Below are 115,346 nucleotides of genomic sequence, written 5' to 3' on the forward strand. Positions count from 1 at the left end.
ATTATGATGAAGCCCCTTACATGTTTGATCGCTCACTGAGCTTGTTTGTAGAAGTTGTATACACCTGATACCGCCAGCCTCAGTTTAAATGATTTCCAATATCTCTCTATGTGGCGGTCAATACCAGAAGAGGAGGGAAAATCATGCTGCTACGTGCTGCAAAACCTGAAGATTAGCATGTTACATGACAGATATTTTACCCTGGTGCTTCATGTTTCTTATAATTCTATTTTTGGTGAACTATTGCCTGCCCTCTTGTTGCATCTACCTGATACATGCTGGATTCTGTGGCTTTTTGTGCGCTTAAAATACCAATAAATGTTTGTAATAGCTGGTTCTTTGTTGCATTTACAGTGTTGTGCAGAAATTTACAAATTACAATAAATATCTAAGTGCACAGAAGCCAAACTGACATCTAAGTAGAACAAAGTTCAACATGACACATTTCTTTAAGTTAATATTTTAAAGCAAGATCATTTTTATTTTATTTTGTTTTTTTACAGTATCAAAACAACAATCCATATGCAAAAGTAGGGCTGGGCGATATGGACCAAAAGTCATGTCCCAATATATTTAGGCTGGAAAAAGCAATATATGATATATATATATATATATATATATATATATATATATATATACTGTATATATATAAGTGAGAGCAAATGTTCAGTCAAAGTCAAAGCCAGATATGACATGTCACAAGTAGTTTTATTGAAACCGTTTATTTAAGTGAACATAAATACTGTATAACAACAGGAGTACCTTTTAAAAAAATCCAATGTGCACATTTAAATAGAAAAAAAAATCTTAAATAAAAAAAAGACTATGAAATAAAATTGGCCAATCATTTTCTGAAATAATTTTATTTATATGAGAAAAGAAAAATGAACATTACAAAATAACTAAATATGAAAAACCCTAGTAAGGGCAGCATTTATATATTCAGAAAGAAAAAAATTGAACTGTATCGATATATGCGATATGGTCTAATTTCATATCACATTTAAAAACATCGATATATATCAATATATTGCCCAGCTCTATGCAAAAGTTTGGGAACCCTCAGATAATACTTTATAACTCCTCCTCGGGCAACTATAACATCTTGCAACCGCTTCCTGTAGACAGACAAAATTTTACACTTGGAGCTTTTGGAATTTTTCCCATTATTCCTGGCATAATTCCTTTAGTTCAGAAATATTCTTCGGGCTCCTTGCATGCACTGCATGTTTGCGATCTCTCTACAGAATTTTCAATGATATTCAAGTCTCAGTGCAGCGGTGGCTATTCTAAAACCTTCATCCGTCTTTCCTGGAGGTACTTCATTTTGAGGTATGCTTTGTTTGGGTCATTGTCATGCAGGAATACCAAACCTCTCTTCAACTTCAATGTCTGGACTGACCTTCGTACATTAGCCTCTAAAATTTCTCTCTATTTTGTTGGAATCCATTCTTCCTTTCACCCGCACAATGTTAACTGTGTCCTGAATAGCTTCACAACCCCAAAGCATAATAGATTCACCTCCATGCTTAACAGTTGGCAAGGTGTTAAAAATGCTTTGCCCTTTTTTTTTTCTTCAAACATACCTCCTTTGGTTGTAACCAAAAACTTGAATTTTTAGGTTTGTCAGTCCAAAGCACATTTTTCCAAATGGCTTCAGGCTTGTGAAGGTTTTCTTTTGCATACTTCACATGCTTCATTTTGTGTTGAGGTCATATGAAAAGGCTTTTTATTTGCAACTCTGCCATGTCGGTCTTTGTTGTTTAAGGTACGCTATATTGTTGTCTTGTGAAAAAGTAGACCTGTGTCTGCTACTCTTCTCTGTAGCTCTTTTGCAGTTTTCTTGTTCTTCCAGATCTTGCCTTGACTTCACGACTCCACTTGAGTTCCATTTTTATGCCTCTACAGCAGCAAAATCCCTACTTGCAGCCATTAGGTTTTCACGTTATTCATATGTTTGTTTTCAGGTGATTCATATGTTTGTACGTACGTCCATCTGTACGTCTGTCTGTATGTCTGGACCATTCTATATCACATCACAGGAACGCCTTTGGCACCAATGTCCACTAGGACTCAAGGATGGAGTGCTTAGGTTTTGGTGTTCAAAGGCAGTGGTGGATTATAACTCAGTACATTTACTCAAGTACTGTACTTGTGTTCAATTTTGAGGTACTTGTACTTTACTTGAGTTTTTCCATTTTATGTAACTTTTTACTTGTACTCCATTTTGAGTCAAATATTGTACTTTTTACTCCACTACATTTAGCTGACGGCTTTAGTTACTCTAAGAGGTTGAGATTTAACATAAAATATATGATCAATTTAAAGTGACTAGACCTTTTTTGTATTAAATCTTATCATTTTTCAATTCAATTCAACTTTATTTATAGAGCGCATTTCATGCACAAGGCAGACTCAATGTGCTTCACAATGTATACACATAATTACAGTTTAAAAAATAAAAAATAAAAAAACACAGAAAAACAAACAAAAATCAATTACAAATTAATTGAAGGGTGCAGGTAGATATATATAACAGTATATTCAGTAATTAAATTAGCCCTATCTTTACAAAATTAAAACACTGCTTACATAAAAGCATCAATACAAATAATATAATAATATATTTGGAATATATAAAACAAGTTGAGTGGGAACATTCTACGAGTACTTTTACCTTTGATTCTTTAAGTATATTTTGATGCTGGTACTTTTTACTTAAGTAAGTTTTGAATGCAGGACTTTTACTTGTAGTAATGTCCCAGTGTTGTATTAGTACTTTTACCTAAGTAAGGTATCTGAATACTTCTTCCACCACTATCAGCCGATATTGAGCTGCAGGTGATTGTGGTTGAACTGTGTGACAAAGCTCTCCGTCAGTCCTCTCTTCTCCTCTGTAAAAGAAAAAAAAAAGTCCATAATTAAAAACATGCATGTTTCGGTGGAAATAATTAACTGGAATCATACATGTATAGTGATTCCATTTAACCAAAAGAATACACCCCATACCTTTCATTAAATTCCTTCAAAGTCTTCACTACATTTTTATTAGTTGTATATGAGTCTGGAAATGCATGGATGTTCATTCACACACATTTGCACCTTTCCCCTTTCTTTTAAATATTTTTAAACTGAAATAATTAATACAATAAAGAGCAGTCTTGCATTATTATTATTTTTTTTTTTTAATGTGTCATGTTTAACTTTGTACCATGTAGAGATCAGGTTTCTGTCCACTTAAATATTCATTGTAAAAGGAATTTTGATGAGTGGTGCCCAAATCCCTGCACATCCCTGCACCTCCATGGAGGTGGAACCGCCGTAGATGATAGATGACCACCCTGCCCTGCAATGCTTTTCCTTGCTCTCTGCTTTATGACAGCAATGGACCTCCAGATAAGATAAACTTTGCGGTGAAAAACACAAAAAAGGGCCTGCTGCATATTCTCCTCTGAACATGGGACACAGATACAGGATTCCTACTGGCCAGAGGCTGGGCTTTCATAATATCAATTGTGTGTGTGTGTGTGTGTGTGTGTGTGCGTGGACATGCATACTTGTGTGTGTGTGTGTGTGTGTGTATGTGTTTGGTTTTGAAGCAATGGCAATCTGAATCTGTGAACCTTCTTTTGACAAAAGCATACATACATCCTTCTCCTCTGAATATAGTGTAGAGGTTGAGTGATTTAAAAGATATACAGTATGACCCACTCATAAAAGCTCATATAAAAGACACCTATTCCTTCACCAGGACAACCACAATAATCATGAAGAAAGGCTTCAGTACTTTGTCCCTGACAAGCCGCTTCATAAGTTATTAAGGCTTCAACATAAGAGCATACCTGGCCAAGAGAAGCATCATAAAAAAGTATTTTTCCCCCATGCCATATAAACTGCCTATTTCCCGCAGCGTAAGGAGCAGGAGTACAAATCCTGGAAGCTTGGAGAGGAAGTCGGAGCAATTAAAGAGCCATTAGCAGCACCTATCTGAAAAAGCCATTAATCAAGAAGCAGCAGTGCCGCTCACAATGGCATGCACAATGTACACCAAGAGAATGAACGACGGATGATTAAATGAAAGATATCTCTATTTGTAAAGTGTCTCTCTGGGCTAGATACATGCAAAGCACTATAAAGACTAGTTTTATTTAAATGGAGAAAGAAATCTGAAGAGGAGTGCTGGTTCAGGCTCTGGTTTGGACAAGTCGACTCAAACCTTCAAAGCAGTCATTCGGACATAGTGAGTGTGAAGACAAGAAGTTAAGATAAAAATTAATGTTTTTTTTTCATGATTTAGGCATCAGGTTCAAGGTTCAAGCACAATACTGTTGATTGTCTATATTTTTCTTATTGTTGACAAAAAAAACAAAAACCCAACAGTGTGTTAGTCTCAATACTTTTTGATTTCCTTACTGTGTCTTGGGGATTCAATCCCACTGTGCTTCATTTGTTCTTGTTTACTTAAAACGCTCAATAATTTCCTAAAAAAACTTCCCACTGTAGTTTAAAACTAATGATAGTCAAACTGAAGGAAATAGTTTGATGGAGACTTTTGTCAGCTGTGGATTGATAAATATTTGATTCTATATCTAAGTATATAAATAAATAAGTATTTAAGGCACCAGGCTGGTGAATGTTAGCCTGGGTATACCCATACTGCCTTGCACGCTCAAATTTAATATCGAACCTCCATCCAGTCTGGCAACCAGGGCCGTTTCTTAGCCCAGTTTTAGGGATCCAATCACAGAGCGGGGAGGGACGGCAAGACGATGACGCGTACTACTCGGCACTTGGAAGCTTGTAGTTTTCTTACGGATCCAACATGGCTGCAGCAGACGCGAAACTCTCTTTAGCTGTAGATGGTGTTTTAAATAGTTTAGAGCCAAAGTTGAAAGGCGAAAGGTCTCTCGGCGGCTCCGCTGTCCCCCGGCTCGTAGCGAGATCACCGGTAGCGGGGCTATTAGCCGCTAGCGCTGCTAGCGCCGCTAATCACCGGCGCTACCGTAACGCCGGTGATCTCGATACGAGCCGGGGGACAGTGGAGCCGCCGAGAGACCCGCAGCAGCTTGTTCATTGCCCATAAAATCAGTGGATGTGTGTGGCTGAATGACATGAGGGGGAATAAAGCGTGAAAATAAATAATCTTGCAGAAAGCGAGAACTGGAGAAGCAAAGCAGCAAGCAACACTCTCACAGACACACACACAACAAACATCCATTTCTGTTGCTCTACATACGTCATCTGGTATAACTGATACGATTGGCTAAGAGCTACCTACAGACGCTTATGATAGACATTCTAAGCGCCCAATAAACGGCTCCGGAGGATCGTAAACCACACCTCCTCTACGGAGAAATGAACGGCTGGTTTCCAGACTAAATCTCATTTGAGATTAGTCTGGTGTTAGCCAGGCTAGGTGAATGTGGGACTGACTTGAAATAAACAGCGGCCGTGTTCATTGTAGTGAAGGGACATGTCAAGTAGCTTACTAATGTGTTTTCTATGGTTTCAGCGTTTTTTTTAGGCCAACCTGGAAGTTAGCATTTCCATGGGTTCTAATCAGAATTCTCCTATGGGATTTTTGCATTGGATTTTGGATCATCGCAGAAAATAAGCTCTGAGGCAAACACTGATGCTTCAGAAACATGCAGGATAATCAGTATAACCTTCACAAATGAACACTACTTTTATTGTTTGAAGTGTTCATGCAGCCAACAGAAGTAAAAAGCTAACGTTATGCTACAGCCAACTACACTGCGGTATTTTATGTCATACACCTAAACATGAACATCTCTTAAGCTTATGTTAAGCACAGACCTTAACTTACTTCTGGGCTTAAGAACTCATTCCTGTGGTGTCCAATGCAGGGGTCAAGTATTTCCATTTTATGTAACTTGATACTTTTACTCCACTACATTTAGTGGCAAATATTGGACTTTTTACTCCGCTTCATTTAGCTGACAGTTTTAGTTACTTTTCAGTTTGCGATTTAACATAAAAAACATAATCAATTAAAAGTGATGAAACATTTTTAAATCAAACGTCATAACAGTATATTAAGGAGATAAAATGAGCCCTGTCTTTACAAAATTATAGTGCTTACATAAATGCATCAATACAAATAATCTAATAATATATTTGGAATACATAGAACAATCTGAGTGGGCACATTCTGCATAACGAGTACTTTTACTTTTGATACTTTAAGTAAATTTTGATGCTGATACTTTTGTACTTTTACTAAGTAAGTGAATGCAGGACTTTTACTTGTAGTGGAGTAATTTCACAGTGTGGTATTAGTACTTTTACTTAAGTAAGGGATCTGAATACTTCTTCCACCACTGGTCCTATGGCACAGAGGAATAAGTGAACAGCTAAAACTTAAAGTACACAGACACTACTTGTTATCTGAATCAATTTATTGGTGGTTTGGGTGTTTTCATTGGGCTTTTTTGACTATAAGATAAATATAGAATATTACCGTACTGATCCTTTAACTTGCAGAAATGGTAAAGTGCATGCACACTTTAAAGGGAGAGCGATATAGAATATGAATCCGAATATTATCGATTGCACTACTCAGCCATATTGTATAAATACTGTCAAAAATATGGCAGCTGCACATTAATTAGGAGTATTGATAAAACATCAGGGACTCTGCTGGTTCAGCAGGCCACACATTATTAGGGAAAGGTTAAGTGCCCTGCCGACATTTAATTTCCTTCCTCCATCTCTCTCTCTCTCTCTATGTCGCTCCTCCCTTGTCTTTCTTTTTCTTCTCGTTCTCTTCCTCTTTGGTCCTCCCATTTTACATTTTACAATTTTCCTCCCTCTGTCTCTTTCTTGTCCTCTTTCCTTTAAACACTTGAATCATAATGATTTTATAGAGGGCTAAGCTGGGCTGCAAGGAAAAGTTGGTTTCCCATTGGTTCCCCACAGTCATTTCACACACACACAGACACACACACACACACACACACACACACCACATCTTGCTGTCATTTAGCAGCATCCTCTTCAGCAACACGCTTGCAAGATGGATGCCCTCTCACACGCATTTATCCGCCAGCACCGCGGTGCTTTATTATCTAATTTTGACAGCCCGGTCCCGCCCATCGTGCCGCTGTACTGCTGCCGACGTTTCCCCCAGGGACAGTCTGGGCGAGGCCTCTGCTGAACCCAATCGCAAAGTGCTAAACGTGCAGCGCAGCTCGAATGCTAATTTACTGTAACCAACACACTGAAAGACCTCCTGTCATTGCAGCTACCCCTTCAGTCCCGTCCCCATAACTGCTCCAAACTAAAATACACACACATAAACAAACAGGCCAGGCTCGCTGAGCTGGACTGCTTCTTTTTATTTATTTTTTTCTCTAGTCCATAAAAATCTGCATCTTCAATGCTGTCCAGGGTCCAAGGTTTACTGGGGCTGATAAAAATGATGATTTTGAGGGAGAGTGTCTGCGCCTGAGGGGGAGATGACAAGACAAGATTGAAATGTGTGTGGAGCTCTCCCAGTCGGCTGTGATGAGGGATGGCTGTCCGCTCCCTCTGAGGTCTGAGTGGATGAAACATTAAGCCACCTTAGGATAACTGATGGTGGGTTGATGAATGGTCGTAGTTAGCATCATCGCAATTCATCACCGCATGGAGAATGATTGTGATTCATCAAATCCGCTGGTTTGCATTCGGATTAGCTTATGCTTGTTTTTCACGTCATCCGAACTGTGAGGCTTGCCATCAAGGTGTGACAGCTGGCCTCATCAGCCTGTCACACTTTACCTTGACAAGTGACAAAAATGTATTTAGGTTTTGCTTGGTTCGTTTAGACAACTCTGTGGTTTGACAATGTAAAGACATTAAATGTGAGGCAAAAGTTGCAAGAATATATGCGATCTTCTTACTGATCATCTATACTAAGATGGTGTTGCACATATATGAGTCAAGCATTTTTTCTTTTCTGGTCCCATACTTTACCAAAGTGAGATAGAAAACTCTGAAATGGACTGTCAGCCCAAAGCCTACCATTCAGCCCATGATGGAGTGGGAAATCAGGTATTTTCCTTAGAGCAGGCAGTGCTCGCTGAATACCTTCTCCAGAGTTTCAAATGGCACAGGGGAGGAGTTTCCCTCCCGGCATTTATGACCCATGGTTCTGTATATTACGTTTTTTTTCTTTGTGCAATTGGATCGAGTGTTTTTTAACGCCGTAAAATCGGCATTTATCTTAAAATTCAAAGTCATCTTCCCCTCGCCCGTTATTTCCATCATTCTTGAATTGTGGAAAAGTCTTTGGTTACGTTGGGAATGCAGGATATGAAATCAGCTCTATCTTTGTTTTGTATTTCTTCCTGAAATGAGCAAATGTCATCAGCCAGTAAGACATATTTTTTTCACTGCCTACTCATTTCTCCATAACCATTCAACAACAATGGTAAACTCTTTGATATGAAGATAAATGAGATGCTAAAAAGCACAATATTCCCACAAATCTCTGCGTTTTTCACCAAAACAATATGTGGTTTTGGCAAAAAAGATATTTTGGTTTAGACAACTGTCAAAGCAAACTTGGGGGCGTTCGCTCTCGTGGACTTGAGACTCTTTGTGGCACTTTTCGCCCCCTCCTAAAATCGGATAATCCTCATTTTATGTCCACGGTTTGCCGCTGTCGTGCGGTGCTTCAGCCATTGAATTGGTAATTTCATTCCAATCCCCCCCAAGGCTCACCCAGCAGTCCTAACCACCCCCTCCTCCCCTTCCCAATCCTTACATGCAGGCCCTGCATTTGGTCAAATTGCCTAAACCCTGAGCGATTGTAATTTCTGAAGAGGCTGCCGAGTGGTGCTTTGAAGGAGGGGAGGAAGGAGGAGGGTAGAGCAAGACTGTAAAAAAAAAAAAGCACAGGCAGTGATGGCAATGGCGTTGGGCATGCAGGAGCTAGAAGCTAGGTGGGAGCAGGGAGGGGTGTGGAGGATGGATGGATGGGGAGGTGGTGTTAAGTGCTCTTGCAGAGGAGTCGAGCCCTCCCTCGTCGCTGGTCGCAGCCTCGCTCTCGGCGGTCTGATCCCCTTTGAAGCAATTACCCTTTTACCTGGACAAGCTCATCACAGAATCACTCTGGTCACATCCACCACCTCCATTCCAACAACCCTGGACTCCAACCAAGACTGTATAATGCTCCAGGGAAGAGAAAGTTCGACACTAACACACAAGAACAAAAAATAGTGCAACACCACCATAAACTAAATGCTCAAAAATGGAACCATCAGAAAAGAAACATTAATTGGATACAATTTACTTCAACTTTGCTTGTAATTGTGTACTTGTTTCTATCAGTTGTGATTAATTTGTACTCACCACAGCAATTGGTAAGATCATGGAATGTGGCAACAGTAGGTGCCACAATCATAGAGGTTAAAATTAGGTTAGATTTGTTTGGGGAAAGAATATTATTACATATCATCTTAAATATCCACCACAGCCTACAGACCAGCTTCTTACTTCAACATTGACCAACCATATTTGGCACTGTTGTCATGCTTTGCAGAATTACTACACACAAGAAAAATGATTGCAGCAAAAATGTAACCAGTTTGGCTCAAAACAGAACTGATGCAATGCTTGAGTTCTTTGGTAAACACAAAAACTCATTGTTCAATACAAGCTCAAGTTCAGGTTTTGGCTTTAAACTGTCACATGATCATTGTTGTGTACCTACGCTGTTGAAACGAAACAAAATGAAATGAAATGAAGAATGCACATCAATAATCTCTAATTTTGGACTGTATATTGAATGTAATCTGGCGATACAATAAATATCACAATACACTGCTTATGATTCAGTATGTTGCAATATATTGAGACAACAAGGGGATGTATTGCTATTCTTTTAAGTCTGATTTTATGGAAAACTGTTACAGTAGAACACCCCACCATCTGCATAAAATGTGTAAAAAAAAAAAGTTAACTTTTATGAAAAATATATCTATATTTGCATTTATTGCAGTCCCGTAAAATCCGTGCATATACACTATTGATTAAAAAACGAGTGTTTTTCATAAGTGATACAGAGTCACCAAAAAAAATTGTCTAAGTATATTTTCTTTAGAGCTCAAATTATATGGAATTTTTGAGACCAATGCCAATGTTAGAGGGGGAGAATTAATAGACCACCGATATAGTAATTTTTTGAGCTGGAATGCAAAATAGACCTTTTTTATGTGGATTGTGCACCGATCTTTATTTTTTTCATGACGGCACATATCGGACAACCTATACACCGACACCAATATGCCTTTGATAGGCCAATATATCCTTCAGGTACTCTTTTTTTTTTACACCCCTACTACCATTTCACCTCACAATAAAGTCCAATTTCTATTTTCAGTGATCACCCTGTGTAATAAAAACCAATAGCGCTGATGCTTTTTGAGTAAAACCATAGTTATAAACCATAGTTTCCCTTTAAAATCGTCACAATACAGGTATGTTGTACTGGGTGGCATAAGACTGTACAGGTACAGATTTCAGTTTTTTCTGTCCACCCTCTGTGTATGTATGCTCTGCCCTCAGCTAACCCAGCTGCATGCATTTCAGCAGACACAGTGGTAAACAAGCACCACTGGAAGCCCTTGTTGTTGATAAAAAGAATAAGATCATTCCAAACACAGTGCTGAATATTGGCTGAATCAATTAAATGCATATTCTTTCTCACAAATAGACAAAAGGTTGCATTAAAAGAATAAACCAGAATATTTCCAGCTGTGGAGGTTTGACACTAAGCATGTGTTTTTCTTGTTATTGTTTTTTCATCCAGTGAGAGGTATCAACTTTAAAAAAGCAGAGCAGCCCTAGTCTGCTCTGTTCCAACATCATGAAGATGCACAAAAGCTTTCCACTCAGAATGTGTGTGTGTATACAGTATGAATTTATATCTGTGTGTGTGTGTGTGTATGTGAGCGTGCACGTGTTTGTGTGTCTGGCTGCGTGCGTGTGTAAGTGCGTGCCTCGTCTGTCTACAATTTGGGCTCACACATCGTCCTGTCAGGGGTCTGTGCAGCTAATCTTTATGCACTCTGTGACCTCCTCACTGCAAACCCTGCTAAATATATTATTCCCCTGGGCCTTTCATTGCTGCTTGGTGTCAGAAATCAATATGTATGAGGCGCGTAGATGGGAATTTCTAATAGATCTCTGCGGCCCTGCGCTGCTCTTCAATATCTGCCTTGGACTATTAGTGCCGGCTCAGTGGCGGTGAAATAACCGAGATAATCTTTTAAGGTACCTTTCTTAAGGTGGAACGGCAACTCCTGCTCTGCATTTCCTCCTCCGTACACCTGCATGCTACAGATGGATTTATTGTTTAGGGATGTTTATCAAAAGGGGTATACATGCTCTCTGTGATCTGAACTGCTTTATTTAAAGGATTTTTTTTTGCAATTTGAGTTGTTTGATATGTCTGCTTTAGTAAAATATGACTGAAAACTGAAAATACAGTGACAGTTTTTTCCAATGAATTATGTAGAAACTACAACATAACAAATATAAATTATTCTTTGCAAGTGGACACCTACCTTTCTCATTATAAATATATATAGATATATTTATATATATCTATGGAGATATGTTGTTTTTACATCTGGATGCCGATGTGATATATGTTTGTTAGTACAAACATGCATGTGGCTGTGGGTGTGAAGGTGCAAGTGTGTCTGGAGGGATGTGCCACACTGCTAATTGCCCATATTCCTAATGCGGGGATGATTTGCTGCAGCACTTAGCTGCAGCAGCACAGGAACCTGACTCTAGTTTCTGTCTCTCTCCCCCTCCACCACCTACAACCCCCCTCCCCACCACCACCACCACCACCTCACCCTCCCATCTCCCCCACTACGTTAAGGAGGAGAAGAAGAGACATCCGGCATCAGCAGGCAGTTAGGGGGAATGGCGGGAGAGGCGGGGGGTGGTGGTGGTGTGGGGAAGTAAAGCAGGAAGAGGAGGAGAAGTGGGGGTGGAGGGGTGGTGGTGGTGGTTGGCTCAGACAGCGTGTGGTCTCGAGGGAGGGAGAGAGGCTGAAATTATTCTACGGTCACAGGCTTTTTTCCCCCCTCTCCATCTCCCGGCGAGGACCTCGGTGTATAATCCTTGGCGCTCGCATGGCTCGTATATCTGCCGTCCCTGAGACAAAGGTTATATCTCTCTCCTTCAGGACCAGTGGCCACTGACCGGGGACCACAAACCTGCTCTATTATCACCACATCATCAGCCCCAGTGGAGAAAAATTAATCACACCAATGACCTTATTTTTTTTTCAAAGATTTATCATCTATATTTATTCAGTATGAAGATAAATGATAACGGAGTAATAGGTCGTATTAAGAAAAGCCTACCTGGTGTCTTGATGTGCTCATTAACGTTATCCGTGCTTTGCGGTGTTCTTCAGGTATCTTGGTGTTTGTTTCCTTTGTTGGCATGTTGGCCCAGAAATCCATGCGACTCACAAACGCTTCTCATCTCTTCCTTCCTCGCGCGTGAAGCATCACAAACCTGCGGCCCCGACTGTGAGCACCCATAAGATGAGAATGATTACTAGTCTCTTATTCCCTCTCTACCATTACAGTCTCTCCTTGGCTCAGCCATTAGCTAATCTTGGTGCAGCCACTTGGTACCAATCGTAACGGTGGAATTATCAAGAGACATTTGGATGTAATGCAACTTTGTCGGCCGAGTGATTTGGAGCCTAGTGGAGGTTTGAGATTTATTAAGGGTTGAAACCTCAGTAGTGTCCTGTGGACAGAGGTGTGAAACGCCTCAAACGGAGCAAGTCTGGAGGACACCACCACCCTATTCCAGACCAAAAAAACAGCAGTGGACGGCTCCTCTCTCTCCGTTGCAGGACGGAGAGATATAAATGATCCTTCACTCCTACAGCCATCAGACTGTCTCATTCTAACAGAGATTCTACCAGACTAACTGAATTTCCCCTCAGGGATAAATAAAGTAATTTTGATTTGATTTGATTTGATTAATGGCTCAAATTAAGAGAAAAATAAAGGAATTAGGAATGAGTGACCAAATGGATAGAGAGCAGAGCAGAAAACAGAAATTCAGCAAAAGAGGACAAAAGAAAAGAAACAATTCTGTCAGAGAAAGGATGAAATAAGTGAAGGAATTACAAATATGAATCTCCTGCTTAGTGTGGGGAACCCCTGATGGGACATGTCTAAGTTTGGACATCCAGGTACACCACACAGCCATGATACCTCCCTTTCTCTCTCTCTCTCTCTCTCACACACACACACACACACACACACACACACACACACACACTAAACATGCTAGACCCTCCTCCCTCATGCTGCTCATCTCGATAATTACCTCCCCCAGGTACTGGTACACAGGGATACACCACGCACGTGCTGCCACCGGGGGCACTGCGCCAGGGAGAGCAGACGGCAGCCATTCAGGGGGCAGCGAGGAGAAAAAGAGGTGGAGGAGTGATGTGTGTGCGTGGGCAGAGGGGGGCGGTGGGTTTGTGGTGGTGTAGGAAAACATCAGGGGGAATTGGCTTCTGAAAGACAGGCGTCATGGCAGGCGTACGGTCTTCTAATTACGCAAGGTCTCCCACCACCATTAGGAGCTGTCAGTAACATGAGGGGACGCAGCCAGCCGCTGAAGAACAGGAGTCCACCGCAATCCAACACACACACTGTGTGTGTGTGTGGGTGCCTGTGTTCAAGCCTTTGCATGTGGCTTTGGCTTTGACCTGAACTGACTTTTTTTTGTTTTTTGTTTTTTTCTAATTCAGTGTTTTTGAACTGTAGGAGACAGACAGCAGGGAAACAGACTTTCCATGTGCACAAATGTTGGATAGTGACATTATTATGGAATATTAAAGCTTTCATTAATTTAGTCGTGAGGACGTGATTGTGACTCGAGGTTTATACCTTTTTTCATCTTGTTCATCTGCGTTTGCGCTTGAAGATTATTTTTCCATTATCACCAAAAGATATTCATGTCTAATCCTGCAAAAGCTTGGTTTAATTATGGGTTTTTTTTTGGTATATTGTTTTGTCTTCAAACTTAACCAAGTAAATTTTCTTTTTGGATTTTAAAGTTAAACTTGAACTTTACATCAGTAAAATAAAATATAAGTAACACATGCAAAGCTGGATAAAGATACGGCCGTAGATGCTGCCATGGTACTTGATTTTGAATTACTGCAATTATACATGTATTACAATTTGACATTACAATTTATTTTGACTTTTGTTTATTCTTTAACATTAAACCATTGGAAAAAGTTGAATCAGACACTTTATCTATGTATATATGAGGCTTATTTAAAAAACCATGCACACATCGGTCAATCTTTCTGACTTTATTTTAGCAGCATCATATGTATACTGCATAGAAAAATGGTAAATAAATGAACATGTCCAATACCATGAATAAAAAAAAAAAAACTTTGTCTGCTACACTTAGCTGTCCCTGCTCACACACTAGCGCATTTTTCTACTGACTTTTTTGTGGCTGCCACAATATCAACATTAACCAGATATTGATTTCTATTTTGTTTTTTACTATTTACAATAAGTATAACCTTCTTTCATTGCAGAGCTGCATGCACATATTGATTCATTCAGTCCTTCTTTGTCCTGTTTTCTCTCTGTTTATCAGCCCACAAATGAGCAGAGATTAGATAGCACCCTCAGAGCCATTCCTTCACCGCTGAGAACTCTTTGCCAGAAGGAAGGCAGGCTACAGCTTGAAGACGGCCGCTGTTGCAACTTTAGTTGAGCCAGCCCAAACCCCATCACCAGGGGGACACCTGAGTCAGAGTCTGACCTGTGTAGCGACAGCAATAATCTTTGCTAATCCAGCAGGGAGTCGGGGTGTTCTGGGACCAGATCCTCTGCACTTCGGGTTGTACTTCCTTTTGAGGGTTTGAGTATTTGAGGTGCTGCAGTTGTAAATGGGGTAAATGGGGTGCAATTACATAGCGCTTTTATCCAAAGCGCTTTACACTACAGACTGCACTGATTCACCCATTCGCACACACATTCATACTGATGGCCGAGGCTACCAGGGCACACTGGTGCCACCTGCCACCATTGGGAATTCATTCACACACCGATGAATGCAGCATCGGGAGCAATTTGGGGTTCAGTATCTTGCTCAAGGATACTTCGACATGTAGGCTGCCATGGTCAAGGATCGAGCCGCCAACCTTCCGATCAGAAGACGACCTCTCTACCAACTGAGCCACAGTCACTGTTTTAGCAGTTGCTAAAAGTACACTGTAAAAAAAGATAAACAATAACTACTCAATAAAATTGAGGCAACAGATTGCACGCAATATTATAAATTAAATCTAACAATGTTACAAGTTGAGTTAATAACAACTTAACAGGAAGTGTCTGACAATTAAAAACGGACTAATTCTATTGTGTTGGATTCATTCAAAATTCTCTTGATTTAGAATTACATACACATAAAGATTATATTTAATGTGATCAAAATAAGTAGATTCTATCTCAAAATTTTTTTATATTAAAGTTACTTAAACAACTGCCTCAAAATCAAGGACGCATTTATATTCAATTCATTTTATCAAATATATTAAGTAAAATTAAATGACTACAGAATAATTTATTACAGTGTAGGTGTCCTTGTACCTTGGAGTCCCCACCAGTCTTTTCTGTCTCGGCTTGGTTTCCTTGAAATGGATATGACGTCGCGATATGCAAAGATTACTACAGTTCCACCTCCGCAAAGACTTCAGTGATTGTTTCAGGCAATAAAATACTGATAAAAAACGTAAAGACTTAAACTAACATTGTGATACATGAGTGAATCAATTTGAAAAAAAAATATCTCTTTTGGTCACCAGTATCAACTCTTTAACATTCAATTAGCACCTCCCCTGGAAACTGACATGGTATAAAGACATGATCATCACTAATACCATCTGGTGGGAAAACCATCACATTAAATACAGATAAATGTACTCTGGCAAATATCCAACATAAACAGAATTAAGAACCTGGTGGATCCAGCTGCTTTTTACTTATAATCAGGTAATATTATATGTATGTATTTGTTTAATAATCCATAGACCGTAATATTGTGAAGGTATATTTTAATTGGGTAACACTTTACAATAACCAACTAAGTAATGTTTATAGATGGTTTATAAACCAATTATTAACATTTACAAAGTGCTATACATATTTAATCTTTAAATGTTTTAAACCAATTTCTAAAAGGTATATGAATCATTTCAAAATCATTAACATACTTAATATGGTGTAAAAAATGTTATAATCAGTGCTACTAAAACTATTAATAAACTATTAATTATAAATTGTTGGTTTGTTAATGGTAAATTAACTGTAAACTTACATTAATATACCATCTGTTTGCCAAATATAAATGATTTAGTTAGTTAAACATTAATAAATCATATATTTACCATTCTAAATGGTCTATATACGGTTTATAAATAATGACTAAACTTTAATAAACTATCTGTTTACCATTTATAAATGATGGTTATTGTAAAGTGTTACCTTTAATTGTAATGTAAAAATCTCAGACTTCGAGCAGGTCATATGCCAGTTATTTGTATAGCAGTTTGCACCATTACTACAAAATGTAACATTATTATTGCAAACAGGCCCCCGGTTCAGTTGTCTGGTACTGAGGTCAGTGTCCGTGTCATGTCTATCTACATACGGTCCCCATGTGTCTGGCCTGTAGTTGACTGGATGAGGTCTGTGGAGCTTTGTCCCCTCTGATGTTCTGTCACAGCTGGGATGGGGTGAAGATTACCAACCTGGCAGCAGGCCAAGTGAGTTTCCAGGTCTGCTCTGACTGTACTGAGCTGTACATCTGCACCTGTGCACCTGTTCCCTGAATCCACAAACAAACCCTGTAAAAGGGAGCCGGCACACACGACAGCTACAAAGCACAGGGCTGTGTGTCAAAATAAGAAAACCTAAAATAAGTAAATACTGTTCAAACAAGAAAGACTACTTTTTTTCCCCAGACTGTGAATGCATCTTGGGATGTACTGCCACCACAAACTGGGCTTTTATCATGGAACATTGGATTTTTACTAATCAATCAACCTTGCTGTTTTCATGTTCGTGGAAACAATACAATCACACAATTATTGAGCCTCAACAAACTTTAGCACTGCTGCTGTACAGCCAAGGTCCAACTTAATATCGAAAAACAAATTAGAAAACAATATGTAGACTAGTCTGGTTTTATTGTTTACGGACTAGCCTCGCAACCTGTATTTGCCAGGTCACTGATGTCATTAATTAAAGTAATATTTGTGGCTTTCCAAATGACCCGGACAATAGTGAAATGTAGAAAAGCAACAACATGGTGACAGCTTTAACTGTATCAAAAAATAAACGACAATTGCTGTTACTTTTCACAGTTAAAGGGTTTGTTGTACACTTTCTGAAAAAATGTGTCATGTACGTCAATCAGTACACCTCGCATTTTTTTGTTTGGTGGTATGATTATTTTTTAACCAGGCATAACTATAGTTGTGTTCCCATCAACAAATTTCTATGTGCATTTTGAAGATTTGCATGAGAAAAGCTTAATGGAAACACAAAAAATTTCATGGGACCTTCGAAAATGTGCATGAAAGTTTTTACGCTCGCTTGAAGTTTGTTTTTTTTCTTTTTCGAAAAAGTTAATGCACTAAACAGGAGATCGAAACCCTTTTTCTGGATAATTTCTAGTTTAGAGAATATTTTGACTCTGCCGGAAAACCCAAAAGCTGTGGGCGTCTTCTCAACATTTTCCTTCATGGGTCGCCAAAGTTGCCCAACTGGCAACTTCTTTTTTGTTGTTGTTTTGTCTCTCATGCGAAATTTCTACTTCATCTACTGATTACTGACGTATTAGCCTACAGCAGTACATTACCCTGCCGTCTTCTGACCAAAGTACGTTTATGCAACTTTGTTTATTTGCTCTGAACCAGTTGATGGAAATTTTCTTTAATGCAACATTTTTTGCATTTTTTAAATTTTATTTTGTGTCAGTCAGTTGGTCTTCCCCTTAGTTCCAGGCTGAAATATCTCACCAAACTTGGGTGTATTGGTATGGCATTTTGAAGAGACGTTTATGTTCTCCAGAGGATGAATCCTGCTGACTTTGTTGACACATAATCTGCACTGTAGGCAACAGGACCATATTTAGTCAGTTCCAAACAGGTAGTTGGAGCGGGAACGGCTCTAATGTTTTTAATGCGGGGGACAACATAGACAACATAACTTTCTCAACTTAATCCAACTTTAACGGGTATGATCTGTGGGGAAAGTAAAAAAGGCATTTTGGGAAATGTAGGATATTATTTACTAAAATAGACATACAGTAGATGAGGTAGGTTCTTAGTACAAGGAAATAAACATCAAATAACTGCTGGGATGCACTGAACATCACTGATTTATTACATACAGCAGTGCAACAGTATGTGTGGGTGGAATTTAATGAAAGAGCTGGAAAGAGCACATTGGGACAGAGGTGTGTGTGTGTGTGTGTTTTAGGAAGAGTTTTTTATATATATGCCAATATACTTGAACATTCAGGCTGTATTTTGCCCCTTTAAGTCTTCTTCTTTCATGGAAAAAAAAATGCTGAAGAAACCAAGCTGAACACAAACAGCTCTCTGTGGATCTCCAGCACAGTGGCAGCAGGTATTAGACATCGGCGCTACGTCACACTGTGTTGTCTACCAGCCCATTGCAGCTGCTGTGGTGAGCACACAAACACACACACACACACACACACACACACACACACACACACACACACACACACACCTCTCTCGTTGCCTGTCCCTTGTGCCTTCCCCTTTAAAGAGACACACGGGTGGCTGCGCTCCACTTGACATGTGGGCCCGTATTCTCACCTTAGAGACGGAGGATGGGCATGGTTGCACGCTTTGATGGCTTAATTACCGCTGTGGAAACAGGAGTGGCTGGAGGAAGAGGGAGAGGGAGAGAGAGGGTTATGTGCGAGTGTTAGCTGCACTGATAAGCTTGTGAGGATCGTTAGCGTGATACTAAAATGGCACTGAGGTCCCACAAGGCATCTTAAATGTATGTGCTTTGGGTGAGGGGAATTCTGAGGCTTATTTAGGCTCATTGAATAAGGATGTATTTTCGTACGCTTCCTGATCGTATTATAACTGAACCCTGCTGAGATATTGATTTCTAATAAGTTGCTGCCTTCTGAAATTTTGCAATCACAAAAAACTCTTGTCTTATCCAATACTGAAACACAGAAAAGCCTAGAGGATACAGCAAGATTCTGTATTTTTTTATTGTCAAAAAATCTCATGAAAAGCCTTAAAACAGTATTTTCTGTGTAGCCAAAGCCTAATAAGGCGTATTCCTCTGTGCCATAGACCTTTGTTGTCACTGTTGTCCAAATACTAATTAAAAGAAAACATCATTGAGTCACACTGGAGCCACACTGTTCTACTGGATTACATATCTCTTTATTATGATAAACATGAGCACTGTAGATTAGTTTTTCATCACATAAATACTACACATTTGGTATTCTACTATAGTAGAATACCAAATGTGTGTTAATCCGCATCTGAAAATAGTCCTCAGTAAATGCACATTTACTACTTTTTTGGTTGCGTTTGCTAGAAACCACAGCTTTTGTTGAGCCTTTTTAAAAAAAGTAAAACTATATACATGTGACCCATTCTCTCTGCAGTCCTTTGTAAGGTTTACATCTTCACTAGGATCAAGGAGCACGGACAGGGTTGGGTTGTTAAATTTACAATCTGAAAAATCTTTTTTCTTTGGCGCCAATCACACATCACTGACTTCAGTCAACTGGCAGTTTGCTACTTTTTCTCTGGAATTTGGCATGTTTTTGTATTTTAATTATCTGTAGTCATTGCTCTTTTCTTTGTTTGTTTGGCCATGGTAACTCTTTACTTGCAAGGCTAGCAGAGAGTGGACAAAACTTGCGCCTCTTCCAGCAAGTTCTCTGACCTAAATGACAGAATAGACTGACAATTTATGCAACAAATCCACTGACCTAGGGATGTAGGGCAGAAAAAACTTCTTGGTAAGGCATTATAAAAGACAGTTTAAATATTAGATAAATGTACTTAAATGCAGGAAGTGAAGTAGTTATGAGAGCAACAGAAGTTGTGTAATAAATGTAAGTCATGCAAAAAAAAACGTGATTCACAAACTGTGAGCCAAGGAAGTAATGGAAGTTACGTAAAAAATGAAAGTTGCGTAAAAAAAAATGTTAGTTGCGTAAAAAGTTGGGTTTTTTTCCCCTACACGGGCCATGAACCCGTTCTCCTGGGTGAAAGTCTGCCGTTTGTTCGACCCATCCACCTCCCATCCAGAGTGTGGCATCTGACATTTAAACTATAAATCACCGTCAATCACTCCTACTACATCAGCTAGATGACAGTCAAAAACGTAAATATGAGTTGTATTTTGCTGCCTGTGTAAAGGACATGAAAAAGCATGAAGGGTATTGCATTGTTGATCTGTGCCAAATGCACTACCACTCACTCAAATGAATGGGATTACTTTTCACCATACCGACTGATCTGGTCTGAACGCCCTCTAAATCTACATGCATCTATTTGACCTTTTTAATTACCATTGCATGATCTGCTTCTAATAAGGGTCAAGCCCCAGACACTCTTCTTGATATATCTTAAGAACATTGCCCCTACTTGATATAAGGTAGGCTTAAGTTGTAAGCACGGAAATGGTGATGAGATGTTAAATATGGATTGTGATTGCTTGTCAGTTTTTAAGGTTTTGAATATCTAACATTACAATTCAAATGTTAAATAAATTACTTAACTGACATAGTTGCAGTACTGTAGAAATATTTTTCATTGATTTGTAGTTTGAAATGTTAAACATTTTTTATATCAATTAAATATGCTATCATGCTCAGCAGTCCACAACAAAATGTTATACACAAACCAAAACACTTCAAAAACTCTAAACTATAAGCATTTTGAAATGAACACAATCTTGAAGACATAGACACAGCAAAAGTGTAAACAGATTACTATAATTTCCAGCCATACTGTATACACAACAAGCAGGGCCAAAAATGTGTCAGCGAGGCAATATTAAAGTCCAGTGGTAAAAGATGATAATGGCACACACACTAACCATAAAGCATGGCAGCACCCGGGTTGCATGGCAGGGGAGTGGACCATTTATCTTGGGGAAGAGGAGCTGCATGCTCTGAGGCCCATCTGTCTCAGGATGGGGGTAGGGGTTGTGGGGTCGAGCTCAGTTTAATTGAAGATTATCTGCTTAATTACTCAAGCACAGCCAGCGTTAAACAGCCATGGATTAAGAAAGCGTCAGCGAGGCAGACCTTTGGGTCCAGTGCTGTGCTCAATTAGCAAGAGGGCCCAGATATGGCTCTCCCCTCCTCACCCAACACTGCACTGGAACTGAAACTGCATGCTAAGAGACAGGCCATGAAGATAATAGACACTACTGAACAACTGTAAATGCACACACAGAGTCAGAGCGTATACAGGACACCTGGACTACCAACTGTACACTGGCCTCTGTAACTCTAGCCCAGTATTCCAAGGAATTATGTTAATATCGGACAATTCCGCAATTTTATTCAAATCCTAACGTTCAATGTCAATGTAAGGCACGAGTCAGCAACCTTTTTAAAATTGAGTGCCATTTTTACATTTTCTTGTTAATCAGTGTGCCATATCAACATAAGTTTAATTATGACACTACATCAAAATGTAAATCTACAACAGATCTGTTGTTTTATTTAGCCTATTTATTTCATCCATATAGGCCTCTGGTTCCCAACCTGGGGGTCCCAACCCCCGACTAGGTCTCGCCAAAGCTTCATAGGATGTCAAGAGGGTGTAAAGCTGCATTTTGACCAGAAAACGTCCCTGGTAATGAGTCCATCTGGTACTTTCGAAGGTGCTAAAGGGTTATGAAAGCATCATATCAGAGTTGAAACCATTAACTCTAACAACCTTCCAGCAATTTTGTTCACCAGGAATCAACTTAACAAGTCGTTGTAGTTTGTTTTTTTACCTGCTGTGGTTACAAATGATTTGCACAGTTCCCATTTCAACTGATTTAAATGGGATTCCCTCATTTACAATATGTTGCAATAGCAGCAAATGTCAAAAAGGGAGAATTAAGTGTGACAAACAGAAATATGAGCACTATACAAAAATGCTGTCATCCTTATCACAGAGGTCATTTGGCATGCAGATGAAAGGGCACTTCAACATTTTCAAAAAACTCTCTTGCACAGTTATTGTTAGTGTGCCATTGGCCAGTTTTGGCGCTTGTGCCTAAGGTTGCTGACTCCTGATGTAGAAAGTAGCGTGCTCTTTAGGCCCTGTTCACACCTGACATTAGAAAGCATTTCCACTTATGACGGGAGCTAACTTCCCCACTCCATATGCACATAAGCACCTACATGATTTCCATTTGCAAAGACCAGGGAAAGGTTACTTGCTCTTTTCATACCTAGTTTTTCCGAAATTACAAGTTGAAAAAATCAACTTCACCCAAGATGTTTGAAGCACTCATAATGTATCTCTATGGGCTTTTCAATGTCAGACATTGTACATAAAGCAGAATATGATGCCGTTGGCTTGCAGAGGACATCAGTTGAGTAGGTGGTCCCTCAATGTGGCTCAGGACATATTTTGCACACACTGCTAAAAATACACCGCCATATGCGTCCACTCCGAATGTGGTTTGAGCAATCAGATATGAATGTGTCCTTGATTAGGTGCTGTCACACCTGTCTGTGGAGCTGGCCACTTGATCAGATCATGCAAGACACACATTACTGCAGGTCTGCATAGTGTTCAGACAAAAAAACTGTTTAGAAACTGCAAGGGGCTGAGTTGGTGGCATCCTTTTGTTTCAGGTACCAGCATGAAGATGAAAAAGATCCAGGAAGTCCAGTTTGAACAGTAGATCATGATGAGTTTAAAGGCGTATAAGATGCAATGCATTTCAAAGTGTTTTATAAAATTATAGAACAGGATGTTAGAACTCCAGAAAGTTATGATGAAAATCAATTTAAATGTAAACTGTAAGAAATATAGCATTCATGTGCAAAGTAATCTACGCGGTCGCCCATAAAGTTGGAATCATTTTGCTTTTAGTCACAATCCTGTTAATTGCGGCTTCATTTTCATTGTGATTTGTTTGAAAGAGATTGATTAATAAAGTTTTGAGAAGATATACACTTTATCTGTCAATAATAAATCACATTGTTGCAACCATTTCATGGAAAGAGGTAAAAAATATTTTATTCCAACTTTATGGGCAACTGTGCACTTGGAATGTGTGTTTCATTGGCAAACACTAAATAACTAACAATTTAAAATCAGACGGTTGAATAAGAAATGGCAAAACAAGGCAAACTGAAAAAATAAATCAGACAATAGAAACAATCACTCACATTTTTTTTTAAAAAGAAAGCCAAATTAGAGCTGTCTGATGTTGTAAGGTTCTCATTGGCTCTCATCATTCAGTTTGGTTTGTGGACATGGCTCCACCACATGATCAGTGCTCACTTGATGTGTGTTATACCCATCGACTGTATAATAATCGTGGACGTATTCACCGTGACATTGGATGCAGGTTTAAGACACTTCCGTATTGATTTCACATGTCAGCCCTGGGTTCTGCAGCTTGCTTATACCATTGACAAAAAACAGTATATACTCGTTTTTCACAAAGGAAATGTGGAGTATTTCTCAAAATAATTTGGATGAATAACAGAAGACTATTGTAATTTACCCTCTACGGCAGGGGTGTCAAACTCTGGCCCGCGGGCCAAATTTGGCCCGCAGTGTAATTTTATTTGGCCCGCGAGGCAATACCAAATTATTATATTATTATTGTAAATTAATGACATTTATGTGTTTTTTATTTGAAATTCGATTTTGCATGTCTGCACTATTTAGTTATATATTGTATGTTTATAAGCGTTGCTGGTTCCATATTTAATGTTAAAGCAAAACATGTTTGGTATATATTAAAAGGTTTATTTGTTCAATGTTGGCCCGCGATTTTATTCAAGTTTAAAATTTTGGCCCATTGTGTATTTGAGTTTGACACCCCTGCTCTACGGTTTGTGATGATAATTGTTCACACACATTAGCACAGAAAGCACAATGAAGAACTAATCATATATTTGGCAATTCTCTACTATTTTGTCAACACCGTGCATGTTTCCTTTCCCTCCCCTCTTCCTCTCCTGACCACACAGCAGTATGATATTGATGAAGGGAGATGTCAAGACCTGACCGCCCCCCTCTGTGCTGGCCAGATATCCCTCTTGGTAGATGGGTTATTTATACCAGACACCTTGATGTTTGAAGGTTTAGCTTGACCTAAAAAAAAAAAAATCCATTCCCTCATCCGTACCCTCTGCCACTCAGCTTTATCTGGCTACAGTTTTGTAGTGTTGTGTGTGTGCATGTGCGCTCCTTTACGTGCATGCTGACAGGTTCTTTTGTTCGGCTGACTCCCCCTGCAGTGAGTTGAAGTAGGGGTCACGTGACATCGCGGTCTGCCCTCCTCCTCCACCCTCCTCCTCCTCCTGCATGGCCTCACTCTTCATCTCTTCCACCTCTCCGTCATCCTTCTCCATCCTTCTTAATCCCTTCATCCCTCTTCTCCTCCGCTCTGCGCCCCTCTCATTTCAGAGATGTTTCCATTCCATTTGGGTGACGGGGGCCGCTCATGGCAGCGTTGCGCACAGATGGTGGGGATTCATGTCTAGTCAGGAAAGCAAACAAAGCTTTATTTGGCCTCCGAAAATGACGATGATCGCTGCTATATGTGTGCAGCCGTTTGACATGAAGATCTTCACAGGAAAACTTGTTTTATTAAAGTTGTCAAGTCTTTTTAATGCAATTTTATTCACATGTCTTAATGACATGCTTTTCAGCATTCATTATGACTAACACAAATGATAAATTAGTGAATAAACAAGTTCGCTTCTTACAGCATTCATCCGTCCAGACAGTGTCCACGGTGACGAGCAAAAGCCAGAACTGAAGGAGTGACATTTAGAGGTGGATTACATATGACTCATCTCCTCCTCAACTTAATTAACAGCCTCACCTACACAACAACATATTCTCTCTACCTTCAGTCCAAAGTGTGCTCCATATATTGCACAAAAACAGCATAATGTATGACGAATAAAAAATGGTCGCTGTCTTACAGGGAGTGAGATGGTGGGTTAAGCTTTTGAAAACCCACCTGCAGTCATGGAAAAATTATTAGACCACCCTTGTTTTCTTCAATTTCTTGCTCATTTTAATGCCTGGTACAAAACGTTTAAGGGACATGGCTACTGGCTACTGCCATTTTCAAACAGGTTCAGATTAAGAAAAAAAAGGTTCATGGCCAGATTGGGGTTAAAAGAGCAAACAATAGGAGGGTTAATGTGTGCACAGGATACACTTCTTGTAAAGGAGCTGTGCAGAGTGACAAAAGTAAAGTGGAAACTTGTTTTTCCTACTTATCACTAGTAGAAGCAGCTGTGTAGTTATGTTGTGTAGGTGCACTTGAGAACAGCAGATGTTATCCTCCAAGACGAAATCCAAGAAACTCGATTAAAGGATGTGTCCAAGAACACATTCAGCATAATGAAAATCATTACTGTGTTGTCATATTGGAAGAAAAACAGATGAAACAACTTAATTATGTTCCAACACCTTTGTGCAAACATGAAGTGGCATTTTCACACCACTTCACCTTTTTATTTCTAAAAAAACACTTTTTTCAAATGCAATTTGTCCTGTGTTTTCTAGTTTTACATTAACTTTATTCATACCTCCCCAAACTACCTTGTTTCTGTCTTGGCAGGCCAAAATGTAATTGGAGTTATTCATTCACAAATGATAAAAGCGAACGTAATTGGGGGATGTTTCTCTCAGACAGCAGTCTCAGTTAGACTTTAAAGACTACATCGACAATCACAGATGCTTTTACCACCCTCACTCATTTTGCTTTTCACAAGATGATCTTAGTATCTGCTGTCTTCTTTTGTTTCTTTGTTTAAATAAATCATGGCATAACTGCAATTCTAAAAAAAAATTGCTTAAATGAGAAAACACACTTGTAAAGAAGACAATAGTATCCCATCATCTACAGGTATGGATAGAGCAAGAGATAGAGCACCAGGGCAGTAGTGGTTGATTTCACTAATGCACAGACTGCAGGCTGTACCAGTCTGTGTATGCAGAGGGTATGAGAGCAATGGAAGGAAAAAATGGAGTTTCATGGGTCTTTGTAGGGGATCAGATTTAATAAATCTCTCTCAATCCATATGTTCTGCATAAAGAGGAGGAAGGGTGTGGCAGCTTAATCTGAACCGTGGGCCACTGCATCAGAAGTGGATTTAATGAATGGACTAACTTTCTTTCGCTCATGCAGCTTCTTCCCTGAGCTTCTAGAAGCAAATATTAACCTTCACTGCATAACACTCACAGAAACATTTTTACTGAGTAATCACCGTGGTTGAAAATCATGACAAAAGATCGAAAACACTCATAAAAACTATACAATGAAATGTCAAGCAAAGCCATTCAAACCAAATATAGAGATGGCAAGGTTAGCATGCATTCAAGTACGGACAGAAGAAAGGAAGTACAAGATATTATATCTTTCTTTTTTAGAATTATATGTGATATACACTTCAGTTCATACGTTTGGAATCACCTTTTATATTGATGTTCTCTTAGCACCAATACAGTTCAGACTGCAATTATCCTGTAAAATAATGTCCTCAGTATAAACAGCTGTACATGTGCATTTGTTATGGTACATTACTTATTATCAAAAACTAGCAGATAACTTTGCTAACAGCCAAACATCAAGCAAATGCAACAACACAAGACATAGCAAGACAGCTAATATTACAGCTTGGTGTCTATCTGTAGCCTTTTATTTCAGTAATCGCCGCAAGACCAGTTTGAGATTTACTCTTGTCTGGCAGCTTCTTACTCTATCACTCTCTTCTTTTCTTTAGCTTCCTCTGTGAAGACCTCTTCGCCTCTGCCATGATGTCCGTAAAGGCTTCTGAACAGGGGTCTGTTGCCCAATCATCCAAGGAGGAGCATCATCATCATTTGGAAGCTGGTTTTAAGGTAAAATTGTTACACAATGTTGCTTTAACATGGATTGAGCAGTATAAGTCAGACAACAAATGTCTTTTTTTTACATTTATATTTTTTCCACCCCAAATGAAGATTAAGTAAATTATTTAAAATCATTAAAACTTCTGTTTTGTCCAGTGGTTTCCAACCTGGGAAGCCCAGAATTATAAAAAGGTGTGTGTGGCAAGGCTAAATATAAATAATGCATTTTTTAACGCATTAAAATGTGGGCAATGCATAAAAAGTTTGGAATCCACTGTTAGTCGATGTCCCAACAATCTTGCTAGACAAAGTAGAATACTGATCAATTTTTCCACAAAATTCCCTCAAATTTTTTATTTTTCCAAAACAGGGAAATGTAAATGACAGAAAGTCATTATTGAAACACAAAGAAGCTTTCATTTGGTCTGTTCATATTTTGGGGAGCTATTTTTCTCTGTGTCCTCTGCAGTCTACTCAGTGGTTAGAGTGAACAGGTTTAAACTGTATCTTGTCAGTCCATAGTATGTTCTGCTGATATTCCCTGATCCAATTCCAATAGTGCTAATAGAAAAAAGGAAGCCCCTGAGCTTACTTCAGGCAAACTCACACCGAGCCAAAGATGTAGTTAAAATGCTTTTATTAGTTTAGGGCATATCAAAGTAAAAAAATCCCAAAAGGAGAACACTGATCGGTGCAGTAGCGCTAACCCTTGTCTAGCTTGAAGTTTGAAGAAAAGCTTTGCTAAACCAATACATCTGTTAATTCCAGCTTGTTACATGCAATATTGTTCATTTGACACTGAAACAGGAACAAGTTTCTGTTTAACTCTCATATTTTGATTCAAAGCTTCCAGTTTCTTTCACCAATGATGGATGATTTCTTCTGTTCTTATTTAAATGTTACTCAGAGGTATCTTTGTGTCTTTCTGCCCTTTCGCTTGTCAGTCTGGTTGAGCCATTGTACAGCATTTGTTCTCCATGTACATAAAATGTCTTTTTTGCAAACCGTTCATAGAAAACAACATATTTTTGTAAAGAGGACTCTCTACATCCAAAAAGGATGAAAGAAAGACTATTCAACAATATAGAGTGGTCCTCTCAGCCATCTGACTGCACCGAATCCAGCTTTTGTGGCAGGTGAATCCAAACTTTTAAAAAAGCAGAATATGTGGTTATGAAGAGTGACCCAATGTGTATTTCCAGCTGAACATTTGCAGCTAAAATGCACCACAAACTGTATGTCACAGCCTCATTAATTTTTACTTGAACTTCAAAAACAATACTCAGTTAGGTTTTTCAGGTACCATGACTAAAAATGAACAAAACCAACCAACCAAACAGAACAAAAAAAACCAGGATGAGATTGACTAAATTTAATTAAAAGCCAATAAAGGACATTTGACACAAGACTAGGACTAAATAAAAACAGCTGAGAAAAATTAACTGATCACAAACTGTTGGTTTACCTTTACTAAAAACACAAATTTTTCTGTTTCTAGTAGCACGTTTTGCAGTGGATGCTTTTATTTTTTTCCAGAAAGGCATTAAAAATGCTTAATGAGAGATTGCATTACACTACAGAGACTCTTTCGGACATAAAGTCATGACTTCGTCTCTTTATGAAGCAGCTGAAGATTTCGATAGAATAAATGCGAGTAGACTGTGATGCTTTGCTTTCCAGCCTGCAGTGTGTAGCAGAACAGCTGCCCAAAATAGCAGCAAAACATTATATACTGTGTTGTACAGTAAACTTTGACACATCGTTCGTTCCCTATATTTGACATAAGGATAACAAGGTTTACCAATCAAAACAACTGTTTGTTGTCTGAATATAATAATGCTCTATCCATGTGTTGATGCGTGAAATGTTCTTAACAGTGTTGGCAGGTCTTCATGTTTATGTACAGGACGTACATTTCAGCCAGCTGTTATTTTCAGGAGTTATTTCCATCTGTGTGGTGCAGAGGCCTCAAGAACTCACACACACATTCATGCTCCCAGTACAAGATAGGAAGATTATTCTGTTATCCATGGGTGCTGGTGGGAGTGAGTGAGAGACAGAAACGGAGAAAGAGGAAGAGAGGGTCGGAGGGGAAGGAAAGGTAGTTTGGTGGAGGTGCAGCAGGAGGCAAGCAGGTGAACATTTGGTTCAGCCTGAGTGCCCAGCTCATGCAGCGGAAATGCTGAGGAGGTCAGTCACCAACCACCCCACCCCCCCTCCACCCTCCCTCCATCCCTCCCTGTCATTCAACCTCCTCTCCTCTCCTCTCCTCTCCTCTCCTCTCCTCTCCTCAGAGCCTTATCTGTGCCAGTATTTCCTTTCCTCTCGAGCCACGTTCCATTTTGACAAACAGATTTATTGGTTACGTCATATTTCTTCCCTGTTTTAATCAAATGCCGGGGCGGCGGGGCTGACTCGTGCTCAGATTAATATCGCCATTGATCAGATTGGATGGAGGTGTCCTCGCACCCACACCGTACACCACCCCTGCTCTACTCCCCCCCCCACCCCACACACACACACCCCCCCACCCCAACACACACACACACACACACACACACACACTCCTTTACTCGTTCACTGCTGGGAAAAAGGCTCTGCACTCTGAGAATTCCAGTAATATGCCTTTCCCCCTGTGGCTGGTTTTAGTCACACATGCACGATTCATATCTACGTGTGCATGTGTTTGCTTGTACAGTATTTCGGCATGAGTAAAAGTGTGTTTGTTGGCTTTGTTCATAAATGCCTTCTCTTTTTCTGTTTCTTTGTGCTGCTTTTTAAAAATGCACCGTAGAAAGTCCTGCAAATGTGCAGCCGGGCTGGTACAGTAACTGTCTGAACTTAAAGAGTTTTATGGTTATTTGCAAAGCTGTGTTGGTGGAAAGGGAGCAGTGTGGTTGATTGTTAGACACAGAAAGAGAGAAGGTATGAAGCTGGGGATTCTGAGGAGGAGGAGAGCCGACGCAGCAGCGTGCCGGTGACAATGCTGCACGAGGAAGTCATTTTAACAAACACACCGTGGCGGCCAGGGCCGTTGGAAGCCATCAGCACTGCTCTTTCCACCGCCAGCCAACCCCCCCTCCCCCCTCCCTCACACACACACACACACACACACACACACACACAAACACCCAAACACTCACACACCATCACACCACCGCTCTGACAGTGCTTTCACCCACCCCCGCCCCACCACCTTCGTCTCCACGGCCTGCCAGTCACGCAGCCGCAGCCCACCACTCTCCTCCACGTCGATCATGCGTGACATGGGGGTCAGCAGCGAGCAGCGGCGAGGCAAAGAGCCTCCGTGCACCCCCCACCACGTAGCCCCCCCCCACCCCTCTGGGGTGCGACCGGGCCGGCGGTCTGCTGCACGCGCAGGGAAATTACCACACATCTTTTGTTGCTAAGTGCATGGGTGAGTGATGAACAGAAGCGGCCTTTGGCAGACGCTAACTGCAGGGGTGTAAAAGGAGGTGTGTGAGGGGGGTGGGTGGGAGGAGAGAGGAAAAATGTAAAGAGAGAGAAAGAGAGAGAGAGAGTGGTAGGAGGGAAGTGGCGGCTGGTGGTGAAAGGATAGCAGGAGAGGAGGGGGGGTGGTGATGAGGAGGATGGAGGAGGTAGAGGAGCGCGGGGAGTCGCAGGCTTCTGATTAAGGGCGAAAGACTGCTGGCTGAGGTGGTGGGGGCGGAGGAGGAGGAGGAGGAGGGATGCAGAGAACAGAGTGAGTGAGAAAGGGAGAAAGACGGGGAGAGGAGATAGAGGGAAAGAGAGAAAGGAGACAGAGAGGGAGAGGTGGGGGAGGGGCAGGAGGGACAATTTAACGAAGCTCAAAGCCTCTGCCATCTCTGAAAAGCAAGAAAGGAGACAGACATGGAGATCGGGCCGGGCTCAGGCTGGTGTTAACAGCCTGTTAGTTCTGCCTTTGCTTTTCTTCCTCTCCTGCCTCTTTGTTTGTGATTTTGGTGTTTAGAAAAATGTGAGCCCGGATTACTCCAGGCTTTTGAAAGAAACTTTGAAAATCTTCTTTCAGAAATACAGTAGGCTGCCATCATGGCTGTAGAACTTGTTGATTATGCACTTTTTTCCCGCCTCACATTTAAAAAGAATGCTCTTATCAGTTCATTTGGATCATTATCATCATTATTGAAGCCCAAAAGTCTTATTTTCTGAAATCCAAATATCTGTCAAAAGTGCGGTTAATTTCACAGATTCCTACACAAATAAACTTGTTTTCAAGACAAAGTGTAATTCTTCCATTTCAGTGCAGCGAGCTGTGCAGATTTTTTTTTGAATCAAGTTGTTTTGAATTGAAAATGAACGGATATAATTAACTAGCAAATCTTTCACTTTAACTTAACAAAAAATGATACAAGGTTAACAAAGCAAGGATGAAATGCTTGATAAGATGGAGACTTTTGCAGTACACTCAAAGCCATTTTAAATGCATTTGACTTCATTCGAAAAGTAATAAAAGTAAAAGAAAAAAACACACGTTGTAGCTAAATGTGGAAAAGAAACGCCAGATCCGGATGTTCTGAGTAATCAAAGTGCAACCTTTTTATAAGTGTGACAAATTCATGCTGAACTTAAAACAAGCGCCATTTAACATTATTAAGGAGAGGAGGCAAAACGCATGAACACTGGAGAGAGAGAGAGAGAGGGAGAGAGAGAGAGAGAGAAGGAGGGAGAGCACCTGTGTCATTGTTATGCCTGTTGCCTGGTAACAACATTTTTCACTGTGCAGCAAACGGAAGCCATGCATGAAAAAAGCCTTCCTCTTAGAAAACAAAAGAGTAAAAAAAAAAAAAAAAGAATTCCACATTTCACACAGGGTTTTTGAAGGTGGCATTTCTTTTTGGGATCCATCATCTCTGTGTGGAATTTCAGCACAAACAGTTGTTGACAATGAAATTAACCGGAAGTCAGCCACGGCGTACTGTGGCCACAATTTCTCAGTTTGGGATTTCAAAAGACTGATTGAGTCTGTTTGTGAACACACGCACAGTTTTTAATCTGCAGAAGGTGCACGGACATGCATAAACATGGCCAATGATGTCACAGGCCATGTTGATGTCAAAACTCCTACTGTTACTTTGTCACTTTTTTTTTTGCTCAACTTGAAAACTGTGCTGCAGCATACTTTTTAAAAAATCTTACAGCAGCATTATCTTAATCAGTCAGTCAACTCCAGATGCATCTTAAGTATCTAATCTGCTGTTATTCAGGTGTGCTGAGAGATGAAGCGCACTTTATCAGAATTGTTTATTTGCATAAGTAACACCCCTGAAACACTATATAAGGTGTTTTTGAGGTGTTGTGTGCAAATACTCTGATATAATGCTCAAGAATAGGAGAGATGCCCCCCAAGAAGAAGAAGAAGAAGAAGAAGAAGAGTTTCAGCAGTAGTAAGGTAAATGTGCTGTTTGAAACTTGGACTTCAACAAATTAAATGTGATTTTCCAGAGCATTCTCCCCCTGCATTTCTTCTTTCCTCAAATTAAAAACATATGTTTCCTTCTGTTGGACAAACAGTTTGTGGAGTGTAAAAAAACACTTTATTTATTTATTTAATCTTTGCAAGAGTGCACTTGACCAAAATTTTCTCTTACATTTTTTTTTGTTAAACATTGTGTTTATGAATTTTGTCATGTACCAGCCAGTCATACATTGAACAGATCTTTTCCCCTGCCCCCCCCCCCTCCCACTCCCTCCCTACACTGCAAAAAAAGAAAAGTTGGGTTTTTTAGTTTGCTCAACTCTGAATTCAGATTTTTGTCAACTCAACTGTAAGTTGTACTAACTTATAATTTTACATTGTCATAACTTTTAGTCCTTACTTCTGCTAACTTCTGCAATGTGCTGAATTGCCACGATTGTAACGCTGCTATGAAATGTCAGCTAATGTTGCGACCACAATTGAGTTAGCATTGATACGCTAATGGCTACTCTTGTAGCTGTAACAAGCAGCGCCGCTAGCATCAGTTAGCCGCTAGCATCAGTTAGCAGCTAGCTTTCACTAATGACCAAATTTCACCGCTTTCCCGCATTTTACAACAAAGAAATAAGAGTTAACAGAACTATTGTCCCTTGTTGTGAACCCCATCTTAAAGATATAAGTAACAACAACTCACAAACTTGTTTTTGAGCAGACAACTGGCTTGCTTTGTTGTGCTAACTTACATAATTGCCCTAAATGTCAATAATTTATATTTCCAAGTTTTAACAACTTAAATCACTGTTTTAGGCCAAAAAATACAAGTTGGCTTTTTTTGCAGTGTATTTTCTCTTATCTAAAAAAAGGGCAAAAAAAGGAGAAACATTTGGCCAATCCCAGAAATCAGTGACTAATTAAAAAATTCTAACAAATCGTGAAATCAAACAAAAACAAGAGGAAATTTGTTGATATACTGCTGCCTGCATGGGGCCCAGTGTGTTAATTAATTAGCTTTAGAGGTATCTGTAGGTGTAGTTCTGTTGCCCCCCCCCCCCCCCTTCCAGTCTTCATGCTACACTCAGCAAATCACCTCTTGGCTCCAGCTCGCCTAACACAGAGATCAGAGTGGCTTGATCATCACATCTAACTTGAACCCCAAAATGCTGAACTAATCCTTTAAGAGAGCACATTTCACTGCCTGTTTTTTCAATAAAGCTTACTCATTCCATAAGATTAGAGATACATATTTAAAAGAGAATTTGACTTTGTGCTGCAGTATAATGAACATCACATCTGAAATGCATTAAGATGGGTCTTTTCAAAAAGCAAGGACTTTTTTTTTTTTTTTACAGTTTCATATTATACCAGTGAGAGATTGCCTTTACAATACACTTTTAATTCATTTTTGTTTGGGATGGCTGCACACAAAGATTGAATTGGCATATTGCCCTTCGGCAATCATTTTGACAAAGCCATAATAAAATTTACTTCATAAAATCTCAAATGATTTTGACTGCTCGATATTTTTTGCCTATAAAAATGGCAAACTTATTAAGATTTCTGAGAGAAGTTTTACTGTATGTTAGAAGATAAGTTTCCTTCTGACAGCAAGGTTGCAGTTGTGTTGTTCTGTCTGGTGCTCAGATGGGACACCACAGAGATCCAGAGATAAGAATACTAACATTTGTACGTCTGCATCTCTTTAAATGACTGTAATCATCGTCCTTTCATTTTCCAAATGGTGCCATGCCTGTTATTTGTGACCACAATTGCATTTGGGAAGCCCACAAGACAATGCAAACCCCAAAACACTGTGTGCAAGAGTGCGTTTCTGTGCACATGCTCACTCACTATGAGCTACACCAGGCAGAGAGAGTTGTGAGGACTCATATATTCCCACAACATCCCTGGACAGCCTGTCCACTGGAAAAAAACACCTGTTGACAGGTTGAGAGAAGGAGCCAGTTGCTTTGAGTAACACGGGAGGGAAGTTGGCTGTGCAGTCTGGCTCTGCAAATCATCTTTAAAAGACGGAACAACTCAAAGATCGTGCCCTGCGTGCACTGTGTTAAACCTCATGCATTTGCTCATTTGCCCTGGTGGTGCCTTCTCTTGTTATGGTCCAATAAAAACTGGAGCACAATAAATGTCCAGCTGCGTGTTGATTGCCTAGTAGTGGAGAGTCGTCAAATTGTTTTAAATACCTTTCCACTTGTTTGAGACGGACCAATCGGACGCATGGAACAACCTGCAACCTCGTCAATGCATCCTTTAGAAAAAGGAAGTCTGACTGGATATGATCTGAGCGCTTTGTTGCCAGCACTGGCAATACTGCTGCAAAGAATACTACTACTCTATAACAGGACTATCACCTTCATTGTGTTATTTAGTACCATAAACTTCTACCATGTCACAATAAAAAAATAATTCTGAGTTTAGAAATTGAGGTCAAAATGCTGGAGCAAAATATTCTTTTGGGATTCATCCATTCTCTCTTCATAAATCTAACACAATTTAGTTTCAATGCAGTCAGAGGCAGTAAACAATCAGAATTATACCCAGTATGCAGAGTTTTCAAGGATATGTTTAAACTCAAATGAGTAAAAAGGATATCCAAGAATTTTATTAAACAACATATTCTTTTCAATCATAATAGTTGAATGCATCACAGTACCTCACTTGTTTTACCCTTTTCAATAATAAAGTCGTAATAGGAAAAGGTCAGGGATTAATCCTGATTTTTTTAAGAGAAACTTTCCCAGGTCATATTGTATTTGCAAGTAAGGAAATCTGCACATTGTCTTTTTTCAGATTTTCTACATTTCTTTGTCAATTAAATAAAAGGTTTCCTTCTGCTTCTGTCTTTTGGTGCATAAAGCGTTTGCTGTCTTCAGTGTGGAGGGTAAAATGTGTCCATCTTTGCTGCGCTGGTCCTCAGGGGGGCCTTTCTGTGTAAGCCTTGCCGTGAACTATGAAAGCTGGCCCTTGCCACAGCTTCTTTTGCTCGCATGAAACACCCCCATCTTTGATGGCTGTTCGTACCAGAAATCCTTCCCTACTCCCACCCTCCCCACCATCACCAGCAGCAGAAGCGCCTATCTGAGGTAATGTGCAGCAGTGTAGAAATCTCCAAGCTCAGTCAGTCAATAGCAGAAAGACCATTTTGATTTCCAGGGATAAAGAGGATAAAGCTATTTACAGCAAGTTTGCCTATTTACAGCAATAATTTCACTTCTGCGATGCATGCAATAGTATTCAGCCTTCCGCTTGTCCACCTCAATGAAATCAAAATCTGTCTATTGATGCATTTCTTCTTTCATCACATAATTTCCCCATTGCATCTCAATATTAGTCTTTTATTTAAAGGTGCAATGTGTAATTCCTGACCATACGGACAAAAAAACATAGGAGGCAGCATTTCACCACTAAAACAAATTTAAAAAAAATATAGTGAACCTTCCAAATGTTTAATCTTATGTTAGTAACACTATGGGGATAATCAAGCTTTTTTGTGTCTACTTCTTGGTCCATACAATCTAATTTTGTTATCTGTTATTTAAAAAAAAACACTCACACAGACAATGATGGACAGCAGGGCAACTATTTGCAGAATCAATTTAAGTTAACTCCTAAAACTCCTGGTCCCTATAACACAACACAATCTTCACATGTCCCATCAACCATATGTTATAGCTTGATCAGCTCAGTTTTAGTGAGATCAATGTAGCAAGAAAACACCCACATTAAAACCAAAAATCGACACCTCTTGGAAAGTTTTCTGTATGGTTTGACTTGTCATTGGTGGCATTTAAGATACGTCTAACTAAATCGCCAAGGTCAGATGTTACTTACCAGTCTAAGAGAAATGTTGCATATTCAGCATCAATTCTCATTTCTTTACTCGCAGCGAGCTGTCTCTGGTGATAGAAATCTGCGGCAGTGTTTATTCTTGTTTTGCATCTTTTTTTAATCACTTATTAACAAGCGGGCGGTTGTGACGGTGTTAAAGGTTGCTTCTCAAGCGCTTCAGTTATCTTTGCGTTTCCTGTGCCACTGGGGGCTGTACCTTCAACATGATTGACAAGCCCTCAGGGCAGCTCTACTTCTTTGTCCGCTCATGTTTGACTGAGGGCGGACTGGACGCCACAGTGACCTGCTATCGCCTTTTGATGTTCAAGTGGTATTACATTTACATGTACATTTAGTCATTTAGCAGACGCTTTTATCCAAAGCGACTTACAGGAAGAATAAAAGCAAACAATCAAGGTATAGTGCAATAAGAGCTATTAGTGCAGCAATAAGTGCTAGTGACAATTCTATAAGGAGTAGAATTATCGTGTGGTGCTAGGAGAGAAGATGCTCTCTGAAGAGCTGGGTCTTCAGGAGGTTTTTAACCCATTAAGGCCTAAAGCGCCTGGAAAAAAAATGCCTGGAAAACCTATGGCGATTTTCAAATGACCCCCTAAAACCTGAAGTTTTTCTAGAAATTCAACACCTACTAAATAATAGATTTTTCAGCCTCTGTAGCAGATAAAAATGAAATTCAAAAAGTATTTGAGAGCTTATACCTGTGGCTTTCATACGAAGTTGAGTTTATTTGTCCAAACCTTCAAAAAAGTTTTTTAAAAAATCAACAAACTCAGCAAATGTTACATTTGACTGAATAAAAAATCCTATGCATAATACTAATACATGCCCATTAGCAAGATGCAAACATGATATGACCACTGGAAGAACAAGACATAGTTCTCATTAGCCTACTGTAATAAAAAAATAAATAATTATCATAATAATAATAATAATAAATAATAATACATTTTATATATTGCACTTTTCAGGGTACTCAACGACGCATAAAGTAATATAAGACATAAACAGTCATGATTTCTTATATCATCATCACAATCAATTAGCCTATTATTATTATTAATATTAATATATTATTAATAATATTATTATTATCTCCAGATGGCCACAAATCTGTCTGTTCTTCGGTGAAAATATGTTGTCTAAAACATATTCCTCATCCATAAATGCCGGTCGATTGGTTCCGAGGGTTCAAAGTCCGGATCAGCAATAAAATCATCGGTGCTGTTTTCATCAGATCTCTTCCGTCACTTACTGCTGAGCTCCTCCGCTATAGTCGTCTTCCTCCATGATTTAAAGTTCTGGAAAATTCCAATGTTGAATTGCAACACTCCCGCATGTATTCTGATCATGATTCTGGTGCATTTCATTGGCCAAGAGACCGAAAATGGGTGGAAAAAAATACAAATACTACAAAATGACATATCCGCTGTCCCGGCCTTAATGGTAGAGTGACGCAACAGCGCTCCCGGTTTTAATGGTAAAAATTCGGTAATGCTTTCCCGGCGTCAATGGGTTAAAGGTAGATAGGGACGCCCCTGCTCTGGTTGGAACTGGTAGTGTGTTCCACCAGCGGGGAACAAGAAATGTATTAGAAGACAGGACAGGCCAGAGCTAGCTGGTTAGCATGCTCATTTCAGTAGATATTTCTGCAACACAATACAAGACCATCTTTAACTTAAACACTACATACAATACATTCCTGGCCATAACTTACACATTGCACCGACTAGGTTTTGCTTTTACTGGACAGCTTACAGTGTCGTGTTGCACCTCTGATGTTGCGGTTATGATCTGCGTCTTACCCCCAATGCCACCAGACTCCCCATCAATCTGACAGAAGTTGTTGAAATTATACTGTACATCTCGCCACCACACTCTACCATTTTTTAAATTACACCAATTGGCCTAAAGGAGACATTTACAATTACAGGTCTGGAGGTGACACATTTGTTAGTGACTGGATGACTGCGTCACTGTAGGATAACATGCGGTTGCTATGTTGTCGTGGTGCTGCACACCATTGCATGCCAGCCATCACATTACTTGATTAATTAACTAATTTGTAATGACTTATTTTCGTCAGTTGAGGAAAATAAGTAAAGAAGTGCAGACATGAAACAAAGATAAATCTGTATGGAAGGTAGTGCAGTGGAAAAAAACTTCCTGTCACCCCACCTGCTGAAAGGAATTGAATGAAACGCTCCATTGAGGAGGTGGTGGGTGACAAACACAATCCTCAGAGTGGCCGGCACAGAGTGAGAGTGCTGTCTGTGCGGACGTGGGTTCACATTACCCTCTCTGGGGTCACATTTCACATGCTCTCCACCAGCTGCTCGACACCGCAGCGCCGCTCAGCCATCTGATGGCGCTCACTGAGACAGAGCCACAGGTTAGATGGTGTAGAAATTCAGCTTGATGTAAGAATTTCGAAGAAGACAAAACATATATAAAAAAGTTCCTATATCATTATGTAACTATATATTAGTATTCCACTCCACCATCAGTGGTCGTCTGGTAGAAGTGTCTGTCGGCTGTTTCTATTGGTTGCGAAATGGTGACTTAATCAAGCAATAACGCTGGAAACAAAATGATTTTCAGCTAATCTTCTGGCCAATCATGAGCAAAGGTAACAGCTTGGATGCTGGCAAATGAGCCACTGCCTTGAACGCACACGGGCTAATGACATGATTATTTGCTCATCAGGGTGATGCGAGTGTGCGAGACTGTGTACATGTGTGGATGTGTGATGGTCTATATGTGTGCTTCTCCGGGGTTGGTGGCGGCATTGGTGGTGCTGAGGAGGGCGCTGGTCACATCTCAGCATGGTAATAAAAGCCGGAGCTGTTGTCACAAAACTCAGCCCCTACGCCCAGCTTTTAAGTGCTGCCTTCTATTCTCAGAGAGCAGCAGACACATTACAGAGAGGGGAGAGAGGAAGAAAGGCTCGGGGAAAGAGAGAGAGAGAGAGAGAAGCGAGGGGGGTTGTGAGGCCTGTGGCTGAAGGATTGATTTTAAATGTTCTGCAAAGGCAGTGTTTACTATCCTCTCTGGCTAGCCCCCTGACAGCGCCAGCATCAAAACAAGATTTGTCCCCCCTTCCCCCACCCGACAGAAAGAGGGGAAGGAAGCAGGAAAGGCAATGGTTGCTTAAAATGACTCTTCTTCTCCCTGGCCAAATGCGTCGTTTGCCCCAAAATGTACTACAACTGGTGCATGCCGTGCAAAGTATTTGTCGTTTCTGCTTCTGCAACGCAACATTATCCACTCGTCTTTACCTAAACCGCACAATATTTGTTACTTCATCAAACTTGGGTGTCATTTTGCAAGATTGGTAATCGTTCTAACATTGTATCACTGTGTAACGGACAAAAAATGGTCTCGATGTTCTAATGGGCAACCATAACTCATTAGCAGTCATTATTTATGGGTGTGACATTAATGGGTTTTAACCTGGCACTGGTTCGCTGGCTCAGTTCTCACTACAGGCATGGCAGCAGATAAGCTTCTCTCTCAGCTCGCAGAATGAGGAAATTGACAGTTTATCGTGTTACTCAGTGTGGTACGATTGTGTATAACGTAGAACTGTAAAAGAAAAGTTGAATTCAAAGCTGAAGGCTGGCATTAAGGGTTGTCCACACTAAAATGATGACTATAACGATGTGAGCATCCAGCTGATGAATGATAACTTGCTGTAAAAAGTGGCGCCCAGGACGTGCTGTCTATACAGCTTTGTCAATGCCCTGCATGTCCCAAATCTTCTGTTTCCTAAATACTGCACCATCAATTAGCTTACATAAAAGGGGTAATCACAAATGGTGACGGATACAAAGCACTTGATGTAGCTTTTATTCATCATTATTCTTATTAATAAGAATTTGAATGGCAAGAATATGTGAATTGTGGCGCACAGCCATTGTGCTTTGCATCTTTCAATTCATAACACTTTATTTAACTCGTTAGGCACTGAGGTTTCCTTCATTTACAGTGACGACGAGTACATTTACAAATAGTACAGAAATAGAAATTCAAAATACGGATGACAGACAAGATAAATAAATAAGTAAAAATGCTATTTAAGATGTCCAAAGCTAAAAGCAGTTGCAGACAGTTGCAGGAAAGTCCGCAATCAAGCTACAGAATTGAAAAAAATGTTATGGGCGTATTGATCCTCAGTGTGAGTTGAAGATTATTCCAGGTCAATACCACAGAGACAAAGATGGAGAGATGCTGCTGATTTCCGTAAGTATTTATTGTACTTTTCTATATTATATAGAGTTTGAGCGTCATGTGCTGTAAATTCAGATGCATTTTAGAATTGGCTTGATTTGGGGTTTCTAATTGAGGGGCTGGGTTGATTTCCGGTTTTGCTTTTCCGGTCCCTTTGCACAAGCTTAAACCAGTTTGATTCTATGCAAACTTGCTTAGGTAAATTAAAAGGCAGCCTACATCAGCAACCTGTGGCATCACGGCGCTAAATCCAACTTGTTCCACAGTTTTGTCCACACATAGACAGAGTGGCTCCTTGATGTGTTTCTGAACTCTATGACACAGAGGGATAAGCCACAACAGGCTTACACAATACTCCATCAATACTTGTCCATAGGATCAATTCAGTGTTTTTTTCATACAATTTGCTGACAAAGATTTATAGAAGATTGCCTTTATCTTTTCCCGTAAACAAAAGCGACCAGGTGAACCATTCAGACCAAGTAAAACAGATTTATTTTGCTTCTTTTATTGAAGGCTGTATATGCAATAACAGACTGTTAATCACTTCAGAGTCTGAGGAGTCTAGCAGTGTTGTTAAATTTCTACATTTGGGAGGTCTCCATTGCAAATAAAAACCAGCGTGGCCTATTGTACCGAATGTACAGAGCGTTGGCTAGAAATCAGGATAAATACTTAACTCGATTTGAAGGAGAAAATTCCCTTTTCGTGCCACGTGGCCACACTCATAATTATCCGATTGTTGCCGACCATTAGGAATTTGATTTATTGTTCTTTGGCAGTCAGGATGGAGGTTTCTCACCCCCGCCTTGGACGTGTGTGAAATGCACAAGTCTGGAGGGCTGAGGAGAATATGGGGAAGCGAGAGCCATATGTCTGTGCTGTCAGAGAGCCACTTGTTAGAGGAAGTTTAGCCTCCCTGTGCCTCCAGCCACAGCCTTAATTATTAACAACATGTCTCCCCTCTGAAGAGCTGTGTGAGGGCGGCTCACTGAAAAAGGTGCTTTGGAGTGTGGGCTGGGTGCAGACTATCCTCTGGATACTGAGCTATTCAGTTAAGGCAGTAAAAGCTTTTGGGAAAAGTTGTTGGTTTGTAGATATTTATCCTCGACTTTCCTCTCATGTGTGACTTTGTAATTGAAGCTCACTTGTAAACACATAAGCAAAACCGGAGTGACTCAGTTTCTCTTACATTTAAATTAAAGCAATCATCATCAAGTCAGCCTGTGCCAATGAAAGATTTAAAAAACGATCGCTTCTGGAGGTTTGTATCCATGTTGCTTCCTCATGTAGGAAGCCATCGGAAGAACTGCAGTGATTGGCTCTTGAGTTTATAAGTGACAGGAAGTCTTGATCTTCTGATTTGTTAAAGATAACTTAGTGGTTCAACGCTGCACTATTTGTAATTTGAGAATTTTTAAATGCTGCATGAATAATTTAATTGCTGCCATGAGAAGGGTTTAATTTCACAAATTCCTAACTGTAACTGTAAACTATAGATTCTACCAAAATACACAATGAATTAATTACATTTTCATGCTGTTACAGGCGCCTCTAAATCTCTCTGATTCTGCCTTTGACTTAAAGTGACAGTTCACCCCAAAATAAAAATAAAAATCAATCTAGCCGAGTGCTGGACACATCAGCCGTCAGAACAACAGTTGTCATGTTGCAAAAATAATGGTTAACATAGTTGAATAAGTTCAGAGTCTACAATACCTCACATTATTAGCAAGTTAAACATAAAAAATGTAAAAGTAAACGTGTATATGTATGATGTATGGCATTGTGAAACATAAAGGATCTTCAAAAGGTGTCTGGATAGCATCTAATCAATAAGTGTCTGTTTTCATTTCAGCTGCATTGTAATTATCCAACAATCAGTCAACTGTAATTATCAATTACAAGATTGAGATGGCTTGATAATTAGCGAATTAGATCAGGTTTACCCTCGGCATTAAAACCAGAATTAGGTCAAGATTTGTTAGGTTCTTGCTGGATCACCCAAAGGATGTCCTGCAGGTTTGAGAATGTATACCCTGTAATGACAGAATAATGATGTCAAACAAAGCAGTGACAACACAATTTACATCATTACTTCAATCAAAGAAAGTTAATTATTGGTGTGCCTTTTCATGATGGACGCACAGCATGTGAAACTGCTGCATATATATTTTATTTGTGAAAAAGAGAAAACTTAGAGCATATATTGTATTTATTGGTCAAACATGTGTCCCAGATGCATTGCAGCTGGATCTACTTTATCAGAAACACATTTCCTTTCTGTCCTCAGACAGAATCAGTAGCACATTAAGACAGTGTTGCTCCTTGACCTTTTCATAACTTGCTTGTTATCTGTCTTTGTGCCCAAAACTGCCTGAGGGATGTCCTGGTTAAAAAACACAAAGCACCCAAATCACCACTCACCATCCCCCATCCTCAACCATTTAGGAAATGCATACAAACATAGTGGATGAAGAATAATAACCCTGTCATCAATGGTATATGCATGGCAGAACCTTAATTGCCCTTAATGTATTACACTGGTGGTTCTGCATGTTTATACACAATATTAAAATAACTGTACACCTTTGTCGAAGCACAAATATATTTATTAGTTTATTCAACCTGGTCTCACAGGAATCCGTGAAATAGCCACGGATTTGCTTAACTCAAAATCTGTGGAATAGCCATGGAATCCATCAAATTTCCATGAAATTGACACATATTTCGCTACAATGCAAGTTAATGACAGTCATATCCCGTGGCTATTCCATGGATATTTTTTCCTATTGGTTTGTGTCCAAGTCACGTGACTTTCAAGGTTCCGCCTGTCAGAACAAAAAACATGGCAGACAGTTCTCTCATTTTTAGTGAAAAAAAATCTATATTTTGACTTAGTTTCTTTCTATAGAATAATATGTTGATCAGCAAATCAACCTCAGACACAAGGCATGTAATGGGCGAAGGTTTAATCCGTTAAATACACAGAGGATCAGGGAGATTTCAAAATAAAAAACAGCGGATCGTCTTTTTCTGGCGAGATCTTCGCCACAAAGTGATTTTGTACATTTACTGAGTGAATATTTAGAAAATAAAACATATATTTCTTGCTAGTAATGTAATCAAAATCCATTTTTATGCAGAAACTAAGTCAAAATATTGATTTTCTACAAAAAATGAGAGAACTGTCCGCCATGTTTTTTGTTCTGACTGCCGGAACCTTGAAAGTCACGTGACTTGGACACAAACCAATAGGAAAAAATATTCATGGAATAGCCACGGGATATGACTGTCATTAACTCGCATTGTAGCAAAATCCATGTCAGTTTCACGGAAATTTGAGTGATTCCGCAGCAGCTGGTCTATTGCCCATAAAATCAGTGTGTGGCTGAATGAGATGAGGGGGAAATAAGGTGTAAAAATAAATAATCTTGCAGAAAGCGAGAACTGGAGAAGCAAAGCAGCAAGCAACACTCTCTCACAAACACACACACACACCAACACTGCCGGTAGACTGTAAGCTGAAACTATAGAGCAGCCAGAGTCAGAACATGCTGCAGAAAAACGGCAAAAACGGCAAAAATCAGCATTTTAGTGTCAAAATAGAGATGGGCTAGTCTGGCTATGTAAACATCAATTTCTGTCGGTCTACACTCTGTCGTCTGGTATAACTGATACGATTGGCTAAGAGCTACCTACAGACGCTTTTGATAGACATTCGTAGTGCCCAATAAACGGTTCTGGAGGATCGTAAACCACGCCTCCTCTATGGAGAAATTAATGGCTGGTTTCCAGACTAATCTCATTTGTGATAAGTCTGGCGTTAGCCATGCTAGTGATTCCGTGGCTATTCCACGGATTTTGAGTTAAGCAAATCCGTGGCTATTTCACGGATTCCTGTGAGACCATGTTGGTTTATTAGCGTCAACTGGGTTCCATTTTAAGAGTGAGACTTATTTGTTCAACAGCTTTTCAATTCAATTTTCAACACAGTATAAGCAGATCAGTTAAATGATTATTGTTATTTATTTTCAACTTAATTAATTTTAAAAGTCATTAGTTGAACAGTAATTACTAGCCAAAATTGGAAAACCATTACATGTAAATCTGCACTAATGTGTGTGAAACTATTGTAGCTTTGTCAGATTAATTTAAATATATCTTAACAGATGAAACAATTGACTATATTCTTAAATGTGTTCACTTATTAATAGTCCAAACCTTTCGTTTTAATTTCCTATATAATCGATGTTCCCTGTATTTAATGTGCTGTAATAGTAAGCAGCAATAGTACTCGCGACTGTGAAGCATGATTATTGTTTTACAATGCATAAATGGTAAGATCTTACTTTTCTGAGCATCTTAAATATATTTTATAGATTATTTTTAGCTTTGTCATAACATACATTCATTTTGACCAGAAACAACCTTTTACACTTTTTTTAGTGTGTTGTGCAGAGCAAAAAGGTGGGAAGAGTGGTGCAGAAAAATTGACTTCCATGCAGATGAGTTCGCTGAAAAATGGGTGTTTGATGTCGGACTAGAAATAGATATTACAAGTAAACAGTCCTAATCTAGGTTGTATGCTATTAAGCATGTGATTTAGTACTCATTCAGTTTATGTCATAAACAGTAAATAATAATGGACAACATGCAGCTCCCCAGAAGTGCAGCCAAAACATCTCAGTCTCCCACCTCCTTCATGTTAACAGATGGACGTGAACTAAACTAGAGTAAAAACGTCAAATAAAATTTTCTTTATTGTTTTTTTTTTTTATTTTAATTTTAGGTTTCAGTTTGTTTTGATGAGATATTTGATGTAATTTAAAGGGGTTGTAACTTCATGATTGAACTTCAACTAGACTGCCACATATTGATTTTCTATTTTATTGAATTTCTTTTTTTTTTTACTATTTCAAATATATAATTTTATTTCACTGTAGCGCAGGAAGTAGATTTACACACTGATTTGCTCAATCCTCTTTGCCCTGGTCTTAACGTATGTCTTTGTTTATCAGACCCCAAATGGGATAAGAGTTAGCAAGCTAGCATCAGTTTCTCCTTTACGCTCCTCGCTGCTGAAACTAGCAAGGAGGAGGGTTGGCACAACAGTGTCTGAAGGTCTGTCTCCATTTTTTACTTTGCCATTTGGCGTTGTTTTGCTTGAAACGGATATAATGCTACATTACTCGTAGACTACCAAAATAAAAGCTTTAAAACTTTATTCTACCTCTGTATTGACTAAATTGAATCAAGTGAATTTGAATTATAGCGATTCAGGCCTTAAAAAATCAACCACCCCGAGCCAATATATGAGACAGATCTGAGGACAGTGCCAACAATTACACTCCCAGTCCTAAAAACCATGTAGGATCCACAACCACTATTACTTAAACGAACAAGACACACTTTCATTGAATGAAAAATTATACAAGCATTAATAATTTATGTAGTATTTAAAATGGTGTTTTTTTAATCCAATTCACCCTATTTCTTTAAAGTGCTATTGCTGAAAAAGATAGGGGTAAGGAGAAATCTAATTTTGTCACATTTTGTGTCTTGTTTGTGTGAGTAAATTATAACACCCCCTGTGCTTTGTTCTTGTGTGCTGTGCCATCCGTCCCCAGTGTGTGTGTGCACGTGGTGTTTGTAACAGACAAAAACAGTGAGTGTGTCTGTGAGGCCATACTGACTGTGACAAGGTAGAGGGACCATGTGATTTTTTCTTATCTCTTCCTTTCCATCCACAAAAACCCTCACATCCCTGCACACACACACACACACACACACACACACACATAGGCGCTGGCGTGCATATGCAGAAATGTGCACACACACTCATACACACACATTCACACACACACACACACACACACACACACACACATACACACCAAGCCCAATGCTGTGGAACAGCCATCAGTCAAAGTGTGTTGGCGCTGCAGGTCCGGGGGCATTTACATAGATAGATGATGGAGAGATTATGGGGCACAGGGGTTATTAATCATGCTGCTGAGAAGGAGAAGAGGGACTCCTTGGTGTCACTCTTCTCTCCAGGGATGGCTCTTTACCCTGGATATGTCCTTTGTGCCATTTCCCATGTTCTATTTGCTGCCGAGCTAAACCACACTGGTATTATGAGTGCCTTGGCATTCAATATTGCTGCAGGGGTAAAAGTACGTTGCAGCTAAGTCCACCTTCAGCCACCAGCTTCAGGGCTAATGTCCAGAATGTCCTGCTGAAATGGAGGAGGTAAACCTGGTGAGCCATTCAGTTAATCTGCTATTAATTACAGTATTTTCCAGCAGGATTAGAAAAAAACTAATGGTGGAAACTCGGTGGCAGGATGTAGCATTCATGGGCCAAAGAGGAACCCATTACAAATTTAGAGCCAATTAGAATTTTTGAGTGGATACATAAGCTATCTTTCACTTTTATTTACATTGCAAAACAGGGCCTGGCCTTGCATCGTTCTGGTCTCTCAAACTGTATGCTAAATATTATGTTCTCTTACAACAAAACTACATTCTCATTTAGATTTTAAGGTCAATGTGTTTTCTGTTGGATTAAAATCACACTTTTAAACACATGGTTATTTTTGCGAATTGAAACAAAAGTACTTGGTGAGTTTTAAGAAAAGGTAATGGTTTAGGTAAAATAAAAAAGTAAGTTTGTGATGTAAATAAAGTAAGAAAGATGAGTTAACTACATTTTGTATGTGTGATGCAAGTGAAGCATGTCAACATTGACTTTTTGTAAAAAGATAAAATAAAATAAAAGTAATCCAGGAGAAATGATGTTGCAAAATTGATAATGTGGTTTTGCTGAAGAGGAAGCTAATTTTTTAGGAGAAATGGCTGCTCTGTTTTGACTTCTTCATAAGGCAAGTTTTTTTGTTTTGTTTTTTTACAGTGCCTGTTTTTCACACAGTGTTACTGTGAGAAAAATAAATGTTCTCACCTGTGCTCTCTGTTTGCGGCGGACACAAACCCCGTGCCGGAGATTTGGTTGACTGCTACTTTCTTCCAGTTCTAATGTGAATCACACCCGTTACCGAACTTGTCAGGCCAGTGGCAGCACTTTATTGCTCCAGATCCTCCCTTGCATTATTCCATTCACGCAGTCCCTGCAGAGTTTTTTTATGTGCTCTGTCCCTGTGGAAGGTGTTCTCCTAATAATGTTTGTTTGGACTACAGGTGTACTACAAATTCATTTTACCATTCTTCAGTGTGTTTCCAGAACAAATGAACACATTGGAGGATCTTCCTACATCTCCTCCAGGTCCTTTTTATTTTCTAACAATTTTCTTACTTAGATCTTCTATTGTGTAACAAACTTAAACTCTCTGCTGTAGAGAGGGGGCCTGGATCTACTTTTAAACCAAATCAATGCAGTTACATGCAGTCTGTGAGATTTTATATTTTATTAGATATTTTGTTCAGTTAGATTTTGAGACTCTATGCCAATGACAGAAGCTTATATTTACCACATTTACGCTTCAGATATAAAATGCCGTGAAAAAACATGCTTAGGACGTACAAAGCTGTCTGTTCTTTGTAGCCCATTGCACCCCAGGGAAATCAAAAGATTGTACCTTAGCTACTAAAAATTACATAAAAACTCGACAAGCTCTCCAACCTAAATGACGGACTGGACCATTTGTCAATACCATCCATTACGGCACATTTGAGAGTTTGTCAAAATGACCCATATGAACGTTTCACGGCTCACGGTACAGAGCGGAGCATTGTAACAATAGCACATACGTCATTATGCATACTTGATGGTTCATGGTTGTAAAAAAGGCTGCAGTTTCTGTGAATTTAGGCTGCAAAACCACTGGCGTAGGTTTAAGGCAAAAAAAAAATCCTGGTTAGGCGTTATAAAAGACAGTTAAAAATATAAATAAATGTTTGTGAAGTAGTAGAGAAGGTAGTTACGCAGTGAAGTAGTTACGAAGGTGAGATGAGCCACATACGTAACGTAAAAAACGTAAGTTACGTAAAAATCGTAAGTTACGTAAAAAACGTAAAATTTTGTTTACTTTTGTTTCCACATGGGACATGACCCCCGTTCTGCTGGGTGAAATTCCGCCATTTAAACTCTGCATCACCATCAATCACTTCTTTTGAGGAGGAAAGCGTAAATATGAGTCGTATTTTGCTGCCTGTACAAACGCCCTTTATTGTCGTTTTTGAGGGGAGACCAATCTCTAAAGATTACTTCATGGTAAATATAATAAAAAGCTAGGTGACCGGTTTGTCATATCATATTCTCGATAATAAATAATGTCGGTGGCACTTGATTGTGGCTTTTACACTTTTGGTGAATGACAGAATGTGTCAGCTGTATAATCAGTAGTATACATCCAAATAAAGAACATGACTCACATGCATACAAATATAGCTTTTAATCCTAGCCAGACTGTATCTCCTACAAGCCTCATACTCACCAACAGTGGTGAAAAAGTCTTTTTTTTTTTTTCCAATGACGTCTCTTTCTTGTATTTTAAAGCTTGTTTGGATGTTATTTTTCCGTCAATTTTGTTTTTTATCTTTTGATTTTTTATTCTATGTTAAACTCTCATCATGATTACATTTCTATATGTTTTAAAATGTATTGTTAGTCAGACGCATATTTGGTATACAGCACCATGCTTACTGCATTGGGACTGAATGTTCCCATTAACATAAATCATCCAGTATGAAGGTGTTTGCTTTGGAGAATGCATGTAGCATGCATTGCATTGTGTTTTATTGTCTGCATGTTATATATTTTTTCGCTTTTATCTCAATTAAAGCCTTGCATTCTGCACTACATTCACAAATACTATTGAGCTAATGTGGCTTCATGCTCAATATTAACATAAAGTGTGTCTACTTTCATTGTTCCAGATTACCAGAAAGTAATTTCCTTTGTTTACGCGATTTCACATGCAACAACAAAATATTACAGTCAACTCCTCTCACATCAACTATCTCAATGCCTCCTTTAAAATTTGAGCCCTGCCACAGTTTAACATTTTATAGCACCCACCGTTCTGCGTGTTGTATGAATTTTGAATAGTAAGTGGTTGGAACGGGACACTGTGAGACTGGTGGACGTGATAATGGAGTAATCCACAGCGACAGGTGAAGTACTCTGCTCCTCTGGGCTGTTTGCTTTGGTAAATGTAGCCGCCATGCTCTGACCCCAATGGGACCTGACACTTGGACCCTCCCTGTCCTTCCTCTTCGCTCCTGCATGTCTTCTTCCAAACATTCACCAAACTCGCTTATGGCGTTACCACAGTTTGACGGTGCTCTAGACACAAAGCCAAGTGGTGTTTGTTTGCTTTCATAGGAAGAGGTAATGAGTTCATCGGCTAGACTCGGTGGGTGTATGCACGGGCGAGTTAGTGCAGCAGCTGATAGATGGATGGATGGACAGATGATGAATAGGGAGGTCGATGCATGGATGAAAGGACAGGTGGATAAGTTAAAGGATGAATGATACCTTGAGAGATAAGTGAATGAAAGCCTCTTCAGAGATACTGTACGTAGGTAATTTCCTTTTATCTTGATGACACATTTCTTTGTCTGCGTCTGTCACCTTTTTTCCATCATCCCACGCGCAACACACATGTACTGTGCCAGCCGATCTAATACAATTATGAATATATTATTTATTTATTTATTTAACCAACCTATTACGTCGGCAGGTAGGGTTAAAAGTTAGATGAGTAGGGAATTATCTATTGGGCAGCGAAAGGGAAAGCTTTTATGCTTTTCTTATAATATTTCTTTTTTTGTGCTAGATTTCTAAGAAGATATTTATGAATATATCAAGCCCTTATTAACATTTCTCCTATATTCTGAAACATTTGTAGACAAATGTGGAAATCTGGAGATATTGCTATGAATCACACATAGTTGGCACCATATTTTGACATTTGATTAATGTAAATATGACATTTTGTCAAACTGCCAATTTCTCCATTAATTTAGAACTAAAACTTCTGTCTTGTTGATTCCTATTCTCTTCAGTGACTGCGAGACAACACTGGAGCTTTTAGAGATTGAACTGCTGATGGATTATTTTAAATGCTGTTCTAAATATGTTTAATGTTGTGGAACCCTGACGGATAGTGTGGGCAAGTGAAAGCCATGCAACACCCACTGGACCTGATTCAGAGATGAATAAATGGTTTTAAGCCACTTTGTGCTGCATTGCACGCCTTAGATCACACACTGTCTCCTACAAAATGTGTTTGTGTACTCTTCATTTGCTTTGCCAAATACTGTATGTTGGAGGAACTGTAATTCTGTTGCCAGCGAAGCCTTTTTCTCCAATGCAGGACGACAGCATCCCTGTACTGCAAATAAGTTGTAGTGAGGAAGTTAAAGGGAGAGTTTAGATTTTTTTTTAAAAGTGTGGTTCTCTGAGATTCTTACCCATAGTCAGTGTTTTCCCTCCAGTAGATCAGCGGTCAGCACGCCTCCAGTTTGGAGAAGCAGGCAGGAGTACCGTCACAGAAGCTAAGCGAAGTACTGCTGTGGACAGGGGCAGCAGCAAAATGTATTGAAGCCACCTAAAAATATCAATATCAGTTTTCGTATTTAGAATATTTCCTCAGTCCTTTCAACACTGCAAAAAAGCGAACTTGTATTTTTTGGCCTAAAACAGTGATTTAAGTTGGTAAAACTTGGAAATATAAATTATTGACATTTAGGGCAATAATGTAAGTTAGCACAACAAAGGAAGCCAGTTGTCTGCTCAAAAACAAGTTTGTGAGTTGTTGTTACTTATATCTTTTAGTTGGGGTTCACAACAAGGGACAATAGTTCTGCTAACTCTTATTTCTTTGTTGTGAAATGCGGGAAAGCAGTGAAATTCGGTCATTAGCGAAAGCTAGTGGCTAACTGACGCTAGCGGCTAACTGATGCTAGCGGCGCTGCTTGTTACAGCTACAAGAGTAGCCATTAGCGTATCAATGCTAACTCAAAATTGTGGTCGCAAAACATTAGCTGACATTTCATAGCGGTGTTACAATCGTGCCAATTCAACACATTGCAGAAGTTAGCAGAAGTAAGGATTAATAGTTAATGTAAAATTGTAAGTTAGTACAAGCAGTTAAAATATTTTGTTCAATTGTCCAACTTAAAATTTTATCAAAGTTTGTTGCCTTGAAATTTTGAGTTCACCCAACTTTTCTTTTTTTGCAGTGAAATGGGAACTGAATCCATCTATCCTCTCTACAAAGCCACCAGACTCCATTGGCAACAACGGAACTTTATAACGGTGTTATTGTGTGACTTTGGTGTTTTTAAGGGGTTAGTTGAGATTCCCTGCACCCATCATCTTTGTGGTTGCCAGCCAGAAGCTGCCATAAACTGACTTTTTATCTAGTTTTAGGGCAGATTCATACAATAACTTTTTTAGATCTTGGTTGCTTTTAACACATCAACCAGATCAAGGATTTTAGTCATCAGGAGCTTAAGTTATCAGAGAAACAAGCTGAGCAAACGTTAGCAGCAGCTGTCCACCAAACAGTGTTGAAGTAACACTGATTTTTAAGGTGTTTCAACCATTTTTCCCCCTCATATTTTGGCTGCCAAAAATGCATGAGAGAAACACAGATTTTTTATTTTGAAACTGCTTTATTCAGTGTTTTAACTGATTTTTTTCCCCTCATATTTTAGCCACTGTTAAAAACCTTCTGAACATCTGGATCTGGAGTTATAGAATAGAATGCCTTTATTGTCATTATACACATGTACAATGAGATTTTAGAGCTGACTCCAAAAAGCAGTGCGACAATAAATAGAATACATAAAAAATATACAATATAAACAGAAAAAAAAGCTGAGTAAATGTAAGCAGCTCGGCTCGATGTCCTTTGTCTGCTGAACATGCATCAGAGAAACACTGATTTTTTATTTTTAAACTGTTTTCCTCAGTGTTTTTACTGGTTTATTCACCTGAACAAATTCATTTAGAGAGGAGGAGACCTCTGCAGTTAAATACCTACTGAACCCTGAACACTTCTCTCCTAACCATTAGAAGTTGTCTGCAGGTGCAACAGGCCACAGCTGTTATTGATTTGATTGAGCAGCAGAAAATTTCATATAACTGCACATAAATTGTGTGGAATAAAATAAATGACCTTGTATTGCAGATATGTTCATTTTAAAAATCTCCCTTTTGCATTCAGTAGTTTGCAGATGCATTCAATGTATATAATCTTTGCTTGTGATTTTGATGAAAATGTCGATTACTGTTCTCTCTATACAAATTAGTCGCATACAGAGTTGACTATAAAACATTTTTCTGTTATATTAAATCAGTTTAGGCTGCTGTTTGGAATCCAGCCCCGCTGACTCTGATTACCTAATTCCTCAGAGATCCCTCTGAGACTCTTGCTGCCAGGGGCGTTGACATGATGTGGAGAAATGTTGCCAGCCGTCATGAAACCCACCACCCCAATCAATCAATCAGCATGCTTACACCTCTCTGTATGTGTTCGAATGCGTCTGTGTGTGTGTGCATCAGTGTGTGTTTAAGCGTTGAGTTTGCCCATTTGCTCTCTCGGGTCGGCACGAGAAAAAAAGACGAGGCAGGGAGACCCTAAATGCACTGTCTTCCTCATTCATCAATTACTCCTCCCAGGAAGGTTGTGCCTGTCAGAATGAGCAGATGGTGTCGGTGCATGTGTGTGTATAACCTGTACTATACTGTATGTGTGTGTGTGTGTGTGTGTGTGTGTGTGTGTGTGTTAGACAGGTTTGAGGCTGTCTCTACATATGTGAGAGAAAGGTGATGACAGACACAGAGATAGAAATGTATGGGATAGAGATGTACAGGTGTGTGAAGGAGATATGTACAGGTGTGTAACACGGCGAGAGAGCTGGCATGCTCGACCGTCTCCCCCACGCTCAGCGATGGCTGCAGGATAACTAATCAATCTACACCTGCCTCGGAGAGAGGGAGCGAGGAACAGTCAGACGAGATTAGCGGAGAAAGATCATGTCAGCCAGGCGCCTTGCTGGCTTCTCTGCAGACCCTGTTAGTCTGTGTCGTGCTGTCTCTGCTGCACGTAGCCACAAAAAGAAGAAGTTTGACTTTATTTGATAGAATTTATTCAGGATACCGTCACCCACCATAATGTCTGCTTTATTATTGTTTTGTTGTTGCCTGTGGGGAGTTTCTTCATCTCAAAAAATCTGGACATTGGTCACGATTTGAGCAACCAGCACTTATTCAGTACATATATTCCAAATTACTTATATTTCCTGAGGGCCCAATGAAGGCAGTGAACTGAAGTAGAAGCACTAAACATTTTCTAAACAAATGGACAGCTAATGTAGCTTGTTGAATGGCCTTATAGAGATAGATTTAGAAGAAAAAACAACACACTGTCTGGCTACAGTTTTTTTTTTTTTTTTTTTTTACTCTTTAGGAGGAAATTTCAGAGATGAGCTCAGACAAAACAGACCTAGAATCCGATTTTCTTCCCCCAAACTTTTAGAACTTTGTAAATCTACTTTCCACCCAAATGTCGCTTGTGCAAATCTTGCCGCTTCCTTCAGTGGGGAGATGTTTTTCTTCTCCCTCCTGCTCTTAACTGTGTACCAGCGGTTCTAGGGGCTGTCATATTGCATCAGCGCTCTGCTGATTACTTCCACCTTGTCTCCCTCGTCAGGAAATGATTCTGACACGCACTCACACCCTGCTTTCTCTGCATCAATATGCGTGCGATGGAAAAACTGCAGACAGTAAATAAATAATGAAAGACAAGGTAGGGGAGGAGGGGAGGGAGGCTCTACGTGTCGTTCTCTTTCCCGTCTCATTCTCTGTCCTCTGTGTGTGCCAGTGACTCAGTGTGGGAAAGTGTTGTGTGCGTTGTGTAAGGGGATGCAAGTATATGCAAATACACAGTTGGAGATGGAAAAGAGGAATTTGGATTTATTATACAAACATTTTAATTTCTTTAACGGGTTGATGAAACATTTTAAAGATGGCTTCAACCTTGAAATGATAACATAAGATGCATTAATTGTGCTTAAATCAAAGTGACAGGTTAATCAGAGGACATTTTACTTAAACAATCCTTCAGTAGTTCTTTAATTTCTTGATGTCCAGTTTTAGTGCCTCCTTAGCGCAGGAAGGTGTGTGGATTTTTCCACTGCTCGGTGCCAAAATGTATGCCAGTAGAGTGAGGGAGTATTCTCAGTCAAAATCCCTAAAGGGATTATCACCGAGACTCTGCATTTCTGTGGAGGACACAGAGAGGGTAAGCACATCTGATTGGCCCACTAACCTCTGGCACCCGGTGCCATGAGTGGCGTCTCAGGGATCTGTATTCATTTTGGTATTTTTTGAGACACAGCTGGTGTTCAACCGCTCTTAGTTTTGTCGACAAGGATCTTGGGAGGGTCAAGGGAAAAACAGACACTTGTGTTTCCTGTTAGAATTTAGAAACTGTCTGACTCCTGTTAGAATAAAACACTTTGGTTGTGTTAACAGGGCAAGAGCAGTTTCAGATTACGGTCCAGTGGCACATTTGTGGTAATTACATGATGCCATAAAGACCTAATTAATGATTTGATCGAATGTCATTTCAGCTTTCGGCTCTCTACTTGATCGAGTGATTTTTATCTCCAGAAACACAGCACTATTTGGCTTTCTACACTCGTTCATGTTGGTGACTTAATCATCAGCAACTGTGTGTTTGCACATTTGCACGTGTGTGTGTGTGAATATATAGTCAGGTTCAAATTGAGTTCACAGCTAAAAATTCTTATTTCAGCATTTATTGGGAAATAGTACCATTTTATTAGTCACATAATATTTCTCAAACAGGATTACATCATTTGTCACTAATGCGGGTCATCAAGAGGTTTTGTTGATATTTACCAGAAGAATTTAAGAATCCATATTGCTCCAGCTCTCATTTAAAGCATCTCAGAGAGCAACGCAGACACTCTCAGTGAAATGAGAAAAAAAAGAATGAACTAAGTAAATGACTAAAACGTATAGTATCTATTATTATGCTGCATATTGTGAAAGGTAGCGGTAAGTGACACATTGAAGTCCATTTTCAAGCAGGAGAAAAATGGTGGTTGAGTCACACATTTTTACAAATTACAGCTAAATAGTCATTTGAGTTGAGGTGAAATGGGCAACACAGTTAAAGAATCTCAATTTATATTTGATGCCTAGTTTGACAGTTTGATCTGAGTTTTATGAATTGCGCTGGACGCTAGTTATCTTATCAAACCCGCCTCTTATTATATAAACAGTTGTGATTGGCCGATCCAGGGTTAGGTTGGGTGGAATTCCATCTGATTGGGAGAGGGACCCAACACATCTACCAGAGCAAATAAAACATGAGCTCGGCACATTATTCTGATTTCCAAGCTATGAGGAGATCAAAACAGAGCTAAAAACAGATTGAATGTTGGACTCTGGATGATAATGTTGTGTATCAGATGGATATGGATACATTAACTTTTACTTTGTCAGTCTCTTTATAGATGGATTTTTTTATGGCTATGTTTCTATTATCTTTTTAATGGAGTCTTCATACAACCCGTGGTCTAAAATTAAATATTTAGAGTTTTGATGTGGAATAAAACACTTCACATCCTTTAATTTACACAAATGGAGGATGGTTAGTGTACAGTATATGTATAGGTTAGGTTTACGCATTCTTCTTAAAGCATAACTGTAGGTTATCACAACCTGGATGTTATTTTTGTAATTTTGGCTATACATTTTTATCTACAATTCAGCAATCGGCTAATCAGCAACTCAATTCTGAAATCTGAGAATTTGGGAAAAATGGCTAAGATGTCAAAAGTCAGAAAAGACAAAACACGCAGTAGCAAAGTTATCAAACAGGTTTTAAACAAATCAGCACTAGCAACAAGTAAAGTACTTTCCCAAACTGTCTGTTGAAAACATCCATCACAGTGTACCTGGTCTAACTTTGTCCTCCCGTGCTTACCGTAGTTGTTCATGAACACAGTTCTGCTGTTCAGTGAGGGATTTATTTGGAATATTTGTCCTTGCCCCATCAGTCTTGGCTGTAGAGATGTTCAGCGGTTAACTTTCTTAACGTAATGCTATTATAACAGCTACAAAATGACCAGAGACACAACAATAAGTGACCATGTTGTAATAAACCAGGTTTTATCCGTTTAGGTCCAGTCAATATAAATAGAAATCTGACTTTATTTTCCTCATCTCCTTTAAGACATCTAATTCCTTTCCTAGTGATGATAGGTCAAAGTTGTAGAACATTATGTACATTGTGATGCTTTTCAAGAGTGATTAACTGATATGTTTTTTTTTAGTTTTAACAGAAATAGCACTTGCAATTTAGCACTTGCATATGATGCTGTGAGATCCACACGGCATCATATGCAAATGATAAGCTATCTCACTGCAGAGCATTAATAGTGTGACATTTAAAACATATTTTCACCCAACATGGAAAGTGATGCCTCACCTAACACCCATTGATACCACTCTTATGTCTGTGTGTTGAGTATGTTAGTTACAGTTAGGAGGTGATTACGCTGGTATTGCAGAAAGATGCTTCTTAATCCTTACACAAAAAAACACCAATTTCTGCTTTGTGGGGAACTAAGTGCTGTAAATATTTCTTGCTGGCCACTGGTGGGCTCAGTTACTTCCCAAATATACTTTACATAAGTAATGGGTGGGTAAATGCTCTTGGTAAAAAACTACTTACATGCAACCAAAAGTTGTTTAATTACTGTTTGTGATGTGATTAAGCAGACAAGGCAGAACTTGTTAATTAGTCGTCTTTGGAGGGGTTGCTAGGGTTATTCTTGACCTTTCGAGTAAGCCAGACTAGCTGTTTTTTTTCATCTTTGCTTTGCTATGGCAAGCTAATTGCAGCCATTCCTCAAGCTCCTTATGTAATGCACAGATAAAATAAGTTATTTTTCTTCTATTCCTCTATGAATTTTTAATTAAGGTATCGGAAAGAAACCAAGTAAGGACATTTCCCTAAATGTAGAGGTTATTGTTATACAGCTTAAAAGTGCATTTTGAGAAAATTGTTTTGAATATGAAATTCCATGAATTTTCAAAGTTTTTCAAACTTTCCATGGGAATTAACAGGAATTCATGGGAATAACCCTGGAATTCACAAAATTGAAGGTTGGCCCTTCACAGGGAACTTAAATGTAGTTGGGGAGAATATATTAAGCATAATCTTGACTAAAACATCCAGATTTCATGCAAGGACACTTGAATATCTGCTATTCCTCAATCACATGCACACAGCACAGGGCTGCTGAGGCCACGCCCCCTACATGCACTGTGCATTCCTCCATCACATGTTCATTTACATTTACATGTTGAATGGGACTTTTTCTTAGAGTGAGAGGGGTTCTTTTCATTTAACATTATGAATGGGACTTTTTGGGGGGGATTTTTTAACTTTAACAATTTTTGAATGGGTGTGGTTGGGGGTGAGTGAGTAAGATTTAACTCAACATTCAGGTTTCATATTCAATGAAATAATTGATTGTTCAATAAAATAACTAAAACTTGATAAAGTTCTACTTACAAATAAATCTGTTGAAATGTCATATTTTCAAAATTCCCTTGCCTAACTTCCCATGGAATGTTCCTGGAAATTTTCCGCAAATTTTCCACCCCTTTGCAACCCTAGAAAGGGTGAGGAGGGCCATTGACATCTGATTTTTGTTAATTTTGCAGTCAAAGCTTGATAACAAAGCTTCTGAAAGGGATACAATCATACCAAACTGCTCGTTGGAACAACAGTTCTCTTGTCTCTCACATGCATCTTTCCAGGGACATTTATCGTTAACCATAGTATATTAACCCTCTATGGTACGGTGTTGCCCACAGGCAACATACCCATTTTTGGCCTGTTAAATTTCTACAAGTCATGTTTTTGAGTGATGCGATACTTTAAAAAAGAGGGAAGAGTATAGGAAACCAATAGCAATGCTTTAATTTGTCACATGATCTCCAGGAGGCCATATTGAAACCCTCTTTTGCAGACTTTTCCAAAGGAAACAGCTTTGCCATTTTGCACCACAAAAAATCACTCAAAATGTAATTTCCTGGCCCTTTTCCATCTGGAAACAAATATATTCCTACTGATACGTAAGTAATCCTTCATTTTTGATAGTTTAATACACTTAGACTGTTCAAGACATTCATTTCAATGGGTCGTTGGTTCAATGGTACAATGTTTCCTGTTGATGTTAAAATTAATTTAAAAAACTTCCTTTTTCACTTGTGCACCGTTATGATGCTATGTTGCCTATGGACAACAAACCCCAAAAACTTAAAAAAAAAAAAAAGAATTATAACATTTCTTCAGATTATTTATATTTCGTCTCTTTAAGACAAAAAAACACTCCAAATTTTTTTTTCCTAACTGGCATCATAATGCATACCATAGAGGGTTAACCCATTGATGCCTAAAACGCCCCTAAAACCTGAAGTTTTTCTAGAAATTCAACAGAAGTGTCAACGCTTCTACTAAATAATAGATTTTTCAGCCTCTGTAGCAGATAGAAATGAAATTCAAAAAGTATCTGAGAGCTTATACAAATACTACAAAACGACGTATCCGCTTTCCAGGCTTCAATGGGTTAATTCGTTTCATACATCATCATTTGCTATCATAGTGTCCGGTATGTCTGATTTTTTCCCCTCATCAGTCCTGTTCAAAGCTTTTTACCTGCCCAATTGGACAACTGCATGAGACATTTTATTTGACCCAGGTAACTGGGAAAGCATTTATGTTGAGTGTTTTTTGCATTGGGTTATTTATGCAGCTGGGCAGCTTTTCAGGCACTTAACCACAGCACCCTGCATGCAAGGCACTAGCGTCAATCTCATCGAGTAATGGTTAATGAGCGGTTAACAAGGGTCGGCTTTTGGTAAGAACAAAAAATATAAATTTGCATCCCTACTTAAGACCCACAAGGACTGAAGACTCATCGTTTATTCCCATCACCCTGCTAACTAGTAGTCTGCTCAGTCCTCAGCCTCTGTCTCTGCCCCTCTGAAGCAGGAAACTGAACATTACCACTGGGGCCTGAGGACTTTAAATCCCAGTTCCAGAGCGCAGAGTGGGAGGTGGCAGGGGGATTAGAGAGAGCTGTCTCTGATGTTATTTAATCTCACCGGCCAGGGAGCGAGCGAGCCAGCGCACCCCTGATGCACGTTATCAACCTCTGATGACCAGCGAGGGGGATTGGGCGCCTCAGATGCCACATTGCCGCCAACGCGTAGCACTTCAAGTCGTCTTCCTGGCCGGCCCCAACCAGTCAGCAGCTCAATTTGGGTGATGGCAAGCGTGCTCATTCAGGGGAGAAGTCGGTCCCGGATGATTTCCTCCTCCTCTGCTCGTTCTCCTCAGCATCGATGCCCCTCCCCACCTCAGCTACCGCCCAAATGTGCCTCTGTCCTCTCTTTCCCTCCTACTGCCCCCCCTTCCCTCCTCATCTTCCCATAACTACTCCCACTCCCCACCCCTGAAACCCAAAGACCCGGCAATCGCTCAGTTGCTCAAGCTATCTCAGGAGCCTGTCTCGCTTCACCCCCCCATCCCCAACCGCTTCCCCATATCGTCCCCCCCCCCCACCCCCCCTCCTCACACCCTCCTGTTCTCCCCCCCAAGAGCATTCCAGCATGACAAACCACATGGGATTTCACTAGTCCTTTAAAGTCTGCTGCCTCTGGGAACCACTCTTCTCCGTGCAACATTTTAGTATTCAAGGGACTACGTGACTGGGGAGGCAACCAATGCTGTTACATTCCTCCCGTCTCCTCCTTGTTATTTCTGTTGTTGCTTTGCAGGAGGGGGAAAAAAGGATATGTCTATTTTTTAATTTTTTTTCATCAGGTGATCATAATTGATCGATTTTTCTTTCTCTTTTTTTTTAACACCCATTGGATTTATTTTTCCCCTCTTTGGTGATTCCGCCACATCAAACATTCACTGTCAAGATATCTTTTTACTGAAGTCATTTTTTTTTTATTTTAACACATAAAAGCATCACAACAACAATATACAAATTCTTAGTAATCTTTAAAACCAAAACACATTTACACATGCAACAATAGGGTTTAAGACAATGAGTAACTTATTGAATAATTTTGTTTTTGGAATGTGTTAACGTTACTTTGCAGGAAAAAGGACTGTCGTTTAATCTGCAGGAGAAAAGTCCAGACTATCCCTCAGCTCCAGAACAACATGTCTGATATGTCAAATATGTATAGTGTACTGTAATAAATTCTAAATTTGAATGTTTTCAACATAACATACAATTCCTTTTACTGGCATTACTCTCTACCTTTTAGACAGTTACAACCTTTAGAGAAAGAAAAAGAAAAAAAAGGGTTTGATGAGCCGCATAGTTTTGTTAAAAACATGTATTTTAAGATCATCTTTGAGAATGTGACCTCCAGACAGCAGTCTGACTCGTAAACGTCTGGCGCTGTCACACTCAAATGACGCCCAATAGGATTTTAAACAAGTGCGACTCACTACACAAGACAATGTGCCCTGTTCTGCAGCGAAGCAGCTCAAATGAAGGGACACGCCAACAAGTCGGCCACAGGAGCGATGGCGCCGTCCTTCACGTCACCGTTCTTAACGAGACTCATCACGCTGTCAGCGACGGTCGTAACGTTAGCGTGGCATTTTAATAAAATATGGTTTTCAGATTAAATAAAAGACATAACCAGAACATGATTCAGTTTGATAAAATAATTCAAGAGTCAACAGAAAGGAAACGTTGAAGAATAATCAACAGAATAGATTATTGCTCCAGGGTAAAGTGTGTTGTTTTTGTTATATCATCAATCCTTGTGGCCTCTTCGGTTTGACGGAATCAGTATGATTGTATGATTGTCTGTTTGAGTCCTTTACATAGGATTGGCTGTAAAACCTACAGCCACAACACTGAAAACACATTCATAGACACCAAAAATATACATTATGATACTGTCAAAAGGTACAATAATTACACAGAAAAGGAAATTACAGAGTTAAAACAACACCATTATGTTTTCATTTATCTTTTTAGTCTGTCCACTTTCTCTTCTCTCGTCCTCCCCAAAACGTGTTGGGTTTCTGTGAACCCATCAAGTGCTCCTGGCAGAGAGTCAAGAGTCCCACCTGCCCTCCTGCGGCTGGATGGGGCAGCCATGGCTCGCCTCTCTAAAAGAACCACCGAAAAGCTTCGCCGTTGTTGACCGGCGTCCTCTGCGGGAGACAAAATGTGAAGGACACGTTTTAATATGCAGGTTTCAGGGTCATGCCATTGTCATATTGTGTGTTACCTTCAGCAAATCACGAAGAAAAACCAACTATTGAGAAATTACAGACAGATTTGAAGACTAATAATCAATACTATTAAACGCTGAACTGGATAACAGCAGTTTGAAATAGCAAGGACATTAAGTCAAGTAAAAACCCAGAAGGGCACTTAAAGCGGCTATAAAGCACAACCACCAAACCAAGTATTTCATCAAAGAGCCAGCCAAGGTGATTACATCCACGTCCCACCCACACCCAAATAATCATTACGCTGGATGAAATATTCAATACAAATTCCCAAGAAGCAACAATGAGGCATTTAATTACTGCGAGCTCTAGCCGCAGTGAGGGGGAACAGTGCATCATTTCAATTTGAGCCCGCGCCAGCAGCCGCCCCTCCTCCTCCTCCCCAAAACCTCTATGCCAGAGTGACAGCCTCTCCTTTCCCAAACTCATTTGGAAGTCAAAGACATAAAATACTGAAGTCTCCCACCAATCCCCATGACCAATTAGCACATTTTTTGATTATTTTTTTCTCGCTGTTGACAGGGGGGAAATAGTGCATAATCACAACTAAAATCACTTTAGTCTGAGTGGAGGGCAATTTGACATTTTAATACCAAGTGTCATCTGTGGCTCCTTAAAGGCATGCTGATGAGAGCTTTAGCTCCAGACTCACACGCCGGCTTATACAGGACCACATGTAAACATTATTTACAGGGTACAGCAGGGCTGGGCGATCATTTAACGTTCACACATATGATCATATTTTGCTCCAAGTATTTGTAATTTCAAAAATGAACACAATGACTTATTAGGTTTTTTTTCTTGTTTTGCTACTGTAGGAGCCAAAAAAACCCCAAGCAGATTAATCAATGAGTTGATTGGCAGAATATTCATGAACAACAATTACAATGATTGATTAACCACTTAAGGCTTTTTTCACAAAAATGCCACAGATTTTGCTGGTCACAGCCTCTCAAAAAGACTTTTTCTGGTCTTCTACGGAAAAACTGAATGTCTTCAGGTTTAGAACTTTGTTCTTGGGATAACCAAATGTAGCACATTACCCATTTTTTTAATATATTTTTTTTTACAATTTGTAGAAGCTGTATACAGTTGTATAATAGTCCTCTTCACAAAGAGCACTCCAGGCATTTCAGATTCCCCAAGTAACCAGGAGAGGAAATATTTACAAAGTGAGCACATCATCAAAAGATTGTGGAGAACATCTCGGTCCAACAAATGTAAGTTTGGCCAATGTTGCCGTCAAAAGCCCCATCCAATGTTTAAGTTGAATGAAAAACTACTTTACTTAACCAAGAAGGTATATCAACCAACCAAACAAACAACCCCAATTACAATTCATTAGAAGAAAATGGGAAAAAAAAGTCTGCAGAGCCTCCATCTGATAAGGCTATCAGCAGCTGTGTTTCTTAACAACAACAACAACAACAAATCATCCATGAGCCAGCAGTCACATTACCTGTAAGGTTAATAATCACACGTATGCAGTCATTAGGTATAAAACAATAGAAGATTAATGATAACGTTTCAGGCCTTTCTTTCTTACCTCAGTACCTAAAGTGACCATAAAGGTGAATTACATGCAGACAGGTGCTGGCTCACCCTCACACTCGCTTTGGACACCTACATTCCTTCCAATGTGTGCAGCAACCATTTACCATTTTTTCACACCACATTAACCAATTGCTATTATCCTCCCAAGTGAAAAATGGAGGGAACTCAGAACAGCAGGATACCATCATCACCAATTTAAAGCCACGGATGAGATGAAACACCATCATGTTTTAAGGGTCAAGACGCTCTCACAGATCTCATGCCTTTTTTTTTTTCTTTTGCTTAATTGTAATGAGCTGACGCCTGTTGCCTTGTTATGTCATTGTGGCTCCATTAACTCATCGCAATTGGGAAACAATTAGGCTTTGATAAATACATGGCACTGTACTTTCTCATTTTTTTAAAAAAAGGATATTTGATAATTTAGAAAAACAAAAGATGAAACAAAGGGGCTGAGCCAAATTTGTTAGTTTTCTAATCACCTGAAACGCCAGAAAACAGAGAAATTACTTTGAAATTACTGAAAAATTGAAACATGTTTCTTGTGATGCTATGCAGTTATGTAGAATAAGAGAAAAGCCTCTAATAAGAAGTCTCTTAAACTATTGTTTCCCCCAAGTCCCAGAATAAAAACCACAAAACAATGTCCCATATCTGTACATGAATGATCTGGGTATGACTTCCTATGACAAACTGATCACTTTACAGAGCTTAAAGATAAATGGATGAGTTATGAACAATTGAATTAATCTCCAACTATTTTTTATAATAAATTAATTGGTTAATGTACTTTTTTTTTTTTAAAGAAAATTAAGTAAAAATGATATGATTCCAGCTTATTAAATGTGAATATTGTCTGGTTTCTTTACTCTTCTATGACAGTAAACTGAATATATTTGAGTTGACAAAACAAGACAACTGAAGAAGTCATCTGGCGATTTGGGAAACATTGATCAACATTTTTCACCATTTTCTGACATTTTTTGGAAAATAATCAACTATGAAAATTAGTTGCAGTCCTGCTATATAGTTCTTGGTTGTGCTTTTTTCCGCCATCTCTTTCTTGTTGAGTGAACCAAAAAATTATACAAAATCCTAATAACAATAAATTGTAATATGAATGAAGACTGCACAGACAAAGTATTGTTAGATATTTAGAGAGGTGTTTCTGTTATTTAGCCTTCCCTCACTGATATTAACAGACTGGAAAATATAATATAAACGCCTGTCAGCATAACACAATACAATTCAACAAACTGCAGCCTCCAAAACAACCATACATTCGTATCAACACTGGTCTAAAACAGTGTGAACAGAAAGTGAACATAACCTTGATGAAGCTAGGTTGTGTGTGAGACTGCATTAGTTTTAGCTGGCTGTCCCTTTTTAAGTGGCAACTGAATGTGTTTTTCTGCAAAACCTAAATACTAAAGGGTACATTGTGAAGCTATCAGACATTTGTGGCAACAAAAATGTAAAGATGAAAAGATGCAAAGCCTGGATGATAATGAGACTAATCTGCAGTTTAGGACATTTTAAGTCTTCATATTAAAGCCAAGTGAGTGCATCTCAACAAACACAGACCATATACACCTTGGACTTAAAACAGCGATCAGATCAATTTATTTTCCATTTTCTGACTTTTATAGACCAAACAACTAATGGATCCATGGAGACAATAATCAAAAGATTAATAAACAACAAACATAATGGTTTGTTGCAGCCCTAAAAACACAAACCCTGGAATACATTATAAACCTTACAAAAGAGAGCACCGATCTTCAAGAATTTCCGATAAAACATGTCACCATGTCTGTCAGCACATGGAAGAGGGCTCAATAAGCATGTACACTTCTCATGTTGTGGATATGGTGCCCATCCGCACATACGGTGCCTCCACAGGGGCTCTTTCAGCCTTAAGCTCTGCTCTCCCGGCCTCGAACATGATGCTCGAAGAGCTGAGGCAAAGAGGAGAGAAAGGAGAGGTGAGAATGTTTATCTTGATCCATATTCTCACATTGATCAGTCCCTGGTGGAAGTGCGGCTCGCCAGAGACAATAATGACCCTGATCTGGGCACTCGGCATGTCTCTGTTTTGTTAAGTTCCCGCGTTATCGATCCAGTGGGGCTCTTGAGTGCTGCTTGGATTCACTCCCGGGCCTCCTCGCCTCAGCACACTGCAGTGACCAGGCACAAAGAAGGCTCAATTAGCACAGCTCGGCGTTGTCTGCTCCCCCACCTGCATGCGCCTTCAAAATCACTCCATCAACTGCCGGGGAGAGCAGGGGAGGAAAGACACAAGAATACAGAAACGACAGGGAGAGAGGAAGAGGGATAAAAGAGATAAAGGGAGAAGGGAAAACCAACGGTGGGGAGAAGGTAAGGGTTGATAGTGTTACACCAGGGACGCCGGAGCAACTCCAGGGTTTCACCTCAAATCAAGACGCCGTGGCAGCAGCTCAGCCTCACGTCAACACCGCTGCCTCTGCAGCAGAGCATACATAACAACCTGGCTACAACGACACACAGAGGGGAAGACAATTTCCCGCTCTGGCAATGAATGCACACGACCGAGTATTGAACTGACTGAAGGAGGAGGAAGAGATTTCTCCAGACCTCAAATTAACCTCACCACACCACCACAGTAGGCAGAGTATTCTAAGTGTCTGCCGGTGGCTTTCGGTGATAACGACACAGTAAAACTGACATGTGGTGGAATAATTCTCTGCTGATTTTGGTGAGCAGTGTGAGGTCTCTGGGCAGCCACGACACCCTGTGATCCTAACTGAACCTGGCAGGTGCAGTTAATGCTGCAGCCACGTCGTCGGGCTGATTGAGACGAGGTGGTAGAAAGACGTCGCTGGCGCCGAACGTTATGCTGAATCAGAATCAACCCAGCCGGACTAAAGCGGCTTTCTGTAAAGGCTGCTCTAACCTCTGCAGGGGGCACACAACATAAACCTCCAACCACAATCTTAAACATCCAGGTTAAGGCCAATCCTCCCTATCTTTTCCGCACAAATAATAAAAACACACAAACAGTCCGCACCCCGGCCCTGCCCCTCCTCTCCCCCTGCAGCCTTGGCGTCACACTGAGCCGGGGCCAGAGATAAACCACTCAAGACGATGAGGATGATAATGGCAGACGCCGCAGCGCCTCAAAATTCAATCAGCACCGGGACGTCAATGCGGATGAGTGTAAAAGTGAAATATGCTCGCCGGCGTGTGTTAAAAGACGCCACACAGGGCTCGCAGAAACAACAACAGGCGATGAAGAGGACGATGAGGGGAGAAGCAAGAGAGGGAGATGGGAAAAAAAAAACAAGAAGGGGAGAGAAAATGAAAATAATGTGTCTCTACTACTCTGCTTCCCGGCAGAATCCCACTGGCATTCTGAGCAGCCCTACTTTAACCACAGACTGTGAATAAATTACCCTTTTGAACTCGGGGTGATTGCAAATGTGCCCCGGTTTCTCTTGAGACATGTCTGGCACTAACCCTCAGCTCTATGCTCCCAGCCAGCCTTGTCACAGAGCCCTCCTCTCCCCTCCTCTCCCACCAACACACACACACACACACGCACTCAAAGGCACACACATTCAAACATGCACAACATCATAAAACTTTTAATTCACCATAATTGCGGGTGGAATTTTTTTTTTCACCCCAACTACAAACTCCCCCACCCTCTCCTCTCTGGTTTTCTGTCTAGGAATTCTCAAGAATCTCCTCATACTCTGAAATAAAAAAAATGTGTTGGAGATGAGAAAGTATCCTGGAAAAAATGTGTAGTGTGGCAGAAAAATCTGAGTACAGATGGAGCGGATAGAAGTAGAGCAGAGACAGATATGGGGGAGAATCTCATGGAGAGACAGTGGCATTGGGCAGGTTGAATAGCAGCCTGTGGGAGTGTGCTGATGTGTTTCAGAATGCTCATTATAGCACATGGCCCATACATTACCCTGACAATACCCATTATTTATTAACTTACAGACCGGGAACCAGGCCACTTTTCATAACCACAATCCTTTTGGATGCAGCCCTGACAGACTGCAAACAAAATATATACGGTATAAATAAACCCCTCCCCCCCCAATGCCCCCCTCTCTTGACACACAAACTGCGGCTGACACTGCTTTAGCTGTCTGGACACCGAATTTAAAAAAAAAACATAATTACAAACACTTTTCATACGGCATCATGACTGCAAGTGATATTTGTGTGCAAACCCAGGTCAGCCAATTTGTTTCTTTTATGCCACGAAAACACCTCGGAAGCAGCGAATAAATCTGACACCTCAGAACTACAGTCAGAAAAGTTAAGTCTGTGATCACTTCAACATAAAATGACAAAATGCAGGGGGACGACTTTGATTAAATTTTTTTTAAGACGAACCGGTGGCGAGGCGGACATAACTGGGAAGAGACAGGAAAGAGGAAAGAGCATGTTTCATCAGAGTCAAGGAACGGAGGATTCTGGGAGCCAGCCAAACATTCAGGGCCGATCTCCAGGTCTAAGAGAAGAAGAGGGGGAAAAGTTTCAGCGGTGCAGTCAGCCCTAACTGATGTGTTATATATTGCCTGTCACTTTATTCTGCAGGAATATTGGGGCGTTGCCAAGCTCAAACCTGGAAGGTATAGCAATCCATCACCTGCACCGTTACAGGCGTTGCTGGGTGGGGGTTGAAATCTCATCTTGAAGCTTGTAGCCAATATTCTAGCCACCCAATGCCGTTTATAAAAGGTACCTCGCCAAGGCCGCTATCACGGACAGACCACTCATCTAGTCATCCACACGCCACTGCCCCCCGTCCTGCATCACAACACCGTAACGCAAACACTCTCTGCTCTGCAAAGGCTTAACCTAAACCTTGAATATTACCTGCATACAGAATCATCGATAACATTTATTCTGGTGATCATACGTATGCCCGCTGCAATGGAATAAGCATTTACTGTGATGGAATTATCTTTCTGCTTTGTGATTTTGTTTTTGACGGCCCAAAGTGTTCTGAATCCACCAATGAATGCAAGTAATTAATTGTTATTGGCCAGGTATTTTAATATTTTAAGATCTTTAATTGCACTTTAGGGACAAAGTGCATTTTAAAACAAAATCCTTAGAATATTATGGGAAAGTTAATATTTGAATAGTTTGTATCTGACTTGTCTTTATATGTTTTGTAGGTTTTTGCTGGCTTGGTCTTCGGTTGAAAGTTAAATGAGGTAACTCTGGCACATTTATATAAATATCCATTACTTAAGTACTGTGATTACACATGTTAGATACTTGTACTTTACTTCAGTATTTCCAGTTCATGCTACCTTATAATTTGACTTTACTGTTTCTTACTTGACAAATTTAGATGCTGTACTTTACAGGAAGTGGTGTAAAAGACCATAGTTGGTGTGTAATCTGTACTGTGCTTAAACAATTTGACCCTATTCCTAAATTTGGTATTTTCTAACACATAATGTTACAGTATATGGGAGTGGTCGCATTAGTTATTACTTTGGTACAGTTTTAATCTACAGCAGGAAGCTGCCTGAGACCCAATGTCCAGTCTGTTTTTGTCTTGTTCTACGAATTGACACATTTTATTAGAAAAAAAAGAGGAATCTATTGTTTTTCTTACAGCTTCCTGTTTAATATATGTCACAAAGTATGAGCAAATCACAACATTTTGTTTTATTGATGTTTTAAATAATGTCTCAGCTTTCTTGGAACCTGTGTTGTATTTAGACTGATTTTTTTTAACTGTGTATCACTGCTGGCTTGAATTTGCCTGAAGGATCAACAGTCTTTCTTAAATATTTCAGCTATTTTTGCAAAAACTGAGGCAGCGGTCATGTGTTTATTCCTTTTTCCTAATCCGAAAAATGATGGTCCATGCCCTTAAAACTGAAAACTTCCGACTTCTAAAGATTTTACAGACAAATTATTCTGATGAGCTTATAAAATATGATGCATTGTAATAGAGTAAACCACTCAGCCCCTCTTTAAATATTCACATAACCTCCACCTCAATTAACTATCAGTAAAATGCTACTTACAGATGAATGCATCAGTAACAATAGTCTAATATCATACATAATTCTATAACAGTCACAGGACACAATTTTTTGAATTATGAGTGCTTTTACTTTTAATTTTACTTTTAGCATATTTTTTGTTGATAACACTTGCAAACACCCATCAAATGAATTTTTCAATCCAGGATTTTTACTTTTAGATAAGTAAAGTCTGAATACTTCAACACTGACAAAGTCAATGTTGACTTACATATTTGATATCATATTGGCTTCTTTTCCTTTTATTTATATTAGAACTAAAATGTGCCTTTTGTGGAACATTTAGTGGAACAACACTGGCTTATGTTCCTGCAACAAAAAACAACAACTATTTCTCAACTGATCTTTGTACTGATCCTACAAACTGCTTACAGCCGACAGTGTTTTTAATTAGACACCCGCAGCCCATTAAAGGTTTCGTTTTTCACAGTTCCCTCAAATAATAACTTTCACAGTACAACTTTCTGAATATGATAATAACATTATGAATAACAGATATCAATTCTAAAGGAAAAAAAAGATTCTTAGAAGTGTAAATCAAATTGCTTCCCAATTGTTGCAGTTATTTTGTTACTGTGACTGTAGTTCTCTAGTATTTTAATATATCGACTGACACCCTTAAATGAAGTAACACTGAATGCCTTTTCTGGAAACACTGAAACAGATGTGCTCAGTTTCTTACAATTTTGCCAAATATCACATTCACATCATTTTATTTCTTTGAACCGTCTCATCATCACTACAGAAATAGAGCTCATTGGGCAGCAGCCAGCAGAATGAAAGGAAGTGCAATGCATGTGGTGTGTAAGCACACAAAGGCCACACTCTCATCGCATATCATTCATTTTTTCACAGGTGCCACAAAAGCTGGACTTGTGATTTTCCAGTTAAATGTGTAATCAAAAAATTTCAGCGGTGCACAATACACATGGTTGACAGAATTTTTTGTTTATTTTCCCACCTTGCAGACATTAACAGCTCACATTTCTTCACAGATCATCAGCATGTTATTTTCCACGGAGGACGTTTTTAAGTGTGAGATTAACAAATTAAGTGGAATACCATAATCTAATTTCTTTCCACCTATTTTTCCTCTAAATAGCATATGTATTCAGATAGTCGCCCCACTTGAACACGCTCACGACACTAATGCACACACACAAAAGAAGTCAAGTACAAAGAAGTGTCGCAGTAGCATTCCAACAGTGGAGTACTACAGTTACAATCTTTTAATTCAAGGTCCGGCCTTGCACCAGGCCTCCGTGCGAGCAAATCAAGCTAAGTGTATTGCGGATGTTTGTGAGTAATGAGGAATTTGGGAGTTTTTTGCTGACCAAGCATGTATGAAGTGTGGGGGGGTGGGTGGGGGGTTAAGGAGGGGGGGTATGACGGTGTGCTTAAGATCTGTGCCTGGGTGAGGCGGGGTGGTCACAGGGGGGAGATTAGGCTGAGGGGCAGCGAAGGAAAACCAAATCCATCTCCATCTCAGAAACATCCTAAAGCAGATTACTTACTTCAGTAGGAGAGGAGGAGAAGGAGGGAGGGAGGGAAGAGAGACAGAGAGGGAGAGCATGGAGCATGAGATGGATGAGGGAGCAGGGGAAGAGAGAGAGAGCAATTAGCATAGATGCAATTCTGGCACAGTCCTCTGACTTGATATTTGACCTTCTGCAAGAGTCTTGCCAAATATCGCCTGAGAAGCGCAGACGGACCATATGGCAAAGTGCTGCTGGAGGCTGAGTGCAGTGTGACTCCAAGCCTCCGTATGCTAATGGGGGAATGTAATTACAGTGCAGTATTCCTGTAGGACGTATATTTTACTAGCCCTCCATAGGAGTGGGTTTGCACTAAGACAGGCCAAGGCTCAGTGGCTTCAGAAAATACACTTTTTATCAAACGGGGAGGGAGCCGTTGAGTGGACAGTGAAATGGAACGAGCCCAGTATAACTGGGGCGGCGCTGCAATATGTCGCTTTATGATGAGGTCAGTATATCAAATCAAATCAAATCAAATCAAACTTTATTTATAAAGCACTTTTCATACAATAAATGCAACACAAAGTGCTGTACAGAATATAAAAACAGAGATGCAACACTTAACCCCCCCCCCAAAAAAAACCCCACACATACACACACACACAGACCCACGCATCCACCGCACACCCACACTCACTCACACGCACACACATATACGCACACACACACGCTACACAAACTATCACTGAATTAACATGGCAGGGCACTGAGGAACCATGAGAGGAAAACCACCTATGGGGGGCTCATCCACACTGAGAGGGATCGCAGCCCACGGCCACAGGGAGCACCGCCACCACAGAGACCCCCAACCCAGATAGACCGGGGGGAGACTCCGCACATGGTGTAGAGCCCCCGACCCGGGCAGACCAGGGGGGACTCCGCACACATGGCAGAGCCTCCCCAGTCCACCCAGCCCGAGGGGCCTCCAGGACGACCCCCCAGCCGGCAGACCAGACACACCTCCCAGTGTGGAGGCCCCCTTGAGGAAGCACTGGAGCTAAAACACTAAAAAGTAGATAAATAAATAAAGACTCAGCTAAAAATAAACAAATAAATATCAAAATAAAAAAGTAAAAAATAAAATGTAGACTCAGCTAAGACAGATCAATAGATAAATAAATAAATAATTTAATAACTGAATAAATAGATGAAAAGACTGGGTAAACGAAGTCAGTTAAAAGCCAAACTAAAAAGGTGAGTCTTGAGCCTCCTTTTAAAAACATCAACAGTCTCTGCGGTCCTGATGTCCTCTGGCAGGCTGTTCCAAATATGTTGATGGAAACAGTCAAACACTTGGAAACGTTTTATCCACACTGAAGCAATCTGCTGCTCTTCTCCAGACACGCCCTGTTCAGTGATGTCACAGCAGATGTTTTCCTTCAGATGCTGACGCCAAAACACCTGCTGACATCACTGATTGGGGCGGGGCTTAAAGAACAGGATGCTTATCGAGGCAATAACTATATTGAGGATGACTGAATAGAAGCAACAGCCAAAACTATTTTCAGCATAGTATAAAAAACTCCACAGATCCCATTTAACACCTTAGCTTCTCTTAGTATTATGACCTGGAGATTTATTTTTGCAGTCAACACTTATTTTTTTTTATTTATTTATTATTTGAGCTGGAGGTTTATTTAAAGATGGAGTCACAGTCATAGGCGTTTTTTTTTTTTTTTTAATATTTTAAAAAAAAAAGTTAAATAGACGGTTGCTGATTTTATTTTTGAAATCATTTTTGTTTTTTATTTATATTATTTAATTATATCCCTTCATTGTATTGTTGTTGTTTTTTTTCTTTTTTGTTATATAGATGATTGCTGTTTTTATTTTTATTATTAAATTATTTTAATAATATTTAATAATATCCCTTTATTTCATTTTTCATTATTGTTATTTAAATTTTTTGTTATTGCTGAGACTGTAAGGGCAATTTGTTGTTAAATGTACTTTGTACTGGTAAAAAATCAACAAGAATCTATGAATAAGAACAGGAAATGTCAACCCATTGACAGTGGTATAACTCCAGATTTGCCTTATGTGAGATGAATATAAATTTCTCCTCTTCATGTACAAAAACTGTTTGAACTATGTTGCTTGATGTTATTGGATATTGACAGCTGAGATACAGACAGGAAACATGTGGAGACAGATTCACACCAAGCAACAAAGTCTGTGGCTGAAATCGAACAGCGGATACTGTTGGTGTTTAACACTGAATCTAATGACATCATCTTTGACTATGAGGATACATCAGTTTCTATAGATAGCACAAACATACAGGATCACTACTACAAGCCATGAAGTGGGTTTTAATTGTGAATGAAAGCAAATATTTGTGAACACTTTAAGTCCAGCATTCATATTTATATTTTTTTTATATTTAGCATTTATAAGCAGTAGACAAATATTAAATAGAAGGCTTGTAACTCTGTGTAATGTAGTTTTAGGCAGACATAGGACATGAAGTCATGTACATTGTATTTCAACAATTATAACTTTGCCTATAAAGACTGATTTTATGTTGTATTCTGTTTTCCGAACTTTTTTGGAATCGGGGTTGTAATGGTGAAATGTCTAAATTCAGTTCTACACAAATCGTTCATTGCACATGGAAAATGTTCAGACCAAAGATAACTGTCAGCTTAATTCATCTTTATCTTCACCTTCTATCCCTCCAGTCAGTCAACACTAAAACACATGATGAGGCACAATAACTTTCAATATTTAACCAAAAGCACAAACTTTTAACCACATAGCCTTAATCTAAAAACTAAGGAGATGCAGTTCATGAAATCACGTGATTTGTCTTCTGACCTGTCCATCCTGCATCCTTCTCCTGACAACTCCTGTGCAGACCAAGATTGCAGTTATGTTTCCTTCAAAATGTATTTGGCATAGCTAGTTTGTAGTATTTAAAAGGGCTGAATATTTACAAGCATCTTCATTAAAGATTGTTTATATGAATAACTAATGCTTGCACTCTAGAGGCTTTTGTCCAGTAATTCATCAACATTTCTCATTTAAACAAGAAGCCCTTTTTGTGTTTTCACATTGTCTGCTATGCTTTTATAATAACACTAACTCAGAACAATCTCACCGCAAACACAAGCTCACACAAAGCACCATAGGAGAGATATCTAGTCTTTCTGCTGCCGAAACAGTGCTCAGACGCCATGCCTCCTCTATATATCATGCATGGAAAATCCCTGCCCACACAGACGGAGGCTGAGCCGACCCTCGTAGGAAGATACAGAGGCAGCACCCTTGGGTCAGAGGCTGCGGACTGTAGCTGGGATCACCTACCTGCTACTAAGTACAAGAGTGCCAGCCTCCATTTCAATTAGCTTCACCTAAGTACCCATGTCCAAGTAAAACAATTTTACACAGGGCTGCTACAAAAGCTAACTCTCCTCTGGGAGCGAGCCCTATAAGGGAGACAGCGGAGAAGCTTTCAGGTGCTGCTGAGATTTCAGGAAAACAAAACAAAGAGACGTAGCGGCGAGGTCAATTGAGCTCCGAGACGGGAAAATCAGAGCAGTGTGAGCGGGGAAAAGGGCAGGCGTTGCAGGATGGGAGCGGGGGATGAGGGGGAAGATGAGCAGGACACACGTTTGAGTGTGTAGATACCTGAGGGATCTGGTATGGAAATCCCCAATTTCTCAGCCAAGTTGCAGCCCTTTGAACAGTGCAAGACGTCAGCAAGCACGGCGAGAAGCCATGTGGGTGTAACGAAGCGAGGGCTAAGCGAGGCAACATGCTGCCAGTTCTCTGAAATGTTAAATTGAAATGCAAAGTAGGAGCAGGCCTTCTTGTTTTGAGCAGATTTCTCAGCATCTGTGTGGGAGCCCTTAAACTCAGAAGGTCTATATGCAAAGCTCTGCATATTTACTGTAAATCAACATAATATTTAGGTTAGGATTAGAAAATACACACAGCTGAAGTTGAATCTTTAATTGCACTCACGTAAATGGAGAGTTGAGTCAAATCAATCTGTGCATCAGATTCACTGAGTTACAAAAATGTCAGTTCAGTAAATATTTGGACTTTTGAATATGTTCAGCCAATTTGAACCTTTCAAGTACAGCACCTTTTCTCTGCTTATACCTCTATGGCACCAGAATATATAAGGAACAGATGCAACAAATCACCAAAGGTTTAAGATTTGTGATACTTGTGCAGAGCGTCTGCAGTGGAGAAATAGAGTGGGGGGAGATATTTTGAGGACCACCTTGTTTTGGAAGTAAATGACCATTGTTTTCTACTGAGCACTTTCTACAGCACCTTCTGCATATACACTGCAACCAAGAACTTATATAGACATTACCCAGAGGAGCTGTATGTTAGAGAGCAAATGGATCTCACTTCCTACAGACTTTACCCTGCCAGCTCTCTAGCACAAAGGCTGCATCATGTCCAGTTCAGCCCATGTGTGAATATAGATGGTCATTGTCTGGGGAGTGACGTTTCTATCATGGGGCTGCTGCAAAACTGGCCGAAAATTGTGAAGAAGTAGGGTCATTGTCTAGAAAAAAGCCCACAGACATGTATAACTGGAGAGATTATAAGGTTCTGGAACAACTTTGGGTTAGAGCCGACAATGATATCATCAGAGACATTCATGGAACAGCAAGAAAATTGGTGGTTTATGAGCAAATTAAAAACTGGCTACAGGACCACTCTACCCAGGCATCACCCCTCACCCAAACCAAACAGAGTCCAGTATGCCAAAACGTGTCTGACACAAACAATCTCCTGTAGTGTGCTACACATGTGAAAGGGAAACTAATGTCCGGACTTTATTCTCCAAATGAGCTAACGTTAGGTGACTCACAGTTTGGATGGACACAAAACATTCTTGATGAAATTATCATAACAAAGTGGACAGCAGTGGCCCGAACGATAGCAACAGGGATCTTGTGAGCGGAAAGTCACACTTGATCCTCGACAGGATAAATCTGGGAGGGGAATGTTTAAAAAACAACAGTGCTTGCTTGCCTCATTAGCACCAGTGGTGATTTGAGCAACGCCCTTAACCCCAACTGCTCAGCGGTCAGCAGGTCACACTGGGCGGCTTCCAGGTGTGAATGTGTGAAAGTTAGTGTTTCTTGCAAAAGGCAGCTGGGTTTTCAGTGATACTTCCCTTAAAAAAAAACATTCATCAAGTTCTGTTAGGGAAGCCAAACAAACGATTCAGTTTCAGATTTTTTGGATGAATTTGGCAGCTATGGTTTTCTGTTTCACAAACGACAAGGAAAAAGCATTTTAATCCAGCAACAGCTCTGATTTCTGCCTCCGACTGGCGCCATAGTAAAGGCAGCTGAGGCTCATGGGTGTTGTAACATTTCAAACTGCAAAAACTGATGCACAGTAGACGACTTCATTACAACTGGTTATTATCTATTTCTTTAGATTAATTTTTTATTTGAATCACTAGATACTTTTTAAGGGCTTAAGAAACATAATGCTTAATTGTGAAAAAAGACTCTTGTTTGTCTGTGTTAAGTACCCATAGGGATATCATTTAAATATAGATTTGAAATGAAATTGGGTTCTTTGGAAGCTTTTCCCACTGTCGCAGCCACAAAATAAATCTTAAGGTCATGAGATGAGTAACTGGAGTGAAAACAAAGTTGTACTATGTGAAGTTATGATTATTTCTTCAGACTTTCTTCTATTTGACTTTTTCTCTTGTGAATTACTGTAGACGTTACTATTTCTTAAGCCTGGAATTGGCGTATCGCTTTCTTTTATGAAAACTATTTACGTTACCAGCTCCTAATTTGAACTTGCCTCCCAACAGGAGTTGAATGAACCAATCACGTGGCTTAATGTACATATTTAGGAGGTGGACTTATGGCTGTTCATGATGCTATTCTCTATGTAATTTCACAGAGACGTTCAAGTCTATGTTTGGAGAAGTATAACTCTAGTTAAAGGCCAAAAGCTTTGCAACTGCTGTACTTATGCATTTATGTTGGAAAATCCAAGGCTGTTACTTTGATATTATTTAACTTATTACACATAAAATACAACTGTAAGGTCAGCTTTTTAGAGTGATTAACAGTGATTAAAGTCATCTAGTTAGAGTCCTTCGACTAATATTTCACTTGAAATAACCTAAAACGAAGAATTACATAAGCAGGCTTTAGTTAAACTGGAAGGTGAAACTTGACAAAGACAAACACAAGAGAGATATCGTGCCAGTGGGCAATGTAATATGCTAAAGGCAGCGTTTAAGACAGAGCTAATCCGAGCAGACTCCCCCCTGCTTAGTCATTCCAGCTCCACACTGATCAGACGGAGAAACCGGTCACAGTTTGTCAAAACACAGCTTGCACTCTGAGGAGATTGAAATCATTTCTCTACTCAACAGAACGCCACAGACAGATCTTTAGAGGAGTGACAACAAACAGCGAACAGCTCAATGGTTTATCAGTCGTGGAGGACAAAGGGGCTCTCTGCTCAGGAATGAAAATATCCACCTGATGTCATCAACCGGTGCATCATAAATCCTATCCTTCGCCTGGGGGCCACAGACTGACTTCACGCCTCCGTGACACTCTCTAACCCCAGGGTTTCTATCAGAAAAAAACCTTGAAATATCTTTCTGGGCATGGTGTCAGATGCTCGCCATGAAATATTCATAATGTGAGAGCAGAGCCACAATAGAGGAGGTGGCAGCATGCGAGGATTTGACTTGCAGAAACTGAGACGCTTAAACCGCGTTGACCGATTTCTCCCATCACCAGTTGTCACTCACAAATTCACTTTCACGTCAGTTTTCTTGGCTGAATGGCACAAAGCCATCTGTCATTTACTGCCTTTTAACCAATAGATATAAACTCATTAGTGCAGCCACAGACCTGCAGTTCTCCTGCCCGGTATATTACATTTCATCTGTTTTGTCAACTGCAATGAGGTTAACAAAGATTGGAGGTTTTTCCAATATATTTTAACCCGCCTCAATTAGCTTTATGAGTTAAACCCTCATAGCGCCATTCTCATGGTTTTCTATGCTTGTGTTTTTCTATACACAAATCTTGTTTACGTAAACAGCATATGTGGGGAAATATCAGAGTTAAGAGTTGATGCCAAAGAAGCAACCTTTTTAAAAGGCACAATCTGTGATTCAAACGTAAACAGGAGAGGAGCCACATCTTCAAAAAATTTCAAGGAGTAAAAGAGAAAAAAGTTATGTGAAATCCTGAATGTTTTCTGATGGTCTTTACATCCAAAATGTTTCGAAATGCAGTTTTTTTTATATTTTGACATCATTAAATGAGAAACACACAAAAAGTATTTTTTTCTGTAGATAAATATGGTAAACTATACTTGTCATTTATATGGTCAAATAAACGACTAATTGGACTGATTTGATGATCTGCCATTGGCTCAAACATGTGAATTGGTCGTAGCAGCTGATCCTCAAACCGGATAGCTGTTTTTTAAATGCATTATCATACACTGATAAGGTCACCTTAAGAGCAGACCAGAATTTCCACTGTGATGGATTACCAATTTTAAAACCAGCTTTGAATCTCGGCAAACGCTGAAAAAAGCTCCTTTGAAGTCAAGAAATCAAGTGAATGCTTTAAAAATACTTTTTCTGCAGTGATAAGAATTATATTAGAATTGTAAACAATGGGCCCTTAAAGGGACAGTTCACCCCCAAAAACTCAGCAACTCACACTTAAACAGTCTGGATTGATAAACATCACTACAGGTAAGAGAAAACATGTATTTTTGATTTTGGGGTGAACTGTCCCTTTAAATTGGCTGGTCTACAGTCACTGAATCCCTAGCATCAGGGCCTGATGATGTCATCACATTAGGCAACAAGAAGAGTCTATTAACTCCACCCATTGTAGGAAACAAGTGTTCTGAGCAGTGAGGAAAATTTTTGGGGTTGGGGAAAAATGTTAGAAATCAATAGAAGAACTGTAATTTAGTTAGAGAGTTAAATAGATCAATGTTTGAGTGAGACAGACAGAGAGACTGAAATACTGATACTAATACTGAAATGATCATATACGGAGAAGTTCCTCAACCCCTTAGACTAATTGGTTTATTCTAACCCTAATCCTTATTATGATCCGGGACTGTTGACAGCCCAACCAGAGCCAGGTTCTGCTCAAGATTTCGTTAAAATGTTGACATCTCTATGCTGTTTGTAAAATTAAAACTTAGTCTTTTCATTTCAAATCTGAATCTGATCTTGTGTGACCGGAGACTACCAGATACTGTTTACTAGTGAGTATAAACTGGTATAAACAACCTTCAACTGATTAAGCAACAAGTTCTCCAACATAAATGGCAGAGGAGATTGTGTGTCAGTACCACAAATTACGGCACGTAGGTACTTATCGCGGCCCACGTTTCGGGGTACACATTAAGGTATCGCTGCACGGCTCGCAGTACAACAGCGCGTTCTAAAAATAGTACACACATATGGTCCGCGGTTGTGAAAAAAAGGCTGTAGTTTCTGTGGATTTATGTTTTAAAACCACTGATGTAGGTTTGGGGCAAATAAGGCTTCTGGTACGGCGTTATAAAAGACAGTTTAAACAGTAAATAAATGAACGTAAATGCCGGAAAAAAAGTAGTTGCAAAGGTCACGTGACTGCCGCAATTTACGTAAAAAACGCAAGTTACGTTCAAAAACGTGATTCACGTAACCTACATAAAGAACGTAACTTAGTTAAAAATTAAGTTAAAAAATGGTTTACTTTTGTTTTCACGCAGGACACGAACCCCGCTGTATTGGGTGAAAGTCCGTTGCTTGTTTGACCCGCTTGGCTGTCAATCACTATTAAGTCAGCAAGATGGCAGCGGCCGCATTATAGCGGACGGTGAAATTCGTTAATTTAGCTCGTTTTTCGCTGCCTGTACACACTACCTATAGTGACGTTTTGACAGGAGGACAGGCTGGAATAAGAAGCTATCAGTCTGAAGCATGGACGACACGTTTTTAGATGGTATTTTCTCTTCCTTGTTCTGTTCTTGCCCTTCACGTTTCCCGACCAATGGGGGATCTTGCATTACTTTCCTGTGTAGTTTGCTCTTTGATAATATAATAAGCCACACAGGAAGCAGCAGTATGCTTCTTGGAGGAATTTAGTAATAGCTGATTGAAAATGGGAAATATCATGTTTCTAATCTGGCTCTTAGTGCTACATCAGTTCAGTCACTCATTTACCACCAGCCTTATTGCACTTAACTCAATTAGGGCACGAATCAAAATAAGTCAAGATCACATCATTTTGACGGCGAACAAAAAAATAAAACGGCTCATTGCGATGCTCTGCGCTCGTTGCAATCCCGTGATGCATTTCCTGAAGACTTTTCTCTCACACTTTTTCATACAGGCTCTCAGTAATGACGAGATACCTTTTAACTTCTCAGCCAGAGTCAGCATCAATAATTGATTCTCATCTGTTTAAAATTTAAAGTGCCACACATTAACGTCCTCCCGCACCTGCTCTTTCACGCTGTCCATCCTCCGCTGGGCTGCTTTCTACCCCCACCTCTCTCTCTCTCTCTCTCTCTCTTTCTCTCTCTCTCTTTCTCTCTCTCCTTTTCTCTAATAAAGACAATGGCAATGAGTTCTCTTTCGCCACTGAACCAGGGATGTTAAATCAAACAGGGGCAGAGGAGGCGACAGACCACATAATGTAAGGGCATCGTCCAGACGCCTCCGATTACGCTCTGGCCTTAATTGGTGGCAGTGGCAAAAACGATGAATTCTTTAACAGTGCCGTGCGGTTGTGCCTTTCCGAGCACAGCAAAGGCCTGAGGAGGACAGCTACTCGGCGCAAATGGAAACTGACAGAAAATCCACACGGCACGACCAATTTAGGGGAAAAAGGGCATGACAATGAATAAGGGGGCCCGTGCTCTTAAGTAGCTGAGGGTAGCTTGCAGGGAAGATGTGTATAATTAAGCGGTCTGCATCGTGGTTCAGATGGCAAAATCCTATTGTCTTGACAGGAGCTTAAGGTTGCCCTTTAGGTTGAGATGCGCGGCGGCATACGGCCTCATTTTTCCTTTTTTTTTCACACTCCCCCAGACCTCTGCGACCAAATTAATCTGCAGTTTTAAAGCTTGAATAAATCCAGTAAGTTAGAGATCTGCAGATCTAAAGGCCGTCTGTCCCTAAGGCTTTTCCTTTTTTTTTTTTTTTTGGTATTTTTTGTATTTCTTTATTTCTTTACCCCCTCTCCTTTGCCCACGGAGATTGGCTGGCAGCACTCAGCGTTATCTCCAGGGAGGCAAAGGTTGGGGGAGGGGGTGAAGGCCACAGATTTGTCCTTATCTATTCTGAGCACACCTAAAACAAATTAGACCTGGCTGCCGTTGCTTATTTGGCTCCCGTGCTCTCATTAAGAGGCTGAATCCAAGCTATTTTCCTCAAGGTCCTGCTTCCTACCATTTTGGGCCTTGTCTTTTATCACAATAGCAAAGGTTTCTAGGCAGCCATGGCACCTTTTCATCTAACCCATTTCATGTAGTCATGCACAAAGAGCAGAGGGAGAGAAAGAGCATCCCCTTGCTCACCGATGCTGTTCTCCTGCACATGACGTGATGCTGGCCTTTGACATTTGAATACAGAATGGAGAAATCTGTTCAATCAGATTGTCCTTTTGCCTTTTCCTGCTTTTTCTACGCAGCATTATGCTCCTAATCAACTAAAGGCCTCTTTGGTTGGTGTCATTTAAAGGATTTTCGCCTTGTTTTGCAGTAATATGACAGCAAAAAACAAGCGCTGTTTAAGTCAAAGACTTCCTGTCAATATAGTCAACAACCCAGTGAGCTCTTGAAATCCTGTGATTATGCTTCTATCAGATTGTTGAGGAGGATGCTGTATTACACATCTATCTGTCAGCACCAAACTCCTGATAGAGTCTGCATTATTGAGTCATTCACAAGCAAAACCTTGGAACAAACATCAATTATACATGCAGCATGTTCACCTCAAATCCACATGTTGTCAATGTTGATGTTAGATTGAAAGTTTCCTGTACGATTTTACCTACACCAGTCAGACTTGTCAAAGTTGTTTTTGTTGGATCGATTCAATGAAATTTCAGACTGCACAACACAGTGAGAAGCAGACACAAGCTTACACGACTTTGAACAAATATTGCACTTAACTTTTATAGATTTATAAAAGCCATCCTATTAGCTGTGAAGTCTTTATTTCGAGTAGTATTGTTTTATGTCAGAACATTAACACTATAGAGCTCTTCTTCTATCGGTGTCAGCCATGTTTAACTAGGAACTGTGTATATTCCTTAAGATGTCTCAGTGAAAGATTATTGTAATTTGACAAGTTTAATTGGTGGACACAAGATGTGTACACAATGATGTAATGGTTTCCAAATTGTAATTCACAACTCATGCTTGCAGGCCCGCCTCTTAAAATCTCGTTTTCACAAGGCACAGAAATAAAAAAAATTTCACTTTCATAAATGAATGTGAAAACGGCTTCATAGTGACAAACTCAAACTCAAACATTCAACTGTAGGAGGAAGAAGAAAAACACTTCTTTGACTGGAGGGGAATTTTAACATTATTAGATTATTCTAAAGCAGGATGTTTCCATTGAGCCACTTGTTGGATGCTGAATACCAAGTACCTGAGAACACCCTACGGGGTCCAAAGATAAATCAGAAGGGTCAAAAGATAATTAACACAGAATTATGTTCAATTTTTCGGACTATTCTGTATTTTATTCCCTTTTTTCTTTGTGAAATACTTCCAGCACTTCGGGCATTTAAAAAAAACCTTTAAATGAAACAACCTGAGAGGGGAAAATCACTACTCTGGTGAACTGCTCATAAGTCATGTCCACGAAGGACCTAACCTGTGATGAGAGGTCAGAACTGGTCATTTTAAGGGGCCACAAGCCAAAAAAGATTAGGAAACATACATAGATGCCCTCACTTGAAGTCAATTTAAGTGCAATCTGTTAAGCAACACATGCTGGCAAGGCGAACTTTTACATTAACAACATGTAGGAAAGGTCTAATCCCCTTTTTTTATGAGTCTCTCTGCAGAAATCGGTAAAGTTGAGGTAAACACGTGAGGTAAACAGAGGTGAAGACACAGCTTGCCCACATACGAGTGTTATTGCATTTGAAAGTTAATGAAGGACCTTTGAGCCATTGGAGCTCAAGCTACGCAAAGGTAACTGCTCTGGAAATGTTAGGTTAGATGAGATTCCTGTGCCAGACTAATCCATCCTGGAGCCTGAGAGCAGCACAGAGACAGAGAGAAAGAGAAAGAGAGAGAGAGAGAGAGAGAGAGAGAGAGAGAGCAGAATCTGCTGCAGAACAGCACAGCAGTGACACAGGGCAATTCTCTAGGGCCTTGCATTAGCGCGCTAAATTAAAGGGGGTATTAGATTAAATTGGCTCTCCGATTTCAGGGGTGTGAGTAAAATTCTGATTTGCATTTTCCACCGCTGCTTAAGATATAATTAGTTCAGGGTGATTCCCATGTGGAAAACACTGACAGCCAAATCTAACTGGCTGCCAGTAGCTTATCGTCTCTTCCAAGGCAAAAGGTACACTTGGCTCATGTTCGCTGTGTTTGTTAGTCAGTGGGTATGTGGTAAGAGTATGTTTGTGTGTACATCTTTGAGTGTGTGTGCATATGTGTTATGTGTGAATTTGCACGCATGCATGTGCTGTAAAATCTCCTTCTAAACTTCCTCCAGAACCTCACACTTCTCATTGAAATCCCACTCAGCTGAGCGACCATTAGCGCCACCAACAAGGTGAAGAAGGAAAAAAAAAAAAAGCACTCGTGTTAATGTACGTTTAAAAGTTTGTCAAAGCAAGAGCACAGCTTCACACCTCTGAGATGCCTTTAAACTCAAACCCATTTCCGCAGCAGAAGGTGCGCCTGTAATTACAGATGCAGAGTCAAAAATAACAATTACCGCTGGAGAAGTCCATAATATGAATTACTGAACTCAGTGAAGGAGCTTTTAAAAAGCAAGTGTGGATTTGTTTGAGGGGTTTTCACACCCTTGGTAATTCTAACCATCTCTGCAAATGGATGTTTTCCAAAAGTAAGTCTACCCATACATTATGAATGTGAGGCCAGCTTCCTGGACACCTGTTTGGGGACACCTGTTAGTACACGATGTATGGTGTCGACATTAAGCAAGCTTCTCATTGCCACTTTTCTGTTTTACACATCTGACCTATAACCCATCAGTAAGCCCTTTATTTAATCCCTTCAACCTGTAAGAACGATTTCCTTTATATTCTGTTTCAGCTTGTTCCATCACTCAACAATATGAGCTCCTGTACAAAACACTAAATGACATATGGATACAACAAATCGAAATGAACTAGATATCTTAATTTGACATCTTTCAAGTCATTTACATCTTTAATTTGACTCCTGAAACTCTCATTTTCTTTCTACTATTTCCCAAATGTACTTCACCTTATTTCAGGTATTTCTGTAATCAAGTTTCATTTTTCTTGTAGATGTTTTCACCAAAAAGTGTCCTGATACAAACTTTTGGAAATGTTGGGGTCTTAGCTCATATTTTAAACAAAGCTCTGTAGGTTTGAACAGTGCTTGTGTGCACATGTTTATATGACTGTAGAGCTGCAACGGTTTGTCAATTAGTGGATCAACAGAAAAGTAATCACAACTATTTTGAAAATCGATTTGTTAAAGTCACTTTTTAATACCAAAATGGTAGAAAATGCTTTTTTCAGCCTCTCAGTAAGGATATTTACTGCATTTTCTCTGTTTTATATGACATTAAACTGAAACTCTTTTCGAGTTTTGGATAAACAAGACATTTAAAGATTTCTCGTTGGACTATGAGAAAACAATTAATCGAGAAATAATCTGCAGATTTATCAGTAATCAAAAATAATTCTGTTTGGGTTAAAGAGATAAAAGGAAAAAAAACACAAAGGAAATTTTGTTTCTGGATTTCTGTTTCAGTTCCAAAGTGCGAAAGCCTTTGATGCTTGGAACTCCTGTCAAAATCATTAAAAGTTCCTAAGATTTTAATCAGGGATATTAGCTGTGAATGGCTTGCTGTCAAACTGGGATTGAACTGACAGAAATCCTCCATGTAGCGCTGGATTTATAGAGTACACAAGACATAAATGATGAGAATCACATGAATAAATAAAAATATGTTATGTCACATTGAGCTTATCAACACTGCAGGGTCAATCTGCGTTCAGGCACAATCACAATCTACCTTGACTCCTTTCATAATTTCCTGATTACTGTAAAGCAGCAAGGACAGGCGATATTTACAAAGAAACTATATAAGAAATCACACTTATGTAAACTTGTTCGCCAAATTGGACGTTTCGAAAAATCAATCATGGATTCAAACAATCAGATGGCACAAATTCATAATGAACAAAGGTGAACATGGTGTTTTTTCATAAGCAGATTAGGTAATATTTTATAATTAACCTCTTTTTCCTCTCTATGTAATTACTTAATTAATGAGCAAATCACCAGGCCCTCAGGTTGCATTTGTTGGTGACTCATCCATACAAGCTCATGTTAAGTCAGTGAGCAAGTTGAAACTCTCAGGCTAAAGAGAACCATATTTGCAACTTAACATTCATATTCTGCCTTTGCCTTTGATAAGCAAATGTCAGCTTCTAAATAAATCAATTAAAATGAACCTTTAAAAACAACACTGCACTCTGATTGTGTCCTAATGAAGCCTCTTGCCACTTGTCTATTAAGCCTGTGCTTAATATGTTTTTCTCTTTCCTAAGTGACAATGTTTTTTTTTGCCTCTGCACCCTTCCTGATATGTAGCATGCCCCAGATTGATCCATAATTGGCCACAATGACAGAAATATAATATAAAATGATTTCATCTCAACCCCACTGTATATGCACAATCAATCCATACAGGATCAGTGGGAGAGGATCAGTCTGGGTGTTTCGCTCCCCTCCCCACACAAAACTTGGGGCATGTTTTGAGAAACGCCATCAGCAGCCCTGCCATCACTCTCACCATCTCTTGGTGGTCGGAGGCTGAGGCTTTGTGGGATATTGATTCTCCCCATCCAGAGACGGTTTCCATAATTGGTTAAAATGACCGGGTGCAGAGAGGGATGGCTCTCTGCTGAAAACCATTTCCCAGCCCTGCTTGGAGCTGAGCCAAGCTCGGGGTTGTTCGGATGCGTTCCAGCCCCAGCCTGACTGGCAGCAATTAGGGGTGTCTGAGCCAAGCTCAGCTTGCGCTCCACACAAACACCCCTAATTACTGCCAATTAGGCTAGGCGGGTAGGCAGATTTGAGAAGCCGGGGGGATGTTCAGGCATGGGTGGGCATGGAAACAATTTTCAAGGGCTTAGAACGTGACTGGATGAAAAGGTTAATGCTTTGGAGTGCAAGGGGATAATAACAAAAGAAGGGGAAGCAGAGCCCCGGTTCTCACCTCCAGCGACGAGCCTGGCTTCTTCTTCAGCTCCTCGCATTTCCTAAATTTGCAGATCTGGTGGCCCGTTTTGCGGTTCCGACAACTGCTGCAGACACCACAGTTGATTAGCCGCCTGCAGGGTGCACAGACCCCACACCTTTTCCTTTTCTTCTTCGCTGGGTTTCCACTGGATACCGAGGAATTATTCTGTGGGCAGTCTGCCAGATTGGCAATTTGAAACGCACTGTCTGTAACGGCTGCTGAGGCTGCGGGGGAGTGAAGGGCTGTCATGACGATGACCCCGGGAGGTAATGAGATGCCCCCTAAAGCCGGGATAGCGGAAAAAGTTCCAACGCGTTCTGGGAGATTCATTATCTCTGCTTCAGCAGCGCCGCATTTCAGCTTGTTCATGCATTCTCCTGCTAAAGGTCTGCAGTGTTCGGGGGATAAGGTAGAGAGGAAATTATTATTTGCCATTTGCAGCGTCTCTGGCGGCACGCCAGGCTTCCCCGGCCTCTGGGAGTCATTTCTATGCATGCTGGTCCTATTAGGGTTTATTGCCGCTGATTTCCTTCCCCAGAGCATGGCGTTATCGCAGTTCCAAGGGGACATGCCAATTCTAGCACTGGGAAAAATGGGTGTTGTGATGCGGGCAATCTTAGCAGTCTGTGGAAATGCCCCATTGGTTTTATAAAAGTTTGCAAAAGACCTGTACCTTTCCATTTCTGCGTTATAATCCAAAAGCTGGCTTAATCCACCATCCTGAAGATTATCCTTTTGTAAGAGAGACACATCTGCATTCTGTCCGTTTTCAATGCAAAGCGCATTGTTTATGTTAGCCATGGCTGTGGAATGGTTGTCAATGTTCAGGAGAAGAGAGTGAGGTTACAGCGGCCTTTGTCGAACTGGAGCTGGTTACCAACAGTGTGTTACCATCCTGGTTTATCTTCTCCAGTACTAAAAGCAAAAAAAACAAACAACAGTTACACATAAAAGACGCAAATGTTTTCATTCTAATCAGATTTCATTCCTCTGCTTCAACTTTTCTCTGAAGATAACAGCTGAACATTTGAAGAATCCTCTGGCACATTGTTTACGCCCCGCGTTTTACTATCACAAAAAGTCAGAACTGATCTTCATCTGGTGACAAGAACGTGATAGCTGTGACAGACCAACATGTCATTATTATAATGGGTGGGAAAGAATTAGCATGCTTCAAAAAAAATGCCACACTTTTCAACATTTTTTCAGATGTCTTGTCAAAGTATTGTTATATATTTTGAAGAAAGTCCAATCAGCTACTTCACAGAATGCATAAATACATTTTAATACACAATACACAATTCATCAAAACATAGAGATTGAATCCAAAATATCACTATTTTGAAAAGTTAGAGGAGAGCCCCACCAGGATTCAGATTATGACAGCAGTTGCTACAAACACAAAGATTTTTTTTTTTTACCTTAGGCCTGCAATATAAGCTCTTAAAAATAATCTGCTTTGGGTGCCAGGAGGAACGTAGTTAAATATTTTCACATTTTTCATCTAATCCAAATAGTGGCGGAGGCCCGTCCTTGTAAACACAACTCTGTCCAGCCTCTTAAGAGCACCTGGTATTCATTCATGACCAGCTCTATTACATTTACTCATTGACAGCACAGATAGCCACTGGTGGATTTACATCAAGATCATGGCCCAGACCAACTACAGTGTCAGCTGCCTCAGGATGGCTTGTGTGTGTGTTCATGTGTGTGTATAGGTGTACATGTGTATGCATGGGGGGTGCTCCATTTCCTCTCTCTCTCTCTCTCTCTCTCTCTCTTTCTCTCCACCCGTCTGTCTGGATTTGGTTTCCACAGATAAAAGCCCATTAGACACATCTCCCCCTACTTCCATTACCTTTTTCTGGGCTTTCTCTCTTAATTGCCAAAGCTGATCCATTGCTGGAACACTAAAGCATTTCAAATCACTTCTATGGTGCTACCTAGCAGCTGTCTCAAAAAAAAGAATGATAAATATACACACATGGAACTGGAGAGATCGAGCGGCAACATTAAAGTCCTCTGAATACTGAAGTGCATCCCCTTTTTAAACATAGCAGGTAAAAATGTGCCTTCATGCAAAAGTGTAAAATGATTCAGACAATGCAATGCCATATTGTCCCAGTGCCTTTTGCATGAGGCATTTAAGTCACACTTGCACCTCACATTGTTTCTTCCCAACTATTATATTTACACAAATGTGCCACCAAGAGTCCTAGCCACCATCCAAATCCCAGATCTTGAGGTTCAATGTCGACGTGGCATCCAAAACAACCCACAACCAGCAGTAAACACAAGCCTCCTTGGCTTAATGATCAGCCCTCCTCAGGGTCATTATTACTTAATCAATTCACCCCTGGAGCGAAATACGCAGCCCAAAGGCAATCAAGTCACGGACATTGATTTTCAGCCTGTAAACAAAGTTTAGAGAGACAGAAATGTTCAATACTTGGAGCTGGAGAGAGACACAGAGAGAGGAGGGAGAGAGGAAAGAGAGAGAGAGAGAGAGGTGGTGAGTGCGAGAAGGAGATTGAAGAAAGAAAAGTAAAAAAAAAAAAAAAAAAGAGCGACGTCCGATGACGAACCATTGTGCCGCTGCTGCACCGCGATGCCATTAATTACAGCCGGTCTGCTCTGTGGTAGACATTCAGATCAAAGGTCATGCATAGATAATCCGAAGCGGGTGCAATAGTGCACATAAAACCCTATAAAAATTAATCTAATGCCGGGCTCACTTTGCGGCCACACGAGACACAAATCGGGACAGGAAATGGAAAGAGGGGTAAAAACGCATGCAAGTGGACGGCAAAATATGGACAGAGAGAGAGAGAGAGAGGGGGAGAGAGAGAGAGAAGGAGAGAGAGAGAGAGAGAGAGAGAGAGAGAGAAGGAGAGAGAGCATCACCTACCAGGTTCCTGTTGAGAAGAGCTCCCAAGATGCTACCAGCCTGCGACCGTGTTACGGCACATTACTGCGAAGCGATACGTGGGGGGATAATAACGCAAAGATGCGAGAAGACGCACAGACATAGGCTGCCGGAAGAGAGCAAGGCGATTGTGTGTGTGTGTGTGTGTGTTTGTGTGTGTGTATGTGTGTGTGTGTGTGTATGTGTGTGTGTGAAAGAGAGAGCGCGCTCAAAACAAAAGGACCATTTTATCGACTTTCTTGTCACGTTAAAAAAAAGGTTGGAAAGTGCATAAATAAGCCAAAAGGTGTCGTAGAAAAAGACGTGGGGGGGAATCGCAGAGGGGGGGTAGGTGTTTCCTCTCCTCTTGATCCGGGGGCTGTATTGTGTGTCTGCCTGGTCTCTGTGCTCAGTCCGTGTCTCCTGTCGCTGTGTGTGGCTGATTGGTGCTGAGGTGAGGAAGCAGGGATGTGGACACCTACTGATCATTGGCTGGAAATTACTATAGAAACACTCGGGAGGTGGGAGGGATGGATGGCTCAGGGCGCCCTGCAGGGAGGAAAATATCTACGGGAAATATCTGCGTCTTGCAACCTTATAGTGGCCCCCTTTTTTCCCCTCAAATATTTTTAATGCATTTCTTTCATGACGAGGCATTTAAAGAGGAGGAGGAGGAGGGGGGTTGTCATTTGTGAGATGCGTCTTTTAATAAGGATTGGGGGAAACTTGTCAAATTAATTTGAATGGAGCTGAGCTGTGATTAAGATAAAATGCCTCCGCCGGGTTGTTTCCCCCCACCCACCCTCTCTCTCCGTCCAGCGACAGCCATAATTACTAAGACCTCCGGGATTCATCACCATTATAAATCCCGCCTGCTGGCCACCCTTGCCTACAGCTCCCACAGGCTGACTACACAGGCACGCATGCATGGCACATTTATTCCACGAGCCCCCGTGTGTGTGTGTGTGTGTGTGTGTGTGTGTGTGACAGACTGTGCGTTCATTCATGTTGAAGCCTATAAGCTTTGAGTTCAAATGAAATTATGACTTCAAGCAGCATCCCAGATTATTTTTTCCCCACATCGGCATTTATCTGAGCCCCAGGGTGTAGTTTAGAAAAAAAAAGTTAACACAGGACCATCACCTCTGTAACTCCACGAGGCTAGTTACTAATTCATCACCCGTAAAAAAAAAAAAACAGTTTTTAATAGCTGCACTTTTCACAAAGACATATCCACCATGTTAGGCTGCAATATTACTTTGCATATTTTTTCCACACAATTATAAAATAAAACAACAAGAAAAAACGAAAAATGAGGGAGGAGAAAGTCAGACACTCATTTTACAATAGGACATCGTTTTTGGTACCATGGCTTTATTATTAAATTTGATTTATTTTACATTTTTAAAAAATCTATATGGTCATTGAGTGCAAAGTTACAGGATACGCTTATTCCCACTGGGATCCTCTACAATTAATGTTTCAGAAATTATTTTGGGATGCTTTTAAGATCGGTTATAAGCTAAATTTTGTGTTGCCAGGTTTTGTCTGGGGTTAATCCTTTCTATTTGTTAATAATGCAGTTATAAATGTTGGCAACCCATTTGTAAACGCTCATGGGTTTCTCACTTTCTGATACAAATTCAAGTCTGCAGTTCCCTAAAATCTTTTTAAGGTTTAAGTGTTAATAAATTCAATGGATTTTGGTTCTGATTGCCTCCTGCTGCAAATACATGGTCAGAAAGTGTGTCTTATTAGAAATAAAGTGGTTGTGTCTTTTCCATTAATTTATTAGTATCATTATCTTTTAGACTGCAGCTGTTTTTTTATTGTTTATTTGCAGGTTATTTTCTTGATTAATCATAAAAGGAGTCAGAAAATGTGAAAGGTGAAGCCACATTTCACATTACTTACCTTTTTTGGACCAATTGTTTGAAAAACATTATTTAAACAAGAGAAAACCAGCAAATATTTATATTTAGGGCTAGAGCAGAGGCTTTTTAACAGAACTACTCTCTTATCAAAATTGTTTCTGAATAATTTCCTGGGTTAGGTTTAGGGTTAATCAATAAATCGCTTAATTATTTTCAATTACATATTGCTTAAAAAGACATTTTTGTCACAGAGGAATAAACAATCTCTGCATTGCGTCTACTTTCAGACAGGTTTAGAAGTAAACAAACTGACAGCTACACTGACACATTTCGCAGTCATACAGCCCCTCCAGGTGAGCTGTGTGACACAGGCCCATAGGCTGCTAAAGGCTACACTTTGATGAATTTATTGAGAGCTGGCAATAGATAGGACAGAGAAGCAGCGAAGAGAAGACTTAACTACTCTTAATGTTTTACAATTATTTGTAAAAACCTGATTACACCTCCTGTCTTAGTTTTGAAGTGACATCCTCAATAACATATGCTTGTTTTGTGGTTCAGATACCCTCCAAGTTTCGACTTGAAAGTATAAAATAATCATATACACACGGTGAAGTTCACTGATACATCATTTAGTCAAAGGATGCTGAACTCATGTGGGTTTGTGTGTTATTTTTGGTGACCTGAGTCAAAAGATCTTGGCCCTAAAACCCTAAAACTTCCTTTTCTTCATTCAACAGCTGTCAAATCATCGCTCTTTCGGTGGCTGTCAGTCATCGTGGGGGTGGTGACGTACTAACAACTTGGGCCTGGAGACACTTTTGAGAAGTGCAACAGATACTTGTCACGGAAGCCACAAAGCAGCAGCGGTGAGTGGGCGTGTTAACAGAACGTGGTCGACAGAAGTAAATGTTAAAGTATGTGATGATTGGCTTGTTGGGTTTACGGTATTAAAGACTGCAAGCACACTAAGATTACTTAGAAAATCTTAAGAAAATCACGGAAAATAAATAAAACACTTAATTTGCTGTACATCACTTCAAGTCATGAGTTAGAGTGAGATCATAGACTTTATAAAATATGAATGTAGGTCTCTGAGGAGCCAATATGAAGCTCAATGTGGTTGTCAAGCTGTTGCCACCTTGGCAGTCAAAGTGGCCACCTCCTAAAATATGCATAACTTTAAACCTCAATATAATTTAAACGGTTAAGTTATATATAAAACCCCCTGAAAAGTTGTTGTGAAGAACAAAAATTAGCTACAGATATCACAATTACCAGGCTGTAAATGTGTTTTAATTTTAACATGGGGGTCTATGGGGATTGACTTGCTTTTGGAGCCAGCCTCAAGTGGCCATTGGAGGAACTGCAGTTTACAGCACTTTTACATTGGCTTCACTTTTCAGCCCTGAAATTGCTGTATGTGTCTTGTTTTTTATTTTCAAACTGCACACATCATTATGATTGATGCAGACATCACAATAGAGATTATGAGACAAAGAATATTGTTTTATTTCTTTCTTTACAGATTGATTATTAGAAATTCATTTAAACTGGATCTTCATGACAAAATTATTACTAATTCTGTCCAGAAACTGACTTTGAACTATGTACACATTGATGTTAATGTAACAAACTATCAAAAATATTTCATAATTATAGAGTACTTGTGTGGATAAAAATGAATTGTCTCAGTATTAAAATGTGGGCCAATATATCTATCCTAATTTTTACCTTTAAACCCTATTAATTACCTCGGGTTTTTCTACATTACCTGCATTGCACCGGGTTTCTCTCGTTATCACAAGGTCACGTGAGAATCATGGGACATAAAGATCACGTAAAAATCCATCTTGTCTGGGTTCAAATGATGCGTTTGATTCCGAACCACCGCTGTTTCAGACCAGTCATAGCTTTGTTTTGGTGTGTTTGATGGGGTAGGGGATTGACAGATGGTTCAGCCAAATTATGAAAGAATCTCTCTGTTTCCAGCATCGACTTCTCACATGGTTTTGTGTAACAAATCAATTGGCATGTCAGGTGATTTTCCACCTGTGCTGCTCATAAACTCTTACTTTGAAAGGCCTTATATACTATTTTCTTCAGTCCTTAAACCGACTTTATAAAAATCTAAATCCTGTTTCACCCAGTTGATATGAATGGTCTGTTTTCTTTTGATAGTTTTCTGGATCTCCTACAATAAAAGCACATGTTCTTTCGACTCTACAGAAAGCACATTTGACAAATGCAGAGGAGTTTATGAATAAATTTGTCTTGACCTTTGCCCAAAATAATGATGAATCAGAACTTTTGTTCTGAGACCTAACTGACGGTTACACTACAGAAAAAGGAGCCATCCTTGAAGCGTTATTTTCGTCAGTATCAGACCCGGTGCATCTGTGTGTGTGGAAGCTCCTCTGTCTGAAAATCATTTTATCTTCCGGGCGATAATAGCCCCCAGGGGAAATCTGCCTAGGTGGTCCTAACCTCGGTCTGCAGAGCCACAGCAGTATGTGGGTCTCTAGCAGTGGGAGGCATGAACCCTCGTGGCAGGCCTTTGTTCCTGCCTGCGTGCTCCGGCGTCGCTCCCCGTGCGTCTACTCCTCCCCCTGTTTCCCTCGGCTTTCAACTGAACTCAGAGGAGTAATTAATAATCATGACCCCAGATTTAAACATAGCCTGCATTTAGTCGATGGAAATGGAATCACAGAGGAGTGAAGTCATACGACATGGGTGTTTGAGGGGTGATGGTGTGAATCCATTGATTCATCTGTCTCAATTTGAACCGAGCACTGTGCTCACATCTGTCAGGAGGAACACAGTGAAGATATAAGGAACATGGATACATCCAGTCTGTGGCTGTGGGAGAAACTGCATGCTATGCCAGTGACTGTGCATTGTTAAATAAACCCAAGCAATTATGCGCTTCGTCTGCATCACATGACTTTGTTGATCATGATGTCAGAGCTACCTTTGAATGAAAATTGCAACCTGGTCTCACAGGAATCGGTGAAATAGCCACGGATTTGCTTAACTCAAAATCCGTGGAATAGCCACGGAATCACTCAAATTTCCGTGAAACTGACACGGATTTCGCTACAATGCAAGTTAATGACAGTCATATCCCGTGGCTATTCCAACATACAAAGTGATTATGTACATTCACTGAGTAAATATAGAGAAAATAAAACATATATTTCTCACTAGAAATGTGATCAAAATCCATTTTTATGCAGAAACTAAGTCAAAATATTGATTTTTTCATAAAAAATGAGAGAACTGTCCGCCATGTTTTTTGTTCTGACCGCCGGGACCTTAAAAGTCACGTGACTTGGAACAAACCAATAGGAAAAAATATTAACTTGCATTGTAGCGAAATCCGTGTCAGTTTCACGGAAATTTGAGTGATTCCGTGGCTATTCCACGGATATTGAGTTAAGCGAATCTGTGGCTATTTCACCGATTCCTGTGAGATCAGGTTCGAAAATTGTTTATCAGAAATGTAAATCAACACTGACAATCTTCCACTCATTGTAATATTTAATAGTATAATTTAAAGGCAAATTAGACCTCCCACACCATCATTTGTCATTGTTTTATCCAAGGATTAATTTTCTTTTTAGGTGTCTACCTTGCAGTCTGCCACTGGACAGTCTGTAGAGTCTCAATGCATTTTGGGGCAGTTGAGTGTCCAGCAAGCTCACTCTCTGACTCTGAATTTCTTGCAGGGTTCCTACGCATCCTGGAAAACTTGGAAATTTAGAGAGTTGTTTTATGGTCATGGAAACACCTGGAAACTGACAGTGGAGAAAGAGGTGGAGACATGTAAAGCAACAATCCAGTTTTTCTTTTCTGTTTAGATTTGGACATATTTTATTGTTAGTTTTTTTTCTGAGTAGGTAAGATTTACTGTTTTTGTTTTTCCTACTTTGCTCACTGGCGCTGTAGATCCTTTGGATGCAAGCAGAATATATTTTGGACACTCTCAAAGCCCAACACTTGCCTATGTAAACTTTGAAACTCGACTGTTGGTAGGATAAACTGTGTGGTATGACACTTCAAAGTAGGTTTACCAAACAGGAAGCGGAACGGAATTTTGCTTCTTTTTCCTTTTGTCAGTTGATGTCAGTTAGTCCAGCTGTTCAGACGGAGCAGAACGGACTTGCAGCGATCTTTTCTGCCTCTTGTCAGTTTTTTTCCAGAGCTGTGAACAGAATTCTCAGAGAAGCCCAGTAGAAACTAGCTAACTTCCATTAAGTGACAGGTTTTCATTTGGTTTTGTTAGAAGTAGTTATTGGGAATAGTGGCGACCAGTGTCTTCTGACAAATCTTTTTCAATATATTGCTTCCAAGACTGGACATAGGAGTACAGACACCTGTGACGAACCTGAGACGCTTTATCATGAATGCTGTATCATTAAAAAAGGAGGAATAAAGCTAGGGTTAAAAGTGTCAGTATGAGACCTATCGATAAATGTTATGACCATTTGTGAGAGACTGTTGCCTGAATGGTCAAGAAAAATTCCTGGAAAATGTCCTGGAAAGGTTCCTGGAAATGATTCCTTAAAAAGCATGGGAACCCTGTCTTGCTAATGTCGTATACATCCGAGCAAGTACACAAAATCCACATGCTATCCAATTTAAAACACTGCATATTCATCATCACTTCATACTTCACATCATAGTTAGTATAAATCAGGGATGGGCAACTGGAGGCCCAGGGGCCGCATACAGCCCACACCCTCACTTGAAGTGGCCCTCAGTACAACTACATTTGAGCAGGGGTCTCAAACAAAAATTACCTGGGGGCCGCTGGAGGCAGTAACAAAATGACCAAAAAAAAAGAGACACAAAATTACAAAAAAAGTAATTAAAGGGACCTTCCACAGGCAACACGGTAAAGCGACTTCATGTAAACTCACATTAAACTTTCATATCAAGGTGGGGGCAAAATATTGTCACGCGGGCCGCAATTGGCCCTTAAAAGTGCCTTAAAATTACTTCTTGCACTGAAAAAAAAAGAAATCACAGTAAGTGGTTATTTTTTATTTGCTTTAAACATTTTGTATTCCTATTTATACTGTTATACATGCATTTGAGCATGAAATATGTCAAGTTACTGCACTGTAAACATATTTTAAATTGCAGTTTCATCATATCTGGTTAAGTGCACGGTCCTATATGTGGCCCTGTGGTAGTGTCCATGAAAAATTGTGGCCCCCTCCAGCATTTAAGTTTCCCATGCCTGGTATAAATACTATGTTAGTTTGCTTGTCTTGCTAGTCTTGAAAGGACTCAAACATTTACTAAAATCTTGCAATTTCGCAGATAATTTAGTCAAGAAATAAGAAAACTTCAGGTGAATAATAGAGTTGGAAATGGTCAGATTAGCTGGCTTCCCTATATCTCCACCTGTTCTTAAAAGTTTACTGTATATTTTCCTGTTGCAAAGAGTTTTGAGGCCCCTGATACTTGCAGGATGTATAGATTTTTGTCACAGTTGTTTCTCAGTAGAATCATGAAAAAAAAAAAAAAATCTGACCAGAAAAAGGGACGAGCTCCACTGTGTCTGTTGAGGTGTTTCTGATGGGCTCACACAGACTGTTATGGTAAACAGCATTCCTCTGAGGCCTTTAAAGCACGAAGAGAAAGACACAGACGGAAAGACAGGGAAGAGAGACTGAGAGAGAGGGAGAGAGAGCAACTTGGGAAAATAAACAGTATGAGATTATGGGTTTGGCAGTGATGCGCCACAGTGCAGCAGCAACCTTGGCAGTATTTATTTAGAAACCTGTCTCATTTCCTCCTGCAGGCTGTAATGTATGGTGCCCTCACCTCGCACACATTAGCCTTTTGCCGTGATTTGATGTGTATCACCCGGTTTTACGCTGCTTTCCTTGGATACAGTCGAGCGATCCCTCCTCCCTCTCCCATCGCCTGCTAATTGGAGTGTATAGAGCACCCTTAATTATCCAGTTAGTAGCTTTGCTGAAAGAAAGCCGACTCCTGGCACACAGTCTGGTACAGATGACAGCACCTACACACAATCACCTCCAGAGAAAACCTACAGTAACATATGGATAGAAAGCACTGCGTCTGCATGTAGGCAGCATGACTGAAAGTTCACACTCGTTTTCAAACTTTCTCCAGGTAGAAGGAATGACACTGGAGATTTCAGGTATTATTATTTCGCCTTCGAAATATTATTTTATTTTGTGCACCAACAAATGTAAGATTTACATTCGCTCTTCGGATCCATCCATCACTCTATATGAGTGTGTTACATAAATTGTCTTTTAGGTGTTTTTTTCTTCAAGCTTGGAAGCTCCAGCATACTGAAAAGCCCTATGGAGCGGCCTGGGAAATAACAAATCAATTACACATTTATTTGAATGTGTTTAGCTCATTGATCTGCTGCTGCCTTTATCTGTTCAGAATATACAGCAATGCTGTAAGAGGCTTTCAGTTCAGCTTAAGTAAAAGTAGAAATACCACAATGTCAAATAACAAAACGAAGTGCATTCAAAGTTATTATTACTTATAATAAGTAACGTTTGAAATGTAAAAAAAAGTGTTACAAGCAAAATGTAAACAAAAGGAGCAAAAATATCAGATTGGTAATGCTGATGTATCAGTGTGTAAAGTCTGTTCTTTGTCACAAATCAAATAGTTTACTGTGATAGAGGATTAACAACAACATCTCCAGCCTGAACGACAGAATAGACCGTTTGTCAGTACCACCTATAACGACACAACTGAGCGTAGTGTGGCTCACATAATTATACACATACAGTTCTCGGTTGTAAAAAAGGCTGCAGTTTCGGTGAATTTAGGCTATAAAAACCAGGTGGCAATCAGGCGGCAATCTCCGTGTCTGAGTATGGAGGCCAACCAGGAAGTGCATAAAGCCTGCAATTCACCAAAAATTCCAGTAGGGGGTGCTAAGTTTGGCTGCAAAAGAAATCTGCCCATTCATTTCAGTGCAAAATTTGAAAACTTCTCACTTGATTTATTACCTCAGAAAATTTTTTTAGGACAACACTGTGGTCTCAATCGCTAGTTAAAAATAATCTTCAAGACAATTTGATGTCAATAGTTCTAATAATGGCCCCATTTAGAAGAAAATAGAAGATAAAGAATCGTTTGATTTGGGGCGTTTCTAGCTTTGATTGACAGGTCACTGACAAGGCGAGCCGTCAACACGAGAGAAGCAGAGCGTATCCACGGCAACGTGTCAATAAAGTTATATATAACGTGATATAGATAGAAAAGATGACGTTTACCGATTTGGTCTCATAACTTTGACCCTTTCACACTGTATTTTCACTTAATGACAGTTTATTTGAACGTTTTGTTCAGTAAAAATGTCTTGTTCAGTGTTTGGTTGGACTAACAGACACTCCAAGGAGTCGCTGCTCAGTTTTCTGAGGTAAGAAAGATACATTTTGTTTTTGTTTTTTTGCTAGCCAAAACTAACATCCCAGTTAATGCTCCAATTAATGCTAACATGAATTAGCAGCGGCTTCTCTCAGTCGGGTTGCCGGTGTAGAGAGGCGTGTAGTCAGTGTCGTCAGATCCCTCGCGCTCCTCCACAGTCCAAATATGGTCTGCTCCGCGTATCGGAAACAAGATGGCGACGCAAGATGGCGACGAGTGTAACGCTGAACTCGAGGCTTCCAACGGGCAGTCCACAAACCAATGCGTGTCACGGTGACTACGTCCATTATTAATATACAGTCTATGATAAAAAAACAATGATCTAGGTTTAGGGCAAAACAATCATAAATGACAGTTTAAACAGTAAACAAATTTATGTAAATGCAGGAAGTGAGGTAGGTACGAGGGTGACATGACAACCACAAGTTATATAAAAAAAACGTGATTCACAAACTGTGAGCCACGAAAGTTACGTAAGTACGTTGTTTTCACACGGGACATGCACTCAGTTCTCCTGGGTGAAAGTCCACTGTTTTAATTGCAATCTTTTTTTTTCTTCTTAAAAATTACTCAAGCCGATTAATCGAGTATCAAAATGGTTGACAAGTAATTTAATAGTTGACAACTAATCGGTTAAGCGAACAATATTTGCAGCTCTACTTGACATACTGTTGTTGTTGAATCTATAACAATGTATGATTGTTAAATTCTGTAATTTCACTCCCTCTGAAATTTAGTGGAGTGGAAGTAAAAAGTAGCCAAAAATGGAAATACTCAACTAAAGTACAAGTACCTCAAAACCATACTTAAATACATCTTGTATATATTATGAGCTTAGCCAAGGGGAAAAACACCAAATGGTTTATGTTTTTGAACATGCAATTAGTATACTTATATCGCATATGTGTCCTATACCCATGAACAGTATATCATAGTCAGTCATGAGCTTAATATATCAATGTGCATGATTAGTAAGATAAGATAAGATAAGATGAGATATGACTTTATTTATCCCGCAGTGGAGAAATTTAGTTGTCACAGCAGCTCAGGGTACAAGCACATAGATATAGAAGAATAAAGAATATAAAAAATAAGACCTATACATACATTCTGTACACAATATATACATTATATACATACATTTCTGCTATTTGTCAATTATTATTAATATATATTTTTGTGTTTGTTTGTTTCCTGAGAGTACTTTGCATTTTTACAGATATTGCACATTGGAGAAAATATATTTTAGCATTTTAAATAGGTAAAGACCAGATACAGTGGTAACATCAGAACAAAACATTTTAATACATAAAGAAAAAAAAACAATAAAAATAGCTCCAATATTTGCGTAAAGACTTATACATTTATTTTTAATAAGTCAACTTCTACTTCCTTTAACTAGATTTGCACTGCCCAATAACTGATACTTAAAACAGCACGAGGAAGTAAAGGTTTACTGACTGGTGAAGACCAGATGTGTAGTTGGTTCTGAAGCTTGTGTCTGTTCTGATTTGCTGCTTCACAGACAGGATATAAGAACAGTAGGGCTGCAGGTGACAAAGGTCATCAGCTGGAATTAAAAGCCACCTTACGGCGCACAATCAATATTTGCTCTAACCATCACAGAGCTGTCCTGCTACATGAATGTAAACACTCAGGCAATAATGATCCTTCTTCGATGTCAGACGGTATTAAACTGACCAGAGACAATAAACGGGACTGTGTTGTTGTGGAAGAGTAAGGTGTCTATAAAACGCTAACCTGTGCCTTGGAAATTAATGTCAAACAGTGTTAAATGTTCAATTATTGTTGCTGCTGTAATCCAGTTTAAACCAACAAATTAGTGCCACTGAACCTGACAGAAGACTTTCCCTTATTGAAGGTTTCTTCACCTTTTCTGGCGTTTAACCCCTGAATTAGATCCCAAAATTCTCATGTTTTTAATCACATGAATTTGAGTATGGTTGGTTCTTTTTTTTTTCAAGACAAATATCACATTTTAAAGAAATTATCATATATTTTATAACTCATAAGGCATATACAGCCACCACAAACTGAATGAGAGACTTCACTTTTATTTTTTGCATTTTTAAACAATTTTTCAAGGAAATTCATGATTTTTCTCTTTTACACACCGAGGCAGCTAGCCACTTAGAAACAAAAAAGGTTCAATAAACAAACCTAAATTTGTTCAACACCAACAAGTGATTCAACTTAAAGTGTCCCTCTTCATGAACAAGAATTGTGGACACTTTTGTTTTTGTGCTAATATGTGCAAACACAGTTGCCATGCTCATCTGTCAGTGAGGGTGAGCAAACAGCTTCGGCAAACACAAACATCTTGGAAGCACCCGGTTAAGTCTGTAAGTCACATTCAGGATGTGACTCAGTTTTAAGTGGTTCACACCACATTGTGCTTGCACTCAGACTTGTCAGCCTTAGATGTTTACATGTGGACACGATGACATCGTTGGAAACTGCAGAAGCGATATTGCTTTTATGCAGCAACAGCTGGTAATGATGTTGTTGAATTTTTTTGTATTGTTCAGAGTTAAATGTCAACATCTACCATCCAAAAATGTCATTAAACCCCATTAACACATGATATTAACGTGCTTTGTATCTTTCTGGTTATCTAGATAATGACATCCGATCACAATCCTTTGCATTTACACCTGTTATTAATTTAGTGCTCTTGTTATCTCAATTCAGCCCAAATCATCAGAGCATATCATAGAGAGCTTGGAATGCAAATTAAGCACGCAGAGACTTATCAACAAACATGTCCCAGGTCAAGGAAAGTCAGGATGCATGGGCTGTGTCTCTCCTTTGCTAAGCTTGGGGTGGTCTATAGCCAACCTGGTCTCACAGAAATCCGTGAAATAGCCACGGATTTTGAGTTAAGCAAATCCGTGGCTATTTCACGGATTTCTGTGAATAGCCATGGAATCACTCAAATTTCCATGAAACTGACATAGATTTCGCAACAATGCAAGTTGATGTCATATCCCAACCTGGTATTTTTTCCTATTGGTTTGTGTCCAAGTCACGTGACTTTCAAGGTTCCGTCGGTCAGAACAAAAAACATGGCGGATAGTTCTCTCATTTTTAGTGAAAAAATCAATATTTTGACTTTATTTCTGCATAAAAATGGATTTTGATCACATTTCTAGCGAGAAATATATGTTTTATTTTCTAAATATTCACTCAGTGAATGTACATAATCACTTTGTGGCGAAGATCTCGCCAGAAAAAGACGATCCGCTGTGTTTTATTTTGAAATATGTTTCATTTTGTAATCTAGCGGATGTGCTGTGCGATCCTACCGGATGTGGTGCGATCTCATTGAATCGCGCTTCACTGTAAATGCTCCAGACTCTGCTCTCCTGTTTTAGTTAAAATATCTTCATTAAACAAACATTGTTGTCTTTTTTATTGGTTGTCTATAGCAGGGTAAGCTAGTGTAAACACTGTCCAGCCAGTTTGTTATTAAGCCATACACCGAACTGGACCGACATACCAAATTTTACCACGTACTTGATACGGTTGAGGTGGGATATGACGTGAGTAGAAATCAACAAACACAACATAACAGCGCCATTTTTAAAATAAATAAACAGAGCAGACTGAGCCGAGAGAATCAAGAACAAGAAACCAACTCCTCTCCTTCCATGTTGATGTCTTCACTGTTTGGACTTGCTGCGTCGGTCTGTTGTCAGTGTCGCGTCACTGACGTCATGACGAAATTGTCGCTGATTCATCACATGTCGCAGAACTATTAACATGACATTCAAACGAAAAAAAGAACTCTTCTGTCTTGTCCTTTTCTCATGTGTTTAGACTTTTAAGACACTAAAGAGATTTTCTGCCATCTATCATTCCTACCGAGTTTGTAACTTTCAACATTCTCCAACATTGGTTTTTTACTACTGGCCTTTTAACACATAAGAGAGGCTAAGAGATTTTCAAGTATGCATCAAGTGTCTGGATATGTGGTTTTGATACACAAGATCTAACAGTAGATAGAAGTTAAAAGTGCTGTAACAACCAGTAATGTTTTGGATAATAGAGACTGAAAAACAGACCAACAGGCACACACACACAGACAGACACAAACACTGACTCTATCAAACCCACTTATCACTGTGATCATTTCATCAGTATTAGGTGAAATGAATACTTTTTATACTTCTTTCACAGAACTGCCAACCAGAACTAGCCTCTATTTATCTGCGTGTTGACTCAACCTCTGAGCCGCAGCCTTGGCTTTGACAAAGTCCACAATGGCAGATGCTGAATCTGTCTCCTGCACAATAGCTGTGCAAAAACCAATGTAGTAGAGCCAAAGACTTTCGAACAGCTATGACAGTGAATGAACTCTGTGTTGCAGTAACAAGAAGCATGGCTCCTGAAAGTATTTGTGACACAGTGTGCAGAAGTCAGTGTGTCTTTGATTGTGTTATTTAAAAGGGGTCTGTGTACAAACAGCTGACTATCTTCGTATTCTCAGTATGAGCTTTATTGTAACTGTAAATGGCAACATGACACTACATGCACCTTCTGAGTGATGCAAGATACAGATTGACTGAGTACTGTTCTCCCCAATTCATCACAAGTATCAAACAAATCTGTCTTCATACCCAAATTTGGCATAATTTCTTGACTTTTGAATCATAAGTGCTTGACATTTTGATATGTCAAGCCTGTTTAATACATTCAGAAATGTGAAGAACCATCTAATGGGTCTCAGTTTGTGTCAGATTCCTCAGCAGACACCAGAAGCAGCTTACAGAACTTGTTCGCTTGGCTGCTTTATTTTCAGTTGTCCCTAAAGAATACCAGCCTGCTTCTTTGTTTTTTGTACAGTATACTGTACTGTACAGTGTTTGCTTTTCGTATTGTGTTTGCTTACTGTGGGGCTCCCAATGACTGTAAACAGCTTCAAACTGCAGTAAAAAATATATGTAGCCTAGGTCGCAAATACAAACAGGTAATGTTTATAGTAAAAATAATGAATCTTTGGAAGTAAAGTTGGTTTACGGTCAGAGTGTGTTCAGGCTGTAACACCTCTTAATAACCTGCAGCGTGTGAGTGAACTGTAACTGAACTTAGTGGATGCTCTAAGTTATTTATTTATGACATAATTTTCTTACACTTTAATAATTTCCTCGGATAGAATAATTCAAAATTCAAAAAAAAAAATAATAAAAAAAAAAAATCATTTTTGTGCTATCCACACTGACATTTTATATAGGCTAACAATTATCTAGGCTGTAATAAAGAGTGAGTTACTGTTTTTTGTCCAATGGAAATAGGTTAAAGATAAGCAAAGCCGCAAAAATGGATCCAGCTTGAACATTTCTCACACAAGCATGTTGATTTGCATTAGGGATGGCGTTTGGAAGAAACCTGCCAACTCGAGCATCTACAGGTACATCTCAAAAAATTTGAATATCATGAAAAAGTAATATTTTTTGTCAATCATTTCAGAAAGTGAAACTCATACATTATATAGATTCCTTACACAGAGTGAAATATTTCAAGCCTGTATTTCTTGTAGTTTTGATGATTCTGACTTAGAGATAATGAAAACACAAAACTCAGTGTTTCAGAAAATTAGAATATTGTGAAGAAGTTCAATATTGGAGTCCACAGTCAGTGGTGTTGGTCCACTGTGTTTTCTGAAGCCCACAGTAAACATAGCAGCCATCTACCAGGACATTTTAGAGTCTTCATGCTTCCACAAGCTCTTTGGAGATGCTGATTTAATTTTCCAGCAGGACTTGGTACCAGCCCACACTGGTAATGGTACCAAAAGCTGCTTCAGTGACCATGGTGTTACTGGGCTGGACTGGCAAACCTACTCGGCTAACCTGAACCCCATAGGAGTCTATGGGCTGTTGTCAAGAGTAAGGTGAGAGACACCAGACCCAGATGGCCTGAAGGCTGCTATAAAAACAACATGGTCCTGTTGGCTGATCACCGCCATGCCACCAAGTATTAATGCAGTAATTCATACAAAAGGAGGCCCAACCAAGTATTGAGAGCATAGAAATGAAGATACTTTCCAGAAGCCTGACATTTGTGCTAAAAATATCCTTTTTTTTAATTGACCTTATGTAATGTTATAATTTTTGAGTTTTGGGTTTTCTTTATCTGTAAGCCATAATCATCAAAATTACAAGAAATACAGGCTTGAAATATTTCACTCTATGTGTAATGAATCTATATAATATACAAATTTCACTTTCTGAAATAATTGACAAAAATTATTGAACTTTTTCACAATATTCTAATTTTTTGAGATGTACCTATATAACATTAATGATCAATTAATCGATTAATCACTATGTTTTTATACATAAACATGCATACATGAGCAAAATAAAATATATATATACAGCACTAGGCAAAAGCCGGACGCTTTTATTTTGAAAGGACGAAAAGAGACATCCTGTGGATCATAAAACTAACTCAAGTGAGATTCTACTGTAAAGATAACATCAAGGAGTTCAGTGTTTTATGTTTTAGCCCCCAAAGAGGCATGAGGTTAGTTTTCACAGTAATCTTGCATATTTAAGTGTTTAAATAAGTTTTGGATTAAATTAAACCTAGTAAGTAATGCTAGCAAGGTTTGATACAGTAAACTAGTTTTAGAAATTGTATGTTGCTTGACCGTGTTTCATTCAGTGAATACTGATACGCAGTCATAGATAAAATTAAATTGAATAAATATGCAAATCGATTAAAAATTCCACGTGATCAACCAAATTCTTAAGGGCCATTGGTCAATCATCGATTAATTATTCCCATCCATAATTTGCATGTTTGCTGTCACATCGAGCAGGTTAGAACACTTTTTTTGGCCATTTGGGGGCAGTAGAAACAAGTTGTTAGCACTATATTGACATACATAAACTGATATGGATAATTTGTTTTCAAACAGGTGCTTATTTACACTTCTTGTAGTTACAGAGCAGAACTTTTATTAATTTGAAGTCATGTTTTTGTTCACCTAGTAAATGTAAGTCCAGTATTCCTTCTCTTTTGGCTCTAGTTTGGTCCCATCCATAGACTGTATAAGGAATCAATGGCAAGTGGAGACTTGAACCCACCGAACCAAAGTCAAACCAAAAAATCTCTGATAAAGCCGAGAGCATGTTACATAAGTGACTTGGACCCAGAGTCCATGCAATAGTCCAGAAATAGTAATAATGTTGTACAAACAACCAATTAACAATGTAATAACACTAATAACCCTTTAACATTGTTTTCGTTTCATTGTTTTTTAAAGACTCAAAGTTGCTGGTGCAGTAGTAGGAATTTATTAAGTCATCACACACATTACAATAAGCATAAACCATATACACAATACACAATTAGTATGAACATTCTGGACAGCATAAAGTAATTCATGTAGTGACTGAGTAAAGAAATGACTAAAAAGCTGTAGGCAGAAGCATAATGCTTATATATGCCTATCCAACTTTCTTATCAATTTAAATTTCCCTCCAGAAATAACAATTTCACTGCTGAGCGTATTGCCATGAGCACATCAAAAAGGTATAGGCTTGCATGTGGATAGCAAGAATCCTAAACATTATATGCAACATGGTATCAAAAAGATGGTTCTTTATGCCTTATGTTGCCACCCTTTTACACTCATAATCTGGAAAATAAGCAGGCTGACCCGCCATGCGAAGCAGACCATGGTAAGGTGAAACTGTAAAATATCCCTGGTCAAGCTCAGAGTTGAAATCCAGGTCAGACTCTGCAGCACTTGGTTTAAAAGTTCAGTGCCGAGCCTGAGTTTGGTGTCAGCAGCCGTTCGAAATGTCATCACCTGTTTCTGAAGGCATTATAATGTGACAGTGCACTGGACATTTCCATGAATTGTGTTTGTTGTGAAAAGGCTCCTACAGTTGCTGGATGGACCTGGAATAACCTGCTGAAAATATTCCCCCTCCGTGTCACGCATGTGAAAGGTGTATTCATGTGTTTCTGGAGCCCTGGTGGATAAAAACACAGACCAGGTGCACTTTTACACTCGGTGTCAGTCATTCTGTGAGGCAGGAAAGCATAGAGGGAGGCATCTATAAAACAAACATGGTAGCAGCAGTGGAAGGGCAGAAGTGGCAGGATGGGAACTGCTGCCAGACACATTACAAGGAGCTCTAATGAGGGAGCCCACACTCTCATCCCCCCCTCCTCCCCGCCACCACAGAGGAACGCGAGGCGGGAATTAATTGTGAGGGCGATGATGGCGAGCGAGCTGAGGAGCAGGTCATTACTGCACGCCTCCTCCTGGAGCGCCGCGGGCAGAGCGTGGAACGCCACGCTACTTGCACAATTCCCATGATCCCACAGGAGGGAGGGGGGCAGATAGCAGGAGGGGGAACGAAGGGGACGGAGAGAGAGACGAATATAAGATAGTAGAAGAGGAGGCAGGCAGCTTCCTCTTTGTTAGGAACAAGAAATAAAAGAAAAATATATTGATTATTAAATGTCTGCATCTAATTTGATTTACATGGTAGACTTGATCTTCATATTCCCTTGATTAAAAAAACAAAAAAAATGGAAGAAGAAGAATTTTATTTGTCCCTAAAGGTGCTTCTTCTTTCACATTTTGATTATTCATAAATCATCCGCTGCAAGCTTGATCATTACTGGAATTAATTTACAATATTACATTGCAAGGTGGACAAAAAAAAAAAACTAGTGGAAGATTGCTCAATAATCAGGTGCAGAGAACAATGGCAAAAAAATAATATGACACCTCGAAGGAGAACTGACAAAAAAAAACAGCTTCATATCAAGGTAATGATCAGATTTTGGGGTGCTTCACTCTTCTAATCTCCACACGGTGTAATAACTGACTCTTTGTCATTTCTCTTTGTGTGGTTTGTCGCCCTTATGAAACCTGTGACATCAGTCCGAATGCATTGGACACATTGCCCTCTAGTGGACAGTTAATGTATGTAGGTAATGTATATCACAGACCAAAGTGACTCACAACTCTGATTTTTACTGCAGCACTTAAATTCAGCAGCAGATGTTAAAGGAGTAAAATTAATAATAAATTATTTGTAGTGTCCTCTGTGGTTAGGAAGAATTATTTATCTGCACAGAATTTACAGTCACAGACACATTTACAGTCATGATAATAATAAATAAAAAAACATGTGTAATCATTAGTGAGTCATTGTGGCTGTGACAAATAAAAATATTCATGAATTACAATAAATAGGTGAATCCAGGTAAAAGCCTCTGTTTATATTCCTCTCATTAAATTCATATTGATCATAAAAGAGGACGTGTAAATAAAGAGCAACAGATGAGCTCAAATCATCATTATGATTATTATTTTTAAATTTAATACATCCAGTCTATGCAACTGGTGTCATTAGCTGCTGCTAAATTAAATTGTTTCCTCACACATGGAAAATTCATTATGACTCAGTAATTAAATTCAAAAACAGAAATACAAACAATAACTGACTTTCCCCTGCATATACCCCCCCTTCCCCTATAACCGAGCAGCTTTTTGCGTTATCTCAACTTATAACGAGAGAGCAGAGACACACCTCTTTGATGATGTATTTAACGACCCCATTCAGCGCTTTCCCTTTTTCGCTACTTTCATGACTAGAAACCCTAATGAGACCAGTGCTGTTGCCTTGGGGATGGCCAAGCCCATTGCATTACCACATGAAATCATTTTAGGCAATGTCTCCCGAAATAAAAATATCATTATGGTGAAGCTCTCTGTAAAAGTGAGCTGAAAGCCCACTGCAGCCAAGTGTTTTTTTGTTAAGTATCCTAAGAGGCGAGCACCGGACACACTGAGACTGGACTTAACTTAACTGCTCTCTCGCTGGCTTCCACACCATTAGAAAAACAACTACAGTGTTAAAACTTATGTAAGGTAGAAGAGTCAAAGATCTCACGGTAACATTCAGATACCTTTAGCTTTTGAAACAGGCAGATTTAATGGTCTACATGTAGAGAGAAGGCTGAGTTTGTCCATTTCTTGTCGTATTGCTCATTATATGATGATAAAGTGTTGTTTTACACTAACCTTTTTTCTAACAGAAATTATTTATGCATAGCTTAGGACAGTGGCAATGTAACAGTGATGTTGCTAAGTATCAGAGGTGGAACAACAAGTATTCAGATCCCTTACTTAAGTAAAAGTACTCATACCACAAAAAAGTCCTGCATTCAAAACTTACCTAAGTAAAAGTACAAAAGTATCAGCATCAAAATGTACTTAAAGTATCAAAAGTAACAGTACTCGTTATGCAGAATGGCCCCAATCAGACTGTTATATATATTCCATATATATTATTAGATTATTTGTATTGATGCATTTATGTAAGCAGTGTTTTAATTTTGTAACGATGGGGCTCATTTTAACTACTTAATATACTGTTATGAGGTTAAAGATGCATAATCATTTTAAATGTATCATGTTTTATGTTAAATCTCGACCTGAAAAGTAACTAAAGCTGGCAGCTAAATGTAGCTGAGTAAAAAGTACAATATTTACCTAAAAAATATAGTGGTGTAGAAGTATAAAGTTACACAAAATGGAAATACTCAAGTAAAGTACAAGTATCACAAAATTGTACTGAAGTAGATCGCTTGAGTAATTGTACTTGGCTACATTCCACCACTGCTAAGTATGATTCCTGCATCTCTGACATTAAAATCCGAACGTGTGCATTAATCACTCTTGACATACCTCATTTTCCCCTAATAATGCTACATGATGAGCAACAAGTCTGTGTTGACGTCATAAAAATAACTAAGAGTCTTAGTTATCAAAAAAAACAAACTTGTCACCACTTTCTTGACATCTGTGCATCCGTGTTGAACAAACCACAAAACAACAACGTGAATCCCCTCTTTTATCTCAGCCTCCTTTGAAACAAAGGGCCTGAGACAGCCTGAGTGACACTTCACTCCACTCTGATCTTTCTTTGGTACCCACATCAAAAGCAACTATAATGAAAGTCAGAATTTGGAGTATTTAATATAAATACCTTAACACTGTCCCCTTTTAACTGATAATCTCTGCAAAATATTTGTCGACATTTAATTCTAATCTAGTCAACAGCACTTTTATTGAGAATCCTAGGAGGTTTGACCTGTGTTACTGGTCACATGACACAACCCTGACCAGAATGTAACTGGCAGTGTTGGTTGTAATTCCACCGTTTGTTTGACCTCACTGTAAAGGAGGCCTAGCTCCCCCAGACTACGGTTTTATCAAAACCACATCAGAGAACTACAAAGCATTGCAGCATTGCGGCTCCACAGACATTCAGCACTCGATAATCTATGAGTCATCTTGAACCTCTGCTGCTGCAGGATTGTGACAGAAGGTCAGAGGTCACGGATCCAAACATCCTCCCTGCTTGTTGCATCCTGCAGATTTGTCATGACAGGATTTATAAACCCAGCACAGTATCTTCTTAGGAAACAGATTTTTTTATTGATTTATTTTTTTACACCATCTATGTGTGAGTATACAAATTATTTTATCACCTCCCCCAGGTAGATATGTTTTTTTGGTTCAGTTTATTTGTTTGCTCCTTTTCTTTCAGGATTATCTACTATTTGCCCAATTTTCATGAAACTTGGTGGTTTAGCATGGGCCAGTAGAAGAACACATTCAATTTTGGAGCAGATCACGGGGCGGAAAAAACAATTATTATTCACTTTTGTTATCAATGTAAGATCGGGCATTAGGCTTTGGGCGAGGTCTGCGCTCTCTGAGTGCCCCTCTAGTTAACAGGATGCGTTAGATGGAGCACTGATGGAGGGTTTGAAACAGAGGATACACTGAGAATCAAATGGAGATCATTGATGGGTGTCGGCAAGCGGTTATCTTTGGTACGGAAAGGTGAAGCCAATGCACAAGTGCCTTAAACCTACATTTTTTTCTAATGACCACCAGGGGGCCACAGTCAAAACTTGAGGCTTTAAACCGTAGTCCACAAACTGATGTGTGACATCACAGTGAAATATACTTATTTTATAGAGTCTACGGTGAAGGGCAGCCAGATTCGTGATGAGGAACTAAGGGGGTGAGACTCGGTCTGGGGCAATCTCAGAGGTATTGTAGCCTCATATTCTATTATATTGTTTGTTCACCTTTCTTGATAATATCCTATTAAATATTTTGAACTCTTGTTAAGTTTGCTTTTTCATGTTGATTAAAGGAGGAAGTCTTTCTTCAACCAACAGTCAGGTGCCCATATGTGCATTCAAAAAGGTTTTGCTTGTTGTAATCATTAATCATCATCAAGAGATCTGTTCCTAATGAACGAGGATGAGTTTGTCCCCCATCACTTACATTGGCATCACGTTTGGAGGAAATCTTTTATTGGCCAGCAAGAACAGGAGGAATCATCACAGCATGCAAAAACAGTTTCAATCTACATATGGGTGTGTGCATATTGTTGTAAGACAGGCTTGAAAAAATGTGAACCTATCCTTTAAAAGTGCTGCAAACGACATTCAGAGCACATTTGTGGTTCAGTCAGAGCCGGGATTGCCTCCACACGGCTCTTGTTCTCATTCGCAGCTTTTTACTTATAGGCGCTTGGTCAGGACTCTGTCACTTTTAAATGCACATGGTAGCCTGATGCAAGTCATATGCACTAACATGCATGGAGGGAGCGGGACTTCATTCTCTGCTCAGAAGCCATTACTCCACTTTATCCTTACATAGCAAAAAGTAGTTTGCTTCTATATTATTATTATTATTATTATTATTATTATTATTATTATTATTATTATTATTATTATTATTAATAATAATAATAATAATAATAATAATAAAACTCAAAAGCAAAACGTTTCATCATTTATTTTAGTTTATCCTATATTCTGGGCTGCAGGCTCCACTCCCCCTTTTATCTTTTCTTTGCTAAACCACAAACCTGCAACCAACATTACCAATTCACCAGCGATACCTGTAGCAGCACAAAACATGATAATTTATGTAAGTGCTTGTTTGTGAGTGGAGGAGGGGGGGGGGGGGGGGGGGGGGCATATCAGGGAGCGCTCGTGTTTGTGCGTAAATCATGTCCAACCATATGCCGCCTTCCTCCGCAGCACACTCGCAGCTGAAATTGATCGTCAACCATCTCCTGCTCAAAACAGCGTGGGCAGAAGGAGAGCAAGGTCACAGCCAAGGACTTGCCACAATCAGTGACGGGCTGCAGAGGGGGGCTTATGTGTCACGGCACAGCTGTTACGCTACGTACTCTGAGTCACAAGCACATCTTTGCTGCTGCAAAACATCACCTTAATTACCTTAATGCCAGACTGTCTCTCCCCGTCTGGATGGATTCTGCTCTGGATGCCTTAATCTGAGCCTTATCTCCAATATCCCCACACACTGTTTTGGGAGTAAAATCATAGCATTGCTTTTCTTATCTGTTTTTATTTCCTGTCAGGTTTAAGTGTTTTATGGTTCAGAGGAAGGAAGGTTTGTCTGGTGATAGACAACATGGCTGGGGGCAGTTGTTGCGCCGTGTGCTTGTCATGCTGAACCAAGCCTGGAGCAGGTGAAGGGATGATTTCATGTCTGTGCTATCTGGAAGGACCGTCTCAGCTGCCAATGCAAAGATAAGCAAGGACGATGCAGCTGCTGCTGCTGGGCAGCCTGTTGAAGCTGCCTGCAACTGGTTGTGCATCATTCCAGCCTGACAAACAAGTTTAGCAACTATCTTGAGCAAGTGCATTGTTTACCATCATTTCTATAGGAGCCGTGTAGTCTCTGAGCTAGGTGCAAGAGTTCAATGTAAAAGCAGCAGTATTCCTGTGTGGGGAATAACAGCAAAACAGTAGATTTTATACAGGTAGTTGTGGGACACAGACACTATTAATTATACATACACATGTAGATGATAAAGTGGAAGAAAAAACAGCATTCACTGTCCCAGTAAAGTGTTTGGGCACAACAAGCTTCCTGGGAATATATCAAATATGTATACATTATATGTTTTGTATGTAAAATCCTAATCTGCAAAAGTAACTAATAATGTCAGATATATGTGATTCCTGTGAAATACAGTGAAGCTGAGATATAAACTAGTATAACATTGAAACATGCAAGTAAATTACAAGCACAGTTAAGGAATACAGTAACATTTTGATGCTTTTTCTTCAACATTAAGTTTCTTTGTAATGGTAAGGTCAGAGGAATTGAATTAAATATATGTAGAATACGTTTACATTTCTTGCTTGGTGGTAGATTGTAACTAAGAAAGTTATTTTCTTTGTCCTTGTAGGCTACTTTCCTTGAGTATATCTAATTTATACGACTTTATAGCTCCACCTCACTATATTTCAGAATGTGTTAACCAAAATATTGAATGTATTCCTTAACTCAGCTACATCTATGCGACAGCTTTAGTTAGTTACATTACGTTGCAGATTAAGATCTTGCATGCAAAACACAATGACCTTTTACTGCATTGCAGGGGTTTTCAGACTGAGATAACTATAAGATTATGATGTTATTTGTTGATGTTATTTGATCCCATAGCCACTCCAAGATAGCCTTATAATGCTGTTTGACATAACTTAAGCCTACACCAAATGCATTAAAAAGCTGTGTCCTTATTTATTTTATTTTATTTTATATTAGTTCTGTCTGACCCTGGGAAACGTGGTAAGAACAGTAAAATCCCCACAAACTACTGTATCTCTGCACTCTCATTAACCACATGACACTGATCTTAAATAATGCAATAAATAATGTAATATATTTTCACTTCCATTTACTGAGCTTCCCCTCAAACCTCTGAGGAGGCCTGCCTCACAGTTTTAAAACCTCGGCTTTGTATAGTACACATATTACATACATACAAATAGCTCCACTTTTAATAGTTATGGTTAAATGGTGCATACACATGAATGTGTCAGTAATAATACATTCTAACATTGTGTAACATTCTGCCTACACAATAAGTATTTTTACTTTGCACAGTATTTGTGTGGTAATGCTGTAATGTACCACACAAATACATTTTAATGCAGTTGACTAGTTAACAGTTAACTCCTGTTGAATAGTTTGCCACAGTTTGTGTACTGCTGTCTTCATGACACAGAAATATAACCTAGTGAACTTTAAAAACCAGTAACGCTTATTTAATGTTTAGGAATACCGTCATCTTACTGTTCCCTTAACAAACAGAAAACTGTGAATAAAAGGAGGCTGTGTGTGTTCTGGCTGCTGCAGCAGAGTGTTTGCTGCTGCTGGGACATTTGGCAGGCAGGTGGGGGCAAAATCAGAGGCCACCTGTAGGAGGATGATGAATCAGGCTGTTGTTTAGACAGTATGGGGGCATTTAAAGCTGCTGTGGTGTGATGTGACATTAACAGTCACAAATGTCAAGTGCCAGCTGTCTGCGCGTGGAGTGGCTGCATTTCAAACAGACAAATCGTGCCGCAACTTTGTGCATCTGCAAAGCACTCATACTGTTTTACCTGATTTTAGTTATTCTACTTTTATAGACTAGACCGCAATAAGAACACAAAAAGTCCGGAGCACACTAAATAAAAATACAATACATACAAAAATACATTATGCAATTACATTAAAAAAAGAGAGAGAAAACTATAAACTACACCCACGTACAGACTGGAGTGCCCCTGGCTCCACAGTCTGGATGAAAACAGGACGGAGCTCAACTCAGGGTTGGCCAAGGCCAGAATAATACCATATTCTGAGACAGACAGCCTGCACACGTCGATACACAAGATTACGTGTTATTGCAGAGCAGGTGGGTACACTGACACTTGCAAATATTTGTCTGGCACTACACCACTGTGGATGTCTAAGTCTAATGTAAAAGACCTTGTTAAGTCTCTGCATGTTGCATTTTCTAATGAGCACAACAAGCGGGCTGCATATAACGGTATACAGAATTCTCTAAAATAAATCTTAAAGTGTCATTTTAAGGTCGTGTGTGTGTGTGTGTGTGTGTGTGTGTGTGTGTGTGTGTATGTGTGTGTGTTGTTCTTAGAGGCACGTATCTATGAGCTACAAAGCCCAAGCAAGATAACATACTGTGAGAATGCGCTGTCTCAGGTCTGTCTGTGAAAAAAGCTCCAAAATACCCATTGGCTATGCCTTCTTATAATTATTCAAGTATATTATAACAAAAGAGAAGAATTCACTAAAACATAACCAAGGTGCAGAGGGTCAATGAAAGCACCAATGTCGAGGTAAATTAGTTTTGTGAGTTTAAAAAATGCATTGAGGTTTAATATGAGTCTAAAGGGAAACTACAAAGCCTGTTCATAGTGCAGCACACAATCTCTTTAAAAGGAGGATCGGATGAATTGTAGGTCATCGTTCTTCACCAGCAGGGGTCATCATCT

At 39.6% G+C, this 115,346-nt stretch overlaps 1 protein-coding gene across 2 annotated transcripts; it reads right to left on the bottom strand.

Moving 5' to 3' along the window:
- Window positions 1–61,876: 61,876 nt before the first annotated feature.
- On the bottom strand, window positions 61,877–89,791 carry cxxc4 (CXXC finger 4). 2 transcript variants are annotated; one of them, XM_059328098.1, is made up of 3 exons: window positions 89,635–89,791; window positions 86,703–87,641; window positions 61,877–62,010 (listed from the first exon to the last, which is right to left on the bottom strand). In XM_059328098.1, exons 2-3 carry the CDS (start codon window positions 87,525–87,527, stop codon window positions 61,966–61,968), a joined length of 870 nt encoding a protein of 289 aa, XP_059184081.1. In that variant the 5' UTR covers window positions 87,528–87,641; window positions 89,635–89,791; the 3' UTR covers window positions 61,877–61,965. The 2 variants fall into 2 exon arrangements, with proteins under 2 accessions (XP_059184081.1, XP_059184156.1); XM_059328173.1 differs by lacking the exon at window positions 89,635–89,791 and adding an exon at window positions 89,312–89,491.
- Window positions 89,792–115,346: the final 25,555 nt, after the last annotated feature.

Source organism: Centropristis striata, chromosome 1 (genome assembly GCF_030273125.1).
Source record: "Centropristis striata isolate RG_2023a ecotype Rhode Island chromosome 1, C.striata_1.0, whole genome shotgun sequence".
NCBI lineage: Eukaryota > Metazoa > Chordata > Actinopteri > Perciformes > Serranidae > Centropristis > Centropristis striata.

Excerpts from the sequence above, each read along its gene's own strand:
- cxxc4 (XM_059328098.1), bottom strand. The coding sequence starts at position 87,527 with ATGGCTAACATAAACAATGCGCTTTGCATTGAAAACGGACAGAATGCA. Across the intron at positions 62,011-86,702 it reads AGCCAGGCTCGTCGCTGGAG|AGGACGCCGGTCAACAACGG; the intron begins GTGAGAACCGGG and ends TGTCTCCCGCAG.